Source organism: Leuresthes tenuis, unplaced genomic scaffold (assembly GCF_036924035.1).
Source record: "Leuresthes tenuis unplaced genomic scaffold, fLeuTen1.0.hap1 SCAF_7, whole genome shotgun sequence".
Taxonomy (NCBI): Eukaryota; Metazoa; Chordata; class Actinopteri; order Atheriniformes; family Atherinopsidae; genus Leuresthes; species Leuresthes tenuis.
Window position 1 is genome coordinate 20231587 of NW_027325361.1, and position 144179 is coordinate 20375765.

General features: G+C 41.3%; 6 protein-coding genes across 7 annotated transcripts in view; 2 read left to right on the plus strand and 4 right to left on the minus strand.

Moving 5' to 3' along the window:
• LOC140312108 (Rieske domain-containing protein) overlaps window positions 1-299 on the plus strand; it is a 2706-nt gene extending 2407 nt beyond the window's left edge. The window contains exon 3 of the mRNA XM_072389780.1: window positions 1-299. This exon is cut by the window's left edge and continues 340 nt beyond it. The gene's annotated coding sequence lies outside the window, so the exon portion shown is untranslated.
• Window positions 300-7352: 7053 nt separating this feature from the next.
• Window positions 7353-24771, minus strand: cilp2 (cartilage intermediate layer protein 2). 2 transcript variants are annotated; one of them, XM_072389771.1, is made up of 10 exons: window positions 24429-24771; window positions 17320-17397; window positions 15382-15651; window positions 15057-15239; window positions 14091-14246; window positions 13684-14001; window positions 13204-13312; window positions 12636-12793; window positions 8522-10950; window positions 7353-8435 (listed from the first exon to the last, which is right to left on the minus strand). In XM_072389771.1, the coding sequence occupies exons 1-9, from the start codon at window positions 24490-24492 to the stop codon at window positions 8534-8536; spliced, it is 3753 nt and encodes a 1250-aa protein (XP_072245872.1). In that variant the 5' UTR covers window positions 24493-24771; the 3' UTR covers window positions 7353-8435; window positions 8522-8533. The 2 variants fall into 2 exon arrangements, with proteins under 2 accessions (XP_072245872.1, XP_072245873.1); XM_072389772.1 differs by lacking the exon at window positions 17320-17397.
• Window positions 24772-29864: 5093 nt separating this feature from the next.
• Window positions 29865-72538, minus strand: yjefn3 (YjeF N-terminal domain containing 3). The gene is made up of 6 exons (XM_072389773.1): window positions 71973-72538; window positions 41589-41697; window positions 35926-36036; window positions 32480-32593; window positions 30864-31014; window positions 29865-30620 (listed from the first exon to the last, which is right to left on the minus strand). The coding sequence occupies exons 1-6, from the start codon at window positions 72038-72040 to the stop codon at window positions 30424-30426; spliced, it is 750 nt and encodes a 249-aa protein (XP_072245874.1). The 5' UTR covers window positions 72041-72538; the 3' UTR covers window positions 29865-30423.
• A 3151-nt stretch (window positions 72539-75689) lies between these two features.
• gatad2ab (GATA zinc finger domain containing 2Ab) lies at window positions 75690-98186 on the minus strand. The gene is made up of 11 exons (XM_072389777.1): window positions 98043-98186; window positions 83427-83735; window positions 80153-80276; window positions 79876-80007; window positions 79482-79553; window positions 79181-79297; window positions 78811-79002; window positions 78435-78684; window positions 77919-78316; window positions 77586-77808; window positions 75690-77281 (listed from the first exon to the last, which is right to left on the minus strand). The coding sequence occupies exons 2-11, from the start codon at window positions 83720-83722 to the stop codon at window positions 77148-77150; spliced, it is 1938 nt and encodes a 645-aa protein (XP_072245878.1). The 5' UTR covers window positions 83723-83735; window positions 98043-98186; the 3' UTR covers window positions 75690-77147.
• Window positions 98187-99985: 1799 nt separating this feature from the next.
• On the minus strand, window positions 99986-111639 carry mau2 (MAU2 sister chromatid cohesion factor). The gene is made up of 18 exons (XM_072389774.1): window positions 111362-111639; window positions 110931-111014; window positions 110659-110754; window positions 110482-110576; window positions 107979-108006; window positions 107649-107804; window positions 107380-107526; window positions 106996-107086; window positions 106779-106882; window positions 106519-106596; window positions 105619-105684; window positions 105439-105522; window positions 105009-105058; window positions 104810-104887; window positions 104616-104727; window positions 101837-101927; window positions 101552-101679; window positions 99986-101376 (listed from the first exon to the last, which is right to left on the minus strand). Exons 1-18 carry the CDS (start codon window positions 111593-111595, stop codon window positions 101302-101304), a joined length of 1797 nt encoding a protein of 598 aa, XP_072245875.1. The 5' UTR covers window positions 111596-111639; the 3' UTR covers window positions 99986-101301.
• Window positions 111640-113022: 1383 nt separating this feature from the next.
• Window positions 113023-119905, plus strand: LOC140312102 (mitochondrial coenzyme A transporter SLC25A42-like). Its single transcript, XM_072389775.1, has 8 exons — window positions 113023-113365; window positions 113732-113882; window positions 115540-115651; window positions 115885-115910; window positions 116338-116504; window positions 116855-116971; window positions 118328-118479; window positions 118621-119905. The coding sequence occupies exons 2-8, from the start codon at window positions 113799-113801 to the stop codon at window positions 118944-118946; spliced, it is 984 nt and encodes a 327-aa protein (XP_072245876.1). The 5' UTR covers window positions 113023-113365; window positions 113732-113798; the 3' UTR covers window positions 118947-119905.
• Window positions 119906-144179: the final 24274 nt, after the last annotated feature.

Here is a 144179-nt window from a genome sequence, read left to right on the forward strand (position 1 = left end):
CCTACCGCCGATCCTAATAAAACACTAAACAGCAGCATATCGGCAACATGGAGAGGGAAATGTGGCAGTGTAAATAGGATTTCCCCAATGATAATTTTCTGTTTTTAAGATTTCCTGAAGATTATGTTATTATTAGAATTTATTTGAGCATTTAACACTACATTATTTTATAAAAAACAGCTAACTGTGGAAGACCTGAAACTCTCTCTGTCCATCTTGTTTCATTTATATATGTGTTGAGCAAAGCAAATGATTTAGTTTTGGGATTTCTGAAAATGTTCTGAACTGGAAAATCAAGTATTAATTTCCAGTATTCGGTTCTGAGTTGTTATTTAACACAGCCAATGATAAAGCTATTGGTTTTTAGGCTTGTGGCAGATTTACAATATATGAAAAGTGGAGCTTTAGAGATTTTATATGCAGTTAAATGGACAAAACAAACAGTAAGTTTGAGTGAAAACCATAGATTTTCTGTAAAAGATGGATTTAGCGTCCCAGTCTGAAAAGTTAAGCCACTGCAGGATGTGCTTTTTCTTACTTAGCTCCAGCAGTGGGGGGGCGACTCCAATGTTTGCCACAAAAATGTCTACAAGTCCACATGTATATATCTTTTACCTCTGTTAACATTTTCCCATATAAATGTATGTCCGCAGTCGCTGCTTTCAAGTCTTCTTCGAACCTGGTGTTTATTGTGTCAAATTTTTGCTTTATTTATAATTAGAGGCATCATAAGGCAAATCATTTTTCAGGCTAAAGCCACGTAACAAGTGGTTTCTAAAAATCAAAATGGCAGCAACCAGAATGATGCTGTCATGCCCTGAGGACACAAACCAATGAGTGGGATCACAGGGTTTTTTGGTGATGTATATGTTAACCGAACGCCATTCTGTCAATGTCTGTGATGAAATACCAACACCAGAAAGCACTGATTTTGTGTGTAGCCATGTAATAATGATGATAATAAAAAAAGAAAATTTTTTACATAATCAAAGTCTGACAGTGTCTTATTAAAAATGAATCTGTCCATGTTTTCTGTGAGAAACAAAGATTACATTTAGTCTTGAACTGTCAGAGAGTTGTGGAGTTGTGTGGCCTTGGATCAATTAAACATAAACACAATATCTCTCTCTGCATAAGAGTTCAGGCAGAAAGAGCACTAAAAGGGGCCCCGCGGTTACGATCGGTGGCAGCTTTAGTGCTAAAACGTCTCCATCAGCATTAATCTCCATTCCTGGCTTTTGCACAGACAGGTTTGTCTGCTACTGACGCAGTGGGATTTAAGAGGAACAGCTGGTAAGGCGCCGGTGGAAGGTTCACGCCCTGAAAAGCATCATTGACTGAAGGAAAATAAGTTTTTCTAGCTGTGTGCATGTGCACAATGATGCCAGTGTGTTTTCTTTCATCCCTCAGCTGTGAGAGCAGTCACTTAAGTTAAGGGAGATTCGGCTTTTAGGGGAAATTTCAGGATGAACCTAAAATGCATTGTAACCTAAACAGGTGAACTTAATGTGACCTTCTGTGAACTTTGGAATGCACATGTCTGTTCAATGTTTCAGTACTTTCAGTTGCTGTTCTCCAACGAGCTTAACGACAAAATGCACAGCAGGTGTTTGATACATGAATCGACCAATAACTATCCTAGCTCTCCTCATCATGCTGTTCATATTTTAACATAATGAGACCAAGACGACACCTAACAATTGATCAACAGTACCTCGCCATTGCCAGGCTTCAAACAGGATGTTCTCAGACGGATGTGGCCACTGAGCTTAGAGTGTCACAGAGCGTCATCAGCAGGTTGCAACAGAGATACAGAGAGACTGGAAGAGTCCTAAAAAGGCATAGAAGTGGACTGTTTGGCCACATCCCACACTGATGGCCGCTTCATTGTGAACAGTGCCCTGCGGTACCGGATGATGAATGCCATTCAACTCCAGGCACATTTAAGGGAGGTGAGAGGCACCCAAGTGTCACATCAGACCATTCGAAACCGTTTACATCAGCGTGGCCTGCGTGCTAGACGACCTGCAAGGGTACCTGACCACACCATCAGGTACAGGTGCCATCGTCTTACATGGGCCAGGGTGCATTTATGCTGAACGCGGGACCAGTGGGACTCAGTGCTGTTCTCTGATGAAAATCAATTCATGTTGAGCAGAAATGATGGCCGACAACGATGTTGGAGACATCAAGGAGAGCGCTATGCAGCAGCCAGACGAGTCTTTGGTGGTGGTGGTGTTACAGTGTGGGCAGGTGTGTCTAGTCATAACAGAACTGCCCTAAACTTTGTGAATGGTACAGTAACAAGGCCATACTATCTTAATAACGTCATTAATCCAGTCATTGTGCCCCTGCATGAACAACACAGGCCTAATTTCATCTTCATGGACGACAATGCTCCAGCTCATCTAGGTCGCATCATTAGGGAACGGCTGCTTGAGACTGGGATACCTCAAATGGAGTGGCCTGCACTTTCTCCAGACCTGAATCCCATAGAAAACCTATGAGATCAGCTGAGGCTCGTAACTCTGTACCCCAGAACCTCAATGACCTGAGGGCCGCCCTTCAAGAGGAGTGGGATGCCATGCCTCACCAGACCCGTGGTATACCCACGACTGTTGTTGGCTTTTGTTTCAACAAATTGTTTGAGATGAGGAAAATGCTTCTACTTAAATTCCCTACTTTCATGATATAATATCACTGTGGCGTGAACGTTTTACATCTTCCATAAATTTCACCCGAAAGCCAAATATACCTAATTTTTAGTAGTGTATTTTTCCTCAACTCCATTTTCTGGCAAAGGCACAGAGCCCAGTCATGAAGGTGTCGATGACATTCTGGTTTTCTTCCCTACTGTGCACGCTGTTGTCCAGCTTTATTGCAATAATAGTTGTACTGGCTTAAAACATCTGTTATGTGCACCAGACCTCTCAGTTTGTAGTGCTATAACTCCTCACCTGGAGGCTATTGAGAACACACAACGGAGATGAAGTGATTTGGTGTCAGTATGAGAGTCAAAGTAAACATCACTCACAATTCTGCAGGAGTGGTTTTTACATTTTCACATCTTGACATTGCTTCCCACGAGCATTTTAAGGCAATGAGGTAACCATCATTCTTTTGAGGCTTTTGTTATGTATTTCCTTAAATACACTCTTTATGCTCTGCTGATTTTGAAGAATTTTATTTTTTTACTGTCTCTGAAAAATTCATCTGTACTGTAGTTTTGTTCTGAGCTCAAATTGTTTTGTTCGTTGTACTATGCTTATTGTTTGGAGTGACTCTGTAAAGTTCAAATTGTTTTGATATTTATCATTTCATTCCCATTTCGAATTCTGTTAGCCTCACTGTCTAATATGAATTTTTTCTTATTTTCACTATTGTGCATTAAACTTATACTGTATGATTTGCCTTAAATTCTGAATGCCTAACTCAAAGATATATCAATCAAAAAGTTTACACAAAAACATTTATTTACAGTTTCTTGTTCATACAATTGTAGATTTAATACATTACACAATTTACACATAAAAACATAATTCAGAAAAAGCGCTCAGTATTACCATGCAATAATCATGCGTTACAGAATATAATCAAGACTTCATTTGTGTAATTATTGTAATAAACTGGGTCACTGTAACAAATGTACATCCCTCCTTATATACGGACGAAAGTGGTGGAAATGTTCCAGGATGACCCTCTGAATAAAATAGGATCTCACTGAGATCACCTGGATAGTACAGAGGATAAATGGAATAATCTGGGATAAATCTGTTCATACAGAAATATTTTGACAATTTGATGGAGGTCTCTGGTGGATTTAGCAACTTTAGCTTTTATGCTTAAAAATTCTAACGGGACCATTGCAGTAACATATAGGCTAAATCCTAAATCAGCTATTGTCACAAGAAATCAACTTCACAAATACGTTTTTCAAATTCAAAGTCCTTAGAAACAGCTTGTTGGGTGCTATTTGGTCTTTCGTTTACAACATTTTCTGTTTAACTGTAAGTTAGGCAAACTGCTCTCCTCCTTCAAAAACCCACTCCATTACAAATTCACCTGCAGAGGCCTGATCAAGTACCGGCAACCACTCCACATCAGCTCTGCTGGGATTTAAAATCCAAGAAAGCATGTCATTGGATGCGAAGTGAGTGTAGACCCCTTGAGTGCAGGGCAAGCAATCAACTTTAATAAACGGTTTTCCAGGAAAAGGCAAATTCTGAAATGCCTTGAAAAATACCCACTAAATTACTTTTTTGTCATTGTTGAGACAGATACTGGTGTGCAGAGGATGTATCGCGCAAGTAAGAACACATTTAAACATCAAATCTGATATTGTAAGAATTTTAATTTGTCATTAAACATCACAAATCCAGCCAATAAATCCAATTGTTTCAGTACAGCAACAGTTTGACCATTAGTAAAGTGTGGTTACTAAAAGAATTGTTGATTATTTAGGTGAAAATACATATTTGCCTCTCTTAACTCTTGCCTCTCTTCATATGTGGTCTCTCTTAACACTGCATTTAGATGGTGGTGCCACGTGTTAAAATTAAGTGCTTGGACTAGCTTTCTCCTCCACTGTCTTTGTAACCGGGGTGACGAGTCCCACCACAGGCTTAATACAAACACCATCGCTTTGGGTGGAGATCTTACATTCACTTTCTTCACACCATAGCTCAAGTTGGCTGCTATTTTTGTTATTGTCATTTTACTGGTGGTCCCAAACTTTTCCTAAACGTATTCGTTTTTTTCCTTTAACCAGACAAATATCTTTTGGGCTAACCCTGATCAAGCAGTTTTCTCATCCAAAAATATCCCAGCAGTTCTGTTTCCTGTTTTAACCAAACAATGTTTTCACCTAAATTTAACCTGTGGTTAGTGGTTTTCTTTCCAAAATGTAACCAAGTAGTTTTGTTGCCTAAATGTAACTCATTAACCTGTAATCAGTAAGTGATAATTTACAACAGTTATAATGGCCTGGAAAAGGTAATAAGACATTTATGACTACAAACAGTGAAAAGGTTATGGTAATTTAATCTGTCAGATGAATTTGCAAAGTTGAGAGACAACTATGTTTGACGCTCTTACATCTGTTGGGTAGATGTAAAACTACAGTAGCTAGTCAATTAGCATGGGACAGCATAAAATACTGTACGTAGCTTGGTTATTTTTCTTAAAGTTAAAGATATTTACACACCAGCCTTTTCAAGGGAAAATTATGTACCATATTGTTAATCTATTTTCGGTGCAAACACAAAAATTTGAAACACAAGTTTGTAGCCTTTATATTTCACCAGCAGAAATTAAAGTTTTCTTGATCTTTAGTATTGCTTTCCCAAATGATTTATAAATAGTGTAAAACAAAAATGCATTCAGCTCTTTCAAGTCATGTTTACTTTATTAACAATTAAGTACACACTAAAAAGAAAGGCTACTAGTGCTGCTCTCATAGAAAATGAACAGGATAAACATTCTCGTTTCATTAGAAATTAATTGTTCCAATGTGCTTTATCTGTTGGATTCAGACTAAAACTTCCGTTATTTGGTTCAAAAGACTTTGGAAACTTTCACAACTCATTAAACCAAGCACCGCAGAGGTTCTTTAACCTCCTTTGATGTTCCCCAAAGACAAAGAAACTACTTGGAGAGCACAGATTAATTTCTCAAGCAAAGCCATGCATAATGGTTTACTCAAGCTTTTGTTGTTGCCTTGTCAGTCAAGGTCCCCTGATAGCTTCTCCTCATGAATACAGCAATTCTCCTGTCAAGACCTCTCAGAGGAAATGCTGCATTCTTCCATGTGCAACCACTTTTTAAGCTCAAGATTCTCTGAGGGACACACTGTGAGGTCAAATACCACTTAAAATTTTCCTAAATTTTCTCCTTCTATCAGACAGAACTCCTGAATGATTCAATCCATCAGTAGATAATCTTCAAAGTTATTTTCCTCCAGAAGTCTTTGGTTTCCTTTACTTGTGCTACATCTGTTGAGTCGCCTCATTTGACCTCAGACATCATTGAATATTTAGAAGACTTATCTCTTCCGACACCTGGATTCAATCATCATTGTTCTTATAGGGTGGATGCTGCATCTGCGGCTGGGAAATGATGGTTTTCATCTGGAGGTCACAACTACCTCACTGTACACAGACCTGTGAGAAGTCAGTGATAATGGCAAAGGTGGCACGGATTGTTACTCTGTCTGATTTTAAATGCTTTTCTGGAATGGAAGCATATCTGCGATGGGGTGCCAGGGATAATTGCTGGCTTAAATTATGCTTTTCATTTAAACAGCTTCACTTTGGCTCTTTGTAAAGTGTGCTAGGTGGCACTTTGATGGTACACATATTTGACTAAAGTATTTTTGGGCCCAGTAATATACTTGATTACCAAGTTGAATGTTAACTAGAAATTAACATGATTAGCTGTTTTGAAAGTCTGAGTCAAACCCCTTTAAGTCCCCAAGAGAACGTGAATTTTATTTTCTAATTAGCACTAGGCTTATATTTACTTGTTAAGCTCTGCAGGCATCTCCAAGGACCACAATGTCTCCTTTGGATTTGAATTAGTTTAACTACAACTTCTCCTGTGGGTCTGCAAAAGCCCATGATAAACAAGTTCTGAAGCTTTTATTGCAAGATAAACGTTATCTATACATATTCCATATCTAGTTACCTATTACTGACTTGGGTTAAAATAGTGTAGCCAATGTTAATATCTACAAAGAAGTTTGGGTAATTAATGGATATCTTCACTGTCACACAGGCAGAATTTACAGAAACATGGCCGATAAGTCAGGTGTAACTCTTTAAAAAAAAAAAAATTCTTGATCATTTACCATCTCTCATTGATAAATAGAAGCATCTGGTGGGAATTTAGGTCCTTCTCACAAGACCAAAGGAAATAACTGAGGTACACAAATCATAAAATGTGCTGAATTATGCATCAAAGTATAAAATACATTAATGACTCAAACAGTCAAAGAAGATTACATAGTAGAATTATTGGTTGAAAATCACATAAAATGAGTCATGTGCAAGATCTCCCTGTAGCTACAGGCTAGAAGCAGTCGCCACACTACTTGCTTAACACATTTGGTGTTTGAAAGTTTGTAAACCCCTCAAAAAATTCTATAACATAATCAGATTTTCACAGATATTCCATGCTGACATACGGGACTGATCAAATGTTACTAAAACATTAAGTTTCAATTACTGGTCTCAATGGGGTCACACACAATTCACAACTTTTCACATACTTTTGAGATGTATTATTGGATCATTTCTATAACGTATACATTTAGTGTAATCTTACTTTTAGAACTTATGTGAAAGAACATCTAATTCATATTAAGGCAAAAATACAGAAAGCTCTAAAAGGTTTATAGACTTTCGAGCACCACTGTATACTGACAGATTTTTTTCATTCACCAGTAGCATTTTACATGTACTGTAATAGTTAAAAACATGCTGAATTTGACTAATTCTCAAGTTTGATTATAGTTATTGCACTTCAAGATACAAAGAAAGCACACAAACATATCAGCCAACACCAAAAACATAGTTCATTTAAACCCTGAATGAGCCTCTTGCTGTGAAAATGAAACACTGAGGGATACACAGTTTGGATATCGTCTTGCTTGGTAGTGGATTTTATATTTCTTTTCTTTTTCTTTTCTTGGAATGTTCAGAGAAAAAGGGAAATTTTGTCCTACCTCGCAATCAATTATTTTCATGTTAAACTGCCAGCTACTGTGAGATCCATGCTTGCCTTGGCGGCAATCTTGGTCTCGTGCATCTAGGTAGGTGTGAAATGATGTTTGGCTGAATTACAGCTGGCAACTTGGTAAGCTAAAGACAAACATTAAGAAGTTTGACTGAAAATATCCTCTGTTCCCTGGGTGGCATGCCTCACCCCACTGTGTGTTTTGAATGTCTCCACTTGGTGGAGAGAATTTTCTATTTGTAGAAAAAGGGCTCAGTGTCTACTGCAGATGACAAGAACTCCATGTTATATGAGTTCACTGGAAAGCACTGAAGTGTTTGGAACCTAATGTGGTACTTACAATATTTAAAGGTTTGGAGTCAACTCTAGCAAAGACAGACGTTACAGAAGGTGGGATGCCATAAATAAACCCAATAAAATTCCACCGTCAACTGCCAATATCGTATATTCATTCGTAAGATAAGAACAAAGCCAATTAAATAAATTATTGTCAGTTACAAATAAACGAATGATGCTTGCTTTTTTGGGGCAGTTTGTAAAGATAGTAATACCAAATCATTCAAGTTACCAGCAGAATAATATGTGTCTTGCTGTCTGTCTCAGTTTTGTGATTTTCATAGTCAAGAGGGAATTCATACTCCTTATCTGACAAACAACTTTTACTGTCTGGACTTGATGCCATCCTGTCAGTCTCTGCTAAGGACCTAAAAATGAAAAAGAAAGAACATATAAACCATTCTCATATTGTGGCCAATGTAAACATGAATCAAATCATCCTTTTTACACCTACCTCTTTGAGCTCCTATTGGCGCTGCTGTGCTCGGACGGACGCTCTCCTCCTGCTTGTAGAGCTAACTCTGCGACTCTGGGTCCTGCCCTGCTGTTCTGAAGGATAAGCCACCACCTGGGTGGATGATCTCTGCACTTGCAGACCCTCTGACTCCCTCATATCCCTCGCCATCTGAGACAGTGTCTGACCTGGGTTGGTCTGCAGTCGCTGGAAGAGGCTTTCCCTGTTAATTTTTCGCTGTGGACAACTGTAGGTCAGTGCCACTCCAGAATCTGACTTCATCTCCCTGGAGAAACCATCTGAAGTACCATCAAAGCAGCGCCCAATAGCGATCTCCTTTGCCACTCTGGGGTTTTGGTCTGTAACAGTGTAGATGCCATAGTTGTGTCCTAAAGGATCAACAGGCGCCAACATGGTGAATGCATGCGACTCATTGTTTTGAGCGACTGGTGGATGTTTAATGAGATACTCCTGCAGGAGGCTGTTGGTACCGATCCTGCGACAATTGCCCTGTGGAAGCACTGATATGACGGATCTGTCCACCTTGGCTTGATCAAACAACATGCCACTACATTTGAATTCAAGACAAGCAGCTGAGGTGTTCGCCTCTCGCATGTCGCGGGTACTGCGAATGTCTCTAATGCCATAAAGTTTGCCCTTTGTCTCTGGGTGTGTTCCTCCCATATTCCTTGACCTGACCATCACTTCCCTCTGTCCATGAATTTTAACTTTGATAAAGCATGCTCTGAACTCCTGGGGGTTTGGCCACCAGGAGAGGTAGTCTCCTGTCCAGGTCGTCAAGTCATTCTCCTCGAAGGGAACAACATTGTATTCATACTTGTCCTTTTCCACTCTAAAAAATCTAAAATGATTTGCATCCACGGGGGCATTTTCACAAGCAATCAAATTCTGATATGGATAAATTGGTCCATTGGTCTCATCAAGATTGTTTTGGTTAGGCTTTGCAAGGTTGATTCTGAATGCTGTTTTCTTCAGAGCTGGATCCTCATGATCTGAACGCTGGTAGTCTATCTTATCAAGATAGGGCTGAGACACTCCAATGATATTTGGATTCATCTTTGGGGAGGAAGGAGCCGCCTCCAGCTCTTCTCCACCTAGCATTGCTGTGACATAAGCTGTGTAAGCATCAGGCCTCATGGCATCACAAAAAGCTGGTAAACAGGCTCCATTGGACCCAGTTATGACACTGTCAAAACGGCCCCATGCTCGGGGATTAGACGAATAGCCAGGTTTGGGCTCTAAGTTTATCAGACTGATTACAACACCCTCCAGCTGTTCAGTAGGCAGAAATTTGTCACTCATGTATGCACGGACTTTGACATAGCAGCGCCTGTTTTCAGGCACATCTAAATTGAAGAGCCTACGTTCTCTGATTTCCATGTTGCCAATGAGAAACGTGCGCTCCTCACGTTTGCTCCGTCCGTGACCACCAGCAGTAGTCGTGCTGTAAGAGAAGTCACTCTCCTCCTCCCAAACCCCAGTGTCTGGGTTTAATGACCACAGCTTCATTTTGGGAATGTGCTCCTCCATTTTAACATGCTGTGTGTCCAGCAGGACTTGGACTGCTCCAGCTCCAAGCACCTCCTTGTTAGTCTCATCTCTGAAGTCCACAGAAAACATGCCATAGGTCCTCAAAGGGAGCATGTCACCCTCATTATCCACAAAGTTCAGGTCACCAGGGGTTGCAGCTGCTGTTGTGATGTTTCTTGGGTCAATGAATGTGACACTGGCTTTAACAGTCCCCTCATAGATTTCTCCATTGTCCTTATGGAAAGAGTTGGGAGGAATGACCAACTGCCCGATAGGATCTTCACCTTCAATTTCTCCCAGGTCAATAAAATTGGTCTCTCCTGCATTGATATCAATTGGTGTCTGCTTTCTCATCACTTTTACATCATGATAGATTGATCCACCTTTCTTGTCAAAGATAAACACCTTTGGAGTATCCAGAAACCTCTGAGTTGGGTCAACAAAATTAACCACTAATCTTTGTGTGTCAGGAGTAATTTGCAGAGTGAAGCCTCCTTGGTATCCAGTGGTGCCCACTCTTTCTTTACCAATGTAGATATGCCCAAAACGAAGAGGCTCATTATTGTCAGCTGTGACTACCCTACCACGAACCAGCACAGTCGGCTGTACGCACTTCTTACAACTGCACTGTGTCACAGCCCGGATTGGGAGGCTATAGCTACCACAGTCAATGACTCGACTCTCCATCTGCTGGACCCCACAGCAGTACCCCTCTCCATCTCGGCAACGCATATCAAAGTCTAAGGAACCAACACATTTGTTGTGAGGGCAGCGGCCAGCATTGTAGTACATGGAGTCAGTTTCGGGTTGAATACAATCCACTGGTAGTCTGATGAGGTGCGTTTCAGGAGAAGAATTGCATGCTGGTGTTTCTTTTGCTGTGAATTAGACAATAAACTGTTATTATAAATAAATATAAATTAAGTTATAGTTATTATTGTAAGCTATTGTTTCAAAGAATGCCATCTACTGAATAGAGACTGCTCTTTATCAGTGAAATGCCATTTTGATACTTCTTTGGTTTTAAAAATGTACTCATCATGCTCAAACTATTGGATTTTAGGTTATTACACATAGATTTATAACATTTTATCGAAAAAAGTAAACATGTAAATAATTTATTTTCATTTAAATTAGTATTTGAAAAAATATTTATGCCCTTCACATGGATGCACAAACAGACAACTTATTTATACCCCACCCCCCAAACCTCCACACACAGTTACAAACAGGATGCCTGCATAGCACTAAAGTAACCAAAACTCTGCAAGTTGAATGGTGAAACATGCCTTAAATGGTAGTTAGACAGGATGTTAAAGAGAGCATTTATTTACCAGCCATCCAACTGAAAGCTTGGAAGAACTAATGACTGTTCACCTAGAGATCTGCAGGATAATTAATGTGGGTGATATCTTGGTTGAGCTTGTAGTCATGCTTTATTGTTAAGCTCCACAACTTCCAAGTAAGTCGAAAATTGCAGACATGTGGATCAGTGCAATTTTACCAAAAATGTCATTACTGTGGGTGTTTTTACTAAAAGGATATAGGTTTCCATTAATCAAGAACAATATGAGCTCTAGTCACCACTAGGATCTGTGGTAAAACATTTGTATCAGTTCAATCAGCTCATTTTAGGTTTATTCAAAATTTAGAATGGAAAAAGGAAACGCTCAAGCTCAAACAGAACGACATCGCGTGGTGCAGGTGTTGCTCTCACATGCGGTGTCTCAGACTATAATGACTTTTGGAGTGCAGGGATTTGTCTGGGGAAAATCACTTCAGAGTCGCTCCATTTAAATCCTGTTTGTTAATCTGTCTTTTTACTAACAAGCGCCTGGAGAATATAACCACCATGTAGCTCTCCACCAAGGACATGGAAACACATTTGTCTGACAGAGACAGAAAATAAAATAAAAGGACTTGACTATCTTTGATTTCATCTTAACTCTGGGTTTTCTTGAGGTTTCACATGGTCCAGAGCCATCTCATACAGTAAAGAAATGTTTGCTGGAAAGTTGTTTTAACCAGTGTAAACATAATAAAAGCTTATTTCTCCAGGCACAGCCAGATTGTCCTTATATTTTTTTATTTTCTTTTGGTTCTTTTTCAATCAGTCTGTGAACTGACTTTAGCTGTAGGACACAGTGGTTTCGTTTGATTCTTTTTTGATGCATGGACATGTCTCATGGATGACTTGGTTGGAGCTGAGCACTGACATTCTTCTTAAGCATGTATTCAATCTGAGCAGCAGCTGCTTTTTATACAGTCAAGTGATTTGTGGTTGTTTGCTTTTTGTCAGTGGTTTTACTTGAACCTGTGGAAGACTGCATATGTCATTGTCAAACACACTGGAATGGAAGCCTTCCTGAGCGATAATCCCTTTGAGCCGTTTTCTGTCATCATAGTAAATTATTTTCTCTCAAGGCTGATGAAGACAAATTATAGCTTTATAGAACTTGAGTTTTTGGCTCTGAAAACAAGCTTTCAACTAAAAGAAAATAGGGTTTTTGTGTGTTCTATAAATAGTTTGAGGCTTTTCTTAATGAGACCTTTCTGTACATACCGATCACGGTAAGGCGGGCTGGGGATGACTTGATGCTGCCTGCAGGGCTGCTGGTTTTGCAGTAATACTCTCCTGACTGCTCTAGTTTTAAATCCCGAAGCGCAAGGTCCTCCTCATACTTGTACACCTTCCTGTCCAGCAGAGTTCCATTGTGGTACCTTGATAAATGTTTACAGAAATGAAGAAACATAGAGAGCAAGTTTTAATCATTCAACTTTTTCTTTTAAATACATAAATCAGAACTTTAGATTCATAATTAATCAAATTAATACTTGTTATATGAGCAAAATGACGAACACACTCAACATCACCTGACTCAACAGTTTCTCTATACTCTTCAGAACATTTCAGTAGGATGGTTTTGGTTTAATTATAAATAAAGCTAGTGGTTTGGTCCAATGTTTTCCGTCCACATACAGTAAGGAAGTTCTTTTTAGAGCAAAGCCTTCTGTACAGAAAGCAAAATGAACTTGAGCAGTTCCAGAAACATAATAATAAATAACAATTACTTATTTCTGGGTATTATAGATCTACTATGTTTAATACTGTGTCAACATCATTATCTCACCAGTAGTATTTGTCGGGTGCTGGTGATCCTGTTGCTGTGCAGCACAACAGCACCCGTCCTCCCTCGTAACGCACTTTGTCCTCTGGGTGCTTCACAATGTATGGCTTTTCTGTGGAAGCAAAAAGACACAAATCCAGAATGCCTTACTCTGATATGTAGGAATGGTGAGGCGGGGTGCAGAAAGCTCATAAGACTCAGTCAGGTGTTGCACCTCATTCTCATCCAGATCTCTGAGCTTCTGGAGAAAGATTTTTGAGAGAATCACCCTTTCAAAAGCAGCACAGGTATATTTATATTTGGTTTTCATTTAACCAAGATAGTGGTCGACTATTCGATGTCTTGCAAAAGCTTTGACTGTTATGAAGTTGCCACTTTTCTTTTTGAGTCGGTGAGTGTGATTGATGGAGTGAAAGCAATGAGAAATCAGACTGCTCTCTCAAATAATAATCGATTGGAATTGTTACTGTAAACAAATCTCACCAGCTGATCTGAGGACAGCCTGTAACCAGGACAATCCCGTCGCGTTACTGTAGGTAGAGATGGTGATAGGAGCAAACTTCTCCTTCTTGATGTTGATCAATGATGAGCTGGAGGAGCAGACTCCCGTGAGCCTGAACTCTCCTTTTGCGTCCGTATGAGCATGGACATCTTTAGGATGGCTTGCCAGAACCACACTTGCTCCTGCCACAGGGACTCCAGTCACACTGCGGACAGCCCCATGCAGCACGTGGCCCTCACACACACATCGGCTGCAGTCCTCACTGGGACGACCTTCCGTGCACACACGTTGGCATTGGACTGTTGTGAGAGAGCAAAAGAGACATACATGAAGGCTAATGAAGACACCTAAATGAAATGATACATATTTACAGTAAACCTTTGCATACCAGGACATGGTCTCTTCCCACACTTCTGTACATCAACAGGTCGTCCTTTACAGTGCACTGTTACTGAGGTCCTGACACAGGTCCGTCTCCTTGTTCTGCGACCACCACCACAGGACGCTGAACACATCCCCCAGCGACCCCATGGACTCCACTTTGCTAATCACACAAGATTACACAAGAAAGGTACATTTGAAAGGGTAGCAGTATTTTCTTCACGATCAACCTTTTCATTGATTTAATCACCCAAAGTTAATGGTCTAATTGTTGGTTGCAAACTCTTGTGCATGGGAGCAATGCGTGGACAAAAAATGTATCTAACCATTCAATGTCTGCACTGCAAAAAAATCAATAGAAAAGCATTTCTTTGAACTCCTTAGAGCAATAATAATATTACAATATTACATTCGGCCTACATACGTCAACAGGAAGAAGTAGAGATGGCTTGGTCAGGTTTATTTCCACACATTTTGATAAGATTAAGAGAATGAAATGTGCTTCACCAAACACTTTAGCAGAACATTGAAGGGTTAAGTGGTGCAATTATATCGTATTGTGCACATTTGAAAGTAATTGCGGCATAATTTAAACCGCTGCTGATTACAAGTGTCTCAGTCTGGAACACTGAGACTCATTGTTCCAAATGTTTGTACAGCAGACAATGTAACCTCCTGAATAAGTCTGCCACACAGTAGAAAAATATCTCCCAGGCATTTTCAGTGTCAGAACTCGTAAAATGAAACAATTTAATCTGTAATAATGATCTATATTCTAAATGCCTTATTAATTTGTTTATCTATTTTTTTGTCATTCACAAAGACATCTCATTCACAAAAATAGATTTGCTGTGGGCTGATTTTGGAAATGATCACATCCATGAGGAATCCAGCAATAAAAATCACTCAGTTTAGCTGAAATATTTGTAGTCAGTCAGAAAGTTACATTACTTAGCTGCTAATGGATGATCACCTGTGCATGGAGGGGTGGAGCACTCCCTCCTCTCAGAGTGGTGCCCCTGACATGCTGGAACGAATAGAAGAGGCATGGACTGAGCGCTCACACATTTCCTTTGACGAACCTGGATTCCCACATCATTACAAATGGTGGTTGAACAGGGACCCCACTCGCTCCAGTCAGTCCAATAGCTCTGCACTAAACACACATTAAAGATAGGAGAATGATGTCTAAACGATGACACCTGGAATTATGTGCCACAATTTGAATGGAACAAAGAAGCAAAGGCAACATTTGTGAGACAGCTCCCACAGCCCTGAGCTGCTGCCATCAGGACTACCTGGGGGGCACTGAAAGCGAACGTGGTAATTGGAACAGATGCGGCCATGTGGCTGTTCTTTGTTGATGCACCAGAACCCCTTGTCCAAACTGGAGTGGACCACTTCTCCAGTGTCTGTAGCTGCCACCCAATCTGTAGTGCGAGCCTCCATGGCTGTAGGCCGCGAACAAACTCTCTCTCTGTAGTAGAAGCGGATCGCCTCCAGGCGCTCGTAGTCTCCATTTCCACCAGGATGGTCAATGTTGAACCAAGATGTCCATTCGGTCACGCCTGGGGGCACATGGAGAGAGCACATGGAGGAAAACCAAATGTTAGAATAGATGAAGAGGAAGACGAAGAGGAAGTAAAATACCCAAATACCAGAAATTATGAGGAGGTAGGGAGGTTATTGTGGTTAAGAATCACGACAAAGCAAAAAAGAGGAAAACAGCAGTGATAGGCCCCAGATTTAAAGAGGAGGTCTGTGTTTGCAATTTGAAACTGACTTTTTGTACACCAGGGAGCTTTGCTTTCTCCAAGTTCTTTCCAAGCCCCCCTGGTTTGACAGATTAAGTACAGAGTCTATTTATTTCAGTCTCTGGCATGTTCTGAAAACTGAACAACGACGTCATGAGAAAAAATTAAGAATTGAAATGAAAAGAGACCCATTAGCAGCAAGATATGGAGTATTTTTCTTCCAAAAAGATACGCGTGGCATCTAAAGAATATAACACTTTAGGAGCAAGGAGTTGGTGGAAGGAACATGCCTCAGAAAGTAAACTATATTCAGAGTAATACAGCTGCTTTTTAGATGATTAGAGATTTAGTTCAATATCCTGCTTTTTGAATTCAAGGTGAAAAGGCTTCCAGTATTCTTACTTTGTTAATCCCTAAAACACATGTAAATGTTTGTGATGAGGTCTAAAATATCAAACTTTGTATGAATGGTGGGAAAATATCTCTTGTGGAAGGTCTTTGTTGTGTTCTAGTCCTTGATTTGTCCATCACTGTCTGTGAATGGACCGTTGTGTTCAGGCAGGCGTGAAGTCGGTGATGGTCACAAGCTGCTTTCTGTCAGTCCGTCTCAGTCAGTCTCAGTCAGTCCCGCCTAGTCTGGATGCTTCCTAAAGTAAGTGGTGTTTTCTTGTTCTGTCCTTCCCATGGTCATCACATTGCCTAATTCAGTTCTAAAACTCCACCTATATAAAATAGTAGATTTTTTTCTTTCTAAGCAATAAGAAATATGAAATGAAAGATGATATGAAATATTACTTCTACATTCAGGGTTAAGGAAAAGAAGAGAATGATTTCAGTCACTACAAGGGGTTTGTTATCTCAGTTGCCATCTGTGTCACCGCTGCTCTAATTGTTTTAGAGCAATTTAAGCAGGAGATCACCACTAAATACTGATCTGAAATAACTGTGAAATCTATGATCACTGATTTTATAACTTATTTTGTTAGTCTTACACAAGTTTAGAAATTGTACAGTGTGTGGATTTCATGATATGCAGATAGAAATTGTGTTGCAGTGCTGAGAATTAGTTACCTCTGAACTCCAATAGAGCCCAGTTTTAGAGCCTGAGCTTACTTTAAATAGGGCAAGTTGTTGATTTGTTATTAATTCCTGTTTGCAGTGCAACCAGAGATGTCCAGTTAACTATCCATAGATAACTTTGGACCATGGATTAGTGAACGAAACTTAAAAACACAACATTCTCAGGCAAGCCCTAGAGTCATAAGGAGTGTGTAAAGTTTGGGTGGATTTGTAATAAACTTCATAGAAAGACAAGACACTGAAATAGGTTAACTCGCTGCCACAGATGCTGCTGCAGCTGTCATTGATGACGATAAGCCCACTAAATAAGCTTATCAAATTGCAATAACTGCCACTGACACAAAACTGCCTCCAACTTGCACCTGCTGAATAATGAAAACCATACAGTCTCTGGCAGAGTACCTGTTGTCTGTGTGTCAGAGTAGGTGTTTAAGGCCACTCTTCTGCTCCTGTCTGAAAGGTTCCTGATCCTCACAGAACCTGCACACAGTAAGAAAAACACCTTGATACAAAGTACAAGTACATTTAATACATGGATGCGCTCACATTGGTGCAGTTTGATCATATTTAGATCTATTGTCAAAGCAAAAAGAATTTTCTCTTTCATTTCTATTTTGTTCTATTTAGTCATTTTTTTTTATGATAGTTATACAATGTCCAGGCCTCTGGACTGCTGATCACCACTGAATGGTATAAAACTTAATCTTTCTTTCTTCTCTGTCTCTACCTATCACTCTTCTCTCTTCCTGTATTTCCACTCTTCTTCATCACCCACGACTCCTCTCTCGTCTTCTGCCTCAGCAGTCCCATCCAAACCCTATTCTCTTGAACATCCTCTTCATCTATGTTCCTTGCCCCACCTCTCGTCCTGCTCTGATCTCCTTTGTCCCCTCAGTCCATTAGTCAGCAACCTCTGCTGAGGATGCAAATCAAGCTCCAGCTGAGACAAATCAGTGCACTCAGAGTTGTCTGGGAAGCAGGGGTCAAGCCAGAAAAGCTCACTTCAACACTCACAGACCCTCACGAACACATAACTATATGCCAATTTTAAGCATCTTTCAATCTTAGCTATATATGACTATCCAGTAACTTATACAACTCTTACAGCACATGCAGAAGCTGCATACCCTGCTGTTGCACAGAGAAAACAGGATGGAAACAAATGTTGCCTTATAAGAAAGAGAAAAATATTAGATGTGACATTCATTGTATTCTTGGCTCTTAGATGTATTAAACATACTCCGTGACATTTTTCCTCCTGCTTTGAAGTGTAATGATTCATTTTCCTCTACTACTAATTTTTGATGTTTTGAAATACGTCAGTTGTTTGCTTGACATTTCATCTCACTTTGGCAGAAAAAATAAATGTCATGGTCTGAGACAGAAACAAAGTAGCTCATGCCGCCTCAGTGTGTGTATGTATATGTGTGCGTGTGTCTGTGGAGCTGCACAAGCACTGCTGAGTTTGTGAGAAGAGAATCCCAGCTCCCAGGATCCCAGTTCCTGCTGGTTTTACAGCAGACTTCAAGTCTTTATTGTAATGCCAGCCCTTTTCTTTCAACCTTTAAAGTTTTATTTATATTTCTTGATAGATTTAGCAAAAGAAAGGTTGTAACTCAACAGAAGAAAGACTAACCATCTAAAAGTGTGTGACATTTATTTTAGGCGAACATAGACAGCCAGGTGACCGTCATTGCTGTTGATCTTTAAACCCCTAGCTTAAAAAAAAACATTGCAAGATTTTCATATTGGCTTTGGGTCTCCAGTACGCTGGGATGACTTGAAAACCACAATCAAATGCCTTCACACTGATCTGTTGAACAGATGTGGCCCTGCCTGCGCATTTAGTTTAGTGAGTTAAATCAAATAGTTTTCCCATCAGTCTCCTTTTTTGTAATTAAAGAGAAAAAAAAGCTTGGATGGTGTGGAAAAAAAATCTTACATTGACTTTAATTTTCATTTCATTGCAGACAGTTTGAAGCCAACATATTGCATGTTTTGTTGCATCAATTTCAAATATGTGGTTGATTTGCATCCATTTTTTTTACTTCAGGTCTGTAACACATTCCAAAATGGTTGATTATGGGATCATTTAAGGCTAGTAATGAGGTTAAAAAAAATTAGAATGATAAAGGAATGATGGTTATTTCAAACAGGTACAGTCAACCAGGATCGTAATCATTATTAGGTTCAAAAGTAGGATCCAGAAAAGTTTTTGAGGAGCAAGCAGAAGAACTCCAGACAGTCGACATATGTGTGAGAAAGTCTTGAACTGTTTAAAAACGATGTTCCTAAAAGATAGACTGTAAAGAGTTTGCAAATGTCTTGTTTTAACATGATTAAGAAATGCAAGGAATCTGGCAGAAGTTTCAGTGTGTAAAGATCAAGAATGCAAGCACAACATGGACAGCGATATAACGGCATGGGAAATAGAACACTTTGGCAAACCTTTGTCAAGCACTACATTACAAAGTTACATTAACAAATGCCCTGGGAAACTTTACTGTGCAAAAGACAAAAAGTGTTAACCTTATCTTCTCTTAAGGCTCTCAGGCATCTCGGATGGGCCATCACACATTGTGGTCAGACCAATCAGGGTTCAAGCTCTTTTTGAAAGAATTGGGATGCTGTGTGTTCCAGACCGAAGATGGAAAGGACAATCCAAAAGGTTCCAGCAACAAGTCCAAAAGCTCATTTTCACATCTATGATGGCAGCATTCATGCATAAAAGTACGTTGAGTATTTAGAGAAACGTATGACATCTTTTATAGGGACGTCTGCAAAAGCACATTCTGCAGCATTACAACGGCATGGCTACAAAAGAAAATTGTACAGGTACTAAGCTGACCTGTCAAAAGTAGATCAACAATGTTGAAAGGAAAATGCAACAACAATGAAAGTAATGTGATGTGTTTGCAAGAGGAAGAGAACAAAATCCCACCTGAGATACTTCATTAGCTCGTATCCTCTTTGTGAGAATATCTAACATGAAGTGTTGTGAAAAAGAAGGGCAACTCTACAAAATGGTAAAAGCTTTACTGTTTCTTTCTTTTTAAAGATTTTTCATATCATCCCAACTTTTTCCTCTTTAGGCTTGTGCTTTTTAAAAGCAGTTAGGGCGTGTTATGCCTGCTCGTCAACATCTTTTGATATCACTCTCAACAAACAAATAATCATTTTGATTTTGATATCTATTAGCATTTAAATCCCTTTCTTGCAACTAACCAGTGACCCCTACCCCTCTGAGGTGCATCAATTTGTCAATTTGCAATATTTCTCCTGTTACACTTCACCTCTCTCTCACACCAAAACAAAGCAAATTCACAGCAGAGCCTTTGGCTCCTGATTATCATTTCAAGATGTTTCACAATGAAAAACCAAATAGCAAACAAGTCGTCCAGTTTTATGAGGTGTCTAATGGTTTTATAAAGTTAAAACAGGAAACTCAGATTAGCTACAGCAAAAGGCAAATGTTGGAGCACTGACCTCAGTTATGGCAGGCATGAACAGGCCCTGCTCACAGAGCTCATTGTGTTTTTCAGTGGCATATTAACACTTTATGAATTTTTAAAGGCTAAGGGATTTTATTGGGGCACTGCTTCATGTGGCTGGTATGTGAATGAATTCACCTCATCAAGAAGCAGTAACACATGTTCCTCAAGCCAAAGGGAGCAAGGTTAGAACTCAGGATTTCCTCTATTTTCTGTTTGGAAAAATCTGTCCTTGATGGCACCATATGGTAGTCTGTCCCTGTTAGTGTATGCTTTGTGAGTTTGTGAGAAAAATCTCTTTCACAGCTAATGTTTGTTGTTTTTCCACAGTCCAGTTGATTCATTGAGGTTTTTTCTGACCAGAAGGCTCTATTAGAAGAACAACATTAGTCTTTCCATTGCAAATCAATTCTATGACAGTGACTTTGCCACAGTATGTTTTAGCATTTATTTTGGTTTACTTTGTTATGTTTAGAGAGCAATTTTGGTTTTGGTTGAAAAGAGAGGCTGTCCAAAAAACAACAGCATCAGTCATTTCGGAAAGACATTTGTTTATGTTCACGTCACAGAGTTCTCTGGTGACCTATATAGCCTTACCCAACTTCACCATGGTTCACATAAACCATGACCCTTGGAACTAATACATTACAGTTGCACCAATGGGGTAAAACTGCCTCTTGTCCCTTAGTCACACATGGCAGGATCCTGAAGGTGAGCTTCAAATATACCTCTGAATCATAGCTACTGGATTGTTTTTCATTGAGCATTGCCTTTGTGGCCATTTTTACACACCACGCATCTGTTGTGACAACTGACTGTGTCTTATTTAGCTTTGGAATTGACAATCTACGTCATAGTGGTTAATTCTGAAGCACAATAGGTATTTTACAGCCCGGCTGCACAAAGGAAATTCTGCTATTAATAAGCACCAAAGCCTTTGCAAATGACAGCTTTGCCCTCATTCAGTTTCTGAGGGGCAGTTTTCTGTTTTTGACAGATCATAATTAGATTAATTCTCAAAAAAACACTGCTGAGGACAGGAATGAGGGGAAAATGAAGGACTTTATAAAATTGCACCCAGAATGGTTTTGCTCATATTCAGGAGGTATGGCTGTGCCAGATGTATGTTGGCAGATGGACAAGGCTTAAATATAAGGGTCTGGATTCTGTTTATGATATTACAGATTCCTACATGAAGGAGAAGTGTGGGAAAAAAAAGTCATGTCACATAGCATATCAGAGAAAGCAACGCTAACTTAAAGAACCAAGATGTACAGTATTTGTTGACATAGCTTGTTGAAGAAGTGTGCACTTGAATGTAGCTGAAACAGAAGTGAGGGATGTGTCTCTGTGGGCCTGTGTGTGTGATGATCTACTTGCCATGTCATATGGAAGCTGTTTATGTGTTTGGCTAGCTTCTCAGTTGAGGTGTGTGTGGTTTCAGAGGACTGTGCTCTTTATCTTACGGCCTATGTCTCTTTTCACCCCAACATTCCTCATTCTCGAAAAATCTGCCTGAGCACTAAAACATCTGTTGCTACTTATAATCTGCAATTTTGTCCATGACATTAGCTAATAATGTAGATAAACCACATCATTTAAGGATTTACAAATGTATAACTTGGGTTTTGTCCTCATTAAATAGGATATTTGAGGAGCACCGCATTGTCTCCCTGATGCCACTAAAAATAGTTAAGCAGTGTTGAATTTCCACATTTTAAAAACTGGAAGTCCTCACTTGAACCTCTGCACCTGTGCACAGGTACAGAGCCAAGAGCTGGAAATAGCTGAATAGAACGCAGCTGATTAGTCCTGCAATGAATAATTTCTTGGCATATGTGTGTACCCATTAATACAAAGAAAGTAGAAAAGGAAGAGAAAATAAAGATATGATATGGCTTGGAGGTTGTCACTAATGGAAATATGTGCCTTTCCCTTTGATCCATTGTGGTCCCCGTCTCAGTCATTAAAGTCAGCTGGCCAGACATCTCTGTGTTTGGAGCAGACAGCAGTCAGCATCTGGAGAACCAACCCTTGTGTCTGATTGATATTATACAAACAGAGAAAAAGGGAAGAGTGGAAGACTCATGTGAAGGGATGGTAAAACCACAGTGCTCCTGCCTGACCTACTGTGGGCATTCAGCAACAGCTGCCACCTTAAAATAGGAAAATAGCTCATAAATCTGTGAGGTTTAAGGTGTTTGGAGAGAGGGACAGAGAACAAAGCCAGGACAGAGGTTGATGAAGTGGGGGAGAGACAGAAGGGAAAAAGGTGGGGAAAGTATTTGTAAGAAATACCTGAGGGAGACAGATTAGAAACAAAAGGCGAACAGATGAAGACGAACGGACAGATGGAGACATACTGTCTATACTGTAGTGGTTGACTGAGGGCTGTGAGGGGGGAGCTGAGATAGTCATCAAAAAGGAAAAAGGAAAGAGTGACATGCTGGGCATTTTGACAGAGGGAAAATGGGACGGTAAAGTCATTTTACCTGTGTTCTTTACCCTTCTTTTTATTCCATTTTCTCATTTAGGCAAGCACAAAGCCGGCAGGTGGAAAAGTGGGTCACTCAGTTTGTGATTATTGCACCTTGTTACCAAGGTGACTGGATTTATATCTTAAGGGACTGCTGGCACATCGTTTGAGAGTGAAATAAGGCCAAAAAGTGCACCATCTTCCTGCATGATGTTGATGTACTGCTGAAGGAGCGTGGCATGAAACGTTAAATTTTACAATCCATTTTAGGTTCAGAGTGTTCTGCTCAGTCAGATTCAATATGAATCACCATTTATAAATCTACTTTCCCTGTCCTCTAATCTTGTGATTTACTCATCAGTAAATGGCATAAAGCCTCTGTCAGACATTTATGACTGTGAGGCCTCAGCACCCAGCAAGATATGGAGACTATTAAGGTGTATTCACACGTGACTGCCTTTATGAACTGCCAGCTCCTTAACTTGGAAAAAAAAAAATAATGTGAAGCAGATGTAAGGTGGACATAAAGTGACAGTCTTGGAAAAACTGCTGGTGTCACTCAGGAAGAGTGGTTAGCTTCCAAAGGATTATGTGTGCAAAACTTGGAGAGAAGAACTCGTAATGTGGAAGAAGCACGTATTCCTGACTCTTAACCAGCTCTAAAAGCTGAGATAAATTTAGCAATAAGTGTTTGAAATGTACAGGCAAACTGGCTCTTTGTCAAATCATAGAAGTCAGAGGAGGCTGAGGCACTTCTCACGAAGAAGGCCTTCTCTGTGAGAGGCATGGTGTAAATGAGAAATGGAGAATATACATATCTATGTCTTCTAGAAAAGCAATATGGCAACATATTTCTCCTCACGACTGGGTTGGTGTGGCAGCTACTGTCCAGCAGCTTGTGATTACGGAAACGAAGCATGCGCCGCCAGAACCTTTGGTCACTAACAGCTCAGTCATCAGCAGAGCTGTTTTGTGTGGGTAAACTACACCACAGGGAGAGCTTTTATTACCCCCTCGTCTATCCCCATATGTTGTTAATCATCATGGTGGTGAAACGTGCTGGTGTCTTAACATGAGCGATTAAGAGCTAATGAGATGGAGTATCAAAACAACCACACACTCAGGTACTATTGCTGTGAAAGACTTAAAATAACTTACTAAATAACCACAACTCACGAGACATACCACTAAACAAAGTCTCCGAGTACAGATTTATGTCCCCACAACATGAGTAATATGTAGTTCACATACACATTTGCTCTTATTGCATGAGCTCACCTCCTGTCATTAGTTTCAAACAGTCCTGCTGACATTCTCAGACGGATGCTATTACAGTTGGTGTCATTTGCATTGTACATGTGAGATTAGTCAAACTTACTTTAATTTCTTAGATAAAAGTCACATGGGGAATGAAAATTAATAATCATAATAATCATACTTAAATGAATACAGTACTAATACTAAAACGTCCTGTGGTTGTGCTGTCCTGGCATCCGTTTTTAAAATGTATTATGATAGCAGTTCAGTCAATGGTCTTCACCTACCTTGACCCAGAGCCACAGAGGCCAGGAAAGACAGCAGAAGTGCCAGATTTTTTAATTCCAACATTGTGCTGACGCTCTCAGTGACAGACGATCTTCGTTCCTCTCTGATCTCCTACAGCATTGATGCAAACTTAGGTAGAAACAAATGGTCGGTTCCTCAGCTCTCAGGCACAGCTGACTGTAGTCGCTGCAGTTCCTCAGGTGTGAGTGATGCTGCTGGTCAAGCAGAGTCTTCCCACTGCTCCTCCTCATGTGAGTATAGTGGCTGAGTTGGATACAGGAGCTTTTTAAAAGAAGGGGCATCAGGAGTGCACACCAATCCAGCCCCTCTCTCCTCACCATTGGCCAGTGAGATGTAACATCTGGGTCCCCCATATCATTGTCCAAAAAAGGTGAGGGTCTGGTGGGGGTGGAGGGGGAAAGACTAACACACTCATGGGGAAAGGGAGAGGGAGTGTGTGTATGTGACTGTAGTTACTGAAAATAAGAAGGTGTTTCCCCATTCTTCCATGTTATATCTCATCATTTCTGACTTATTTACAGCACCATTGTTTTTTTTCTCTCATGGGTTATTGTGACCCTCCTTTGCAACAGTGTTGTTATATTTATTCACCGAGCAGGTGGATGCGTGCATGAGTGTAGTTCCTTCTTTAAATCTCTATTCTGGTCTCTTGTGTGCATCTTGTCATATATGGACTAGCTTTCTGTACTTCTGGAGGCTTGAAGAAGTCAATTCATTTTGCTCTGGATTGCGCCATGAACATATAGAACTAGTTTCATTTATTGCTCATTGATTATAACAACCCAAGACTGCTTCTTGTTTACAGCTTATTCTGTGTGAGAAGAAGTTTTTTTTTTTTTAAGATTTTCCTTACAATGTCAAATGCATTACAATCCCCCATCTGGCTTGCTGCCTCTCTCTTTTTCTTTATCTCCCCTGCTTAAACAGTACAGTGCCAGATGCTGCTCTCCCTCTGGTTCAACTTCTGGTTCAGTTTTGTAACTTTTTAACAGTTGTTGATTGTAGGGGGATGCATTGCCAAAGAGTGGAAGTGGCGTCATATGGCATGCCATGCAGGAAGCAGTCGTCAGAGCACAGACATGGGACGCGCTTATGAGCTGCAATGTACTTGAATTCATTCACTTAAAGCATATGTATTGCTTGTAAAAAGCCATAGAAATGAAAAACAATTGAATTCAGCTTTTTATTTATTTTATTTTTTGTTTTGTTTTTTTAGAAATCCCATTTGGCTTATGATCAAAAAACAAAAGGTCAAACAACAGACTCTGAGTGAACGGCGTTCAAGATGATCGGTGCTTTTGAAAGGCACCCAGGAATCCCTGGATTCAGATTGATAGATCTTCACAAAATGTTCGTGGGTTGGTGGAAAGTAGAAATACACACTGATATGTGCCGACAAAGGCTTTCAAGTCCTCTTGCAATAAAACCATCATTTTCACCTTGTTTATATGTTATATGAGTAACAAGATATATTATAAGCAAAATTAGTCATCTACGCTATGGCTGAGGAGTTCTGCTTTGAATCTGCAGAGCATCACCCTTAATATCAGAGAGGTGAGGTCAAACAGCCTAAATGTTCTATGTAGACATCTGGGACCAGCACCAACCAATCCTAACTACTAGCTAGGTGGGTCTATAGCAATTATTGACAGTGATATCATGAAATCAGATTTCCTGAGTCTTCATGTCTTATCCAATGATATTAAACTATTACACTGGATTCAGTTTATTTGGAGAGATTGCAGCGTTCCATCAAAAATACCAGAGAGTACGCAGGCGTGCAGTCTTTATTTTTTAAAAAAGCAGTTTCACAAATTTGACCCATTATTGGCTTGGTTCTTCTACTAAAGTAGTGACATTGTTCCAGACAATTATATGAAGGATATTTTGAGTACACAGTTGATGCAAAGTCTGATGAATTAATTCAATTTTATATTTCATGCCACCAGCTGAGGTCCCCTGCAGCAGCTGCCTGTTCTGGCTGACTGGGCAAAGTGAAGTAGAGCCATGTCTCCCCCTGGGAGAGGTGAAACCTCTCTTTCCTGCTCTTGACTCCTTGACTCCAGCCATTGATCTGGCACACATCGCAAATATGACAGAACATGTTGGAAAATGTATTTTTTCTAATGTGTTTTCTTTCTGTCCTACTTTCATTTGCAATTAATGGCAACAAAGATAAAACCACAAGCAAGGCCATGTAAATTGTCTGTATTTCCAGGCTATGTCTGCTGTTTTCCTGGAAAAATACACAGTGTCTGTGGCACACCATTCGAAGCAGGCTTTTTGCTGGAGAGGTGGAAGCACACTGAGTCTGTGACTTCTCACACAGCTGCCTCTTAAGAGATGAGTCCTGGGCAGACTGCCTCTCTTCTCCAGGCAGACAGACCCACTGGTGTGGCGCTGAAATTAAAACAAGTGCGAGTGGTTGCAGCGTCTTATGTGAAAAGTCTATGATTTGCTGCTGAGTGAGCAAGAGATCATTATTTTATTGCTGATTGTTCTTTCCAGTATGAGGGTAGCAGAATGAGTTTGAGGAAGTGCTGAGAGAAGGATAAGTGAGCAGAAGCCATTAGCACATTTAATGAATCCCCCACACACTGAATGAGGAGGAAGTTCATGAAGCAGGCACCAGGCAATATTAAGGTCAAAGGTTTGTTCTGACTAGTGACACGTCCTGCATGTAACCCTCCTCTCGTCCAATGGCACCTGGGATACGCTCCAGCCAATTTTCAGGAAAACAAATTAGTTGTTAAGGGATCTGGGTCTGCTGGAATGGGATATTGAAAATAAATGAAATGACAGACAGGCTAAATCTGGAGTGATACAAGCAGAAATGGTGTATTTTATTTCTACATATGATAGTGGGACTTTGTGTTAAGAATAGATATCATAATGTTAATTCTAGTACAGCAGAGAGAAAGCTATCATGCTGCCTTTATCTGATCAGATCTAATAATTACTTAAAAACTTTTTAAATTAGTACTGTGATCAGGTGAATTTACAAGATAAAACACAATATATAACACGAATAAAGTGTTTACAACCTGTTGACTGGTTGAACGTTTGTTAAATTTCCATATATTTCCATATATGTGTATTAGAACTTTCTCTTTCTATTATCTCCCATAGACCATCACATTCTTTCTGAAATGTTTCATATATCACTTTGGAGGGACCTAAGTCCTTGGTTTTGGAACCAGCAGTCTAAACTAATTAACCACAATAATTCTGATGAGAATGCAATCTTTTACATGTATAGCCTTATATCAAGCCATGTGGATTTTACTTTGACATGTTCCATCCACCCAAACATTGTTACAGACCAAAGAGCAGATTTCCAAATGACTGGGCTCGGGTTAGAAAAGTCAATATCTGCTAAATTAGCCCCTGGCACACAGTGATTTCTGTGCCTGGTCCTGTTACAAGCATTTATGGGAGTTTCCCTTTTAGAGAGCAAAAACTTGAGGATGGAGTATTCAAATGAATCATGAAGAGTGCTTACTAAGCTTTGTGCTCAACAGTTTACAGCAGTCTGCAATTCTGTATTTAACATAGTTGTTATAGTCAGCAAAAGGACGAGGCACAGGTGTTCCACAACATTTGCGAGAAGGGTGTGTGTGTCACGGGTGGTGGAGGACGAATGGACCCAAAAAGCAGACTTGAAGCAGGAGGTTGAAGAAAATTAAGCTTGATTCATTAAAACACTAACAAAAAGCACAGACAAGCCGAAACTAAGCAAAAACAAACTGTGGAAGCAATACAACAATAATATTAGGCAGGTGACTCAGCATATATAAAGTACCAGTTACAAACTACAGCTGATCACTTTATAATACATACTTCACTCAGGACATGTTAAAGTAGAAATGAAATCATTGTGCTGATAAGAATTATTTACTTTTACCTACATACTTTTACTTTTACTCAAAAATATAAGTCCCTTTTTATCGTTTGATCATATCTAAAACTATATTTTATGTTTCATTTGGTTTCATAAATGTATGTATATCTAGGCTGCAATGTGCTCACTGGCATATTTTCTGTAAATTCAATGCTTTTTTTTTACTGTAACTGCTTTGTATCGTTTCTATGCGTTATGCCAAAAATACAAACAACAGTAAATGCAAGAAATAACTAAACACCAGCAACAGTCAGGAAATACTTGGAACATGGAACATTCAATGATTTGGTTGCCTTAAAAAACTGATATTTTATCACAATGAAAAAGCACTGCAATCTTTTCTTATACTACTTTATATTGTGATGTTTTTCAGGTATTCATCATCCGGTCATTGCTCAGAGTTGCTCAGAGTTGCTCTGAGTTGCTTAAACTCCGCTTAACTTTATGACAGAATTTCTTTTCCATGTCGCACAATCCCTCACTGAACACCACTACAAGTGCTGATGCCAGTTACAACTGTTTAACTCTCTCGGCCAGTGACGACTCCACAAGTCATTAATCTCTGCTCTCTTAAAAAGCACAAAAGGACAGAGGCGACAACTCGTTGTTTCCTGATGAGGTTTGGACAGGCATGACAGACAGGACCACTGAGAGCTCAGACATATTTTTAAAACCCTTTTCAGTTCGCTTCCGACAGAGTTAATACCACCGAGTGAAAAACACATCAACATTCCTTTTCACTGACTTGCTGCACCCACTCACACTCACACACACACCAAGCATTAGCGCATTAGTATGCTGAAGAAGCTCCCGTGCCTGTATAAATAAACATGACCTCATCCATAAACACCACAGAAACCTCAGTCTAAGTCGTTCTCAATGAAAGCCACAGCAATGTGCTCACTAATAAGAGACCTTCCTCTTCTGCTGATTATAGTCTGATCACACCTGCTTCTGGCTTTAATTACTAAATTGGATCCAGTTGGGAGCCTGTAAACAGATGTATCAGTGTGTGCTCATCTTAGAAGCCCAACTGTATTGCTTGTGACATGCTTATTTTAAAGCTGGGTGATTTGGTGCTTAGTGAGCATGATTTAACAGAGGTGCCTCTGTACAAAGCCTGTTGAGGTAGCATTATCAGGAAAATCAGTGGCCTTACTTTTGCTCCAGCTTTGGATATCAAAGAAATAGTAAATATAATAGAACAAACATTGGCATATAAGGGCAGCATAAACTATAACAAAAAGAATAACATGTATCTATTTATACTGTATTAAAGCTACTGTTATTGAGTTTAGCTTCTAAACACCAAATATTCAAGTCAACATTAGCTCTTATTTTAGCTCTTTTTGTTTCTATTGATTGCTGAGAAAAGCTTTTCATCAAGCTGATTAAAACAGCAATGATGATGCTGCTACAAGTGAGCTGATACGGAAAATATTCACGAGTGCACCTTTAGGTCATCCTTAATCACTGTTGTTACGGTCACTTTAAATAAATAAAAGACAGACAATTTGCAATTTCCGAATCTAAACCTTTTTAATTGGACAACAAGAACTGTTTGGGTCTTTTGTAAAAGCAAATGATGTAACTGAGACAAAAGTAATGGTGGTGCAGGGCTGCCTAAACAAAAGGAGAAAAAAAAAACAGAATTGAATTTCAAATCGCCAACCTCCACCACATCATTTTAGCAGCACACTAAGGTAGTAACATGGATGCAAGGCGAGCATGAGAACATAAAAGCTTTGAAACGTTAGAAGTATTTTTGGGGAAAAAACATTCCTCTAATTGGCATCTTATAAATTAAGTCTTTCTTTGCGGACTCTGGAAATCAGAAACAGTGTAATGCTACAGCTTTAACAAGTCGACTCACACGAAACTCCTCATGCCCTAAACAGACACGACTCAAGCCACGGCTTCTAAATATCATCATTCTACGGTAGCTCAACAGCAAATCTGGGTAATGTGTATCCAGATCTAAACAACTGAGATGGTAACATTAAATCACAGTAACAATCTATAAAATGCAAACAAGGGAAGAGTGGCCACACCAGCTCTTACGTCTCCAAGGGTTACAATTCTATGAGACAGTCTGTGCCCGGGTAGTCTGGGAGATTAAGCTCATATTTTTTCTGAATGTCATAGGGCAGGAAGCGTCCAGCCAGGAAATGCTTGCCAGAGAAATTCATAGCACACTTCTTTGGCGCTGTAAGTGAGATGAGAACTTCTGGGTTTATCCCATCCTGGCTTGGTTCTTCAGCATCCCAACCTGCAGAAGAGAAAAATGAGACTTTTAATCCCTTTTGTGCTGTTTTCAACAGGTGGTGTATTTGAAGTTCAGTGAACTCTCACTTAGCTGACAAGTAGCACAAGATTTATTCTCCATGTGTGCATCCACACTTGGAAAACTCCTCTTTGGGAGCCAGGACTCCTGGGGGCTGCCTTGTGGCTCATTTATCTTGACTTGTTAGTTATCTTCAAGTCTGATAGCTACAATGTGTTGGAAACTTACCTGAGGGCACATCCACACTGGCAATGGGAATCTTGACTTGCTTTAAGGTGACCAGAATACCAGAATATGGCTCCTTAATGTTGGAACAATCTGCCTCAGGGCCCAGCATGGCATCAATGACTAGGTTGTAGGCATCATTTATGAGCTGCACCTGAACAAAGACAATTTCAGCATTAGTAATAAGAAAATTCTGCCAGCACAATTTACCCAATCACTCTAGTCAGCTTCTCAGCCACAACTTAGACCGTCACAGCCCCCCCAACCACCATAGGCAGGCTTATACGCTGGTATTTAAGGGACACACTCTGCAGGATGAGCTTCATAATCAGAAATGCTGCTGAAATTTGCTTAGAAAACAGAGGCTAATTAAAGACATACACGAGTGTACGGTATTCACTTTCCTCTGTTCCCAAAAAGTGTTCACACAGCACTGTTTGCAAAAATCTCCTTCCACATTAAAATCACTGACACAGTTGACTGTGCAGCCACAACTTTCAGGACAGAACTGACAGGTAATCTCTTAACGGTTTCCTACCCCGGACAGGCAAAGTAGCTCAGTGAAATGCAACAGAGATGTCCTGGACATGTGAAAATCCTCTTGCCATTCTTAAGCAAAATCAATTGCAGTTAAAGTTGTCCAAACACTTTGAGTACCGACCAGGTCTGGTCCAAAACCGGAGAAGTTGGCATCTGGTTCTGTAACTTTTTTTTTTTTTTTTTTAACATAGCAGGACTTCAAAATGCATTCTGACACTTCTGTAACTCGATATTGTCAGCGAGCATCTGTCCATCTATGGGCTGACATATAAAAGGTCTTGTTAGCCAGGTTAACACTGGCGCAGTTTTGGTCTGGTCTGCCATTGCCTTAGATTAGTGCTTAGACATTAAACCAAGGAGAAGTCAGCACATCTGACATTGCAAGCCAAAAACCCAAATTTTCCACTCCACGCATAAACATTACAGTCAAAGTAAGTGAACGTCTTCACCCTAGAAGGTGTTTTCCAATAAGATTTTCCTAAGCCTAAAACTCATGTTTGTGCATACAAGGCCGCAGAGTATTTTTTACTCCAACTGAAAGGCAGTAAAATGTTTCATCAGTAAACTTTCAGTCAATTAAAAAGAGACATAAACCAAAACGTATCACTACCGGACAAAGTAACTGAAAGGAACACAACATTTTGACATTTTTACCAAAACAGACAATTATTTTTTCTTAGCAGGAAGGCTAAAGACAATGAGAAATGTTTAGCTGTCAAAAAGTAGCAAAAACAGAGCAGCCTTAAAGCTCACTAATTAAAATGTTGTATTTCCAGTGGTAGTTGTTAGACAATCAGCAATTAAACTGCAAGCCAAAGAAAACTCCAGCACACGAACCCTCTTTAAAAAAAGCTTGCTGGTTTTTACACATTTAAAGATAAAACAAATAAGACTTAATTAGTGGGCTACAGCTGTTGTGGCAGACAGATGTGTTACCTCAAAGCTTACTAGCACTAACATCCATACAGATATGACTGTGGTATAAGTGAAACAAAAGTGATTGCCATCAAAGTTTACAGCCTGCAACAATATGACTGAAGCTCTTGTAAGATGCGTCACTCCGTAAAAATGCCTCTGACCTCTGTCGGGAGATAGGAGAGGAAGGGGATGTCCATCTTCTCACACTGAACCGTGAAATCCTGGTGGAGACTGTGAGGGGAGCGTTTTGGATGGTAGATGGTCGGCTCATAGTCCTGCACCAGATGAGGCAACACAGGAAAATGACAGAGGGCGCAAAAGGGGAGAGAAAAACACAAAGACAGAGAAAGGGTTACCTCAAGAGAAAAGACTCTTGCCAGTGGTTTCAACGAACACTGGTAGAATCCAGCCAGGATAATGCTTCGTTGTACATTTGACCTGCTGTTCAAGACCAGTGAAAATACTGTTGACTGGTGATCAGAAGTTGTGGTTTCTACAGACTGCTTCCTGAATGAATACTTCCTTTATGCACTGGAAGCTGAGAAGAGTAGAAATCCAGAACCCTGCAGCTTGAGAGGTCTGTGAAGCTCAGCAGGAAGCATCTGTGAGCCATGACCTTTACACAGTTACAAAGATAAATCTTAAAACTTGCAGTCCACGGCGAGTGTGTGTTCACATGTTAAATCGTGCAAGTTGAAGTTTATCTCTTTTATGTTCCCTTACATGAAGAGAAAAAAATAACTAATACTTTATAATTACTAATTAATTAGAGCAATGTTTTGCTTTCATTTCCCAGGCCTAGAGATTTCAATTCATCCCAATTCAAATGAAGTGTGGACAAACGTTGGTACAGTAGTGCACAGACACATAAAAGAGACACTGTTGAAAGGTGTCATGGGGTATTTAAAAAAAAAACAGGAATAACTGACAGCAAGCACAATTACTGGTTCATAATTTTGGAAAAGACACAGTTCTGTCAAATTTAGGTGCAAGGTATGTTATTACTCAATTGTTGCATCAGCATTCAGCAGCATCTCACTTATAGCTACCATTATTGTGCAGAATACTTTGAAATAGTACTACGCTTGTTGCAATATACCCGTATTGGTGACTATCATGATATTAAAAGTATGAAATATGTATACTGTCTTCATTATATACATATAATAATAATGTAATTTAATCCCAGATAATAAAACCAAAATATTATTGATTGAAAATAGGGGATTTTGTAAAATATTTAGTTTCTTACCCCCCCCTATTTTAAGATTAATCTAATTACGAAAACAATAGGAGACAGAAAATTCTGAAATCTAAAGTGAATCAGATGATAGCATTTCTTTTTCTCTCTTTCTAGAAGGGGACGTTTTAGTACTAATATCATTACTATGAATGCTTTTGGTTATGATGATCATGTCATGAAAGTCTGATATCCTGTTTGATACTTCGGAAACATTTTTCTGTTAAAACTTCTTTATGTTTATTTATGTAAAGTAATCTTTTAAATGTACTTTAAGTTGCAACTGATTTACTCCCCCTTTTACCTCAGTAAAGAATATACACCTTTTTTCACCACTGCGTTGAACTCGCTTTAAAAAAAAAAACAGAGACATAGCTCTCTCTGTCCTCTGTACCTTTCCTATGTCATCTAATTATTATTTTTTCCAGCAAAGGATGACATTAGTCCTCTGTCTGCTCTCCTGGGCTTAAGAAATGGCCCCAGCATGCACTTGACCCTATCAGCAGCTATGCTATCAAAATATGTGAGACTGAAGAAGAGCTCTGAATGGTTTTCAGTAAGATCACTGAGCCATGAGACCGAACCAAGCAAATGGTGCAGAAACGCTGTTTTCCCAGTAAACGTTCACATCTAACAGGGTCACACTTCTACTCCCTGAGGAATGATGGTGTCTTGTACTAGTCTGTTTTTAAACCCGGTCCATTTAGATGAGATGAGCTCTGGAGGGCACAGTTACGACATTTAAATCTTCTTTAAATCTTGTACAGTGACACTTTGTGAATTTGCTCTTTGTTTCATTTCCAATAGAAACAAATGTATTGCACCTGATCTATAAAACAGCGGCTCTTACAAGTTAGAATGTGACGAACATTGTAAAGTTTCCGTGAAGCGCTTGTTTTTACACACATAGCCATTCCTAACCTCATGCCCACTTATTTTAATGAGAATAACACACCAGAAGCAATAACCATATGACTTGCTTTTCAGCCTCCTCAAATATTTGCTTTGATGAAGAAATATTTCTGTCATCCGGCATGTTGCATTGTGCTCTCTCCCATACCTGGAAGAAATAAAGATCAAAGATGCACGGGAGATTCTTTGTGAACATGGACATCTCACAGTGATGAGAGAAGCAAGCTGGACCGCTTGCCTGCAGCTGATCATTAATTTCCATGCTCTGCCTAATCACATTTACAGCTCTGTGTTGGGGCTTCAGGCTGCGTGTGAGTGTGTGTTAAAGTGTGTGTATCATGTGAGTGCTTGCGTGTCATCCTGCTGACAGGGATCACATCACACCATGAAAAACATACACTCTTACACAGGGAAAGTGATTCTCTGTCCAAAGTCAGTTTTCCACATTCTCAAGTAAGAGAAAACTCAGATAAGTGTGGTCCAAAGCAGCCTGATGCGGCGAGCAGTCACCTTCAAAACTCAGAATAATAGAAAGTTGTTTTTTTTTATGTATCCACATGCTAAATAAGTTAAATTATTGGAAAAGGAAAAAAAAGCATGAAAGTAGCAGATGCAACACACAATACTTTAGAAAGAGAGAACCTGCGCCCAACCGTTTTTCCAAGTGAAGTTACAGAGAAGCTTCTTATTCATTTCTGGGATTCCGGGGTAAAAATATCTCCCTCAAAGCTGAACTCTGACCTTGTTCTTGGCCTTGCGAGGGAATCAAGTGGGAGGAGAGGGAAGGTATGGAGACTCCACAGAGAGACATCAGGCCGCTTGAATAAAGTCTGCCTAACATGGTTTTAATTTGAACTATCAATGCACTGTAAATCTAGCATGTCAGACACATATGGTAAAGTGTGTAGATGAATTCCATTCTAAGCCAAAGATCCCAAAAACACATTTCTGATATTTCCCTTCCAATAAAGTCATAGAATAAGAACAACAGCGCCGTGTTGTCAAATGGAAAGATGCTAAAATCATGAGTTTGAGCTGCTTGGAGAGGATGGATCACTCATCTTAAAACAAAGAGTCTTGACGTGTCAGTCAGTACGCAACCTGCCTGCAGACATCACTGTCATGACATCACAATGCGGCTGAAGAGGCAAGACGGCTTTAAGGCAGCTTTAACGAGAGTAACAATAGCATGATATCATGACTGTCTGAGTGCCCTTGCAGAGAGGGTAATGGGATAACTGCTCCAAACCATTTACAGGAGCTGAAATGAAATTCTGTAAAGCACCAAGGGCCTGTATACAAGATCCCTTGTTAGTTATGACACAAGTTAAGCAGACTTTTCTGTCTTGTATTATCTTAAGGACTCGGTAAGCACCAGAGAGTGTTTTATAACAGATTCTTTGTCATGTTGTTGGACAGTTGAGATTCAGTTAGACTTTTGTACTGTATACTTACAAATATGCGCAGGTGTCGGGCACACACCAGGCCAATGGAACCATTTTGATCCGGACCACAGATCACTAGCACTGTTGGCTGCTTCTTTGCCAGTGAGCTGAGAGGATAGGCCTGATGGGGAGACAAAAAATTGGGAGGCAGAGAGTTGAAAAACACACTTTCAGGCCATACTTTAGACTTTAGAAGAAGGGATAGAAGAGTCATACGTGTCGGAAAATAGAAGTAGTTATTGATAGAAAACAATAGTGGAGCAAAATGAAGATAGATTGCCAGCAGTATTGGGTATTATCCCTCCACTTTAGCCTTCTTATTCAGAGCAAGTCATCCGATCTGTACCTTAGCCTCTCCATTGTACTCTAAATACCTGACTGCAGCATGCCAGGAATGCCAGAAGAGGTTGGAAATGGCACCAGCTTCACTGTCTATTTAGTCCATGAGAGAAGGCTCAATCTCATTAAAATAACCCTGACAGCAGTGGAAAAAATACCAATGTCCTCTTCATGGGATGCCTCGGTATATATAACACACTTTCTGTTTAAGTCCTAACTGCAGCGAGCATCCAGCATCTGCCTCGTTTACTTGCCCCCTACTCCCCTGTAAATCACATTACACCTCCTTAAACCGGACAGGTATTCGCCTATGAAGCTGTCATCCTGAGTGGATAATCTTCCATCTCCCTCACCTAAGCAGAGGTGCGCCTTGGGTGAGTGTGTGTTTGTGGGTATGTACACACTTAGTTACAATATCACCGAAATCCCCAAAAGCTCTCCCTTCGTTTTCCACTGTTCCTTAATTGCACCAATTCCATTGCCATGATATGGATTGTTAGCTGAGGCTCCCTGGAGTTTCTGCATAATTACATTACACAAGGATGATTACTCATCTTAGTTTAAGTCACAGCATAATTACACGAACTAGAAGAAGAAAATTAAACTGAGAGAGGGCTGAGTTCATGCAGAAATCTTGTCCAATTAGAGCCCAATAAAAGTGTTTCAGAGCACAAGTTGTAGGACCAATAAGCCCAGTTTTCTCTCTTTCATTTACATTCTGACTGGCTGGCTCATATTACTGCTTTAGTTCACAACCCACAAATTACAGTCAAAGCATTTTGTAATTAGGATGCACATATAAGAGAGAATGCAACTTATTGATAGAATAAAAAGCCTCAATAACAAAGAGTTTAAATTTCCAAATACCGAACATACAGAGACTTTTGGGCCCCGTGACATTATTCATATTGTCTTAACTAGGATTCAGCAAAAAGCAAAAGAAGATTTGTGTATTCAGTGTTTTCAGATTCTTTAAAGGTAAATAGTTTAAATATCTCCCACAGACCCTTCACTTAGAACTTGCCACAGGCAGTTTTATCTGATCATGATGAAAATCTTAAATTCATTAACTTTTCCTAAGTACTAACACCATGAAGTTTCAAATTGTTACTCCTTTATTACAAGAGCTTTGCTCCCCTGTACTTATTCTTATCAAAATTACAAACTAATTTCATTTCTAGGCTTGTGGTTGATATAAGGTGCTGATACTGACACTAAAGGGCAAATTAAATTGTCCACTGATGCTGTTGGGCTGAGCTTGAAATATGCTGCAATTCCTCCACTATGAATAAAATCCATTTAGTTCCACTTTCAACATTGTTTTCACAATAGTACAAAGTTTTTGCAGAGAAATAGGCCATCTCCCATGGTGGATAATTGGATGGATGACAATTAAGCAGCGATTAATCCAGGGTAAAATACAGCTGTTGTTATCTCCATTGTTACAGTGTAACTGAGGAATCCCCACACAAACCCAATGAGATGGAAGAGAGACTGTTATCGCTGCTGTGGACCACAGGGCTGATGGTAATATAAAGAAGGAGGGAAGGCGGTGATTTAGAGGAAAAGACTTTCATTACAAGACAATAAAACAAGACACCATTTTTAATTCCTAGAGAGGAGGTAAAAGAATGTGATAATTATGGAATAACTGCCGGTATATTTGTTAGCTAGATTAAGCACAAGCTACTACGCATAACCTAACTCAACTAGGTGGAACAAGGGCGCATGAAAAAACTGCTAAACTTTGGTGCTTCAAATCACTTTCTTAAAAACTGCTAAATAGGGCATCGGTTGGGGCATCGGCTCTCCAAATGTCTCATTTATAGATATAATGAGGCCAAAGCTCTTGCTGAGTTTTACACTTTCATAGTGACCGCTCTATATTTTCATGTTTAATGTAAATTGGGTTAGAATGGATGTTAGAATGGATGTATTCTGATTATTAGGCATGTTTAATTTAATTTTGAACCATTGTTTTCAGGCCCACAACTCTACAGCTTCCCAGTGGCAACAGACAGCTATTTTCAGCACAGTTCCTCTGATAAATGCGCTGTTTACTACTTCCTCTCTGCCAAGTGTCAGACAGATGAGGTGAACAACTGGCACGTAAACACAGTGAGGCATTTATGAAGCAAAAGCTGTTTTTGTTAGAAGGTTATTAGAAGCGAAACAGGGTAACATGATCTTGTGGCACTGCATATAAGTCACACAAACCTATTTGTCATCATGTGAAAATAACATGCAAAACATCAGGGTTGAGGCAAGACTTCAGGGCAGGGTTTTTCCGTGGTGTAAAATGATATGCACAAACTAAATGATAGAAAATAAAAAGTGTTTTTTGTAAATATTGAGGATCAATCAGGAGGCTCGGTGCAGGAGCCCTTTCTGCTGCTGCAGGAACCATTAGAGCCATGCATTGCTGAACGCATGAGTCAGTTCCACTCAAAGCTGTGATACACTATGAACCATCTGTGTAATTTCATCAAGAAGGGAGACTTCACCAGTTATACAAACAAGTCATAGATTCTGGGTTACCAAATCACTAAATATATGAGAACAATTAGCTGAAGAGGCGATGAATAGTCTTTTTTAATGGTGAGCATCAGCTATGCTGATTGTGTTTTTTTTCCCCATCACTTTTAATGAAAAAAGTGAGGAACTGTGAGGACAATCTTCACGCAAATATTGAGTATCATAGCTTTTATTCATCATATGAAATGCAACTTGCAAGTATGGCCTAATTTCTCAGTGTTTTTAATGTATTTTGCATGGATTTATGTTCACCAGAGAAGAAAGCCCAGCTTCTTATTTCAAGTAAAATATCTTAGTGCACTTTTATTCCAAAATCAACTCACAGGGCTGCAAAATATTTTGTTTCCAGAAAAAACAAATTTCTTGACTCAGATTTGAGGTCATGAATTTCCTGAGATAATTTTCCAGAGATATTTATGATATTTTTGGTGTGTATGGAGTTTCTACAAGTGCAGACAGATGGTTTCTTGTCCCTTTCAACAGGTTTTTGATCTGGTTGCTTCTTTTTAAGTCCTTGAGGTTGACTCTATGACTGCTGATAGAGTAATATTTCTTTATTCTACAATTTTCACGAGCAACACCCGATCAAATTTGAGAGAACAGGGTCGAGAGCAGAGAATCTCTCAGACACATACTTTGTGGAAAATATGTCTGCCTTGATTATAATAATGTCTCTAAGGGAAGACTTCTTTGAACTAAACCCTAAACACGCATGAACCTTCGGCCCCAATCACCCTGAAACACACATTGAGCTTGAGAAAACACTGCCAGGGGCCTAAAAACACAAAAATACTCACAGAAAAATAGAGCCTTTAATATTTGTTCTAGAAGACCAAACTGAAGTCCAGGGGCTCCTGTAAACTACAGACTAATTTATTACTGTGTGGCAACAAAAATGTCTCCTGTCTCCATTCAGGTGTTGAAAAGCCTCAGACTGATACAGAAACACACACAGTCTGGAGCTGATGGTTGTGGCCGCCGCTGTTGGAACACTGAAGGGATTACTTACAGAAAACCTATAATCTATCTGGCAGCCAGAGGTGTAGGTGTGTGTGTGTGACTGCACACATGCTTGTTCTTGTGGTAGCCAGCAGCAGCAGGCCAGCAATGAAATCAGTGAAATCATCCTGTCTGCATCTCCCTCTACTGTAATTTTCCTTAAATAGCAGTGATGTCATGTGAGCGGTAGCGTGCTACTGGCGGCTGTGGGCAGCCATGATCCCCAACATCCAGGGCATGTTTGTCTAGTAAGACTATGCCATTGGGTCTGGTGGTGGAGGGACAGGCATGAGGCCAACAAAGGGCTGATGATAATAGAGGGGAAGTGGATGTGGTGGGTTTAATCACACACTTTTGTTTCTGACTGATGCTGCCACACATCCCGTTTTTGCTCCCATCTCTTCTTTGCTTATTATATTATTCATCCAAAACTGGGAAATTACTTTACAGAGCAGCATTTACACCTGAGTGAAATAGACATGAAAGCACAAAGCACCTACTATTAAGTAGTAGTATACACAAACTGTACTGTTGTTCTGCCTCCTTAAACTGATGCTACCACCTTCTATCATTTGCTCGACTTGTAAACTACTAATTTTGTTTCTGAATGTCTTTCTTGGTCTCATTCCCCCTTTTTCACCTCATCCCTCCTCCTAACAGAGAAAGTTAGGTTTCATGTGTCTTTTAGCTCAGACTTTTATTCATCACAGCCTGCTGACGAGCCCAGTGAGGAAACCAGTTCGGCATCAAACCAAGCCAGTGGTCTGGTCACAGGCAACCACATGTGTTCCTAACAGCCCTCCACTGACACACATCTCAGGCTGACACAATCCAGATCACAGCGCAATGAAACTGCGGCTACAACAGAGAAGAAGAGCTGTGGCTCTGGGCCGGTTCGGTCTAGTAATGGAGCAATGCCACTGAGTGAGCTCAGGTGTTCTGCCTCAAGGTGAGCTGCTCAAATGTTTGGAAGTAAATGTCACAGAAAGTTAGAGCAAGTCCCCTCTCCCCCATAAGAGTCAAACACTTTGTGTGGAAGTTTTATGCAAATTAGAAAAGTGAAAGTAGCAGCAGCTGTGACTTTTTGCCTTATTGTACAATCTAATGATCACAGCAGGGACTCGCTGAATTTTGTGGCAATTACGGAGGTTCAAAGTGACAGAAAATGAAGGAAATAGGGAGAAATCAGTGACCTTTACAAAAGATTTGCTGAGAGATGCACAGTAATGACTGTTAAATGGATTTGCTTAAGACTGAGTTAGTTTAGGTTACAGTCTGATGTTGGGCCGAGCTTTAAATGTGGGTCTGGATTGTCTTTTTTAAATTTTTCAAATAACTGTACTTTTGTAATTCCAACAAGACTTCCTTGCCAATAAAAAGAGATAAGAAAAACTAAAAGAAAAGAGAAAGACAAAAATCAAACACAACACATATCAGTTTAAATTGTAACCACTGGTGAATGTTTGGTGCCTCTGGTTTAACGCTCCAAAGAAAGGAGCTTCGAAAACATGACAGAGAATTCAAGCATAGATCCATTTCACAGAAAACAACCACTCCGCAAAGATTACATCTTGGAATGATGCTATTCGTCTCAGCTGTTCTTTGTAAGAATGAAACCACATGGCCCACTCTCATGAGCACACAGATTTAGATGGCTAGATGAATGGAGGTGGATGTACTGGTGTAATTGTGGGTTGGCCTCATGCTTGGATTTGCTTCATAATTGCTGTAAAGTGGGGGTAACAAGCAAGGAAAAAGTATCTGAAAACACACAGCAGGAGAGGAGCAGTATGTACAGACCTTAGTGACGGCGAGGGCGCATGCCTGTCCCCAAATCTCTATCAGCTGCTGCTGTCCAAACCTGTAGTCCTTCAGTAGTTCTGTCTCGATAGCTGCTGCATCTCCTTTGCTGAGAGATTCAGGACAAGAAAGAGACACATTAATATTCGTTCTAATCACCGCCAATAAAAAAAAAACTAAACTAACTAACACAGTAGCTGAATCTGCTCAGGGAGAGAACAGGCTATTTACTTTAAGCATTACTATAAAAGAGAAAAAAATAGCTAACTCTAACCCCAACTGGAGCTATTTCCTGTTCTTGCAGAAGTTTGTTTTTGCAGCTTTTGTTTTATTTTTGTTGGTTTTCATTTGAGATGACACAGTGGTGTGCTGAGGTTAGCACTGCAGCCTCTCAGCAACTCAGATCCTGCTGGTCACATGTTCTCCCCATGCTTGGTTAGATTTGTTTACAGGTGCTCCGGTTTCCTCCAATAATTCCAAGTTTGTGGCGGCTAATTTATGATTTTAAAGTATGCTGGGTGGTCCGTAGCTCTGTTTTGATCCTGCCACGGACTGGAGATCTGTGCATGGTGTATCCAACCTCTGACACAATTCTCAGTTTCAAAGGATAAAACATATAGATGTATATATATGTATGCTTCATGGATTATCATTGTTATCATTATTATTATTGATTGTAGTAGTACTATATTTGTATCATGCAAATGTAAAGTCATTAATTGACATTTATTGATTGAAATGTGCCTTTATGAGGGTGATTAGTTTTAGGAGTTTTTTTCTCTTCTTTTTAACCATAAAAACTCCTCAAAAAGGACTAATTAATAAACAGTTTCACTGAACAAGTTTTGTTCTTCCTCATTTCTTGGCTTGATTAAACTCATCTACATTCTGTGTCTTGCAGTTAAAGCCCCACGGAACAAAGGAAGTTATACGTTGTTAAATGGTGATGAAAAAAATCCCAAAAACAAACAGCATCATGTGCTAAAAAAGCCATTTTCAACACTTTTACATGCCTACACACATCAGTGGTGGCCATATATTGCCAAGTAAGAGCCTCAGGAGGGTTTTTAAGAGATACTCAAACAGGTCAAGTTCTAACTATAAGAAACCCTAATGGCTACTGAGAAATGTGACCATGAAATTCAAAACGGAGCATGTGATCCATAAACCAAGCAGTGTCCTTTACTATAACTAATACATTATTATAGTATGACTGTGCTGTAGGTGTGACTACAGCCTGACCCTGGTTAATTGTGTATGTATTTGTAATGTAAGTTTCATCATGTTCTCTCTCACTAGGTTTCTACTTTCCCTCCTCTGGCTGCTCATTGCACGGTGACAATGTGGCTGATGCTGCTGTAGAAGAGCCTTCTGGTGCTGTGTTTAGCATGAGGGTGTGTGCAGGTGACAAACAGTAAAGACAGCACTGTGGTGACCAGATGACATGATAGTCAGCGTATGTAGAACAAGAACAAAAAGTGACTGCTCTCCACATTTGAGCCTCTGTAAGCTTGATGCATTCCCATTACTCTACAGACACCTGGTGGTCCTACTCAGTACTGCGGCTCATAAGCGAAACCATCCATGCATCCATCCATCCATCCATCTATTTTCTATACCCGCTTAATCTGTCGGTCGGGTCACAGGGGGGCTGGAGCCTATCCCAGCGGTCATTGGGCGAGATGCGGGATACACCCTGAACAGGTCGCCAGTCCATCACAGGGCCACACAGAGACAAACGAGACAAACAACCACACACACGCTCACACTCACTCCTAAGGAAACATTTTTGGAGAGACAGATTAACCTAACATGCAAAAAAACTTAGGAAAAAAAGCAAAACCCTGCTCACTGATTAAAAATGTTATGGTTGGGTGTCTTAATATTTTTCTTTTACAGTGCTGGTCATTTCAAATCCTACTCCGAGAGATATGAGACAAGCCTACAGAAGAAGCTGCAAAAGGAGAATTAAAGTGTGATTCAGTGTTATTATAGTCATCCATCAAGTTATGGCCACTGCAAACCAATAAGAGCAGATGAGCTGAGAATCAATGCACAAAATCAATAATGTGCATCTAATCAGCGCTTACTGAACACGGTCACCCCACTCTGCTGCACATTTTTACCTCTCAAAGGAAATCAAGGGCTTTTGTGTGTGTGTGTGAATTTCTTTGGATTACATCATTTGTGCTATTTTTTTTTTCTTGATACATCATGTTTTCGACATAAAAGAAACACAGAGAACCTGCAAGAAGCAATTATAATCCATCAGACACTCAGACAATAGTTTAAAATGATACACACATTGATACTTTCCTGTTGTTAGACATTTAAACATGCATTCGGACAGAGCATCCTCATAAAGGATATGAATGAACCATTTGATACATTTATTTAAAATGGAGTTGCAAAGTTTGAAATAGATTTGCACGTTTAAATCATATCGTGATGTGATCATTGATGTCATGGAACAATTTCCGTCTTCAGTGCCGTAATAAAGTTGCATTACGGGGCTGTCTCACAGCTGGTATTTAGCTCGAGCCATTTTCCAGGAAGAAAATCGAGTACAAGAGGATAAAGATGATTAAAGTTTTATTTATGCTGAACAATTACAGTGAGGGACAGTATGTGCATCTCTGTCCTTGCAGCTGAGAGTGTGTTTTTGTCATGTGTGTGTGTCTATAAAGGCAACAAGGCGCACACATGCCTCCAATCTGTGCCATTCGTCTCCGTTCTCCATGGTGACAGTGTTGCAAATACTAAGCCTGCTTGTGCCCCTTCTGGGTTTGTATAGGACACAGTGGTGTTTGTGTGTGTGCTTGTGTGTGTGTTTATGTGTAAGCAAGCCAGTGTATCCAAGTGGGGCTCCTGGCATTTACCTGTGACAGTGGAGCGGCAGCAGCTGTCACCCACGGCTCACCTCAGGGATGTTTCCTGAGTCACTGTGACAAGCTGATCTTTGGAAAGTTCACCTCAGTCCACGGGGTTCGCGGCGTTTTGCTGTGCCTAATAGCCCTGGCACTTCTTGCGGTTTTTATTAAGCCAAATTAGTTCTGCGTGAGGATGGGTCATTTTGGGATATCTCAGCTCAGGACGCATCACAGTAAACGTACTGCTGCTGAACAGGCAAACACTATTGATCTTACACATTATTGACAGAACAAAGTGTTGTGGGTGTGACGCTCTGCGGCTGCCAGTTTTAGCAGGCTCTACCACAGGGGAGAAGCACATAGTGTTCAGATCAGACTAAAGACAGATGGCTGCTTCATGCCACATACTACATGTCTTTTCAATTACCAGCGCTGAATATGGTCATTATAGCGCTAAAGCATTTATTCGGCTGAAGCTACTTTAGAAAACTGATCAGAATCTTGAAAGCCCTGCAGACAGTGCTCTCAATTTGGTTCTTAATGAAAATAAGTATACAAAGCAAGAGCAAACTAAAGCTGTTGACAAAATTTGGTCTTATGAGTATTGGCTTCTGTTGCACCTGTAGCTTGAGTCATGCCACAGCCGGCAGCCTCTCTCTGGAGGTGAGTTGATTTCCCCATGCTGCGCGTGATGTGCTCCCGTGGTGTGTCATCTTCAGTGTAGCTCCGTTCAACTATGATCACAACTGACTCAATGAGCGTGTTTGTCTTAACACGTGAGAAAACTTTCATGGCTATTCTGGGGAATTATGGGACAATGAAATAGCAAATGATAGGACTGTCAGCAGCAAAGATAAAAAAAAATAAGTGACATAATAATGGTGAGGTTCAGGATCAGAAGAACATTGGATATTTAACGGAGGCATACAACTGTAATTTGTTGATGAAAGTGTGGTAATCACAAATTATGTTAAATGAAAGCAACATAATCCACATGTATACAGCATTGTTGCATACAGTCAATGACGAGACAAGTGACCTAATTCAACAGCCCTGCAGCAGATACAATGAAAGTACAAAAAGCAGTGCACAAGCATGCTAAATCTATCCTGTAATAGCAGTCAATGAACCGTGAAAAAATAATATGGTACGTTCCTGTATACAGACCCCAGCTGTGAAGCATCCTTGTATCATGAGAGATGAACACATTCCTCAATATTAGAGAGGCTTCTGTTTCTAGGCCTCGTGACTGGAAGACCGAAATAGCCTCATTTCACCACCCCCATCCACTGTTAGACTGTTTTTCGCCTTCACAGAGAGCCTTAAATGATCAACACTCTTTCCTTTTTTTTTTTGTAATAGCACTAATTGGTAAAGCAATACGTCACTACTAATATTAGCAGAAATACCAAAAGTGACATACTATACATGGAGATCTTGGATATTGTGTTTTTTTTAATGTGCGAATAAAATCCATATTGCTAACTCCTTTATCAGTTCAATGTCTCCTGCTGCTTGTGACTGAAAATAACTTCCAGCTTTATTCATTTATTTATGTCACTTTGATCTCGACTCAATGAGCTGAACCACTAGCATGACGTGTGAGTGAGTGAGTCATAAGGTGAGGACCCAAATGCAGGCTCAAGCATAAGAATAAAGAACAAACAAAATTTGATTACTTACTCAAAAATGAACAACTAACTAACGGTGCTGCTGTGGAATGTAGTCCAAAAATCTAAGCAAATGGTGAACAGCGAGAGGAGGACATGGTGTGGCGGTAATAACATGTGAAAAATAGAAGTGGTACTTAGCTAATAAAACCTGGGCTGTGTTCAACATATATAGTGCACTCAAAGTATCCCACAATGCACCTAGAAAGGTATTGTAGAATCGATGTTCATTAACCCAGTAAATATGTTATAATGCATTGTACTGAAGGAAAAAAGGTTTAAGATTATCATTTAAATTCTTTCTGAGGCAAAGATGGGGAGGATTATACCAATCTGTGAGAGACTGTGCAAATGCTTAGAGAAAACAATTAACTGTAAAGTTTCTCAATATGTAATTGAAATTTAGGGATGTCATATATAGCGCATAATATCATTAAATATTCGGAATAAGTGGAAAAGTCTGGATTACGTAAGTAAACAGTTTAGCCATGCTGACGAGAAGTCATCTTCAAATCCAAAGTGGTTTTTTTGTCTTTAAAAAGATCAGATGTAGCTTACTGTACATGTTCTGTGGTACGTCAGACTCCTACGCAATGTTTCAATCCTCAGCATAGTTAATTTAAGAGACTGTATGGTCACTTTAATTAACCAAGTTTACTGTTATGTAATTACCTAAACTGCAGGCTCCAGTAAGACAGCCATGAGTATAAAAAGAACTGCTCAGGTCTGTGAAAGAGCAGATAATAACTAGTGAGACATTCAGGCTTTTAGAGAGGCCAGTGAAAATAAAAAGACAGTTCAGCAGCCTTCTTCTCTGTTCCACTCTACCTGTCCTCTCAGCTATTATCTGTCCACCTCCTGCTCGATCACTGAGCAACTCTTGACGATGCTTTGAGCCTTATAAACATAAAGAAAGAAAGCATGACATGAAATGTTGATAAGATGGAAGCGTCTCTTTTCCGTCTGTTTCTGTTCTTACAGGACTAGTTTGTTACAACTCCATATGGTTTCATGTTCGTTGTGTTTTCTCTCGCAGTGAATATAATTTAGTGATGATGATGATTCAGCCTAAAAGGAGTGCAGTGAAAGCTTTTTTTTCTTTTTCTTGTACCAGTTGTTGGGTTCAATGGGTTTCTCTTGATAAAGAGAAGTACTTTCAACATCGAAGTAAGGTAGTGAGTGACTAACAACTAACTTTTTACTGGAAAACCATCACTGAATGTGACATCTTTAATCTAATATGTCAATATAAATACATACAAAATGCCTCTTTTGATAAAATAATGTCATATACAGAACTGTGGTTTTCCACATTTAATGTTGGCTCATCATTATTAGTCTACAGTTACTCTCTGTCATGCAAACCAAAAAAATAACAGGACTGGCTTATCTATCTCACTGTGTATAGCCCTCATCCTATACCTTCAGTAAGGACTAATGCTCACTGATTGCTAAAGATTAATAATAGTAAAGCTGAAGCTGACAGGTATGTCATACATATTGTACAATTTGAATGTGATGAAAATCTATAAGCATTCAAATTCATTCTCTGGCAAGCACAAATATTGGCACCAGATTTGGTAGCAGAAAAAACTCTGGAGATTATCTTCTTTGGAAATTGAAAATTTCACAATAATCATAACCGTACATCTGTTTTTATATGCAAGTGGGAAGTTTCTATGAATTGCAAAGTATAAGAGGGGAGGGCTGGGATATGTGTGAGTGGGTGATATTTTCATCCTGCACTTATTTGTCAGTTGGATTAATACTGTGTGAATAGTGTAAAAGCAACAACAACAACAAAAGAAAACCCTATTTCACATGACCACATACACAACATTATGTGCCACAATGGTGCAGCCCGCTGGATAATTCTCAAAGCTCTTTTTCTCGTCACACACCCTCCCTTCACTGCTCTGTCCTTTGATCTTCAACTCTGTCAATCTCGCCTTATCAGTTATCCCAGTTTACCCTTTTCCCATTTTCTTTCTCTGCATTATCTTCTTCGGCTGTCCTCCGTCTCTTTCTCTCCCTGCCACTCTGATGAAAGTTCCCACTCTCCCGACTGACGGCAGATGAAAGCAGGGAAAAAAGATCACACTGGAGACGAATAAAACAGTGGATTTTATTCAATTGTGTCTGTATTTGTTAAACGACTTTTGACTGAAGGAATGCCTTTAGAGGAAGATAAACACAACTAGTGTATATAAACCCCTACGAGCAGAGAGACAAGGCCTCACTTTAATCATTACCCAGAAGATAACCTCATTATAAACACTCAGCTTCGTTCAGGCTAAAAGGTTTCTGTCATTATGCTGCTAGACACTCAGGTTTTTCTATTCTACAAGCATTAGAGTAACTTGTATATAGATACTAAATAAAGGATGGCTTCCCTGCAATGATATGTGGGTTTTCCCAGGAGTATATCTCTACGTTTGCATCTAATATAACATGTGTCACATCAGGACACCTTTCATCATCAGTCCCACCTCCTGTAGGGTGACTCCAGGAAGTCCTGCAGCATCCACGAAGGAGACTATGTAAACGGCAGGGAGAAATCACAAAAGGGAGGGCAGCAGAAAGGCAACAAGTTTCAGATTCAAAGTGCTAAAAGTTTGAGGAATACAGATGTATTTCTACAGGTCATGCTTTAAATGGATTTGGACATGCAGACAATCCAGAATTAGTGTATTTTCTTAAAAAAAAACAGTTATGTCACTGCCCCTCGTGTTGTCTTGAAAAGAAAAGCAATGCAGCAACGTAAACAGAGCAAAACTGGAATCAGGTCACTGCTGAAACCATCTTAAATGAAAAAAACAAAAGCCATACAGTGAGTAATGCAATAACGTGAGATATCTGAATCTATGAGTGCAGATAAGTGCTTATGTGAGTATTCAGGCTCAGTTTATGTACCTCGGATGATATTTAATATTTTTTTCATTTTGAGGCAGCTGGCTAGATAATCTAATATCAACATTTTATATGTGAATAACCACAATTCACAAGTATTGATCAATTACATATCTAGCCAAGTAATGTAACTGACCATGACTCATTTCATGGGGAGTAAGACTATATGTAAGCTCACCTTGCTGGAAGCATACAAACTAAGAATTTTTCCCTCCGCGTAATTTGATGGACAGAAGGATCAGGTGCTAGAGCAGAGGGAATGTCTCATGAGCAGCCTCAGCTGGCACATAGGAGCTGACTCGGTGCCTCCATATGGTTCCATTCTAACTGCCTAGCATGAGCCCTGTCATGCTGCTCAATTCTTATTGAATCAGGTTGGCATGATTCACTTTGGTCCAAGTCTCCTAGGGCAATGATTTAGGACTCTGTGTCTGTGTGTCTGTGTCTGTGTGTGTGAAAGAGAGAGAGGCACACACTCGCATCCATACAACTGTCTCTGGTGGCATCATTCTTTTAAATCAGGCTTAATCAGTTTAGCTGTCTGCTCATGTTCCTAATATCCGGTACAAAGACAAAGACATTCTTCAGATAAGCCTTATCAGTGGCTCTTGCATTTTGCTCTCATAACTCATTTCATCCTCCAACAACTGTGCTCATGCAGAGACACATGGACATGGATCCCATTTACCTAAAGCCACAGGTGCTGATTTCCTGTGTGTGAGTAAGTGTTCTCTCTGTTCGAGCTAAAAATGTCCATCTGTGACTCAGCTACTTATCGCTCATTTTTAGATGTCATGATTAAATGAGAATAAGGACTATTATCGAGATGGATGAACAACCTTATACGCGCATATACACACAGATGATGGCACAGATGCAAAAAGGCGCAACTTGACATTAAGTGCACAAGACATACATAAAGTGCAGAGCACCCACTTGCCCACAGGTTACATCATTCCATATTCCCTCAGTGGTCTCTAATCCTCTTATTTTTCGAGAATATCCATTTACAACCTGTGCCAATGATTTAAACCCGTCTACCTCAGTTTAAGGCTGGCGGCCTTTAGCATCGTGTGGTGTCACATCCCATTTGTTTCGAATGATGAAAGGTTGTTTTGTTTTTTGTCCTCCAGGTGGTAGACACAGAGCAGAATGGCTAACATAATATATTGGGCCCCTGGCTGGAACGAGACATATTGGTGACTTATCTGTGTTTCTAAGTGACCTGAAGTTTAATAACAACAATGTATCTGTGGCTCAGATCTGTGTGAGGACGAGCTTATCTTTGGATTCAGTCTATATATGTATGTGTTTGACGCTGTATCTACAGATATGCAAATTAGACTTTTAAACATAAAGCATCAGTGTATATCTATTGGTATATGACCATGCCAATGACATTTACATTTATACAAGAAAAAGGTGAGCTTGTTTTGTTTTTTCCTTGAGTGCCTCTCATGCATAGCCCTGGTGCCATAGCAACAGAGCTGCCAGAATCATGTGACTGCATATAACAAGAATGCTATTAAGAATAAATGGCTATTGTATGCCCTTTTGAATATAGCTGCATACAGTGTGCTGGTTAATTAGTCTCAAAAGCCATGTAGGTGAAAACCAGACACAACCAGCTGATACGAGCACGCAGAGCAGGGCGTGCAGGTAGAAAACAATCCTCCTGAGGGATGATTTCTGCCACATGAGCACACAGAACAGTATTTGTCAGAAGAGAACACATCAGTAAGGGCGCAGCACTGTGAGAAGGACACCCCTTCTGTCCACACTGAAGACCAGCTGAAGTGGGAACATGTCAATATGTACATTTGTATTTGTACATCAAACAAAATAAGCAAACAGATTTTTTTTTTTTTTAAATCCAACAACATGACGAGTCACAAAAAGAGGAAACATCAGTAAGAACGGTGTTCCTACTTGCAGATTCTTAAAAGTCAAACTGATGAGTGAGCAGCTGTTGTGCAGTTTCGAGCATATATTTAGAAAACCTAGAAGCCTCACGGGCTTCTGATTCTTTTACATATCCGCCATCTTGGGAAGAGCTATATTTGTTGGTAATATAATGTCAAGAAAAATATTTACAACTGTAACTTGATTATACTACTTAAATTTGAGTAGTTTCAAGTTTCCTGAAGTTTGTTCGTTAAAGCAGTGAGAATTTGGTTAATGCTGGTTAATTTGGAACCAGATTAAGTCACTGAGGGTGAACCTAATCTGCCTCCTGTTAAGACACAACTTTCTGTGGATCTAATGCTAAAACTCACAGTTCCTCTCAGATCTGTCTTTTAGTGTATTCCAGTTTAGGTTTTTCATTTTCTGGCACAGATTAACTATTGAATTAGTTCACTCTCCACACCCTCATAAGCCACTTTTGGACAAAAGGACATTTTTCACAATTCTTGTAACTTCTAAAAGAGGTAACCACTTTTTTTCTTTTTTTTAATTGTGTCTGCATTCTTAAAACCAAGAACAGTTTTGGTTCTTTAACGTCTGTAATTAGTATTTTGTAGCACATACTTTAGACTAATCTCCTTGACAAAAAAAAAAAAAACTTGACAAATGTACTGAGGTGAAAGGGTCAATATATAAACCATATAAGCATAAAGAGCATGTATAGACTGATAAAATAAACAACAGCTTCCAACATTAGTTTTAAAATGTGGCGCAAAGTGCAGAGTGACAGGCAGATAGTTAAGTTAGGGCTTATTCTATTTTCTTTGAGTCTTTACCTAATGGAGGAAATAAAAACTTGCATATCATTTGCTGATGTCTGGTAGGATTGTCTGAAACACGGCCCATAGGAGCTGCCTGGAAGGCATCCTGACCAGAGATACGGACCCTCTCATCTGGCTCATTTTGATGCAGAGGAGCAGCAGATGAGCCTTTCCCAGATGACTTAGCTCATCACCCTATTCCTAAAGCGTGAGCTTGTCTTTCCGTTTTCACTCTTAAAATCCTAGCTCCCAGAAAATGGTGTTTATATATTTGTCCTTACATAACTCCTATGGTGTGAACACTTTCGGAGCTTAAGATCGGCAAAAAATATCAGGCCTGAAACCTCGTGTAACAGCCATTTAAACCTCTAACTGTGCCAGCGATGACACCTGTTGCCTGGGCTTCCCTTACCCCTTGATTCAGTTACTTGCACAGTCAAGTTGAGATGCAGTTACAACTCGACTGGGCCATTTAATTGAACCAACGGCAGTGTCTAACAAAGTGACACTGTGGATTGTGGTAATCCTTGTAATTCTTCTTCTAACTTTCTTGGTAGGAGAACATCATACATTTAAGTACAGCCAGATTCACTGCGCACTTTGTAGTTAGACTACTTGAATGGTGTTTTTGTCAGATAAAGCTGTAGTTATGAAATAACCGTGAGCTGACATGTAGTCTTTTCAGTAGTAGTTTCCAGTGTCACATAAACATGTTGACTGTGTCTACATTTGAAGAAGAAACTCAAGCTACACCCTGAACACCACACTCAAGATAAGCAACAAGACACAAACCCACCAACTGGCTTCCCACGAACAAAAACTGTGTGCGGTGTGTAAAAAGCTGAACAGCAATCAGCTCCGTTAGTTACCCTACAAAACTAACATTATGCGCGTGAAACAGGTCAAAGCCCTTGGGCCTGTGGCAAGCTTGAGTTTTCGCTCTGTAAAGAACTGGAAAATAAAAAAATGGGCAACAGGTTACCTGCCTTCTGCTCTCCCTTTGCCAGTCAGAGGAGGAGAGCTAGCTGCTGATGTGCGTCCCACCAGGGAGCTGAGGACCCCTCGTGGGTTGACTTGCTACTGACCTCGAGTCAGGTTTTTTTTTCTTTCACACAAAACTCTTCAATACTTTACATAAAACAAACTAAATTAATACATTACATATTGAAATGAAATATTACATATGTGTAAAGCATAGTTCAATAAATGTTAACAAAAATTCAAATGAAAACAAGCTGGACGTGTTTGAATGTATAAGGACTGACATGATTACCTATATCAAACTGGAATCAAAGAGAACTCCAAACTATGTTGATGAAACTAAATAAGAAGGGACAGAAATGGGGGAGGTTGAGTGGCAGCAGAGAGGAAGCTTAGAGGAGGAGAAAGAGGCAACAAAATTAGAACAGCCGCCACCAGCAGCAGTGGGACAGTGACAAAACAAGTCAGCCTAATAAAGGCCTGCCATGAAGAAGACAATGTTCCTGCAGCCCACTCTGCTATATGTGGCTAAATTAACCCTGTGTATTTAGCACATGGCTATTTAACGGAACCCTTTTTCTTGATGCGATGTTGAGCAACGTTAGATCAGGGAAGTCACCTTAAAAGCAAGGCATTTTATGTTTATACAGTGGTGGATAATTGATATAATAATATATATATAATTTCATATTTGATATCTTCAAATGTGTTGTGAGATGCAGGTAAACATTTTATGGGACTAAATGTCTGACATCTAGCCATGTGAATCGTGTACAATGTACCATATAGACCAATAACATTTGAGTAAACTCGTGCAAATGCAAGCCTCATAGGAGGTTGACTGTCACTGTCTTTTACCTCTATGTAGCCAAAACTTCAATCACAGAGAAGTGCACAGTATTCTAGACTCAACTTTGATGAGTCAAGTGTGGCCATAATGAGTCGACATCCACGTAGTACACTGCATAAGCAACTGTGCTGGGTGAGTAAATAGCCTGTATGCACCCTCCTTTCTGCATTCTAACTTTTTTAAAAGGGCCACTGTGGGCTATCGACTTTACTACCAAGATATCAGGCTGGTGTTTTTACAGTTTGTGTCCGCTGCTACAGAGTGGATGACACAATTTTGGCTGATTTAGGATAAGACACAGATGCATCAAGGTCAATTACCAGCTACTGTGAAAAGAAAGTTTCGCCAACCCGTGCAAGTTCCAAAACTTTTTTATGAGGCTAAACCTTCAAGGAGGCTGTTTAAAAGTAATGAAAATCAGGGTTACTTTTACTCTTTCATTTTTTTACTTAGAAAGTCTGTTAGAAAGAACCAAAGTAAACCCTCTTGAGAGCAGTCTTATCCTCAGCTTAAGCAAAGCCCAGAACTCAGAATAAGCAGGAAGGAGGAAATTATTGATGTGATCCTAAGTAGACCAGTGAGTGGGCACACTGTGACTGTGAAGCACCAACTCATTAATTGCTGGTTTCTTTTGACAGAAATAGTCCTTTGGTATTGAGGACAACAGGCTCCATATAAGGTGTTTGCATCCATCTTTGCAGTTGAGAGGAGCTACAATTACAACTCAACTTGGCAAACTAATTGGGACGCACTGTCCTTGTCCCCCCTGCACGGATGGGAGGGAAATTGAGTTATTACACAAAGTGTATTACACAAAAATGTTCAAGACATCCTGTCTAGTCTTGCTGAGTGTATACATGCAGAAGTGATTGGATTTGATTACCTGAGTGTGTTGGTCCAGCGTTCAGAGCTTTGATTTTATACAATTGGACTAATGTGTTACTGTGCATTTTAAGTAAAGTAAAGCTTTGGTCAAAGTAACCAGATAAATGGTTTGGTTTTCCAGTACAATGCAAACAGGATAACTTTCCTTGCATCCCCTGCCAGTTTCTTCCTTAATTGGGCAACAGGCAGGTTCAGGTAACAAAACAATTGTGCACAGAGACTCACAAAGAGGTCTTTATATAATTCTTTCAGTGATTACAAACTAGTGTTAGTCTAATTTACCCTACAGTTCCAACCCTGAAAGCTCAAAAACAAACATCTATAAAATACAAGGCACTGAAATGAGTGATTTATTTCTGTCCAAGTCCTGTTTATGAGTGTGAGTTCTCCAGAGGAGCACAGAAACATCTTAAAAAGGGGAAAAGACTTTAGGGGAAAGTAAAGATTTGGTGCTTAGCGTTGCAGTGTTGGTGATACAAGAGATACAAACTTGGAAGCTAATTTTCATTTGTTTTTTTTCAGTAAGTGTCCTCATTGCAGGCTTTAAATGCCCTGTGTGAATGCTGTGGACTTCATCTCAGCTCAGCTGGTTTGGATACAAAAGACTAATCTCCCTCCTGCTTGTGTTTTTTATGGTTCATTTTGTAGTTCTGCCAATAAAAGGCTAGAGATAGAATCCCCAGGCAAAGTATAGGGAGGACAGAAAATAATGCAATCTGTCACTGCTGGCAACTCTCCAAGGATTCCTTTGAATACCTTCTCACGTACACGCTTCCCTTTCTTTCCTAATCATCGCTATACATATATAAATGTAGGATCCAATTCTTTTAGTCCTGAGTCATTCTCTTTCACAGGGCAAACTATGGAGATTGCTGAAAAAAAGGGCAGGTGAGTCAACTGAAGGCAGTTGGATACAGACCACCTGAAAGCTTATTTATGCAAAACCCTCTCTGCCATTGGCTGTCAGTGTCTCCCACTCATTTCACCTGATTCCTTCATACAGCTTTGCTTCTGACAGAACTGCTTCTCCACTCACCTGCACTTACATGCATCCACACACACACAATTTAAATGTGCAGGCTGTTTATAATTGATGAGCACGGCAGCAGGGGGAATGATGAGAGAGACCAGAGAGCCATCGTATTGAAAATGGCATTCGGCCGACCTTTCACAGCTTCGCCGGCATGTGTGTGTCCGACTGTACGTGCGTGTGGGTGTGTGTGTGTGTGTGTGCGTGCGTGTGTGTGTGGGCGCATATGTGGGTGTGTTTACAATGCTTGGGTGGCAGGTGGTAGGGAGTAATGTGTGAGGAGACAAATGCTCATGGAAGACATGATCAGGAGAGTATTCTTCAGAGATGCTCTAATTAAAAAAACAACGATGATAATGAAAGAGTTGAAAACAGTGAGATGGTACTCCTGTGAGTTGCCTATTATGAGACAAGGTGTAACCATTGCCTTGGATCAACAGCGCAAATTTAGTTTTGTTTCAGGAGATGAGACAAACATTTAAAACTCTTTAGCACATGCCCATGTGGAATGTGTTTTCTTTTGTAACATTGTCACAAGATTAGAGATGGACATTGAATTCCAGGTGCTGCTCCAAACTCTGCTTGACTGACAGATAAGTGTGTGTTAAAAGTCTGTGTGTGCAGCTTTAACCTCAGGCTTCCACCAGCTTTTGCACCAACCGCCCTGGTGTGTAATTTATGCATATGTGGTATTTCTATTACATTGGGAACAGAATGTCACACAAGCTGCGCAGCCTGAGGAGCCTAGCAGGGTGTTTGTCGATTTCTATATGCCCACTGTGCTCGAGTGACTGTGTACATGTGCCATTGCAGTCAGTGTTCCTCATCGCCAGGAGGTGAAAAAGCTGGAGGAGCAGGGGTTACAGTTGTGCGAGCAGCACACTGTAAAGACGTGAAGATGTGGAGGAGGCGCCGTCAAGCTGATTGTGCTCCTGCCGCCGCTGCCTACACGCACAGTTTTATTCTGCTGATTTGTAACAGTGTTGCCGGCTGACAGCTTTGACGGTGAAAATGTCACAGCCATCAATTCTAATTTACAAGCTACCGCTCATGTCCCTATATTTTGAACAGTTACATTTTTACTGTATATTGTCAATCAGTCAAAGCCAGTGAAGCAATACTGTAGGAGACATAGAGCTAATGTGAGAAACAGCAGTCATTTCAAGCCTTAATTAAAAGGTAACACAGAAACCCTGATCTCCCTTGAAGAGGTCAGTATTGGTAGGGGCAACTGTAGTCTCAAGTTACTAACCCCAAAAGCAATACATTTATATGCATAACCAATTAGATAAATGTTATTAAATCTCCTCAAGGCTGACTAATCTCATTGCATTGACCTAGATTTGGAGGGAAATTAACTTGACATAACTGAAGTCATGGCCACATAACTGTTAGTGCTTTGAAACTAACTTCTAGTCCCACTCATCACCACATTTCCTAAATTGTTCCTGACTTTTCTTGATGTACTTTTGGAGGCTGGTTATGTTAAATAAATATATTTAAAAAAAATCCTGCCTCCTATATGTTGTTGCTGATAATTCACTTCTACAGTAGATGCATATACAATCTACTAGAGCAGAAAGAAGTATGAACACAGAGCACCGAGCCTGAAAAGTAGATTTATTTAGACATTTGAAATGGTTGAAAATAACTAATGCGGAATTTCCCAATAGACCACAGGCTCATCGAAATGCAAGTTACTGATTCAGAAACACAGCTTGAACTCATTATGATAAAGAGAATGTCTGCAGATTTGAAAATGAGAGAAGGAGTGGGTGGAAATCCATGCATTAATGGGCTAGTGTGTGTTCATTATTGTGTAATGTGAGTGAGGAGTGAGTGCTAAGAGTTTAAGAGACTGAATTACAGCTTAAGGGGTGTGAGTTTATGGTAGCGTGTGTAAGCAAGGAGCATATTTTGGAGAGTAAAAATCCATCACTGCAATGTGATTATTTCAAACCCTGGCATTTTTCTTGCATCTGCACTTGGTGTGAATGTTGGAAGGTTACACATTCCTCACAATTAAGGGATGGTTGTGAAAGAGTGCATTTCATCCTAAGCTAACCTTTCCATGTAGTTTTGGAATAAAGCAGTAACTGATAACAGTGTAAGTGAGAAATGGAGGCCCCAGGATCAAACAGTTTGTTGAAATGTGAAGCCCTGGGACTTCCTACCTGCACTGAGAGTGATAGCGTGTTGTGTAGTTACAGCTCATAGAACTCTGGATGTTTTTTCTTGCTTTATTTAAGTTTCTTTTTCCCATTTATACTTTTCTGTAAGGTCAAACAATAATGGTATGCTGGCAGTGTTACAAAGAAGAAAAAAAAAGCAACTTAAAGAAATTACCACATGTCTGGAGCCACCCACTCTGTCTCATAATTATGGCAGACTCAAGAGTTTTACATGTACTGATTACTGTGAGCTAACAGAATTTTATTTTTGTTTTTTAAATAACAGAAGCTTGTGTTCCTCCCTGTAAGTCTGCCTCTTTATCATTGCAGCAATTATCATCATAAAAATCATGTAGTGAGATTGAAGAAACCAATTTTTTGGCAGTGAGAGCAAGAAAAATTTGATAGCAATACATGTGAGCTCATAAAACCAAACAGATGGAGGAAATGATAACGTTAGAAGGGAAATCATTTCTCATCGCCTCTGTTTCTCTTATTTTCTCTCTTTCCAATTTCATCCCTCCAGGGTTTTGATCTCCTGTTTCTGTGGAAACATTTCGTTGACTGCGTGTCGATTCCTTTGCCTAGCCATCCACTTTACTTTCACTGCGTGCCTCTCAGCATCACATGTTAACCTGCTGGCTCACAGGTCATCTGTTGCCCCTAGCAACTGTCCATCAAAGTATGCAGGAGAGAATTCCTCCACTGATTGCTTTACTATAATAGATCTCAGCTTGGGCAGAAAAGTGTTGCCAGGCAAATAGGAGATCCTGCATATATCTACACTGTGTTCAGAGATGCTGACTAATAATGAGCAAGAGTTCAATTATATTATCCGTTATTATCTGTGAGGACGGCACGAATGTGTCTATTATTATTATGTACTACATTCTGTGGATGTTTATGCACCCTAATAAACACACCAACAAAATTAGAAAAGAAGCCAATTAAACTGTATCATCTTGCTCAATAGTGCATTATGTTGACTTTCAAAAGCCAACTTTCTTTTTTCGTTAGTCTACCGAATGAATGAGGATCATCTGGAAAACAAAAACAGAGACCAATTTAAAAGGCAAGACATTTGCATTATTGGAATTCAGTGACAGCGTTCCTCCAATGGTAAATAAAAGAGAGACGCAATCAGGACTTAGCAGAGTGAGACAGTGAACACAGTTACTAAAGACTGGGAAAGCCTTCCTGGCCGATAGCCTATTGTACGCACTCTTGATTGCTCACAAATATATTAAGACACAATAAAAACCACAGTACCTGAGCACAAACATAGTGTCTTTTTCTTAAACTCACAGGGACATATGACATGAATGGGGAAAAAAATAATTAATTAGCTATTGTGAATTAATGAAAAAACATGACTCTGTGATTTTAGGCTTAAAGTTTCTTTCTTCTCCCCCTTTCTTTGTAATTCTCACATCCTATTGAAACTGCTCACTAGAAAGAACTGAAGTCATAATCCTATCACAAACACACCAACAATCAATCCACACATGTACTTGCAAGCTGCGTCCCTGGAAAGGCCTATACCTAACAAACGACCTGTACATGTGACAATAAGCCAGGCAACATCCCTCCCTAGGGTGTAGCTAGGAATAGTTTCTATGGTAACTGGCACAAAACCAGTTTTGAGTGACAAGTGGTAATAGCTGACAGAAAAGTGAGTGCTAAGACACAGCCCACTCCAGATCTTATTATCAGCTCACTGGTCCTCTCACACACGTTATTCCCTCTACATCTAACCACCACCCACCCCCCCCCCCCCCCCCCCACCCCCCATTCCCCCATATACCTCAAACTCTCTTTTCTATACTTTATTCTCGCCTCTCTGGATCTGCTTCTCTGTTTCTCTACAGTCCTTTTCCAGCAGAGAGAACATATAGCAGGTAACTAGTAGGCATCGCTCCCATTCTGTCACCATGAGAGCATTTCTTTTTCTAGTCTCATTGTGCTGAACAGCTCTGGCCCTTGTCAGCGACACTTCTACAGCATTCAGAGGCAAACATAGGCACACTCATAGGTGCGTTTGCCTGTTTTAACTTGTGAAAAAGGCTGGAGGGTCTGAGGATGGAGGTACAGACCTCACTGTAGGCCAGGAGACCCAAGCTGATCACTGTCACTGTTTAAACGTTATTTTTGTTTGACACTATCCTTTTGCTTTTGTTTTCATTGTTTTATTAGGTGTAGGCATTAGGTTAAAGTTAGGTTTATGCTAGGTTAAAGTAAGGAAAACATTCAAATAGAGAAGCTCATAACACCCACTGCATGAGTTGTTAAAGGTACTCTTTGTTGAAATATTTTTTTGAAATACCCCAAATTCAACTACAGCCATCAACAGAATAGGAAAAAGTAGTACTTTTGATGTTGAATAAAAAAGATGTCTGTACTGAAGCTGAGATATACAAATGGGTAACTTTATGGGCCGACCGGACTTTCCTGTAATACTACTTTGTAAATCTAGATGGGGCATGAATCACCACAGCATCAAGTCTACCCCAGAGCCAACAGGAGAAAAAGAAGAAGCAGTGGCAGAAGCAGCCAGTAGCATATTAACAAACTGCCAGCTAACAGAGCACAGAGACCAGTAACATATAGTAACAGTAATTATATGCCACCACCCCCTCCTATGAAAAAACTGCATTCAGCAGCAAAGATACAAAATGACAGCAAGAGAGGCAAAGGCTTGTAAATCATTGGCTTAATCTTAAACAGGAATGGAAACATAAGCCCCATCTAGTAAAACTCTGCCCTCTTTTGGTGATAGTTTGAATGGGAAAGTTACAAAAATCCACCTTTTAAGTCTGTATAGCCCCACTTAGCTAACCTTCTGTAGATATTAAGCATAGGCATTGAGATTTTCCAGACAAATACTGGCCTTGCTTTGATTACATTTTGGGAGAGATTTTCTTCTAAGGCTAAAAGTTTTGAGCTGCTTAGATTTATCGCTTAAAAGTTAGCATGAAGCAGCAACAATTATTTTGTACCAATGTCACTTGGAAGACGTTTACCTCCAGGTTTGGTTTTAATGAGAAGTCAACACTAAAGCACAAAACAGACGTGTGCAACAAAATAAAACATGTTAGGAGGACATGACATACCAAAAAAACGATAAATATGATGCAGCATTCGACATTTAACCAACAGCTGCAACCTAAACGATAAGGATCTCATGACGAATGGAGGTTTCAGAGTTAGCATCTGTGGTCCAAAACTACAGTGATGCAGTCCCCCGATGTCCCTCTTTGTTTGTTTAACTAACATTATGTCAGTGTCTTGAGTGTGTTTGATTTTTACATTGTGTTTTTGCATGCAAAGTCCTAACTGTGACCCACCAGATTTCTGAGTTTTTGAGGTAATGCAAGAGTATAGTCACGAAGTGAAGCACTGGCATGGTAACTATAAAAAGTAACCATCAGTGGAGCTATGAGTATACAATTCACCATGGCAACTGGTGCAGCAAAAAAGGTTGTTCTAAGTTATTATGTTTAAATAAGATTAACATGACTACATCTTCAGAAAAAACAACAGAAATACATTGCAAAAGGAGAGAGAAGTGCTGACCGAGTCCATGTGGAAGTTTGAATGCTACTGTTCTTCTTACTTAACATTTCAGCACCCCCAAAAAAATGGAGGGATTCTACTGAATAACACTTCTTTTTTCAGTCGTGTAAAATCCCATGTTCACCTTGGTTCAGTTACTATATTGGAAAACTACTGAAGCCACAAATGATTTTGAGCCAGAAAAGAAAGATTTCTTATTTGCAATTTAATATCCCATCTCTAACTGACCCCCGTTCGACTCGATTCTTCATTCTGACACCACTGAAGTCATGCCCAGGAAATTTGTTAGGCAGCCACAACCACGTACCTTATCTTTGTGTAATTAAACTGCAAAAGAGGTGAGCATTGCTCAATAAATAGATCTTTTCATACAGTAAGAAGTGATTATTGCTGTTTATTATCAAACCCTCCAACTGGTTGTATACAAAACCAAGGCTGATAATCTTTCACTTTCATATGACATGGATATATGGAGTATTTTAAAGGACACGTTTATTGCCACTAGTTCACAAATTGACTGATCTCTGAGGGCTTAATGAACATGCTTTGGTCAAAATGCCACAGAAAAACTGTACAACAGCTGCCTTTTCAACAATGAAGGAGTGAGCCATTCAACTCCACTCCATCCCTCTCTTCTACAATGATGTCTGATATTTGAGGTCTGTCCTACAGCTTTGAGTTACCGTGCAAATGTAAATTTGGGCACAAATTACACTCAATGACCCTTGAAGCACATTATTACCTTATAAGAGAGCATACAATACCTTGGCTGAAAGCTCCTACAACCGCCCACCAAACTGATAGAAAAATACTTGACTTGACAATTTTATTCTCAAATACTTACATTTCCCTTTTGTGCAGTTCAGCCACAGTTGGAAGTGATCCCTTTTTTAGACAGAGTGTGGTCATCAGTCATGCGGTTGGTCCATTCCTCTGTTTTTTATGTTTTCATTGACTAATGTTAAGAGGCATTTCTTATATGGGCTTCTTTTCTACAAATTTTAACATGTTTATTTCTGAAATAGCAAATCAGCTAATGTCACAGATGGTGCATTGAGTGCACAAAAGGAAAACCAATAAGAAGCCAGATTCCCTTGTCAGGATATAAATACATTCATTAAACAAGAACCTGTCAGAGTATTATGAGCACATTTCTTTCATGTGCAAATGACATAACTAATTATGAATGTTAAAGGGCTGTATGATTTAAAGGTTGCATGTGGTGGAGGATAAAGGTGACTGGACCAGTGACTCTAACTGGGGTGCACATGCAAACACGTAGGACCCAAGGAGGCCATTTAATCATTTATTTGTCCTTAGTTGGAGATGGTTGGTCAAATGGTAGAAAGGATGATTTCTGTACAACAAACAAACATAAATCAATACACTGCCACACATGCTGTATATTAGAATGATAAACATAGTATTAGCAAGCTTACTTATTAATGCATCCGCTCAAAGTTAAGACTTCTCAAGCCTTCAACACCAAACAATACGTTATTATCTATTCAAAAGAAATACACAAAGGATTACGGTGCATGGAATTTAGGTATAATTCAAAGGACAAACAACAATCTGAAACTAGAATCAAACTAACAATCAACACTTACTGGTGTGGCAGTATGGCAGACAGGGATAAAGGAACAGAGGTCTTGAACGGTCCTTATATCACCTCCCCTGTGGTGCTAAACTCCTCCCATCATTTCAAACCTACATAATCTCCACCCACAAAGTAACACAGAAGCTTTGGGTTTTTAACAATGAAAATTTGCCCTTCATAGCGAAGAAAAAAGCAAAAAATTCTGTTTCCTTGGTACAGAAAACGCAGCATGATTTGAAGTTGAAGGTGGACGAAGACCATATGTAGAGACAAGAAGCATAACTCTTGTCTGAGCTGTGTCTGTCACGTACCAATCCAATCTACTTGGCTGGATGGCTGTCAGTCAGAAGGTTGTTAGTTGGGACCCCAACTTCCCCAGTTCACATATCGAAATGTCCCAGGGCAAAATACCAAACTCCACATTGTCCCCAATAACTTGCAAGTTGCTTTGGATAAAAGCATCTGTTAAGTTAATGCAATCCCCTGTCAATCTGAACAGAGTTTATAGTTTATAGGTGTTATAACTTAAGAGATATAAAGCCAGATATTGCTCCTATAAATAGCAGGCACTTTTATGAGACAACCATCATATACAATAAACAGTCAATCACGGAAGGAACACACATCAAATTTGTGTCCCAAAATCCACTCCCAATGTGACATGTAGATTGATTTGGCCTCAACATCAATCAGGTAAATGAGGAAAGGACATCCCATGTCTGACAGCTGCCTCAGGCTCAGCAGGAGGGATTGGATGAGGAGATTTTTTTTTTTCTTAGAAAACCTGTCAGCGAGCACAATACTGTAAGTTACCATGGTAACTGACCCAGAGTTTGAGTTACCATCAAAGTAAATGTAAGCATGTAGCTAGGCTCCACATACAGATACCTTGAGTTAGAATACCTCATGACTATAGATAGAATTGCGCAAGTTCTGTGATAAATGTCAGTACACACATTTTTTTCAACAAAGCAAAAAAATGTGTGTGAGATAATAGAGACCGAAAGGCCTCATTAATATCTTACTAATCTATAGTAATGCTTCACTCAAGGGAGGAAAGTGTGAGTGATGACATTGATTTCTTCTGCTACATTCCAGTCATGAATGCTGCAGCAGAAATCGCAGAGTTAATTCTGCCATCACGCGACAGACCTGGAGATTTGATGCATTATGACGACATGCTTCAGCCAGTCAAATGCCAATGCTCTGATACAAACAGTAGAAAGTAGTTCAACACAATTGTGATATCCATTCCCTCATGTTACCCAACATCTAAATACAAAACAAAAAACAGAGCCAGAGCTCAAACTGGATGTAGGGCACTAATGAGAGGAACGTGACAACAAAGACTATTATTCATGCAATAAATTAGTCAGTTGTGCAATATAGAGTGTGCTTTTCTTTGCAGCTAAACTTTACTAAAACCTCCTTTTCAAGAGCTCATAAATCTGACTGTTAACTTGTTAAAGGACTGTACTAGAGATCGTGACATCATGTGAATGCTTGGAGAGTTCTAGGAAACAGCCGGGTTGAGAGTCATTTTTAGATTGTTAGATTTTCCAACTCTTACTTTAACAGAAGAGCACACAAAACCCTGTAAAAATCTCCTCTGCCAAAACCTTCTACCTTCTTTCTCGCACAAACCAACAGGGATACACACTCACAATCCTAACCTCTTTTTTGCTCCCTCTTACGCCCGTCAGCATTCTAAATGTGGCTTGGTAAACAAAATAAACAGCTAATGCTCACAAACAATGAGTCTGTACACATTAAAGAGCACATTTTCTATCTGAAGTTGTTCTTGCAGGAAAAATCCTATACTTTTAACCTGGATTCTTATCATGTGGCCATGATCTCCATTGATCCCCCTAACATTTCCCTCACAAAATGTATTCTCGAGATATTGAGAAAAAAACTACATATGGGCAAACAACAAAAAAAAACCAAGCAGCTCGATAATCGATGAACATTTACAACGAGCATGGCATCAAAACGTGGGAAATCACAAGTTTAGCAGAGGAGGCTGATCAAAAAACAGAAGTGAAGTTGTGAAAAGAAAAGAGCAGAAGGAGCCGAGGAAGACTGAAAGTATGTCACCTGCAATATTGTTAACAGCACTAAAATATTGTATGAAAAGATAAGCACTGCGATAGTTTAATTAACAGTGTGTAATTGAGAAACAGTGTGGAACTGCCAAAGGAAATAATGCTCTGCCTCTAATAATAGCCTCTGCTCCACTGAGTCAAATGAAAGTCCCTGTGATTGGAAGAAATTCTTTATAGAAGGAAAAAGCATCTGAAAATGGAGACCAAATCCTTTCATATCCACAGGAAGGTGTTTTTCTTTTCCCTTTTCATGTTGCATGGATGGAGATGCTGCATTTTTCAGACTCACTGCACATCATGTACACAACATCACTAAAAAGGAACACAACTCAGTTCAGGGCACAGACACCACTTTTTAAACCTAGAGGCAATGGCAACACTGTCATTCTGATTATGTCTTTTTTTTTTTTTTTGGTGCAATTGTTTTTTTGATTGATTGTCAGAATGTAACTGAAAAAAGAAAAAGCAGATGGTACCCAGGAGCTTCATTTGGTGCTTGCTAAACACACCAAGCAGATGACATGGTGCGCAGGCACTGAAGCCACTGCCAGCACTACATTTTCAACATATTGAATCGAATTTATGAAACTCTAAACCACCGCAAAGATTTTATAGATCATGAAAATGTGTTTCCTGCTGTCCAGGGCACTATTGGTTGCTTTTTCTATCAGGACTCTTTGTGTAGGTGTGAATATTTGATGAGAATGTAGCAGGGAGGTGCTTGAAGGCATCTAGTTGAGAGTTTTTCAACAGATTCTTCACTCTAGTACATTTTTGTGGCACAAGAGAGATACTAGATGCTATTAAATCCAGCTTATAGACATAAACACACACAAGGACTCACAGGAAACATTTACAAATGCATTCACAATTTGTCATTGTTTATGTGGCTTCAGCTCAAGTGCACTAGCCTTTATTTTTCAGTTAAGGCTCACAGGTTAAGGTTGATCATGGAAGTAAAGGTAATGAGAATTAAACTCCTCCAGAGCCTGGTGTTTCACAAACGAGAGATGAGGAGAGTAGAGGCACATGCTTCAAGGACAGGATGTACTGATCTGCCTCTTATTTAGTAAAGAGTGTGAGAGAAAAAGCTTTAAAATTTCCTCCAGTGCCCACTCATACACAGGCTCATTCTACCATAATTATCTGGGTCTGTGCACATATGCATACATATATATAATATCTATCTATCTATCTATCTATCTATCTATCTATCTATCTATCTATCTATCTATCTATCTATCTATCTATCTATCTATCTATCTATCTATCTATCTATCTATATATATATATATAGAGAGAGAGAGATATTATACATATGTAGAGACAGAGTTAGAGAGAGGGTACAGCATGAATCTTGTGTAGGTGGCAAAAGCATTGAAATAGTAAACACATCTCGATCATTCCAAGTCAAGCTCAATGGACTTGATATTCCTCCTGCAAAGTAGTAAATATAGTTAGTTTCCACACTCCATGCTCAGCCGGTGCATTTCAAAGGCAATTCATTATATTTGGGTTGTCAGAGCAAACCTGCAGTGAATATTAACTCAAGCTCAACCCACGATTTCAGTCGATAGGTGTTTGACCTTTTCAGTCTACTTTCATCTCTCCTCAAACCAACAGCTGCTGCGTTTGCAGTTTGCAGTTTGGGGTGAAAGTAGAAGATTTTTTTTGTAAATCTGTAATTGAGTTTTTTATTTTTACTTTTTTTTCATTTTTAATAAATTGCGATACCTTGGGAAGAATACTGCCTCTTCTCCAGTATTCCCCATTATCCACTGAAATCCCTTAAAATATTCACAGCGTGGGCATAATGAGGTAGACAGAGTCTTGCTCATCCTTCCTCAAATGGCTCGCTTGTGTATTTTATTAATGCTGCCTGGAAACTAATCTAAACCTGAATTTGCATTGTTTTGAGCTTTGGGACGCTCGGGCAAAATGAACAGAAGAGCCATAAAACCTCAGTTTTTATAAGAGATAAGGGATGAACAGTAAAAATCCATCAACATGAGAAAGTGTTATTATCAACCCTTTCCATTTGCTTCTGTGTTCTTTTTCCCCTGACCTCTACCAGTTCTACATCCTTCCAAACATTTGGCTTCTGTGTCAGACAACGGTTCAGTGCAGCTTTCATGAAAATCTTGCCGTTCATGAAGTGCAGTGTTAGCTTGGCGATAGCTGCTGTTAAAAAAAAAAACATCTGAAAAGTAATTCACATTTTTCTCCCAAGTCCTCAGATTGATTTTTGCATTAATCAGCGATTCTGTGATGACAACCATCGCAAGAACAAAAATGTATCCAGTAATTATCAGTGATCATGCTCTGGGATCTCTTGAATATTGAAAACCCTCGCAAGATGGATCTTTTTTTCATATCACTTTTAAAAGACCCCCAATTGAACATTTGTTGTTTTGTTTTTTGACATCCTTCTCAGAAATGCATTACCCTCCGGCTGGCACATCATCACTCATGGGACACATCAATTTAAGTAGCCCAACAGAGGAAACTGAGACAGAATTATGAAACCCTGAATATTAATTAAATTAAATGATAAAACAGAAAACATTTTCTGCATAAAAGACTGGAATATAAAAGCGGTTTGGACATTATTGACTCTGGTAAACACCTGGCAAGTGAGCTCAAACGGAGTAGGACATTTTTTTTTTTAAAAATCACCATTATCAGAGACTCACAGGGAGGCCAACATTTGAAGTTCATTTTAGTTTTCCTAAAACCCAGTAAAGATCCCATCATCACATCTAGTTATCGCCCCGTCACTCATTAAAACAGTCATGAAGATAATATATAATGATAATATAGGTATTACCAGTAGCTATCAAGAACTGAGAAAGTCGCCCCATCAGTAATGCACTCTGACCAAACTGGCAACTCCAACAATAGACACAGGTTATTCAGTTTGATTAATTGGATTTGGTGTCATTTTTTAACTGGGTCAAGATTTTCTACCCGACTCCAAGAAGAAGTTACTATAAATAGTTTCACTCTACATTGGGATGCTAGGCAAGGATGTCTACTACTCTCCTCTTCACTATTTTCAGTCTTTATTGAGCCCCTAGCAGCAGCTATTAATCAAAATGTTCATATGAAAAGACAACTGTTACTAACTGCCAGATCAGCATTTATGCAGATGATGTTCTTTCATTTTTATAAAACCCAAACTGACCTTCATGTGGTCACGTGGCTTCACAAGGTCATCGAGCAATTTTGTAAAATTTCTGACAATTCGATCAACTGAACTAAATCAGCTATTCTGCCACTACATACACAGAGATGGGATGGGGTATCTCTAACACAACCTACACCTCTGTGTACAGATCACAAAACCTATTTGGGGATTTATATTTCCCCCAGGCTGTCAGAGCTGTTCAATCTTGACTATTTGCCTGTTCCTCCTTCACTGCCAGTGGCTCAGTGGAGGGCCTGCTTGAACTGTTCTCTACCATGTAGCCTTTGCTGGGTCTTTTAGAGGTGGGTGAGGGGTAAGGCATTCTTCTCTTTTTATTTATATATATCACAGTTTGACATTTGATTATGTTTGAGACCGTAGACATTGTGAATAATTGACTCCACAGAACTGTTTTATCTTTGTAGTTTGACACAAATTGTCATTTTCTTGATACCGAGCACATTCATGGATGTGCTGAAACGGTCTCGGAGTGAGAGACAAGCGCAGGTCTCCCGAATAAAATGTCATTCCATTTCCATCCTGCAGCCTCCTTATTTTAACTTTGGTACATATAGACAAATGTAAGTATTCAAGTATTTAGATATCGTGCGTCAATCAATAGATAAAAAGGGGTAGGGTGTTACACTGTTAAGATTGGAGACTTATATGCTTATATGCATGACTGCAGTCAAGGTTAGTTTAGCTCTTCAATGCCCTGTCAATATCAACCCGAGTTTTCATCTGACATTGGTCTCTTTTCTGTTTGGTCAGATAAAACTTGTTTTTCGTTCTCGAGTGACGTTTGTATATGAAGCCGGCCTGGCCATTTTCATGGTCACACTTAATTCCTCAGCTTTATTGCACTGGATAGTGTTGGAGACTGCTGGCAGTGTGGAGGAGTAGAAAAGGGGACTCAAGGCAAGATTCTCAAGAGTGAGCTTCTCATACACTCCAGATACATTGTTCTGTGAAGTCAAATATTCCACTCTTAAAATACCTTTTATCAAGTGACTCCCAATAGTATTTACAAGTTTAATGCTAACATGACAGTATATAGGAATCCAGTACTTAAAGACTATATAAGACACAACAGCAGCATTAGTCTTATTTTAGCCCAATTAACAGCTGAAATCACAAAAAAAAACACAAAAAAGAACACAACAGACTTACTACAGATTCTATGCCTCACATGGAGGACGGCATCTGTGCTGACCCTGCACCCCCCTGTCAGCCCTAAATTTCCCCATTCCCAGCCCATGTGTTTGTCTTTTAAATATGATGAATAGAGAACTCTCACAGCTAATCTGACTTTAATGGAAGAGGAAAATCATGGCCAAACACTGCACCGGTAGCAAATCATATCTGCCCTTTGCTCTCGCTCCCTGCATCTCCACTTCTCTGCCCCAATCGTAACATTTGGTCTGCAAATAAATGCCAGAGCTGTCACACAGGTGAATGCAGCCGCCATCCTGGGAATTTGTAGCAGGGAGCTGAGAGGAAGTAGATAGGCCAAAGGAATAACAATAAGGCCAATATTCATCTTTGCAAATAAGGAGGGAGACGAAGCCAACGCAGATACACTCAGACAGCTTGTTTAATTGGCTGTGACTACAACGCACGGACAGGATTTTCTTGATGCAACTGACTGTGTAACTGAAAAAATTAATCCATTTTTCTTTAAAAACAACAGCGAGAAAGATGAGTCACGCTCAGAGTGAATTTGGATCTTTCTTAACCGTATTATCATGCTAAATACATGATAATACCACGTATTGAACAAATTTGGCTTCTGATTGCTTCTGGCAAATAAATCACTAACAACGTTTCCATAATTGCACCATGTTATTGAACAGCTTCATCACTAGGTTGTCTCATGGAGCTTAGGGCTCTTGGAACCCTAAGTGCCAGACAGCGATTATGTCCATTCAGCTATTATTTACTCAAATCCACAAATCCTCACCAACCTTGCATATATGTGTACATACACATATTGTCCATTTTTTCTTATGGTGATGTTTATTCAGTCACCCTTGCAAAAATGTATCTTGAAAATAATTGACTGCATTAATTGACTTCCGACGGAGATCTGCAAGGATGACGACTGGGACAAAGCCTCCCGGGTAATAGTTAGTCTTCCAGCCTCAGCTGCTCAGATGTCAACACACTTGGAGAAGAATGCAAATGCAGGCAGAGCGCGAAGACTACAATTACGCGTTAGTGAGGGCTGTTAATTAAGCTCCTCCAGCATGCTCTGATAAGATGGCAGCAACATGAAGACAATAAAATGTATGGGTGTCAGGAATCTCCGGCAGGCAAATTACTGATTGCAAGTGTTTTGTTAGTGTCACAGCAGACGTACAAATTGGATGCTGTGTTCAGACACCATATGTGCACACATAGTATAAAACCAGTGGCAGGTTTGCAGAGTAATTAATATTTTCAAATGGGCAACAGAAAGGAAGAAGCCCTCTGCCTTTGCTACATTAAAAAAAAACAACATGCTCTTTGAAGTGCACTAAGTGAAGAAAGAGCGTGGTGATTTTTTTTTTCTCCTGATGAACAAGTCAACCGATTTGAAGTAGATTAAACAACAGATTATGGCGAGAGAGCACTGTGCTGCTGTGGATTCCCCTCAGAAAGACTGTGGCTCATCTATAAAAGTTTGAAAAAAACATTAATTTATGCTTTTTGTATTTTTCTTTTGATAAAAGCCTCACAGGCTGAAATCAGCCCCCCCCCAGACAGCTTCAGCTCATCCTGAAGCTCCTCGGAAATTTAGTTTTTTTTTCCCCCCTAGAATCTGCATCATCAGCCTGCATGGAATTCTCTCTTTAAGTATTTTTGCCTAAACACCACATCTCGGAGGCATCTTCACTGTATATCTTTATAGATTTCAATATCTTCGTCAGTCATTTTGTAGCCTTTGGAATTACTCTGTCGTCTTTTGTTACTGAAACCTTTTTTTTTTTATTTATTTAAATGGTTATGGGAATTATATGAAAAATATTCAGAGCACGTAAAGTTGCTTCTCTTGCATTCGTGCCTAAATATGTTTTAGATGACACACGAACAATGCAGCGGCACTGATAATTCTTACCTCTTTTCCTGTCACTCAGACAGTAAAAGTGGTTTTACAGGCAACAGGAACAACCGTCCTGCACTAACCGTGAATTGCATGGCGTCATATCTACATAGACGCTGTATGACAAATTGCTTGGCTTTGTTTGCCAAATCTAACATGAGCCTCCTAATTTAATAAGAACTCAAAATTGTAATTCAGTTACAGGCTTCAGTTGAGTGGCAGAGCACAGTGGAAAAAGTTCAAGGCCGACAAAGCAGAGTAGAAGTAACCTGGAATACACTGAGGTGTTTCTGCACAGATCATAATCATTACCCTCACTTTCATCACCAGTTGTGGTGACTTAAATAACTGGATCCCCTCTTAATCCCTCCACTCTCTCTCTTTTTTTTCTATTTACAAAGCTTATTTTTACCAAACTGAAATAAAAATGTATATATTCACATGAGAACAGCTTTTATATCCTGCAAAAAGATGAAGACGAGGATCTCCCTCTTCGTCTCTCTTAATTCTGACACTTTCTCAAATCTTGGAGTGATTTAGAGCAGTCATATGAACTGGCAAATGTGCAACAGTGTGGAAAGAAATGAAACAGCTTAAAACAGGGGAGAAGGAACAGAATAGAACAGAACAGAACAGAACAGAACAGAACAGAACAGAATAGAATAGAATAGAATAGAATAGAATAGAATAGAATAGAACAGAACAGAATAGAATAGAATAGAATATAAGTGAGCAGGTGCCTACCTGAGGTAACGCAGGGGTTCTATGGTCTCAGCCTCTGCCTCAGCTGAGCTGTGGTTCATCTTCTCCATCTGTTTTCACCCAGCACGAAACGGCAAAACAAGAAAAAAGGCTGAGCTGTGCTTCTCCAAAGAAAGCACTTCCGTTCCTTCTCTCTGACTCAATAAACACACTGGCAACCTCTTTGCCTCGGGATAGACTGGGAATCTGAGCGGGATCGCACTCTCTCTGAATCTTTCACCACAGCTCTTGATTGGTTTGGATGCTGGTCGGTAATCACTTGCTGCTGGAGTACACACACGCGCGCGCACACACCCTCGCTGAATCTGGCCTCTGTGTCACTGCCTCCCCTGTCTGTTTCTTTCCCACCGTGTCCGCGGCTCACTCTCTGATCAAACCAGCTGGCTCTGTGTATCAGCTGCTCTTGCCGGGAAATCCAGCCAATTAAGAACCAGGAGGCATGGTGCTCGCCGGCTGATTGGCTCACACCGTCAAAGATCGTAGACGTTCAGTCCAAACCAAGTTGCAACACCTTCCATCACCTCCTCGACGGTCAAGCAAATGCACGCTCACACGTATGCATACTTCGTGGTAGCAAAATGATCCCTTGATGTGGACTCTGGAGCACGCATCAGGGGGATGAAGCACTTCCATCTGATGGTGGGAGATAAAGGAAGCGAACACAAATGGAATGGAAACAGAGCTGGAGTGGGCGTTAATGCATGCACGCTCATTGCACAGGGAATGTGATGGGGAAATGTTCATATCTAGTTTTATAGTTAATATTAAAAACACCCTCTCAGTTTCACACACACTCGAATGTAAAGGAGAAGTGAAGCTGTATCACGAGGAGAACCTGCAACCGCCAAGTGATGGCGCTCCGAAGTGGGTCGCGCTGATAAACAACATTCTGCTTTCTTGTTCAAACTTTGCTCTTTAGTCCACCATCTTACGCCTCGGCTCATAGTGTGAGCGTGAGTGTGTCCTGTGGACTTCTCTCGCAGATTTCGGGCACTGTTTTGCACTCAAGTGGCTGAATTTTCGTCAGGTCGCACAAATAATCACGTTAGAGTAAATTCCAGTAAGAAGAACTGCAGGAAGTCATACAGAACGTGCAAGGAAGGTTGGTGTGCTCTGCCATCTAGGGGCTAGTGCTTGAAATTGAATAAACCCCTTTATTTCTGCATGAATATAATTCAAAAGTCTATAAGATTGTCACACAAACCCTAAAATAACCCATTTAAGAAATGAGACAAAAACATATTATATTAAATGTAGAAATAGGAAGATATATATCTTATATTAAAGGAGTGACATTTTGCTTTCAGTATCTGGGTGCACTCTTGGGTCCTGCACATCCGCTCAAAGTACTTTTGGTCAATTTATCTGTACAAAACATATATGTTTGATTCCAGTCTGAATATTCTTTGGTAGTAACTTGTGTGCTCAGAGTCGCTGTCTTGCAGCATGAAGGAAAGTAATATTTCCTTTGGAATTTACAGCCATAACTAGGCTACCTGTCCCAATGCATCACAGCAAGCCCAAACCATGACACTACCACCACTATGTTTCATAGATAAAGTTCTTATGGTAGAATTACAGGGTTTTCCTGTCTCCACATGTAACGCTTTTCAAGTCAACAAAAAATGTTCTGTTTCGTTTGAATCCGTTTTCTCTAAACAGTTTCACTTGCACCAACATGTCATGAAGCGCAAACATAGATTTCTGTCATTCAAACAACGCAGGCCGCCCACTCGCATCCCGATGATCATCTCATTGATTGAAAACACTTGTACCGAATTCCACATTCAGATTCACCGCTAAATTTAACGGTGCAGATCTTTTCATTTATCATGCAGATATGACATATTAGATCTTTAACAAAAAAGAAAAAAAAACTCACGTAGAAAAACTCGCCTGCCTGTACATTTGCAGGGTTCACTCTGCAACACTTCCTGTGTTATCCACATTAAGGCTGGTCTTTTATGCTGGAAAGTCTATCAGCTGGATCAAAGCGCTCTGCTGCCATCTAGTGACTATGGCAAATTACTGCAACCCACCCTTACTGCTGCTTAAAATAGTGTGACTAATAAAATCCGTTGCGTCTGTATCTAGAAATAAATGGAATTCTACAGGCTCCACCATGTCAATTCCTACTGTAGCATGATGGTAATTTAATTTGTTGCATTAACACATGCGTTCCATTAAATACATTGAGACACTATTTAAATGTCAATTTATAAGATGCAAGGACTGGGCACTGCAATTTCCCACCATACTCAATAATTATACTTGTTTAGCACGATGTTACATGGAACAGGTCTTTCTGCAGTTTGCATCATAGTGAAATGTACCATTTTGTCAATGAGGTCAACCTAAATCTACCAATAAGAATGAGGGCAACCTAAATATCCCAATACACGTTTTCCCCTCCAAGGTGCAGCATCAGGGCAAAAAAAAAAGAAAAAAAAAAGTCATGCTGCAGCTCCACTGTGCTTCAACAACCCGAATAAATGAGACAAACCAACCACAAAGGAGGGGTTAAAATTAGTTTTATTATTATTTGATAGAGCAGAAAAAAAAGAAAAAAAAAATCCCAAAAAACAAACATTTCTCATACATTGTTTTCCATTCGTGCTGCACTGCATTTAGCGGCACATCGACCCCAAACAAACGGAATGGTGATATTGTTGCCAAGCAGCGGCAGCAGGCAGTAGTCAGGACAGCACAGAGTTACATTAAGCAGGACACAGAAAGATGGACTCATTCGTTTGCCTGCTCATTTTTGCCTCAATACGATGCAGACTACTTTTTTTTCTTTTTTTTGCCAGTCGGGGATGTACAGACGACCTGGAATATTTCTGATGCTACACTGACACAGATATGAAATTCTCAATTGAAATTTTAACTTTGCATGTCCATCAGCAATAGTCATACTGCAGCATCGCTACACGAAAGACAGGCTTGCAGAGAAAGCACCCCCCCAAAACAGAGGGACACATTTCAACTGATGCCTATTAGAATAATGCAGAGTGTACCATCTTTTAGTGTGGCACCCGTTAAAAATCTGTGAGTATAAGAATATAATGTGGATACAGGGCACAAATCCCCACAACACTGCGTTAGGTCACATCAAGGAGAGAGGCAAAAGGGCAGCAAGACACTGGGTTGACAACCAGAAATGACACAATGTTTGAATGTGAAAATTAATAACATAATGGAGAGATACAACAGGACTGGGGGGGGGGTTCGGGTCAGCCCCAATGATCAATGTGTGGATTATAATCATTATCAATTTTAACCTAGGATTTTAAAAACAGCACAAGCTTTATTAACTCAACCAATCGATGTTTCAATATCTTATGAAAAGCCTCTGCTGAGCAGCACACTTGATGCAACAAATGGACTACACCCCCCCCCCACCCACCCCCACATGACTGGAAATGAGAGAAAATAACACATGATTGTTAAATAACTCATATCCATGGGCAATGAATTTAGCGGTTTACTGTGGGACACTTTGTACTTCTGTAGCTTATCCTGTGCTGCTGCAACCTGATAAAAATGCGCTGTAGCTCATGTGAAGGCAGTTAGCTCAAATTCAATGACCCGGCAGAAATCACACACACACCTCCTTAAGGGTAAAGACTATGAAGTTCATGTCATTTTGTTTGTGAAAGGGGCTATTGATCCTTTCCTTCCTTTTTTATTTTGTTGTTTTTTTCTTGGTTCATTTTTTTTATTTTTTTTTATTTTTGAAGTTTTGTTTGCAAAACTACATTCTGAAAGCTGTCCAGCTTCTCTCAGACCAACTGCAGGCTGTGTGGGAGCCACCTGACGGAAAACACATTTTAAGTGGACATCCATTCAAACGTAGGGCATAAGCATATGTTTTTACTATCCCTATAAATAAATTCAGAATGTTTGCCTATAGAAGAAAAATAATGCACCACAACCTATGACTAAAAGCAAAAAAAAAAAAAAGACAAAAAATGTCAAAAAATCTGACATTCCTTACACCCACTCCGCTTAGCATGAATTCATGTTCATATCCAGAGAGGGTTCAAATAAACTAGAAACCTTCTAGCAGAAGGGATTCCATTTGGGCTCCACTGGTTCTTTGGAAGGTTTATTTTACAATATTCGTTAAGAATAGTCCTCCAAACATAAGCTCCGTGTTTTCTTTTTGTTTTTTTTTACATGAGTCAGTGAAATCTTAATCTTTATTCTTCCTCTTCATCTTAGCAATAACAAAGTATTTAAAAGCAGGCCACAACATGGAACCCAGCAGATGTAAAACCACCTCAACAGTAACATTAGCCTGTGAATTATGACCTCGACAAGAGGCCACTTCCAAAGTGTCAGGGAGCACAATATTCCAAACACAGTCTATGACTTAGAGAAGAAAAGACAAAATCCTAACATTCAGCCATACAAAATTAATCCAACACACATCAGCTTCTCCACTATGCACGCTGTAGCTTGGAGAAAAGAGGCAGTCTGTGTGCAGATAAAGATCCTTTTTTTTTTTTTTTTCTCTTAAAAGTCTTTTTTTTTTTCTTTTATTAATCTTTGCAAAGCTGAAGCAGTCCTTATTTAATGGATGGTCCTCAAAGCTCAACAATCCCTGTGATGAGGTCCTCAGTCAGTTCGGTTAGGGCCCACCACATGGGCCCGAGTCTGATTGGCTCACACTGGAGAGGGCAGGACGTAAGGCGGAAATCTTATTGTATACAATAGTGACTATTACTTCTTTCTGCCTAATCCAGAGGCAGGGGAGCAAAAGGAATCTTGTGGCAACTTCCTCTGGGTGCAACTGGGACGTTTGGGCAATAAACGGAGAAGGAGGGGCAACCTTGCTGAAGAGGTGAAACTGTACATGCCCATGTCAACTCCAACCCTCACAAAAGGTACCCAGAATCTAGTTGACATATTTTCTTGTATCCCTGGAGCTGTTACAGCACAACTCCAACTCGGAAAGGTTTCAAATAAGGAAGAAGGTAGCATAAGAAGATGTGGAAGAACACCTCTATCCAACAAGAAAAAAATGCTTATTCTCCCCAGCAGCCGTTTTGGCCAGAGGCAGAGTCCATAGAAAAGATTAGAATGATAATGAGAATGGCTGTTATTGTATTAAGAGGGCTAATAATTATGGTGTCAGTTGGGAGTAAGATTGCATTATTTCCATGTGTTTGCAGCTTGGGAGATAGAACGGGAAGGAATCATGTCCAGCAGATATTCCCGCTGACGCTCAACAGCAGAGGTGGTCTTATGAGCAGCCAAGCCGGGGTTCACGTAGGCCATAGTCACACCTGTCAGGAGACAAATATATTAAAGGTCAATGCAGTTGATATCAAGTAGATTTGGTGAAGAGCCAAACAGACGGATCGATAATCTGTCTCTGGTCAAGTTAAAGATCAAAAGGAGTCAGGGATTAAAAATAAATGAATAAATCAATCAATCCCCATCATGGGTGCTCCCTTATGGATCTTATGTCTAAGCACAAAAACAAGAAAAAGAATCTCAAATGTAAAGGTCAAGAGGAATCGACCTCAAAAGAAGCAGAAAGTGAGAAAACGGGAAGAGCATTCTCTGCCACATCTGGTCTTTATCTACCTGTGTTTCCACCGCTCTGCTTCCTCCAGGCCACCATGTTGCCCTGGTTACTGCTGCTACCCGCACTGACCTTTGCCCCGTGCTGCAGTGAGCGAGCTGCAGCATGTTTATCTGCCCTGCTGCCCAGTGCAGATGCTGCCACCGCATTCTGCAGCTGAGAGGAGGTAAAAGAGTGGGCCACACCACGGGAACCCACAGACTGGATGCTGTGTGACAGCTGGCTCTGTACAGAGAAATAAGATGATGATGATGATGATGGAACTTACCAATCAGAAAAAGCTGAAGCCCGTATATGAAAATGTGTTTTGATATGTAATACATTTCCGTGCTAACCTGCTTAATGTGGTGTGCAGACATTGGTCGGTGCTGCATGGCAGCTCGGACCTGCTTGTACTGCTGGGACACCAGCATCTCACTCTTGGACATTGAGGGAGAGGACGACGTGCTTTTAGAGCCAGGCAAAGATGAGGAGGAAGAGGATGCTGCCTGCTGGAGAATACGCTGCTCTATCTCCTGCTCCTGTTGCAGTGCCTTCACGAAGGCTGCCTTCAGACGATTGGTGTGCTCAGCCTTCAGGGCTTTCTTCTGATTGGACGACATGCATTGGTCACAGAGGATGGTCCCAGCCTTTTCCTTTCTCCAGCGGGATGTAAAGTCCGTCTTACACTGGGCACAGGTGTATGGCTCTTTGGGAATGGAGCTGGCAATTGCAGCACCTGGGCCCAGATTACCTATGTGGTGGGTAACAGACGTGTTAAAGTGTATTCATACTTTTACAATCAGTAATTAGCTCCACCGCTATACTGCAACATCTCTGAACAAGCCGCAGAAGTGAAAACATTTACCCACCCCTGCCATGCATCTCCAAAAGTTTTTGCACCACCTCCTCCAAACCCAACAAGTAGATGAACTCATTATTAGCTGCAGAAGGCAAGAAGTTGAACTCAGGAGCAGGAGGTTTGGGTGGAGGAATCTCCAGCAGTGTCTTCTCCAGCTGTTTACGCAGTGCTAGTTTAGCAGCTGCCTGTCTGCAGGCTGGAGAATCATTGATACTGGAGTTGGGTGATGCTGAAGAGCCCTTTAGGCTAGTTGGTGAAGCCTGAATGCACACAAACAGAATGTAAGTCCTGGTAGAAGCAACACATGAGGACTTAATCTTCACAAAAAACTCAACACGGAAGGTTCCCTACACATGTGGGGAATAGCTTGTCCACTATGTCCTCACCTGAGGGATGTTGACCATGACATTGTTGTTAGCTACATTAGCCACCCGAATGAGGCCCTGCTGAATGATCCTCTGGCCCTGGACCTGGACATTGGGCACAGAAGCCCTGGGAGCCAGCAAGAGTGGAGGCGGGCCTGAGCCACTGTGCTGATGACGCAGACTGGCTATCTGCTGAGGAGTCACTGCGATAGGCTGATCGGTGCAAATGCGTGCACACACACACAGATGCAGCCATTACAGAGGAAAGGGGGCATGGAAAGATGGAGAAGAAACAGAGAAAATGATAATTCAATAAAAAGCACTGTACACGGTAGGCATGGAAACATTACAGCAGTCATAAGTCAGTTCCATTTCCCTCCCGGGCACCAACCTGCGCTCCTCTGACCAAGGGTGGCATGACAATCTGAGAGTTGTGTTTGGACGGGAGGTGTTGCCCACCCCGCACCAAAGGAGGGGGGATAACGGTGCCTGAGCTACGACCTGTCACCTGTACACATAAAATGGCCGGCTTATTTAAACGACACTTAACATTTTGTTCAACATTTAAGCAAAAAAACGCAGTGAGCTTACAGAATCCACCCTAATTATGCAGGCATTTCACAATATGACAGTACGTTTTATATGAATGTATGTATGTTACTTATGATGAGGCAAGGAAAGATGGTAACTACCTGAAGGGGTCCTTTGCTGGATGTCATGCTACCTCTCACAAGAGGGGGAGGAGTAGCCACAGAACCAGTCGCCTGGCATTAGGGGAAGCAGTTTGCACATTAATTAGGACTGAGACCCACAAAAAAGAACAGAATATATACGATCTAAAACTCTGGTATTCACACCAAGGCTGCAGCTCAAGTAGAAAGTCACCGTATCGACTTGCAATGGCATCATGCACGTAAACACAATATTTTAGCATTTGTCCAATATTTTTCCTCCTTTAAAAAGGTCACTGCAAGTGATTAACTGTGTATGCTTTAACAAAGTGTAACCATGAAATTCCGTGAGATGGTCACTGGTGGTTATTGGTTACTCTTAACATGAGGAATCAACACGTTCTCTGGTCTTCACCTTCTGTACAGTGCTCTCCTTCTGGATCTGGCTCTGTCGTAGTTTTTTGAGGAGCACCAGTTTGGCCTCTTGGAGTCTCAGCTCCTCCTTCAGCTGTTTGATGATACGCTCCCTTTCCTCAGGTGAACTTTTCTGCATACAAAAAAAGTTAAAACAACTTTACAGTAAATTGCAGTAGCAGCACAAGTTGCGTGTTTTTTGTTTGGGCTTTTTAGATGGCGTCAAGAAGGACAGCAAGGCTATTTGTTTAAAACGTTACAAAATGTAGTTTTCCTACCATCAGCTTATCTGTGTCAGTCTTCGTGAAGCAGTGGCCGTTCATGAGAGGACTGGATGGCTCGTTGTCTGATAACACAATGACATCATCTGGTGATGGTGGCTGTCGTTCTTTCTTGATGTCACTGAGGGAACATTACATAAAAATCCTTATTCAACACATCGATTCTATAAATCATTTAGTACGGCGGTCTACGATAGCGCAGTCACAATTAACTTGTAGTTTTGTTGTTCGCCCAGTAGATGGCGGTATGCAACCAAAATCACCCCAGCTTTGGCGAGAACGTGTGCTGGGACACACAAGAAGGTGAGAATCAAGAGATCAATAACAGAGTAATGGCGGCAAGGGAAGAGAACAACAAGCCATTATATCTAGTGAAAGGTAGCGTCGCCTGCTCTCCCCCTTCAAACAACAAAATCACCTGCCAAATAGGTGAAAACATCAGCCAAATTAACTGCAATGTTGTTCTTTTTAATTCCAGAAAAGGCTGAAGGATTTGATAAACCATTTCAAAGCTTTTCCTGTCGACTAACATGAACAGAGCTGACGAGTGGCAAGCTACAAACATCAGTCTGGAGAGGAGTTGGACAAAGAAGTAGAGGAAGAGTAGATCTGCTGGGGCGACAGTAGGGACCCTGTAAGGTCTTAGAAGTCTGGGTGGTGAGAAAATATTGGATCGGACGAGGGACGCGAGGGGCTGCGATATGACAGTAGGAGAGAGGTAGATGTTTGTGCCCCGGTGGGGAGTCACGCATGCACTTCTGCAGTCGAGTTATATAATTGTTGAGTTTATGTCGACAGAGAGGTTCCAGGACTTCAAACTCGGACCAAGTTGACCACCCAGACAGGGCCTCATCCCTCCCCTACCTCCGTGGTGAGGCCTAGGGCCTAGCCGGATCGGCACAGCCTGGGCCTCGGCTCTACCCTCCCTCCCAGCTGCTGACATCAGAGTCACAAGCAGAGCGGAGCAGAGGTCCGCTGGAGACACTGGAGAGGGTGACAGTGAGGGGGAGGGGAATAGATGGCCAGGAGCCAACCTATTGTGTACACTCACTCTCACTCAGTCACCACTTCACACACCCCTCCCCCATCCTTACTTGTTCATCTTTTATACTCCAACTCACTGACTCAGTTTTTCTTTTTTTTCTTCCCTCTGCGCACCCCTGTCTCCGGAGTCGTTTATCTGCCATCCTCTCTCTCTTTTTTCCCCCCCTCCACAGCTGTCTCACCAGCTTTCCTCTACAGGCAGCAAGCTCAGTTCAGTGAGGTCAATCATATCACAGCATCTTTGATGCACGCATGTAAGAATGTCATAGTTCATCGAGGCAATCTCAAAACAGACCTTAATGAGCATTTAGTGTCATAATACAACTTTTCTCATCCGTTTGCCATAAACAAAGTCAAACCCTGTTAAATGCATCAAACTGCTTCTTCCTGTAAGAACTGCCCCGAACCCAGTGCTGTCCTAATACTGTTGTTCTGAGAAAGATTATTCTCGTTAAGCAAAGCTGGGGGGTGGCAGTTTTCTCCGCCTTCTGTTTACATTCTGCACATACATTGTAATAATACAAGATCGACAGAGAGAGAGAGAGAGAGAGAGAGAGAGAAACACTGCAAGTTGGATTATTGAGATTTTAAGACCTTCTTAGTACTCTTTCACAAACGTCTAATGGCAACCCAGCATCTTTACTGACAGTGTTGCTGCCAACATAACACACATAAGCTTGTGGTGGTTGCTACAAGCTAGTGAGAACAGCTTACACAAGCACCACAACACACACTAGCTGGGTTATGTAAGGTCCAGTGTTTGTGCCTGGCTCGGCTTCCCCCCATCATGGCTTCACACTGACCCCACTATAGGATTGCTGAATCAGTCATCCTGAGGTGCAGTGGGCTCCAGTGCAATGCAATACTGTCAAGTGCCAATTTCAGCAACGCCGGGCTCTTTAAGGTAATGAAATAGCTTGGCTATAAACAGACAGCGGAACTGACCGAAAGGAGATTTGTTCAAATTGACATATTGCTGATATGTATACAAAGCATCGAATAGCCTGCAACCTACCAAAACAGAGAAAGGAGCATCTGTGTCATCTCAAAAGACACATTTTGTATTTGTAACCATTACTGGCATCTACTAAATCAATTCAGTTAGTGTATTGATGTCTGGCATGGGTAAAACTTGGCTTGCGTTCGGTTTCATTCATGCTTTTATAGAGTTGGCGTTCACAGAGTTTCTCCTTTATATAAACAATAAAATAATCACCTTGCAGTGAGAAAGCACAAAAACTCAAGCTGAGGGCTCAGCCGGGGCCAAAGGTGACACTTATGTGTAATTATGATGCACCGCAGACAAAGCCAACACACTTGCAGCTGAATCACCTCTCTGTTCCACTTTAACTGCTATCACATAAGCGTGTGTATTTATTGCTCTACCAAACACACGTCACATGACATCAGGCATTTCTGTGTGGTCATGTGACACACCCACCACCCCTCCTGGCCCCTCCTTCCTCCAACTGCTCCTTCCAACGTGGAAACCATGGCAACGGCCAGTTGGAACCAGTTTGTGACACATAGCCTTCATTTTGTGTGAAGTGTGAGGCAGAGTTCAGGTGCTGCTGTGGGAGAAAATGGAGCCCGGGCCTCAGGAGCCTCAAAGTTTTTAGAATGGGGGCAGGCTGCCGACAACCACACAGCGACTTCCTGTATGACTCCTGTCAGACCACTTGCTAGTGCATATTTAGAAAGAAACCTGAAACTCAAATAGACGCTGCTCAACGCAAAGCAACCCGCTGTGTATGCATGAAATCCAAGGCGTGCAGTACCATAAATAACACTGTTGCTTACGAATGATCTTTAAGATGATCTTTAATGTACCTCAGTTGTCTTTTCAATCCATGATTGATGATTCAACCTCAGCCAAGCACATTAACACAGGAAGACTTGAGTTCTTTTAGTTTGTGAGCAGATTATAATTGTGCATTTTGTAAAGCTGGGAACACTTAAAGGGTTAATTGTAGACAAAGTTGGCTGGCTTAAAAAGCAAGGCCCAGGAGCAGACTGGGACTGCCCCATGGTAAAGGGTTTGTTGCATTCCTTTCAGTGTTGATCATAGATTAAAATTGGTAACACTATCATGCAGACTAAATATTATGGTATATTCTTCATGGACAACAAGCTTTAAGCCCCGACAAAAACACTGACAATGCTTCTCCAGCACTTCAATACACGCCTGAGGCTAAACCAAACTATGTGGTTGTTTTCCTCTCCTCACCTTTTGGATGTGCTCATGTCAACAGGTTCATCTCCAGTTTGCACCTCCACCTTGATGGTAGCCTTCACTTCCCCGGCCTTTAGGATGCTGGCTGCTACCTTGACAGCCTGCTCGCTCTTCAACTTGACGCCCTCGGCTTCAGATCCCACCAGGGCTAACGGGGTCCCGGCTGCGTCACCCCTCTCCAGCTTCACCCGTTTACTGTCCATGTCCCCTAAAGACCCAGTCGGAGATACATGGTCCCTCTCCAGAGCCCGCTTCTGGCTTCGTGTTTGACGCACTGCCTCCTCAGACATGGCTGCTCTCTCCCTGGAGATAGAAGCAAAGAAAGTAGTTATTACATAATGCAATAATGCATTTAGAAAACGCAGAAAAACAAGTGAAAACTTTCAGAGCAGGCAGCGTAGTACAGGTTACGGTGGGCACCGTTACTGCACCAGTAACAAACCTGTCTGATTTGTCTTATCAGAGTTAGACAAAGCAATCAAAGTAAATACCTATATGCATTATGAGGTAACCTTTGGGTCAAGGTACCATGACTGAGGTACAATGAGGACCTGAAACCATGTCAGTAAAACTGTATGACAGCAGTGCCAGGTCTGAGCTTAAAAGTGACAGCTGACCACAGAAGTCCCAGAGTGTCAAAAGAAGCTAAACCCAACCAGCTAATCTGATTCTTAATATCACCACAAGCTTCTGGTGGGATTGCTTGGGAGCCTTTTGATTTAAATTCTCATAATCCCATTTCATTTCAACGATTTTCATCAGATTAGATAAAAACAAATTACACAACGGAATCCTGAGTTGAACTGATGTAAAACGTAGTTTTAGACGTATTTATAGAAGTGCCTCCAGCAAAAAGAAAAACAAAAGCTTGCTTTTCTTCAGAGACATGGCTGACCTCTGATTGTTACGCAACACCAAATTCTTGACTGAATCATGAGGTACTTTATATATTTGTTTTTGGGTTGCACCCGCATAAGAAAAATACCCATTTCAATGTCACAGGGCCTTACATGCACTATTCAATTGTCTTATTCCACTCACACCCACTCCAAACCCAGAGACGTTCCTTTCAAACAAGATATTAATCGTTCTTTTGATCGACTCGACAGTCAAACTGCTGCGGTTCGTCGACATGACAGAGGCTTCTGGACATTTCCTGTCCTGCAACCTGTCCCCCAAAAGCTGGCCCAACTCTGACTTAGTAAAGTAACAGCAGAGGATGAGAGACCCATTTAGATCTTTGGGAAAAACCTATTACACAGCAGAAAAAATACATTCCCACCAAACCACCCATATAGGTCATGTAGTCACAAAGGAACAGACGCTCACATACTCACTGGAATTAATATCTTATATGAGATATATTGCATTTGCAAACATTCAAGATAAGTGCTTCATCACAGCTCCTGAACATATCTTCGAGAATTTATGACAGGTAAATTACTTCCCTGAAAAACCAGTTCTAACTGGTCTAAGATGGAGCGAAGACGAACACCTCACCCTTGGAGAAACAAAGTAGCATTAAAGGGTAAGAAGGGCAGTTGCAGACATGATCCACACATGGAATAAGGCAGCAAGAAAAAAATCATGTCATCTTCAGACATTCCAAAACAAAGCTATAAGACACTCTGACATGACTTAGTTCAGGCTGTGGAGAGTCAACACATAACACGATAGCCTGTCATTCATGATTACCTTTAAATACACTTTCAGTGTAGTTTGTCTCAGTAAACATCTTTGAACGTTCCGTCTACTATTCAATAAGACTACAAAGATCTCATTTAAACTTTTTCAAACACATTTCTGCTGTTTGTTCTACAGATTCAGGTTTGTTAATTCTGCTCAAGATTTTCTTTCAAATGAAGACAGACATAACTTACATGGGGTGAAATAAATTCTAAAGACCAACCTGTAACAGTTATTTGGTCGAGAAAAAAAGCATATACCAAATGATCCGGGTCTAATGATCAGTATTACTTACCATTAGTGACTGTCTGCTATGATTTGCCCTGGTAGCACAGCACACTACTCTGCTGAACACCATAGCATTCAAAGATCGTTGAGGTTAGGAGGGAACTGGAAATACACGCCGCACAGTGACACTGCCTGGCCTTCATGAACAACGCCTTTGGATATTTGGCAGGTGAAAAATGTACATGATTGTATTAATACTTAAGCCAAACAACATCCAAGATCAAGCAACTTTAATGCAGCAAACGTTCATGACAGCTTGTAGAGGCTACATTGTACCCTGCTCTCCTGCACAGCAAGGGCAGATGTGCCCTGTTATACCATCCCTGGACACAAAGACCATCTATCTACCAGAGATGACAGCTTGGGTGTGGGTGTGCATTCTGCACACAGTGCTTCAGAAGCCGTACTTAACCAAGCAGGATTGTAATAATGGCTGCACAGTGCTCACGCTGCAATGGTGTGGTGGTGAACCATGTCAGTTACAAAATGAGTAATAACTGTACAGTCAGATCTCAATGTTACCAGCGTTGCAGGCTGATCGTTTCAGGCTTGAAGACACGTGGCTATCTTTGTCCCTCAGGAGATAGATACCATTATGAGTCCAGTAAATACTGCAGTAAGCAAGGGGTTATATTTAAACATGTACCCAATATCATCGTTGCATCACACTTCATCCAACTAAACCCACAGTGAAGGACTATCACTGGTTGATTCAGTAAGACGTCAAACAGTCCAAAGATTAGGCAACGTTGCACAGTGTTGACACTGCTTAAGAGGAGGAGACGGGGAGGTCTAAGCAGGGTATTACAGGTCCATGAGCCTCGGTGACAACACACTTTCTGTCCAGGTTGAATTAGTCAAATTCAAAACTAGTATCAGATCACCAGATATATGTTGCAATCAAATGCAAAAAGATCCATCTAGTAGTACATGTTCCGGTAGTTTCAACGCTCTCTCATCCAGCTACAATATAGAACCGACTCCAATGGACATAAAAACAAACCATGAGGGTGCATTAATCCATCAGCAAGTTGTGATAAGATCCCAGCAGAGGAGGGGCGCTCAAAAAGCTCACTTCCTGGGACTCCGCAACCAAGAATAGCAGTTCTGTTCAAGGATGAATTTGACAGGGCTGCCCCCAACAAAAACTTTCCTTGTTCATGCAGCATTCTCGATTCAACGCAAATAGTCTATCATTTGTTGCACTTTTCCTGCCCCCCCCACCACACACAAATGTCAGCCGCATGCAGCGCTTTGATTCAGCCCCACCCCTCACACACACACACACACACAGGTTAGTCCCTCCCCTCTTACAAATCTAATCAATCCACGATCATGTACAGAAAAATGCTCGCAAGATCACACCGCAGCCAAATAGATTTTCCGATCCCATAAGGATTGTTTTTCCCCTTTTCAAAAAAAGTACATACCAAAAAGAATGGAGCAACACTTGATTATCTAAATAATCATTTCATTTCTGTGTCGGGCAGACACTCTTAAGCCCGGAGAGGAAGACTCATCACACAAATGATCGTATGGGCACGCTGCAGCTCATTTAATAGACAAGGAACCAGACAACAGCTGACAACAGCTGGAATGTGAGCGAGAGAGAGGAAATCGAAGGTATTCTGTTGCTTCTAACCCAATAAGAATAACTGAAAATATAAGTTTGTGCAATAAGCTCATGGAAAAGTACCAATACCTCACTTCCCCAGAGTTAACAGACCAACAAAAATTTGTCTGATTAAGATTCTCATTGTTGGCCAAAACCTTTGTCGACTGTTGACTTTTTGCCGACCAGAACTCCTTTCCACCGTATTCCAGCCTCGATATTATAAACATATATGGACAGCCTTGAACTATAAACTCAAATCTAAAACACTGACTCGCTATGCTATACATTCCATAAAGGCATACAGACTGCAACCATTTAGTTGCATTAAGTAACCACTGCTTAAGACTATGACTAAACATTTTATCAAGGGGCACGAGTGTGCGCTGCTATATGTCCTCGTGTTTTGGTCTGGAACACCAAAAAGTAGAGTGTGTAGAGCGTGTACGTGCCATGTATTAGCGAGTGAGTTATAGAGACAATAAAGGTAATGCTGGGTCCTCCTCATCATTTTAGTGAGTGAAATCGTTACCTTTTTCAGTAAGTCTGCTCTTGCTTATAGTTTTTTAAAGAAAATCTAATTCAGTGCCTCCTGTGACAGTCTTGAGGCCTAAATTTATGACAGACACAAGATGAGAAATCGACGGGCGATCTTGTACGAAACAAGCAAAGACCCGATCTTTGAGAGTCACGGCTCACGAAACTTGTAGCCGGGATACTGCTGTGAAAGGTAAGATACGTATGCTACATGTTGCTCATAGCGTGGCACAATATCTGTGGGCTGAAACCAATTTGCCAACTTGACTGCAAACTTTAAAACATGAAACATTTAAGAGCAAAAACTACGGTGGGATAGATGCATTCATGACACCACAGGACGTTTGCCAGCAGCATGTCGAAGGAAGTAAATCTGTTAAACGGCCCTCAGAGGATGCTGAAATCTGATCTACACAGAAAGAGGGGCAGATATTTACTGAATGCTTTGTTGAATTATTAAAAAACAACGAACAAAGACACCTTCCATAAAAATCTGAAATTGTGATACAACAGAACAAACTCATTCTCTTCTCCCCGTCTGCTTGAGTCATAACGGACGTCTTAGTTTCATTTTAAAGGCCCGTAGCATGTTCTTCTGTTCTCCGGCTTATCTGCAGTGCATCATCACCTTAATCACCCAAAGAGTTTCATGCAGAAAGAACTCGACTTCTCCAGAGTTCTCCAAGAGACTTCTTTCAACAGCCGTGGCCAAAAATCACGTCATAGCTCCTCATTTTTCTTTGTATGGTCAAACTGTCCGGGGCAGAGTGTTCCCATGAGAGCGAGAGCAAGCACACCATCCTCCGCTGGCATTTTAAAGCAGACGTTGTCGCGCTGCACGGAACGAGTAACCCGCCACTGCTTCTCCGGGCGTGGACCCTTTCCAGCTTTCCTAAAGACCAAGCGATCTTGGGTCAGTGGATGCAGAAATGTTTCGATCCATTTGCTACACTTTACGGTGGATTTTTTTTTTTTTTTTTTAATGACCAAGGCGCAGTACGGCACTGAAATTTGAGGTGAGACTGACGCTGAAAGGTCCTGAGCCTGAACCTCATGCGATAAATGAAACACTTCCTCATGTGTGCGTTGTGTTGGAATTAGGCATATGAAGATATTTTAGTGCAAACATCACATTTACATTGATTCATAAGCCATTTAGGGGGATAACAGTACTTAAATGAACACAGTTGTTGAAACTACCTGCAGACAACCCAACGCTCTGCTCCCAACATACGAGTCTCTCAGGATGGCAGCTACTGGTAGATCTCATGCACTAAATAAATTATAAATGTATTAAATTTTAATTCTCTCTCCCTCCTTATGAACAATAATTAACCGTCAGACATGAGCACGTTGAGCGCTGGTGGGCATAATTATGAATCTGAATCCCTTTAAATTGAGGTAGAGGTACTGATAAGAGTACAGAGAAGGATCAATTCCAATAACGAACTCTGGTATTGATACTTCTATCAATAACCTCCTAATGCCACGTCTCTAACTGCAGGCAAGTCTTTCTAATGAAGATTAATTTCTTACAACAAACAACCCCACTACCGAACACAGGAAGGAAAATGAAAAGAGGATGAAAACGAGGGTAGTGGAGGACCAGCCTCTGATTAGCTATCTGTGCCTGTTTCTCTCAGGAGACTGGAGATGAAGTAGATGCATGGCTCTTTGGTTTCCCCCAGAAAAATAAGGCTTCAGGGCAAAGCAGATCGTAGTGACAAATAAAGAACACAGAGGCTGTGAATGATAAAAAAAAAAATCTGCCCAGTAAAACTGACCTAAAAAACACAAATATGAAAAGGCTTGTAGCTGGCTGCTCGCCTCTTAAAAACAGCCTTGCTCAACTCAAAGCATCTGCATTTCTCTGATAGGGTTGTGTAGTCTACATAAAATATCTACTACCCAAGCGTGCAGGGGCAGCAGGATAAGATGAACTCACTTTAAAGGAAATGGAAAGTAATGTGTGACCTGGACTGACACTACAGGTTTTTACTCTCGGTCGCGCTCCCATTGTGTCCAGCGGCTCACAGAGACCGACCGGATCAATGGCAAAGGCTCATCCCCCTCAGGTAGCATGCTCGCCTCTCATCTCAAGCACTGTAATCATCTCCCCTCTGGGACTGGACACAGCCAGCCAACACATTAACAGCCATTTAAAAAAAGAAAAAAGAAAAACAGGGCTCTCCACTGAGTCCTTAGGGCTCAATACAGGGGGAAAAGAACAAATTTACTGTCCAATAAAAGGCAATACAAGTATGGATTATTATTGCTCACTAACAGACAATAGAACAACTCATCTTTGGGTAACTGAGAGACAATGGCCGATGGTATATAGATTCAATTCCTCAAACTGCCAATTGTCTTCCTTGCAATATTTGGCCATGCAATTACCTTAAATTTGACACAATTGCATCCAACTCCCCACCAGAAAGGATTACGTGTGCTGCTGCTTTTGTATCGATTCAAACATTTACGATCATTTTCAGGCAATCAAAGAGTACATTTGTTGCTTTCAGAGATCATCGATATAAAAGATAAAAAAAAAGATCGTATGTTGATCTGTGCACCAGGCTTGGGAGTGGGGGCAGGGACCCAGCTAAGGAGGTGCCATGGTTGGGGGAGGGAGAAGTGTGCAGAGCGCATGTGGTTAGCTGAGCCATAATCTAACTGTACCCAAGTGAAAAATACTCTTCCTTGTCTTCTCTCTCTCACTTGCTCACTCTCCGTCTTACCCCTCCCTGCCTCACACACAGACACACTCCCTCCTCGGTTGTTCTGCTGTAGGCTCGGCCAGCCCAGAAGTCTGTGTGTGCGTGTGTGTCTGTGTGTGCCCCTACTGGTTGTGTCCCGAACGCCAAGGGTTAAGCCCCTGCCATTTTAACGCCACTGACAGATCAGACCATTAGGGTGTTACCTAACAAAATGGAAGCCTTTAACCCTGAATCTGCCAGACTGCCTGTGTGTGTGTGTGTGTGCTTGGGTGTGTGTGTGCGCAAATGAGAGCCAGAGCTACACAGAGTGTATCTATGTGTGCGCATGTCTCCACCTGGATTCTCCCTCAGCAACACGACGACGACAATACACAAAGTCCAGGAAGTGGAAAACAGACTTCTGTACATGATCACATAAAAATGTAGCCACGTTCAGCCATGTGAGTTTTGTTGGTTGTATTACAGACACACTGTCACTTGTTAATGGAGCCTCATCACATAAAGAAGTAACAAGAGGGGCATTTACTCTAAAAGTCACATCCAATCTGGATTCTGGTACCGTTACACATATTTTTATTTGAATATATAAAAATCGTCTGAAGTGTTGCGCGTCTGTTTCAAGCCACTACCAGAACAGAACATCTACGGACTTTCAAATACCATAAAAGACCAATTAGAAAACTCTGAAACATCTTAACATCCAAAGTAAAGTTCCGGAGCCTGTAACCACAAAAATAAAAGTCACTGAATACATTCTCAACCACAACTGTTTACAAGCTATCATAAAAAAAGAATAGCTGAATGTTTTCAAAAGTCCAAGGCAGGGATAATCTCCAATTTCAGCCAAATTGCTTCCAAATGGTTGTTCCGTAATCCTGTAAAACCAGAAGCACATACCCTCATACAGACTGGAGGGCCAGGACACACGCAGACTGCTATCAGATTACATTTCTCTGAAATGGATGGTAGCAGGAAGTGACCAGAGAAGAGGGAGGGGGGACCTTAGAGAGCGAAAAAAAGAAAGCAGTTTAAACAGACATTTAAAAAGCGTGCACAACATCGGCACCCGGAGCCCAACAACACTTGCTTGGGTCAGTTACCCCCTTACAGGCAACAAATCATCATTTTGCAAGATCTTTATCAGCTCGGGTTAACCTAGTCGTTAGACCACAACAAATCAAACGCTGTTCAGCAGAGACATGAAAACGAGATTTAAGTAATCACATTCAGACTGAAAGAAAACTGAAAGACAAACTTAATAAAGCACAAGCTACTTATTAATTACACAGCCACAAGACGCACATCAGGCTGATATTTTATTCAAATCGCAGAAACTCTACGATCAGTTTGTGCATCGAATATAAATACACAATAAATACGCAAATACAGAGCGGAGATACCGTATTCAGTGGATGTGACCGGTGGATTCTGGTTGAACCTGCATGAAATGAGAGTGTCGGCTTAAAACTATTGGAAGATGCCCACCGTCTTTTAGAAACAATAAGGCGAGGATTATAAAGACTTCTTTCCACGACCTTAGTCTTGTCTGTGAACCTCACGCAGCAGTGATGTCAAGGCCCAAGTATTTGCTCAAATTCTTGTTTACTTCTACTTTTAACATGCTTCTGTGCAGGTGGGAGGAATGCAAAGGTGGAACGAAGACAGCAGAGCATGTCGAGGTCGGCTCTGTGTGTGCGACATAAGATTTAAAGGAGTGCCTAAATGTGTAAATAACCTGGGCTACTACATGCCAAACTCAGCATCGTCGCGCTTCCACCTGCACATGACTTTCATGGCAGTCCCTTACTAAAGGTGTCATCTTTTAGGCATCTCCACTGTAACAGGGCTTCAGACTAGAGGCCACATTAGAGCCACCGCTGCTCTCGTTAGTGTCTTTTTTGTGATGGAGTAAAAGAAATATGCAGATATCCTCGATAAAATTTCCCCCCCCATCTGGTGATGAAGGTAGAAATTCGACTTCTACAAAGCAATCAATCAGATTTTAAACATCTTTTTCATTATAAGCGCATTAGTAATTTAATTCACTCCTTTTCTTCTTAGGTCTGCCACTCTAATTGCTGAAGTGCGCCAAATCGTTATTCTTATTATAGACAGATGATCGAAAACAGACCAGAAACAAACCTCTGGGCTAGAGTAAAACAAGACCAATTCAGCAGTAGCTTGGTTTGCTTCTGGAGAATTGGGGTGTTTCTTTATTTTTATTAAAACACATTTCCTCTCTCTACAACGTGATGTGCTGTACGGATCTGGCCGACAGCTCTGCTTTTTCCTCTCGTCGGGGTTGTGCTCTCTCGACGCCACAAGATTGTGGGAGGAGGAACCACGTTCATCTTTAAAGGGTGTTCTTTGTTTCCGTTGCAAACATTGTGTAACGAGCATCACATTCTGAGCAACTCAACGTCATCTTGCTCATCTTTTAAGCATTTAACAGACAAGTTGCAAAGCTTTCAGTGTGGCTTGCAGATCTCTTTCTTCTTTTGCTGTTGTGCTTTCTGTTTCACTTGTCTTTTTCTGTCTCACTTGCCTTCTCTTCTTCATCACGTGGCTTTTTCCAGGTTAAAGGAACATTATCGGAAGTGCTTGGCAAAAGTGAGCATGTTTTATTGATGGCTGTGCTACCAAATGTTACTTCGTACACTTCCAATAACAGGCCACCATGCATCGGGGAGATTGTTTGCAATTGTCAACAGACACTTCCTGCCAATGTGCGCCTGAGTGTTGCACTGTGGATAAGACATGAAAGCTGTTGACTGAAGTGTGTTAACAATTAAAAGCTAACATGCTAGCCCCATTTTGAATTGTAAGCATTTTAATGTCAGCTGATGGAGCAAATTTAAGCACAGACCACATTAGCGTCACATGCCAGCCAAACACACGTCTGACACTAGGAGCCTTACTCCCGTTGATGATAGACAACAATCTGCCCCACTTGGCGAAAAGCAGAACGTTTCACCCTCTGTCAAATCAGCACCAAACCTCGGTGCGACACCAGAATGAAACCAGCCGGATGCGTAGTCGAACTGCTAACTAGCTTTTGTTGCTTGGACCAAAGGAGGCAAGAAAGAGGAAGAGTGAGAGAGAGTTGCAACTTTGCACCAACCAAGTCTGCATTTCCACCTTTATGACACAGAACCGTGTGAGCAACATGTAGACCCTTAATGGCTGATTGTGCGTTATCCCGTCACCACTGTTGCATACCTTTGGCGTGTCCCTCTGCAGATTTTATTTTGAGGGGGGTATATTTGCATTTTTCTTTTCAATCAGTCAACAGAATTTAAAAACAAGATCACTTACTAATAAACAGTGAGCGAAATAAGAGTAACTTCCAAAGGCAGGAGGTCAGCTGGGTATCCAGATGCTCCTCCTCCACGGAAAGTTCCAGGCAGTGACGAACTCTCACGCCTCTCTGAAGACCCCCCCACCCCATACACACACACAAAAGCCATGCTGAGAGTGACCGAGAGTGAACAATTCCTAAATTATTCATGAAAACTAGCACGTATGACAAAGCACTAATGAAATAGATGCTCACACAAATTAACCGTGTGGCATGGAATCACCCAGGACAGCGGGTCCCATCTTGGACAAACTCTGAGGCCACGTGTACCCAAATGCAATGAATCCCACACTCAGTGTTCCATGTGTAAATGAAAAGGTGCAGTTAGTCTCGCTAACACTTGCCATTTTAGGCAATACCAGTCACGCCAGTTGTTGCTTATGAACCAGTCCAAGCTGGACCAAACAGAAGCTCAATATCCATTCATATTGGAGAGTCCCATTTATACCTCGTCAGAAGATGCTTGGGTGCAAGAACTAATATAGCCCGTGCCCTATCCCCAAAATTAAACTGATGTAGTCACATATGTGACCTCTCAGACAGAGGCAGCTGTTTAGAGAGCACATAGAGCTGTGAAAGCTCAGGCAGGAGGCACATTACTGTGGCTGTTGAATCGATAACACTTTTTGTGAAAATGCGAGTTAAAAAGAGAGACAGAACTTGATGCTCTCATTTAATATGAGATAGCTTCCTTGGATTTGACTGTTTGACTGTTCTTCTTTGAAATATCACGGAGGAATGGGAATAGACTTTTAATATACCTGCAAAACTACCTGTGGCAGCTGAAGGAGTGTTATTTGCTTTCGTCTGATGTGTTTTTCACATTAATAAATCACGGGTGTAAGTTTGCCTCACTCTTGATGTCTATCGTTTTCTGCCTTTCTTTGTCACACTCTGACAAGCTACACATACGAAAAAGTCAAATGAGACAATTACAATAACAAGAATCAGCGTTAACCAATTACAGTTATTTTTACTGTGGCAACTAATGTTAATGGAAACCATTTAACTAATTTGTGACTGTTCATTTATTGAAGGACCATCAAACGCATGTCCAGTTTGAACGAGGGGGCAGAAGTAGAGCATGTTTGTTTGCCACTGAAGTAAAATTTGAAGAAAAGGTTTGCTACATTAACCATTTAGACTCATCTATTCAAATACTGAAACTTTTACAGCTACTTCCATCAATCTGAGTGGAACTGAACACACTGGCTTCATGTCTGACTCGACACCCTGGTGTCTTAGTAGGTCATACCTGGTGTTATTTGCTCACTAAAGGATGACAGTGTACAAGTAGCGATGGGCCTCGTGTCATCTGCTTTTCAAAGGAATCCTCTGTTACACCTCTGAATAAAACAGAGCCGTCCTAGCAGCCCTATTCCTATGGATTTTGTAAAAGGAAAGAAAGAAAAAAGGTATTTTTTTTCTGTCATCTTTTGGTATCATTTATGCTCCCCGAAGGTAAAAAAGGAAGGCGGTGGTGATGGTGAAACAAAATAATGTTGTCACTTAAGGATTTATATATATATCTGAATGAAGATGTGATCAACAATCAACAATATCGGAAATGAGACCTAAAAACGTATTTGTTTTAATAGCTTATTTTACCGTCACTGTTGCATATCCAGTGCCTGAAAAGGTCAAGTTGATCACATTGCTAACACACATGACTGATCAAGTCCTACAGGGTAAACAAGAAAAAGTTGCATCAGTTAAACATTGGAGTATGTCACTCCTCTGAATCCCAAACCCAAGAATTACCCAAAGCCTTCGGGTGGTTACTCATGGCCGATATGTCTGCTCCTGTCCCCTGGCATCTGGAGCAACAGCTGGTGTAACGTGCCAGAGAGGCAGTTTCCCAAAAAACATTAACGTCACCAAAATGCTTTGGAAATCTGCGAGGATGAAACCCCATAACAAGGTCTTGCAACCAAATGATTCAGTACATAAAAACCTTGGAAAAACTTAGCGTTGCCACAACGGGCGAAACAGGATCCTGAAAAATTAATAAATTCAGACCACAGAGTAATGCCTCTCACAGAACATAAGATCCATTATCTCTTGCTGCAACATCATTCACTTTTGCATCACCTCAGATCAAAAAAACAAAAAACACTTAATATAACAAACAAAGCTGCAATCTTTTGATGCCACATCATGAAATAGTCCTTAAAACCTGTACAACGAGGGCTCCTTTATCTGTCATTCATATTTAACATTGCCCAGCAGGGACATTTGTGAGATTTAGTAGGTTTCCTCTTCATTCGTTTAAGTATAAAATGAAACTAACACTAATGAAAGGAGTGACTTATGTTTCCATAGGAAAGGATGATAGGAGAACGATGTTTATTCAATGTCTCATTGTGTTTAGTTGAGGTAGTTACAACAGATGTGATTTCCACTTTAATATCCCCATGTATGTCATAAATTCATTGTAAATATTACCAAACAAAACGGGAGACGTACATCCAAATCTACAATTATATATTCAAACGGAACACAACTTTTAACTAAATGTAAAAACTTGCAATCTAAGACTAAACCTTCATGCCAACTGCTCAGCATTAAAATAAAGCAGCACAAGTCATAACTCAGCACCACTGGAAAAAACACAGTAAGATTAAGGTCCAGATTAAATCCCAAATGTAAACACCCACAAATTCCAAAACTAGCATAACCACAATAGACTTAACAACGCCAATGATGAGCAGGTAAACAGGTAACAGCAAAAGAAAAAGAAAAAGAATTAAACAACGATCGGTTAAAAGACGCACAAGGATCTTAATGTTTCAGTTTTAATGCTGCAAAATAAGAGAGGATCTCGAGCCATGCCTGTCTAGTTACATCACTCTCTGGGGAGTTTTTCATAAGAGGCGCACATCCTCAGGCAACTCTAGGGCACATCATAAAATGCAAAGCGACACATGTCCCCCATCACCAGCCAAGGGTGCCAACTGTCTGCTTGATCTAAATAGAGGGCACTTGCTTATAAGAGAAAGGAATAAACACTCTGCTGTTTAGATCACAAGACACACCTGACCTGTCCACTCAAACATGATCTATGGTTGAACACCTGATGCAAGTAGGACGACTGCTTAAAATGATCCTAAGACGCTAACAACCTCTAACAAAAAAAAAAAAGGAATCATTAATCATCAGGAAGCCACTGTTAACTGTTAGGAACTGATAAAAAAAAAAGGAATGCCACCAAAAGTCTGACCTCAATGGGCAATGAACGATGCAGTGGTTGTAGGTCATGCCCTTAAGACTAGACAGTAAGACATATCGTTACAAAAAGTATGACATGAATTTGATCTCAATTGTAGAAACGTTGCTATTCTGTAGCATGCAAAAAGTAGGCGTTTAGGTGACTCTGGCGTGGGCGATCGCACCGAAGCTGTCGTGGACGGACAGACAGACACACACCCGGACTGAGGCACAATCGTCCACCATTACGCCTCCATAAAAAGGCTTTTCACGGTTGAGCTAATCTGACAAAGTTCTGAGATCAATTGCTCATAAAGCCACAACCTTACCCCTCCACGGTGAAAAGGAACGCGGGGCTTAGACATTTCCGGTGACAACGGTACTTAATGTGTACATATTAACTTAAGTGACGCAACTTAGCCCAAAAAATAGCCACCTCTTTTCAACTAACCCATCAACAACAACAAGCTATCGCATGCTAACGTTAACTTGGCTTGCCAACAACAACCTGTCCATCTGTCCGGCTTCAAATCCAGTGGCTAAGTAAAGCGAGCTACCAGCCCACAAAGATTATGAGCGGTTACAGAGATTTCTGACTGAAACCTGCAACGCGTGTCCCTTGAAGTGTGATAAAGTAAATAATGATATTTAGCTTGGGTGTTTAAACGCATACAAATAGCGATACACGGCAGACAATGAAACAGACTCCGTCTCAGGCAGTAGCGAGTATTGCAAGGCTAGCTGAGGGGTAAGCTAAGTTAGCCTGCTAACGCTAACTCTCTGGTCACTCGTATGCAGACAGACGCTATGTATTCTCCAATAATCGAGCGTTAATTACACACATGAAATGACAGTCTTCTTCCAGACTTCTTTAGTTTTGTAATGACTAAATAAACAGAATAACATCCGCTATATACTACTAATAATGCACCCCAAAGTAAGTTTTGTTAGAAAACTTTAGTCAATATTACTCTACTTTGAAGCTTGTTCTTGGCAGTCCGTACAGGGTAAGTGTATGTGTGTAGCTGAGCGACACACAAATCGTTACCTTGCACGTTAGCTGAGATCAAGCTATGCTAGCTAGCTTAACTTGCGTTAGCTGTGCTAACACCGACTGAGAAACTTCCGTCGTCGTCATATTTTAATTGAAAATTAAGATATCGGATTAGATTCCAAGATAGTCAAATACTGATCCACGAACTTACGGAGTCTTGGAGGAGCTTGATCGAGTTCCCCCGCGATTTTCAGCAGTTTAATATCAGTATTTAGCTGGCTTTGGCGTAAAAATCCCGGGGATCCCCTCTCCTCTGTCCGCTGCCACTCCGGTTGCCAGATAATGTAATGAGCCACCACAGGCGGCGTCATGCTGCGTTCATACACACCTCGGAAAAATTAAATGCAGACAACATGTACGTCCTCGCACACACACACACACGCACATATACATAAACATATATATGTATGCGTGTGTGTGTGCGCGCGCGTGTTTACTATATATTGTACCGTTTTTATTTTACTGTACTGTCCTTACTACTACCAGTTTCTTTAAAGAATGTACATTAACACCAGACAACACCTTTATTCATTTTTCTAGGTATCAAATACAATTTATATCCCAATCAGAGTAGGACATTGTCCATTTCTATTTTTGCCACCAGCAAAGGAAGGATGATGTCAAGTTCTAATCTCAGTCTGAACAGATATACACATCATGATGGATCCAGGCCTGCCTTCTCAAGATCTCATCAAGAACACAGAGTATACAAGTGTATACAGTATATTGATGCTCTATGATCGATGAAGACAGGAATTCCAAACTTTCTGCTTTGATCCAGTTTTTATCAATTTCAGACTGCAGCTGCTACCCTCCATGGGGAGCCTCTGCTTATTTCTAAGGTGCATATTGTCCTCAGGGTGTGGCCATTCAGCCAACTTTTGGAGTTAAAAATAAGAGTCAGAAAAAAACTACCAAAGCAACTTCTTTATCCTCAATAACAGAGAGCCTCTCTTTGTTGTAGCAGTGCTAGTCATACTAACTTGATAGTTATCACCCCTGAATGACAGTTTACAACCAACAGGAACTCAAGCGAGGCAGATCATGGTGCAGGCCACATTTTGCTTTCAAAGGAGCGCTCGGAAGCTTTTTCCAAGGAGCACGAAGCCTGCTTGTGATTTTTGAACAAAGTAATTAAACAAGTGCAGAAATGGGAGTAAAGATCTTTAGTAAATTAGATAGACATAAACTAGATTCTCATTAATAGCTTGAAAATTGTCCATTGCCATGCTTATTTTAAGGCTTATTTTACTGATTGACAGTGGAATCAAGTTGATCTCAAATGGATTTTCTAAATGGTGCAAATAGAAAATTTACCAGTGGGAATGGAGCAACACGACTTATTTGACACGAAGGAGTGGAGTTTGGGGTTCTGGTTCAGATGTCGACGAGTTACTCAAGATAACGGTTGCCACATCAGACAATATCAGATCCTGTTGTTAGAGATATGACAGAATTGTCTAGTCCCAAAGTTTTTCCCTTCCATTAACTCACATCTAATGCACCTCTTTATCCCAGAGGGGCATAATCTGTTCATGTTACGTGACAATCAGAAGGAAATATCGGGAGCACCTAATGAAATAACAACTGTTACATTTTGTCACGTGATCAATCTTAACAGAAAACTACAGAAAGGCCAACGACCCAAGAGTGCGTGGACTTTGAACTCCCCAGCAAACTTACTCCAGAAAAGTTGCCATGACAGTTAGTTTTTTATTTCCAGTACAAAAAAATAGTAAAACCTGTCACAGTAGAGATATATGATTAAAGCATACATTTATACTGTTTATTTACCAGCGCTGAAAACTCTTAAAGCACCTGAATGTTACTGAGAAAACAGCCCAGCTCTGACTCTTAATGTTACTACTATACCATTAACCAGCTACTTCACCCCATGTCCAGTGGGCTTTTGTTAAATTAAACGCACAGTTTAGTTTCCCAGTATTCGTGAGCTCCTTTGCAGACGGCGTCCAGTCACGACGAATAACTGAGCATATCTCCAACTCGCACAGGCCCCAGACCAGTTTGATAATTAAATCAAACCCAATCCGGCAGTTATCATGCCTAGAGAGTGAGACATTAATCAGTAACTGATAAATTTCAATCATACTTTTATTGGAAAATTATTGAAAACAATGCAAGAATTAAAAACATAGGCATTGGATAAAATATGGCTAGTACTCAAGCTTAAACTGTGTCCTTACAGTGCTTCAAATACCAAGCATTAGGATACCTACATAGGATAGCTAAAATAATACATATCACACTTTACTAAATTGAATTTATAAAATGTCACTGTACAATAAAGGTTCAACAAGTGGCAAATCTATACAAACATACTGTGAAGAGACCATTTAGTGGAACTATCAAGACAAATTAAAATATAATAAAATTATTTTTTTTTAATCTCCGAAGAAAGCTCCAAAAGTCTAAACATGATTTGAAAAAACTAATACGCCAACAGAAACGAGTCTTTTATGGAAAAGAGAACGATGCATCAGTGAAATGTGGGTTTTTTGGAGGGAGGGGGGGGGGGCGCTTTTTTTCTTCTTCTTTTTTTTAAAAACAGGGTATATGTCAGAAGACATGAATTCCATATGTACTTCAATGCATCTTCTGGACAATGCAGACGGCGCACTGTTACAAAACAAACGTATATTGTTCATTTGTGAAACGACACGTGTCAAAATTGCTCTTCTGTGAATAAGTTAAATGACGGGTCTGCTTTTCCTACCGTGGATTTTGTGCAAAAAAAAAAAAAAAAACATATATATATGTATATATATATATATATATATATATAAAATCAATAAAAGATTTTATTGTTAGCAACCCAAGTCAAAAACTATTGTACAGGGAGTCCGCATCAGTAACTTCCATACATGGGAAAGAAAAACATCATTCATACAAAAAAAAAAAAGGCAAGAAGTAAAATATATACCAACAGTTACAAAAATAGCAACATGAATAAATTAATTTCTTCTACATTTCTTTACTGCCCCGCCCATCTAACCCGTTGTTTTCCAACAAATGTGAGAAAAAAAAACCCCGGCAAACGTAGAGAAGGGTTCCCTATAACTGAGCGATGAAGCCCTTTTATACATTGCCATGTGTCCTTCACTCCTCTAATCAACAGTCCGACCTTGTTCTTGTACCCCGCAAGTGTCGATGCCATCCGGGCGTGAAATACATGTACAACAGCAGTTGTAACTGTTTTACAACTTTAAAAAAAACATATATATCATAGTCGACCAACAGGAACAAATCTTGAGAAGCAAATAAAGTGAAGGTCCGTTCTGTCTCTTGTTAAAATCCTTTCGAGCTACAGTGGTCTGGATAGCAGGTTGTTAGGCATCAAAATGCTGCTTGTGACAATTTACCAGCTACAATCGCATGCGCCAGGAGGTTCTTCATAGCAGGCTTGCAAGGCTGGTGGTCGGACCATTCTGGGCTTGGATTTGAACAGGAGGCGGGCCGTCCGTCCACTGAAAAAAAAAAAAACCCAGTAACATTGTGTAACTACGGCATTGCAAAACGGGTATGGAAGGCAAACACCTGGATGAACAAATGCGTCCAAATATGTGATTGAAATGATGCCGGTGGATTGAAATGTGACACAGGCGAGTAATGACATGTGAACTTGGCGAATACTTCACATACACTGATGAGGTTATGCTCAGGGAGGCTGCAGGCAGCGATGTGGTCTTGCAGCAGCTGCTGGGAGAAGTTCTGGTGCATCTGTGCCGCTTCATGGGCGTCCATGTTGTTTCCGAGGGCCTTGTTCAAGTCTGAAAGCACAGCACGTGGTCAACAATATCCATCGCTGCAGCCAGTCTGCTCACAGTAGTGTGTTTGCAAAGCTCGGACCTCCATTTAGGTGCACACCAGAAATTGTAATACAGTATACGATGTTTTACCGAGATGAGGGAAAAGGTCTTTGTGTACCTTTCAACAATGCCGAAGACCAGAGCTGAACAGACATGTCAGGGATCTTGCTGGCCAGCTGCATGGCGGGTACAACCATGTTGTTACTTTCCTAAACAGAAAGAGAGACATTGTAAAAAGGTAAAGGGTGTTAGATGCCATTTTCAACACTGCCTTACAAAGTTACATCTCCATTCAGAATCATAGTAATAGGAATTAGAACAGTCCAATTTGTCACTGATAAGTAAATCAAAGTTTAAGGCTGTGTTGCTGCAATCATCTCCCAAAGAGGAGCTAGCTAGCAACTGTATATCAGTTTAGACATGCCTACAATTACTGGATGATTCAAAATATTTACAATTTCTGGACCAGAATCACAGGGCGTCCCAGTGGTCGGGATCGCAGCTATGAAGATGGTTAGATGCTTGACCAACAGCGGTTTTTGAGTAAAACGTTTTGGCAATTTGGCTGATTTGTCCCTTTGAAGCAGCCATACGGGAAACGACACAGCAGTGGGTTTCAGGGGAAAAGAAAGAGCACTTCTGAGTTGCCAGAAATCCCACAAACCAGTAACAACTCAAATCTGGTCCTTTATAATCATCAGCCCAGATGTGCACCGCTCAAATAAAACCTCTTACTTCCTTTTATCTGAAACACACGTTTTGTGACAGCAAGTTAACGGCAGCAACTTATGTAAATGTAAAATGTGTCTATTTCCACACTGATACAGTAACCATGGTCTCAGATATTAACTTTGAAATAAAGACACAAACAAAACCGACATGAAAGTGTGTTTGAGTTCAGTGAACAAAGTAGGATAAAAATGTCCCAACAGGAGTTCAGGACTCGACCTGAAGACAGCCGCAGTGCAACATTTAACACAAACCGTTACTCTGCGCATCACAGCTCATCTCTCTGAGGTGTACAATACAGGCTGTGCTTTAACATTATGTAGAGGCTAATCCTGTCTGTGTGTCAGGAACAATCTATGGTTTTTAAAGACTAATGTGGTCACTCCCTCTTGAAAAAGACTCCCACAAAGCCAGATTGCATTCTTTCTTGGCGAGACTCATTAACAACCTGTTACAAACAGGTCAGTATGCGCGCATCTCGCACAAAAAGAGAAAAGGAACACAAACTGTGCTGCTCTCTGACGTATCACTGCCCAGATTAGGTTGCTTTGGGCGGGCGACACTGAAGGTGAAAATGTGCCTTATGCCAGAAGCCAGAGAGTTGGTAACTCTACCTGAAATAAGTTCAGGATCTCAGGAAAAGGAAACCGGGGTTCACAGAATGAAGAAATACATAAAAACTCAATCAGAACATACGAGAAATACTTCTGTGGTTTAAAATGCTACATTTGACCCCAAAGAGCTGTGGGGCAGAAAACGAGACGAATTAAATGCAGATCACAACCCGTTTCTCAAAGAATAGAGACGCAGAATCCGATTTGATTCTAAATGTGAATCCCTCGCGTCCACAAGAAGCTAAAGATGGGCGTAAAATAAATGATCGGCTCTTTAATTCGTCAAAAAATGTTCAACCTCATTTTCAAAGCGATGAAGAACATCCCATAAGCCTTTCAAACACTTGCTCATCCTCTGGCCTTCGAACAATTTATGCTGAACAATAAGCTCACTGCTGTCAAACAATTCACCCCAAAGGTCAAGAAGATGATCTCTAAAAACAAGAGTTGCACCGCTTTAGTGGGATGGCACCTCCCTGAGCAGAAGGGGAGGGAGAGCTTTTACAATACGATAAGTTTAGCTAAAGTTAAAACAACGCACACTACGGAGTGCCTTCTGGTTGTACATATACATGTACAGCAAGGGCGACTTAACAAAACCACAACACTAAAGCCCCAAATCTGCCTTAAGGTCGGAACACACCGGTGCCCAACAAAGCACGTCCAAACAGATGCTTCCCCATGAGCTGCAGCTGCAGCACTCTATAACGCATCACCCCAACTCATCTCATCTGTAAGCAACGACACTCCTAAAGAGAAATAGAATTAAAAATTTTAAAAAAGGACTACCCACTCCATGGAAGTACATCCTGGCTCTAGTCCCCCAGCAGCTCTTCTTTTTATAATTACCCGCATTAACCTGTTACCAGTGAGGTAAAAAGTGGAGGAGTACATTAGTGACTTTAGGCTCTGTGTTTAGAAAACAGCTAACATGTGGTAGGCTACCCGCTATGCAGGTTGTGCTGCTGCTTTCAGTAAAAGAAAACCGATACAATGCGAGGACTTTTCAGCTTTCTAATTAAAAACTGACAACTGACGACCGTCTGACGTAACCCGGGAGCTAATGCTCGTGTTGGCCTTTCATTTCTAAATGTTCTCACTCCGCAGGGTCCTTTGCTGTGAACTTACAGAGCTGATCACGTTTTCATTCGGTGGTTTTTGCTCTTGTCGTGTCCGCGTTACCAAAGAAACTATAAAGATTTAGTTTCCTCTGTTTCACATTGAGTAAAGCCCCTTTTCTTCAACATGTAACATCTATACAACATATTTGTCACACTATGTTCTGCTATGCAAATGACTCATTAGTGGAGTTTCTGCATCAATGGCTAAAAACGGGAGTGGAAATCAGATATGCGAATCTGCATATAGTTTTATGATGACCTTGATTCCTAAAAGAATCGCACATGTGCTCATTTTTTCCCCACATCTGGCAAAAAGAAACATCTGCGTGTTATTATTGTTGTAGTTTTGTGCATCTGGCCCCAGTCGTTTCAAGTGAAAATCAAGTCAGCTTTCGTGTTAGCGTGGGCCCCCGTTTGACAAGAGTAGTCTTACTCTGTGGTTGCCCAGCACGTAGAAAATGTGGCCCAGCAGAACCAGAGAGCAGGCAGTCAGTCTGTTCAGATCCTCAGCATTAGACATCTTCAGCGTTTCCCTTAGGAAACGTCTGGAACACAGAGAGAAGTCACATCAGTGCAAGGCGGATCAATAGGTGGCATTTGTATCAAACAGCTTCAGCGCTGCCGTACTTTGCCTCGTTGTAGCGTCCCTGGAAGAAGGACAGGAGTCCCCTGATGTAGAAGGCTGCGGCACGGAGGCAGTGGGAGCTGAATCAAAAGCAAAGGACAAGGTTGGATAACAATCAAAGCGAACAAAACCCTGCTGTAATATAATCCTATACTGCAAAAAAAAGAAAGAAAAACTGTAATTAAGAAAAGTCACTCTTACCTCACGGGGAAGTTGTGATCTGGGTTTATTCTTTCCAGGAGGCTGTACAGCTGAAGGAGAAAGAAAACCGAGAAGTACACCAAATATTGAGTTATTCTTGAAATATGTCAGTTTCTTGCATAAAAACTAAGCTTGTGTTTTCAGAACTGACATGCGGATCACGTCTGTTCAGTCATAAGAGTGTTGCACACTCTTAGCCCCTCAAATTTTAAACAAGAGCTCACCGGCACTCTCTGGTGGAGACACAATGTAATGGCAGCATTGAAATTGTGTTTATGTACCATAAACCATCAATCAAACACTTCTCTATTGTATCAACCACCGATTTAAAGACGACCACAAGCATAAAACAATCGAGTAACTCCTTTAAAAAGGTCGTTATTTTCATTTCACCGTCAGAATTTAAAAACAAGGACATTATCTAACTGACCTCCTGGTGCCGGTTTCCTTCCCTTATGTACACACTTGCCAAGTTGGTTACAATGTATGTCCACAGCTCCTGGTGTGTGGTCAGCTGGAACACAAAGGGTCATTTGGACATGATTGAGGCGAGAGAAAAATATATCATAGTTGGCGTTTGAGGAGACGACGCTGAACTGCAAGCACTCACCCTCAAGGCCGCGGTAAACTGGGCTTCTGCATTATCCATACAGTTAACTGAGATGCAGTACAGACCCTGAGCACAGAGGAGGACAAGAGACAAAAACAGTTACATTTCACCATAAATCACACACATTTTACATATTTGGAAAAACCTTTTTTTGAAGGGTTTATTTTCATTTTATTTGTATGGAACTATGTCAAGAAGCTTCATCCAGATATACCCACGACAGTGAGGGAGAGATCCACTGCCCACGGGAGACATTTAGGATTCATGGAAGAATTCCTTTAAGAGTTAAGAGCTCCTCACAAAACAACAAAAAAAAAACTGTCGTATTTGAACAGCTCATTTGAAGCATGTTGCGATTGTTTAAAACAAACTAGCAGTGGATGGGTTCAGTTGAAAGTATTTATATTGTTTAAGTTTACTCAACAATCAGCACTGCAGATACTGTGGATTCATACTCGGGAGGTTTTACTGCTTGAGAATAGCTGTTACTTGATGTATGAAAGGAGAGTCTGCAGCAAGACAAAAGAAAACGCTGCAGGCTTGTGTACATTCAGTAGTTTTTCAGTTTTTTTTTCCATTTGATTTGGCTCAAGCACCAAATGAACCTCCAGTTTTCTGTGCTTGTGTGTTAAAGCGATTGTGAAGTGACTTTTTGTGTTCAAGGTGACATGTCGATGCTACCAGGTCTGACTTAGTCCGATTGCCACTGCGAAACGTTATTGAAAAGCACCAGCGTCCTCGTTCAGACATCACACCAAGCCATGCAGTTGCCATCAGGTCTATGGAAACAGCGCATGTCTGAAAGGGCGCCGCTGATGGCGCCCATCCTTTCAGACACCAATCGCTTTTAGCCAAGTTAACACAGCTATGTCAAAGACAGCTTTGGTTTAAAATACTCACTAATAGTGTGTGTAGCTGAGCAGCGTGGTTGGTGAATAACCTGGGGGACTGTTGGCACAGTTGACAAACCTGCGAGATCTGAACAGACAGAACACAGAGTTAATCTGTTCACTTTCAGAACAGCATGCAAATCCAGTTTTGTGACATGAAGCAAAACTGAGCCTTCAAGGCTGCTGGAAGTGGCTTAACTGCAACTTTTCTCTCATGATGGCACATACCAAAAGGAAAACTCAAAAGAGGACTCAAGAGGAACAATGTACCTCTTGTAAAGCAGTCGCCTTGTGGCCTGTGACGAGTCGGCACATGATGATGTGCTCCAGTAGAATAACTTGAAAGGTCGAGAGGATGGGGCTGCAGTCCAACACTAAAGCATGAAGTAAAGTTTCAAACATATCCAGAAAATATGCGGTGCAGCTTTGTTTTGAAAAAGCAAAAGCCAAGTATCAAATTCAGCAACGAGGCAACGTCAAAACTCACTTTTTAGTTTCTCTAGTTGCATGAGAGCCTTGTCGGTGTACTTCTGGGCTTTCTCCAGATACCCCGCTTGCATCGAGTGCATGACCGTCACCTGAGAAAGAAAGAACACTTTTAACAATCTTTTAAACAGAAAAGCACATTCAGAAAACATTTTAGAAACTCAGAGGCTTGATACACAGATGACTAAATGAGTTACGGTCACATGGTAACTTAGCAAGAACACCCTGATGGGCGCTACCGATCGAAAAGCATTCTGGGACTTTTGCACCTCTGAGTAAAACGCTCATCCGTGATTCGCGCTGCTAATTTGAAATGTTCTAACTAAGAAGTGCTGTGAAGTGACACACGGAGGAAAAAAGAAAGTAACCGAAACATCAGCCTTACCAAGTAAACGAGGACACACATGTGCTCCTTGGGCAGCCAGTGAAAGAGGTCAGCTGGGTTGCTGGGCAGGATCTCGTCATCATGGAGTGTGGAGATGGTCTGGATACACTGCTGCAGCTGCTTCAGACACGGCTTCACGCTCTTCACCTGCACAGACGCAAATGTTGTAACCAATCAAACGCTGTGTCTTGAATCCCTGAAATCAACGCCTGAGTGGATGCTGATAAGCAGCTTTGCTAATATCAACCCATCCAGGCTGGATTTCCTACCTGTCCGGCATCCAGGTAGTGTGTGACCTGCAGCACCAGGAAGAAGACCCTCAGAGATTCCTTCTGGATTGGGTTTCCCTGCCAGTTTTCCACTATAGTGCCGCACAGCGTGAGTAGAGGATGCACTTCACCGAGCTTCCTCTCCATTAACAGCAACTAGAAAGTTAAAAACAAAACAAAAACATTCCCAATATTCAACAGAAGTGTTGGAAAACTGCCTCGTGCCATTGTTGTACATAAAGATGAAACAAATAGAATTACTGAAAAACTAGGTGTACGCTGATGTGAAAAGAAAAGAAATGCTTTGAAGCCATATAACTGGGGACTCACCATTCCTTTACTAAGAAGAAACAAAGCCCTAAGGAGAGAGAAAAAGGCATCAATCAAGTGATCCTGATCAATTAACAACACGAAGCACTTCAAGAGAGACACGGTGTTACAGCTTTATATACATGTATGTACATTTGTCAATCCATCATTTTTTACCCCCTGAGCAGTTATGAGTTTAAGTCGGCTGATCCAAACTGTACTTGGACACACAGCAAGGAGGACCTCCAGCTGCTCAGTGCAGTGAACACCTGCCCAAGACGACACATCTGTGTGATGCTGAATGAAACAGGAGTCTATTCGTTATTTAAAAAGTGAACAAAGCAGCTGTTTTGTATCAAACGGAGTTCCAGCTCAGTTAAACATGTAGTCAGTCACAGATCCGATACCAGCCTTTTAAAGCAAGGACTGATGCGACTTTTTATCGTGTCCTGTGTGAAAGTACAGAGGTGGAACAAGGGGCGGGGTTCAAAGTCGATCTGATGCCAAACCACCTCAGAGCCGGCAAGGGAGGCAGCAACAGAGGCACGACCGTTCAGCCCTGAGTGTGCATCGACATCACACCAGTCTAACCAACAATGCTGTCGCCACCCAGCTTGATGTGTGTGTGAGGACGCAGAGGTGAGGGGCTGAGCCGCCGCTTCGGCATGTGTGAATAACGAGGAGGAAGAGCGGCAGGTTAACAACGACGTCTTGTAAAAGAGGCTACAGACTCAACGTGTTGAACCGGCCCAAAAGGGTGCAGATTGCGCCCAACAGGACCGACGGTGTGCCACACACCAAAAAGACCAAGGCAAACGAACATGTTTCCAACAGCCAAATGTCAGCTCGGTGTATAAGATACTGTGGTTTCATAGATGTTGAAAATAAGCATGGTAAAAAAAAATAAATTAAAAAAAGTGACCGCTAAGCATAAGCAGTGTTGTTTTCGTCAACGATGACTAAATCATTTTGTTGATTTTTTTATGACGATAACGAGACGGTGACGAGATAAACATGGCTCTTTGATGACTAAAACATGACGAGACTTGTGTGAGTTTTCGTTGACGAGACGAGAATGGACGTAAATGTTAGTGGGTGGTCTGTCAGACGTTTAAAATTCATGACATTTCTGCTTATTGTGCATGTAATCTGTCAATTAAAACCTAAACAGTATCTGCTGCTGCCTCCTTTCCTTGTTTGGTCACGCCCACCACCTGGCATGCAACACACTGCTGTCACTCATCACAGACACTGGACCAAACACTTGGTGGTCGCAAACGTAGAGATGGCATATGGGTGTATTTTAAATATAACCCAGCAGATAATAAAACAGAGTGTATTGTGACGGGACACGGTGGCCAATGTGGCCACAAAGTAGGCAAAAAAATACGACCAAACTTAAGCGGCACCTGAAGGCTCGCCACAAGGACTTTTTTTGAAGGTAAGTTAAAAGTGCTGTCAACATATCGTATGCATACAATGTTACTCGACAATCAGCTTGTGATAAATTTCATAGTAAGCTTATAAATTAATAAGTTTTCCACATATTCCTGGTGCAAATGGGCTGCTAACTTCAGGTTAAAATTAGCTTTGTTATGCTAACGTCAATTCATTCTGGTTTTACAAAAAATATGCATCTGGCAGACAAGGACAAGTTGAGCGTATGTGTTCCTCATCCGTCACTCATATTTGGGGCATGTGTATGTTCATTGTACTTTAGCAAATTCTGAGTAATATAGCCCCATTTGCCGAAGTAGAATGTTTTTGGATTTTTTGGAGTAATGAACATTGATTCCACTGTTACCACTTTATCTGTGTGTAATACACAATCCTTAGATCAGAAAGTATTTGCCATTGGGTGGAAAACTTATATGTCTAAAACCATTCCTTTATTATTGCAATTCATGGTGAAAATAGCCGATCTGCAAGTTCACAATGTGTAAAGCCAGAGACATTGTTTTCACACATGAATGAGCCACCACAGAGTCCAAACCGTAACCACAAAGTCTTTGGGATGGTGCTGGAGGAGAGTACACAATGAAGTCAACTCTCCCATCAGCGATACAAGAGCGTGACCAAAAATTAATGCAATCCTGGATGAAAATTAACGTTTTGACGTGGCACAAAGACAATGCCACGGGAGATGCGTCTGCAATCGAAGCTAAAGGTGGTCCATTAAAATACTGTTTTTGCCAGGCAGTGTACAGAGTTGCCAAACAGATAAAAGTACATCTTTTTGCAAATATTGAATCCTGTTTGCAGTACTGCTCAACATCTGAAAAAGAGAACTCAGCTGAAAAGTCAGTTGGATTAAGCTCCAAAGTTCCCATCATCTATTTGGAATATCCCACAAGATGGCAATCGACCCGCATACGACCACACGAACTCAGGCGGAGTGGATCACAAAGTGCAACTACCAGATCGAGACCCATAAAATACTCACGGTTCTAAAGTTCTAGCTTAATGGAACGTTATCATGCCACCCAGTAAAAGCATTACATGTGCAACCAACGGCTATATTTACCTGGTATACTCGGAGCCCACCACTCTGGCATACTCTGCTCCCACACCGAGAAGGTCACATGCTGACACCAAGTCTTTCTCCAGTGTGTGAAGTTGCTGAAGGAGATAAGAAAACTCTGATCACCACAGACTCTGGACCACAACGATATCAGCCAAATACTGCTACATGGACACTTACCGCCAACTGGAACAACAGTCTGCAGTGCCAGTATGGTGTTTGTTGTGAAATCTGGATGGCTTTGCGCAGTAGAGGTTTTGCAGAGTCCACCAAATTCTGAAAATGAATAAAAAAGGATCAACAATAATCAATAACCGTTGATAAACAAGATCACGTGTCCCCAATAAAATCCAAAGAGGTGAGATGAAATCATTCAGTGTCCCGTTTACTTTAGTTTCCAATTAAAAAAATAAAATAAAATAATTACGCTCTGGTTATTCAAGCTAGTTTACCTGTTGGCAGAAGAGTTCTGACAAAATGCTGGCTGCCTCAAATTTGACATCTTCAAATTGAGGAACTTGTTGTGATATGTACCACTGTAAAGAGAAAAGACACAAAATGTTGGCGGCGAGTCGTTTGGCATCATTTTCAGTTCAAAATAATGCCTGACAGTACTTTCTTTGGCTAACACCACAGAAAGGACGAAAGAAGCGGCCCCGGGACCAGTATCTACCAAACAGTTGACTATATGAAACTTTTTTTTTTTTTTTTTTTTTTTTTTTAAATCTCGCATTTGAACCTTTTCACAGTTGTAACATTCCTACAGTCATAGACAAACAGCAAATAAAAGGGTTCCGCCGTCCGGTGTTTTCGTTAACTGTGGCCTACGCTAGTCCCGTCCTCCACAGCATCCCCGCTCTTTCCTAGCGCCAGCGCCCCTCACCGCTTTCTCCAGGTGGTTACGGGCCAGCTCGCTGTTCTTGGTGTGGTGGTAGAGAACCGAGCCCAACTGAAGATGTGTCCGAGCCTCGATCCTCTGCGGGGGCTTAAACTGAAACACCGCCTGTAGACAGTGCACACACAGGCGTATTTTGGGTGGACTGGAGGTTCGGAAATGCTCCGCAAAGCCGAGAAGGGCGAGGTACCAGCGCTCCGGGGCCTCTACGTTTGACGCCATTTTCCCAGACAACAACAAGTTTTTCAGCGCTGTGGCCAGACCCACGGGTTGCCAGGTTCGGTCAAATACTACAGCACTAAAACCAAAATAGCTTTGTCTACCCCTGGTATTAGGTTGGAATCTTTTTCACAAACGTTTGTGTTTAAGTTATTGTAAAATAAAACATATACTAGTTAAAACTTTTTAATATAAATTTTACAGGAAAGAACACACACAATACTTTATAATTTTTTTTTTATCTCTAACTGTGAAGAAAAGCTTTGACTGACTTATTTCCGTGATGTAAATGACACAATAATCTAAGATAATGTAAACATTCCAACATTGACTCAACTTCCCTTTTCATTCATTTTTATCATTTAGCACGTCTTATAACTGGCACGCGAAAATACGAGCACATTTCCCCCATTTTAGCCTCACTGCCCATACATTTTAGCATTAATTTCAAAGTCCTTTTATTTGCTTTTAAAGCTTTCAATGGTCTTGCCCCACCCTACCTCTCTGATCTGCTTTGGCCTTTTACAACCGCTCTTTCTGTCTGGTCAGCTGATCCAAACTGCTCCTGAATTATCCAAAAACTAAGTATAAGCTCAGAGGGACCCAGGGAACTTTCGCTGTGGCTGCTCCAAAATAGTGAAACAAGCTGCCTTTCCATGTTAGATAGGCCTCTTCTGTGCTTGCTTTTAAGTCTCTTTTTAAAACCCTTCTCTTCTACCTGGCCTTTGACACACCATTGGAGTTGACTGTCTCATTTTTATTTGATCTTATTTTGTTGTATATTTTAGCACTTATTAGGTATTTTATTACTTATTATTATGTCTTCTTGTACTTATTAGGTCTTTCACTGATTACTAATCTTGTCTTTTATTTGCTATATTGTTTACCTAATCTTCTTTACAGCACTTTGGTCCACTGTGGTTATTTTAAAGTGTTTTATAAATGGACTGGATTTTATCATTCTAGTTTGGAAATGTATTAACCTTACTACTGACACACCTTACTACTGGTCCTCCCTTATTCTGTTTATATTAGTTGTTTGTTTGTATTTTTGTCTACATTGTTTTTTCTTGTATAAGTATACTTGTCGCTAATCCTGCTTCCCCGGATTTATATGATTCGTTTTTTTCCTTTCCCGACATATTACTTGTATCGCATTGCTTATTTTCTCAAAAGGTTGGGGTTTTTAAGTCAAAATTTGTAACATTTAGATACACAAAAAAATAATTCCGTGAATACCAATTTGAAAATACATTTTTTTTATGAAAAAGAAGAGAGCGAGAAAGTTCAAAATAAAGAAAAGATGAGCATGCGTTAAAAAACTCCACAATCACTATCCGCTATGTTATGCAAACCTGGCAACCCAATGTTGGACATAATCCCGCGACATTCTACCACTCGACGGGATTAGCTATTGGGTATTGTAGTCCAAAATAGTGGCAAACACTGTCCCAGTTTCTTTAAGACCTCCTCAAATCCAGAATAATCTTGTGGGCTGAGGCAAGGGGCGGCTCCGAGCTGAACTATATCTCGCGGGCGACGTCCACAAACACAAGAACACGCGTGTCACCTGTCTTTGGTAATCATTTACAGAAAAACGTCAGCAGCGTGAAGAGACGTGACACTTTCGCAGCGTGTGGCAAGTTAAAAGCGAGAGACCAGCCTCCTGAGAGCAAACAAGAAATGCGTACGAGAAGCTGCAAGACAGACTGCTGACCGATTTCACGCGCCGCAGATTTGTAAACACGGAGTCCTTCTGAAGAACAGCCGAAGGTAGGTCGTGCAGTCGTTGCGCGAATCATTTTAACGGCGAGTTTGTTTATTCGTAGCTTCGCACCGCTGTAAATGACAGTTCGTTTATTTGAGGTTTGGTCATTAAGTTGTTTGTCTGACTGCCTTAATTTTACTCAGTCGACAGCTCAATGTGACGATTAGTGTGAAATGAACGACGTGTTTGGTAAATGACATTGGGTTGATCCTCTTGTAATGCAACAGCAGCCTGTTTACAAGCCCGGCTGTGTTTTGAAGGAACACCTCGCTCACTGATACAAACACAGAGGCATTGCGACACGCTGGACTGTTGTTTTGTTGAACATTGAGTTGTTGTTTTTTTCCCCCCTGACATATGTCTCTCTGCAGCGACGGACTTTCGTCCTGAATGAGCGAGCGAGTGTCTTGCAGCCTTGGTAATCTTTAAACGGCACACATGGCCCATCGTGTGCACGACCAGAGCCGTCTGCCTGTGGCCCAGGCCGCGGTTCTGACCCTGCCACCGTCCAGCCAAGCAAAGGTGAGCCCTGTCGCATTTCTTAACACGTTGTGCGTGTGCACTGACCTGTTCGAACAAGTTCCAACTCCTGTTTGAACAGGTCAGTGCAGTTTGGGTGTGGATGGCATTGCAAGCTGTTAGGCATACTTTGGACAGAAGCGAGGCGAAAAACAAAGGCAAGATTCTGACGAAGCCTCTCTGCCTCTCTTTGTGAAGCGTGACACTGTGAGATTGTGTGGATTATAACAGTTTACTTCAAAAGAGGGCACAGCCTCATTGTAAAAACAACATTCATTAAAGGAATCCATTTTCGACTGTGTCAGTTATTCACAATTAACCCTAAAACGGGTCACATTCTTTGCCTTTAGGCAGTGCTCAGCTTTGAGGCGGTGCTGTTATTGTGAAGTCTGGTGCATCCAGTAATGCCTTGCTGCTGGTAAACATGAACATGCATTCAAAGGACATGCCTCTGCTGGGACATGGCTATAAATAGAAGGGAGATGCCAGCTAATCTAAAGCTGGCCTCCATTTTAAAATGAATTCATGAAGCAGTGCAGAATAAGTAGAATTATAAAGTATTTTTCAAAACTGCATAACTGCAGAAAAACAGAGTCTCCCCCCCCCCCCATGGTTCAGTAGCTTGAGGAACCACTTCTAGCAGCAGTGACTCGAAGTAATCGATTTCTGTAAGCCTCTCCGATCTCTGTGGAGGAACATTGCCACTCTGTGTTTGTTTGGCCAATCTTTAGCCGTGAGATGCATAGCTTCTTTGCCACAGGGAAAACTTTGAGAAAACGGAGGACTTTGTGGTCATGTCAGTCGCTCTAAGGTGCCCAGGTCCTGTGGCTGCAAAACAAGCCCAAACAATCCGCTCCCCACTACTGTGTTTGACAGTTAGTGTTTGTGCTGGTATTTTGTGTGATTTCCTCCAGACATGGTGATGTGCAGGATGGTCAAACATCTCCACTTTGGTTTTATCCCTCCATGGGACATTGTTCCAGAAGTCTTGTGGTTTGTTCAGGTGCAGCTTTGCAAACCTAAGCTGTGCTGCTACGTTTTGTTTTTTTAAAGAGAGAAAAGGGATTTCTGGCAATCTTCTCAAAAGAATAATACTTGTCGAGTCTTTTTTTCTAATTGTGCTGACATGAACATTAACCAGCACTAGTCTAACATTAAGACCTGTCCTCTGTAACAAAGAATACTCAGTTTATGAAGGAAGGTAAATTGGTTTCAGAGTATGATGGAGTAGTTATAGGCAAATGAATCCCGGATAAGAACTTATGTGCCTTTTATACAACTTCTGTAAGGGAGAGGTAAGTCATTCAAACTTGGGAAACATCTTTGTTTTTCATGCCAAACTTATCAGTGTGTGGGATTGTTTATTGGGTTCAACTCGTCCTCTGAAGGAAAGCCCCTCTGCACGCACAAACATCCCTCCTTCATTGAAGTGCAGGGTGGCGTTATCTCCTGAGATTCCGTGTGGCCCTCACCCACGTGCAGATTTGAGCTATTTTGTTGCACTTAATCTTGGTGACAGCAAAAATATGGAGACGTACGCTCTGATAAGCATGTGACGCCAAGCAGGAACCAAATGCCACATAAACAAAGATCAAATGTACCTTTGCACCTTTGGGTTATCTCACTGTCTCTCTGACGTGACCTGAATGTCTTCCAATAGGACCTGAGGCCCAGATTGACTGCCCTGGACTCCTTACTGTGCGGTGCATTTGCTGGAGCTGTGGCCAAAACGGTCATCGCTCCTCTGGATCGCACTAAGATCATTTTCCAAGGCAAGTGCAACACAAAGTTTCTTTCTGGAAATAGACAGTAAATGGACTGCATGTTAGCGACCTAAATACTGTTATGTGTATTGCACTATAGCATAAATGGAACAAGTGTTTTCACTCTTGGACAAACCAGACTAATTGCTAATCCTCTTAGTAGATGTTTAGCCTGCGTGGCAGAGTGTGTTGTTCAACCTGAGGTTTACTGTCTGTCTTTTATATTTGTTTGTTTTTTACAGTGTCCTCAAAAAGATTCTCAGCTAAGGTGAGTTGACTTGTATCTCTTATCAGCAAAGCAGGAACTGTTACATTGTCGTTTAACAACTCTTCATAAAGGGCTGCGGTGATAAGCAACACGATTAACTGGACAAATACCCGACAGCCGATAGTTCCGGCCTCTTTAAATATGGGTTTTATGCTTGATAAGCCTTCACCTGAAAACATCCTCAGTGTTTTCTGCAGAGCACATAAAACAGAGAAGACAGAATATGTAACAGTAATGAAATAAAATGGTCCCGCTTGTACTCGGAAGATTTCCACTGCCGCGTTATTGTTTATACCCTCATTTAGGCATTCAGGCTAAAGAGCTTTCTGCATTATTTAGCACTTGATTACGTAATGGGAATGTGTTGAATATGTAAGATGATTAAGAAGTTGAAAATCTTACAGTCCTCTGCGCTTATTGTCTGCAGGAGGCCTTCAGACTCCTCTACTGTACATACATGGAGGGTGGGCTGCTCAGTCTGTGGAGGGGGAACTCTGCCACCATGGTCCGGGTCATGCCCTACGCTGCCATCCAGTTCTGCTCACACGAGCAGTACAAAAAACTGCTGGGGGGCTACTACGGTTTTCAGGGCAAGTAAGTAAAGAGTGTGAATCACTGTTTTAAGCCTGAAGTTGCCAAAAAACTATAGAGTGGAGTCAAGTGTTTGGACACACCAACTCATCTATTTTCATTTAAATTTTGGTTCATGACCCCTGGCATTTGTTAGCAAACTAAGCTCTAAATAAGATGATGATTTGATAAATGTATTAAATCATATCTGATCATCTGCCCTTTTAGTTTTGGTCAGTGTGAGTATGCCAGCGTGCTGACATCAGCATTTAGCGCAAAGTAGCGAGATTTCTCTCAAAGCTGAGTGTTTCACGAACAATCTTAAGGAAATTGGTGTTTGATGTTGCTCACCACACGCTGTTTGTGTTTTTCAGAGCTCTGCCTCCTTTTCCACGTTTGTTGGCTGGCTCCCTCGCCGGCATGACTGCTGCCATGCTCACCTACCCTTTGGACATGGTGCGAGCCAGGATGGCAGTCACCGCCAGAGAAATGTAAGCACATAGAGTGTTTGGGTTATCTGACCAGGCAGGTGGATAAAGAAAATGATACTCGGATTCTAATAGGTGCAACAATGATGTTGATTTTTCATAAACCTACTTTGTCCTTTCTTTTTCTACACTTTAAGCTGCTAAAGCTGTTTACTGGGGAGTCGCGCTTTAAGCAGCGTTCTTTTTTTGGGGTCGGTGCTACTATGTTCTGTTGGGAGCGCCAGGGATTCTCACGGATAAAGTTAGACTACAGTTGTTCACTGACATTATGAACACTGACATAAGTTGTCATCTTTCCCTCTGTGGTATAAACAATGATGACAAGTATTTTCCTGGGTATTCTACAGTGTGAAATCATCACAACAACGCTCCAGCATAGAGTCCATGTTTCTGGTTAGCCGTTTGTGGGTGAAACTCAGAAGCTTGAATCAGTCTGTGAAATATACTCAAAGTTGCGGGCAGGTTTTAAATATGACAAAAGTCATAAACGGCGCCTCCTGTTGACCAAAGTCCTATTCTTGTAGCGCTTTAATAATCAGATTGGCCCAGTTTTGTGTAGTCACTGCTTTGGTAACATCAGTATTGTTATTGATGTCGTTACGCCAATTTAAAAAGTCATTTCTGTTTATATTCGTGTCATCCCTCTCATTATGGTCCAGGCCACTGTGCCATGAGACAACCAGATATAAGCAGAGGTGGACAGCTGTCATTATTTGAACAGAACTTTCACTCATTTCCTCTGTACCCTCTTCCAAATTCTCTCTAGAAAATGTTGTTATGAGACATGTGCAGTTTAGTAATTTAATTCTCTGTCATATTACACCTAAAAGGTCGTGTATGAAAATTTCTTAAGAGAGGCAGTCCGCTGTATTTCCAGTTATCGTATCGTTCTTTTCAAAGTTGCCAAACAAAAGGAAATGCACGGTCAAATATGACAGTATAACTATGCGTATATGTGATTTCCACCAGAAATATGAAAGTACATTTGTTTGTAATATGACATAAAAAGAACATTAGAAATCTAAATGTAATCTAAATTGTTTACGATTACTCAAAAAGTTAAGGAAGTATCTCCTTAAAAGTATTACCGGTAGATGGGGGTGTCTAAGCTTCCAAGTGATTTAGGTTTTTATTGAGAGTCGGGTGGATCACATGTTTTAAACTGGGCAACTCATTAAGGATGTCTGTGGAGGCAACTTTTTCCACTGGAGATTTTCTGACTTCAGAGGGGAAAATATTGTTGAGTTTGCAGCTTTGAAAAGTGACACCTGCCAGTGTGCCCTCCTTGCCTGCAAAACCTGTTTGGTACAGTTTAAAAAAAAAAAGATGTCTGACCTTCCATGTGTTTGCCTCTGACAGGTACAGTAACATCATGCACGTCTTTGTGCGCATCTCCCAAGAGGAAGGTGTGAAGACACTTTACAGAGGCTTCACCCCCACCATCCTGGGTGTCATACCGTACGCAGGGATCACATTCTTCACTTATGAGACCCTCAAAAAACTACATGCAGGTACGCCATTTTTTTTTTTTTCTTCTTTTCTTTTTATGTCGGATTTTGATCCAGTTAAGTAGAAATGTAGACTATTTAAGCGATTTAAAAACATGACTCGCACATTCACTTTCTTTTTTGCTGCCGTCTGTCTCTCTGTAGAAAAGACAAAGCGATCTCAACCGTACCCCTACGAGCGCCTGGCCTTTGGCGCCTGCGCGGGCCTGATCGGACAATCGGCTTCGTACCCTCTGGATGTGGTGCGCCGGCGCATGCAGACAGCTGGAGTTACCGGCTCGTCTTGCGTCACAATTCTGGGGACCATGCGTGAGATCGTAACTCAGGAAGGAATCAGACGTGGACTGTACAAAGGCCTGAGTATGAACTGGGTTAAAGGGCCCATTGCAGTGGGGATTAGCTTCACCACATTTGACCTCACGCATAACCTTCTGCTGAAGCTGCATCAGATGGGATCCTTTATCCACTGAGTCATGTTGAAGTTGGAGAGGGGGAAACGGAAGAATAGATGAGGCCGGCATGTGGAAGGGGGTCAAGTCCGTCGCATGGCTCTGTGCTGGACCCGCTGCACACTCCTGTTCCCGTCAGACAGGATGTCAGGGGCGTGGATGAGTGGACAGGAAGCCTGTCGCACACAAAAAAAACTCATTAGCACAGGATTTGCTAAATGCCACGCTGGCATTCACTGTCAGGGAGGGTGAAGAAGTGTCAGTTAATTGTCGTTCACACAATCAAACTTTGTTGTGAAATCATCGTTCCATCAGCACGGCAAAAATGATGGACATGATAGTCGGAGACTTGTTATTCATGGTTTGATTTGGGAGGGCTTTGTCTTGATGCTTGCACTTCACCAGACGTTGTTTCCGTTTAATTCTGCATCCACACAGATAACCCTGTTGTCGATGGGTTTAGATTCTTTTTATTTGCAGAGTTTTATTTCGATTTTAATGATGGCTCTCGCTTGTTGTATTGTCTTCATGTTATTTTAAAGCACCTGATGATGCAGGGTTTTTCTGTGTGACCTGAGGGCGGTTATGCAATTTTGAATGCCATGATGGTGCCAGTGTGTATTGAATTTACATTGAAGGCGTGAATGATTGTCGGAGGGTGATGACGTCAGCAGGACTGCACTGTTTCACTGTCCATTATATTAACATTACGGTACTTATGATATTTAATAAGAGAATTCTGATCAAACATGAGATAAATATATCTGTTTATTGGTTTATGAACTTTATTATTAAGATTTCATTTATTTTTACTGTGCTCACATACCGTGCACATCCTCTCATAGCTGTCACTTGACTGTACAGTCATACAGTCATTTCATGTGAAACTTGTTGTGCTAATGTACTTTTTCAAAACTAAAGTTTGTCCAAAGATGCCAGTTTACGTTCTGACTTTGCAATAAAAATATCTATTCACAACATTGAGCTTTGAGTCTGTTTGTCCGCATGGGGGAGCCACATGACAAGAGGAGCAAAGGGCAGCAGCGTCATTAGAAGCAGCACCGTTTAAAAAGCGGTTTTAGTGGCGGTATCATCTGCACAGAAATATAAAAATTTCTACGGTGCTTACTGTTTTTTTTTTTTTTTTTTGTTTGTCATGAAAACATAGTTTCTAATATTTCACCAACCGTCTCGTGAAGGTTTGCTGCCTTCTGCTTTAGTCTCTCGTTCCTTTAACTTTCAGCGGGCTGAAGACCTTTAAAAAATTTTTTTTTTTTTTTTTTTAAAAAGGTGCCCGATGCGGTGTCTCATCATGGAAAGTCGCAACGTGCTGTCAGTGTCATTTCTTAATCGTCTTTGTATTTGTGAGTCAACTTGTTCGTTTCCACCACTAGATGGCAGCATAGAGCAGCTCCATGTGCCCCTGCACCGCTCACCATTAAGGAGTTTATTTAGTCGCTGATCACCTCGTGGCCTAAGCTTGACCCTCGCATTGAGACTCTTTTTGTCCGTTTTCTGTGATGTTGAAATTTCTTTCAAAGTATTCCGTTTGCTATTTCTGTTACTGTCTTGATGATGCAAACGCTGCCTTTTTTTTTTTTTTTTTTTTTTTTACATAAGAGACAAACGTGTTTAAACAATTTTATTCAAATACATCACAAGGGCAAATGCAATCAGAGGTTATATAAATATTTTATGTGTTGTGTTTTTCTTTTCCTTTTTTGGCATTTTGCTATTCCAACGTTATGGTGAGCAGTTTATCAAGAAATAAAACCATTTCAATTTAAGAAGATGCAAGTAATGCTCTCTTTGAATATCTTTATTTTTGTATTATCTCTCTGGCCTCTCTTACATAGCTTTAAAAAAAGAAAAACAAGTTTCTTAATACAGAGCAAAAAAAAACCCACTATGTCCCACTGTACATTTATTGAAAATGCAGTCAGTCAACACATGTTAAGGACAAAGTGTTTATACATTTTCTTCAAACTGGGTAAGCAAGACTGAGGTATCTGCTAAATTCACATAATTAGAATGAATCATTGCATGTAAACACCACATCTAGATTTGTTTTATTAGTCATTTGGCAAAATTAATGCTTTTCATATATCAATGCCATCGCAATTTCTGTTTCAAATCTTAAAGCAAACAGGATGTTAGAGTAGTCGTTTGCATTCAAAGCCGCTGACCCCCCCTCTTCCCGCCTTATCATATTTTACTGCACGGCTTGGTGCACATGAGTGTGGAGCACATCTGAATTGAATGTGAGTGTGTGCCCGGTCTGTCGCATTGTTGATTACATTATTCAGCCCCCAAGAAAGCTTCTCTTTCTCCACCAGTGGCTGACTGTCATCTCCTGAACTTCCCAGCTCAGGGCGGAAGGGGCCCGCTCACCCACCATCACACCATCGTCCCCGCTTTTGTGACCTTGACTGTGAATTATGGGATACCCTGCCACCCTACAGTGTGCAGCCACCCAGCCTGGTGTTGCAGAAACAATGCGACTGGGTGGATAACATGTGCGGAGGGCGGGTGCCTGAGAGAAGCAGGAAGAGGAGCAGGAGGAGGAGGGGTCGAAAGATGCTTCTTGAAGGTGCCGTTGCCATAGGTAACCTGGATCTGTGCCAGGAGAGGGGAGCGGGCCATTTGCATGTATTCAAATCTGGCATGAATAATTCACTATGAAGCCCCTGCTGGAGCACGAGCAGATAATAATATCTCACACATACACACAAATGCACAGTACAGAGTGTAAATTGCACACAGTAAAAAGCATTTCTCCCACACGCACATTCAGTCTTGGGGCTTGTGAGAAGAAAGGTGAGGAGGTTATAGAGGGAGGCACACAGGAGTGAGGCTCGTCTGCTGCATTTTCCTTCTGCATGTATTTCAGAGTATTTCGAAACAGTTGGCTCAGATGAGGCCCTGCTCCCAAATCACAATCGGTGGCGAGTAACCAGATTTAGGTGCTTTTTGACCTGATCGTTGTGTATAGTAAACACATGTTCATCAAATGTTCCCACCCTTTGTGGCATCCTGCACAAGCCATTGCTGGCTGGTTGCCATCATTCTGAGGGCCCGCCCTGTGTTAGCTCTGCAAACACCGGTCTCAAAGGAAGCCTTCATAAATTCACCGGTATTAAAAAAAATCCTTTGAAGGATGTTTTATCTAACATAAAAGAGCCTGTAAAATTCTCCTAAAAAAGCCACAAAATGGATGAAAAAGTGGCTAATCATGTTGCCGTGACTATAAAACTCAGTCAGGAAAAGCTACAGTCCTTCTGTGCATACTTGCTGATATTTACAAGTGATATAAGATTGCCGTCCCCTCATGCGGCGACCCTCCAAGCTCCCTCTCCCCGTTGCTCAGTCTTGTTAATTTTATAAGATCCAGCATATTGCCACTTATCGGCTGGCAGCGTTGTAAAAGCTCTGAGGTCAGTGCATTACTGAGCTGCTGGGCTCCTCTCTTCCATTAGAGGGAGTGTTCAGGCTGCGCTGGCCTTCACTCAATCATACGCAGGCTCCAAACGGCTACTCCAAGTGCAGATGAGGGGCGCACACACTTTCTCACACTTTCACACACACACACACACGTACACAAACAGAGACTCCTTCAGTCCCTGCTTGTGGAACTATAGTGCACATAAATTTGTGCACATAAATCTTGACACCTACACATGCATGTGGTTGTTACCTCTTCTCAAGCCTGGAGGCGGTTAACACATACATTTGCATGTGGTGTTTGCATTTAGAGAGAGCAAATGCATTGGTGCGGCTGACATTTTCACCACTTGGCATTTAAACAGATTCAACACCAAATGACTTGTAGCTTCCTCCAATCTCTGGATCAGGTGAAACAGATGAGAGGTGCAGCCCACAGCAGCCAGCAGAAATAAGAATCAGGGTGAGCGGCTGATATAATAGAGATGCTGAAATAGAATTCTAAATAGAAGTTGTGTGTTTTGGAACACGCAGCCGCAGCATTATTCTTCGCAATCAGGCAGGAAATTAGGTCAATTTTATCCTAACCGGCATCAAGGTAATGTCAGGGTCACAGGAAGTTAAACTTGATTGTTAATTCCAAGTGTGGCACTTTTCTTTCACATAAAACAAAAAGCTTTGCTGATTTTAATATAGTAAATGTACCTTATTTATATTCCTTATTTTTCATGTCCTTGTTACAGTCTGAGATGCTGCTAACAAGCAGCGTTTCCTAATGTTCTATTACAGCTTTTGGATTTAAAATATAACATATTCTATTCTTTAGAATAAGACTTTTTGTGAATAAAAGCAGCAAGGTGAGAGTGTTTACTGTCGTAAAGAGTCTGTATGCATTGTTTCTCAGTGCAACGTCACAGTTCAGGCATGCATTAAGAAAGGGACGCCCTGCTCTGCCTTCAGTGAGTGCGTGCCCATCTATAAACATGTATGTATTTCAGCTGGAAGAGCCGTCCACCCACCCCCAGTGGGTGGACGGCCGAAAGAGAAGGCCCTGACAGACTTTGCATGAGAATGGCCGGGGTCCTGTGAACCTTCTGCTCTCTGTGTCCGCATTCAATACCATAGCTGCAGTTAGCATGACAAACTAGGCTCCAAGTTCTCGGACTTTTAATGCAGTCCACCCCCTCGCCCTCCACTCACACCCCCACTCTTGCATTTCCCTACTTCACTCAACAAACCCTCAGCTTGCTCCACCGTGAGTGTTTTGGGCTTGGGAGACAACCAAGTTTAGACACCCTGCACACACAGACACACACACACAGCGGTTCGGCACAAGGAAACAGTTTTAAGTTAAGGCATTGCAGGTTTTAATTTCTTGTCACTTTTAACTGCTCCTACCTCTGACGTTACAACACGTTTCGCAAGTCATCCTCTCGCCGCATGTGAATGTGAGAACTTAAATTAGAGCACTTACATAAGAATTTAATTTCATGTGTGCATGCTGGGACAGCCCATTGGAGGATCACATCTGAGCCGTTCGAATTCAAAAACTTAATTTAATTCTGCAGCATTGAAATGAGGTTAGCTGGAGTTTTCTTTTAACATAATTCTCATGCAAAAACACCTGCATTTCTCACAGGTTTGCTCATGATCATCATAATCCTTGCTCCGAGCGTTTTACTTATTTGAATATAAAGATTTGTGTGACTCTATATCACCATTATGTTAATGCAACAGTGGACTTTATTGTTTGAATTATAGCTGGTTTAATGCACCCTCTCAATAACAGTTACGCCTGGGTTGCTGTGTATGCATACATGTGCCTTCTGAGGGCCCTGATGACACCCCATGCTGACGTACTCCTGCAAAGATTCTATTTAATGAGGCCTGTATTTAAAAACAGAATCAGCTTGGGGTTTTTCTTTGTTTCTTTTGTGTGTTGTCATAGGAAGCAGTGATATTTAACAGCAATGGAATTAAAAGAGGATATTGTCTGAATTCTAGGATAAAGGAAAATTGATGAAAAACCTAACAAAATCCTTTAAAAAAAGTTTCCTTTTGCGAATAATCTCAGAGCAATTTAAACAGAACAGTTTTAATGCGTTGTATTATTACAGTAGAATGTGCTGATGCTCCAGCATACTGGTTACTTTGAGCTGCTTCCTGAGTTTCTTTAATTTGCATTTTGCATGGTAACCAATCTGAAAACAGGTTTTTTTTTCATGGATGCTCTGAAAAAGGGACTTTTCTTGCTTAGAAGTTGTGTAATATCTTTTAAAGGAAAAAAAAAGAGAAATAGAGGTTATTTTAACTGTTGAAATAAGACACACAATTAGATCATTTTAAACTACACAACTTGTTTGTCTCTTTTTGTTTATTCTAACAAATTGAGTCATTTTGGGAGCAAACCTCTGAATGAAAACTAAGAGTAAACCAGAAAGCTTCTTTTTTTATTTGTGCCATTAGAACTCTTTATTTATGGTTCTCATGCAATGAAAAAGAAAATGTGTACAATACACATCTACCTTGAAATGGTCCTATTTGTTCTTAAGGCCAGGGAGTTGTGTGTGGCTCTGCCCTGCTGTTAAAGGCCTTTGTGTTGTTAACAGACCAGGATGTTAGACCCTTCATGGACAAACAAATAGCTGAGTAATTACAAGACAATCAGTGGACCCCTGAGGGTTTAGTTAACTGAATAATGAGCTGCTTTTACAACACAAGGATCTACTTTAAATACCATATGCTTTCTTTGGCTCTGCTCATAATTATCACAGTATTATCAGTGAGCTGCAAAAAATACTTTAATCAAGTTATAAAATCTTTGTTTCATATATGTATCATCTATATTGAGTATGAATTACTTTTGGTGTGTTTATAATGGAAAAAAATAGATCAAATTAGTGGGCTGCAATTACTTTTACAGTGATCAAAGGAACATTAAAAATACAAATGGGGAATAAATAATGGGAGCAAGAAAGAAAAAAAGATACTTTAAATAAAAGCTGCTTTTTTTTAAACGCTTGTCTTCACATTTGCCATCAGGAGGGAGCAAGCCTCGCCGTCAGAAGTCTACACTGTATACAGACTTTATGTGACATGATCCGTAACTCTATCTATAGGTGTTATGGTATCATTCCCACCATTAAAGAGGTTTTCCACCTTCCCAATGACCTCCGCCTCGCCTCACAGGACACAGAAAACGACCTGATGGCAATGCCTTTTACTGTACTGAGGGTGGACTGAAATGTGTGGGTTGGTGCAGAGCGTGTGTGTCCCTGTGTGTGGAGGGCTGGTCACTCCGCACTCTGGGTAGTTAGAAAGCGTCCAGCGTGTGGGGCTCGGCCTGCTCCCCGGCAAGAGTGGGGGAATCTAACACGGCCAGTAAGCATGTATATCAGGCCATCTCACGGCTGGCTGGACGCTCCCTGGGTGGCCCACCGTGGTCAATACTGCAATGGTGACTGGACACACAGAATGGGATAATCTCCTGCTTTCTTTCAGGGCCATGGAGCACACACACTCTTTTTTTTTATACCAGCCTGGCCAAAGAGGCTTGCCTGTCCCTAATTTCAGGTCAGGACTAGTCAGGGGGGTGCCTGGACTGAGCGAAGGGACAGTGTTGTTGGAGGAGAGTGGGGGGGGGGGCTGGAGGGGAGCAGAGAGCCTATTTCAGCCAGAGCAGTGGAGCACACTGGGGGCGCTGGGGCATCGCCTCCGCTGGCTGTTGGGGGAAAACAAAAGGAGGTGTGATCTCCACAAAAAACAAAACCTGTGTGTGTGTGTGTATGCGGTTATGAATGTGTATCATTGTTCAGAGTTTCCTTCAGCTCCAGCAACTCGCTTCAACACCCCTGCTGCTCACATACAAAGGCATCTAATTGACACTGAAGATTTAGGCCACTACGGTGTAACTGTTCCTCTAAACCCTCAACCACTAATAATGTGAATAATCTATGTGAACGGCTTCTTGTACAATATTCTGCCGCACTTGTATATGAAGCATCAGTGCCGTCTTTGTCTTGTGTATAATGGTGTCATTAAATCCAATGAAGATGCTAAAAACAATTAATTAAACCATGTTTCTGTACTTTCTGACTCCCTAAAACTAACCTGTTGCTCTCTGTCAAGAACCGATTGGTTCCTACTGACAACATTTGTTTGTGGGAATATTCTCATCTGCAACTTCAAACACTTTTGTTATATGTATTTCAAGCACTAGGACTAGCACTAGGAGTTTATATTCATCAAAATTAAGAAACGTATCACAAATACGTAGTTAGTAAATGCTTTATGATCTGGAGAAATTAGATACATCAAGCTGAGATACAGACAAAAACTTGGATAAAAAATAAATAAATAGAGGATATCATCAAGCTTCTCCTGTGGCCGTAAGATTAGTCGATTTAAACACAAACATTGCTGACTGGCATGGAAACAATTATTAAACAGAGAAATGAAAACAACTGGGACAGTTTTTATTTTCATCAGCTTTATTCAGAATTTCAAAACACTTTCAGCATTTGGCAAACTAAATTAATTATTTAAAGACAAATTAGTTCAATACACAATGACAAACAATTGATTGAATTGCGTCTACATATAATCTGCCACAGTAAAGAAGAAAGCAGTTCAGCTGAAGCAAACTCTTCTTGAACAATTTTACAGTCGAACACTTGAATCTAAATTACATTGTGGAAAGAAGGACCCTTGGGGTCTCATTCAATTTCTAACCTAAAATTGGTCTCAAAAATGGTAATTCATGTCTAATGAAACATATTTTGGAAAATATTATCCATTATTGTTATCCATTTTACACTTTAAACAGCTCCCAAATCAATTCAACCTCTAAACTTACCTTTTTGTAGCGATTCAGACTTACCTGCTTGCATCGACAAGGCGACAGATAATTTGACTCTAATGATGTGTCTGACTGACTGTTCATGCAGGTGCGGATGTGGTGTTTTCCATATGCAGTCAAGGTTAAACAGGTTCAAAGAAACTGGCTACAGGCAGCGTGGGTGCTTTGTTATTCAAGGCCTAATGGTGAAATGACTGCTTTTCATCATCATGATGGCTTTTCACAGACTGCATCTGGAAAGACACAAGCAAATACAAAGGACATGGTGTGAGAAAGATCTGGCAAATTGTGAAAATAGTCCAGTAATATTCTGCTATTTCTGGCAATGTTGAGGTAAAAGCTAAGAAAACATTATGAGAGATTTCCTGTAGGAAAACATGTGCACACAAGCGGAGCTAATTCAGATGAGGATAAACAATTTCTGTTTCAATCACATGAGCTCTTTGCATGCGTCTGGCAAGAATGATGCAGCTTGTGCAACGTAACTGTTCATGTTTACGGGGGGGGGGGGGGGGGTATGCACATATATGTTTGTCTGTGCGTCTATCAGCTGTCTGCATCAATGTTGCGCATGACCCTAGAGCAAGCAGACAGTCGTGGGTCAAAGGTCAAGGTACAGCCTGTCTGGACTTCCTGGCTGACCCAGGATGCCTGCAGCACAAACACACACACAAACTGCGAGGGGAGTGGCGGGGTTGCGCCTCTACCAGACTAATATCACCTTTGGGATTAGGATCCAGACAGAAAACGTTGACCCCATACACACATACACACGCACACACACACACACAGTGCTTCAGATGCTGGATCTGCTTGGTCATAAAACAGGACTCAGTTGTGCAGCATGATGCAGAAAGGAGCAGCAGAGGTGCTGAGTCTGAGAGGACCACCTAATTATCTTTCAGCCCTGAGTTAAAGCGGAGACTGGAGGAGACTGGGGCAGTTCAAGCGTCATCATAGTGAGCAGAGGAAGAGGGTAGCTAGCAGCACTGGGTTAATCTTCCAAGAAGGTAGAAAAGACCACAAACATTTTTCAAAAATTGTGAAGGATGTTACATCAGATGAGCAAGCTGCTGATAAAAAAAAAAGAAAAAAAGTATGTCAAGTGCTTTAGCTCTTTAATTTAATCCAAATACTGATGTAGGAGTATAAACTGAGCGTCTGGAGCAGTAATCTGGATCACACAACATCAGCATGCTAGACACTAGTAAAAAGGAAGAAAAAAAATCACAAATCAAAGCGAAGTGGGACTGCAGGATCTCAGCTCAGGATGAAACAGAAAAAGGTCAAATTCAGAGGAGCTGATAGGCCTCACTTCCAGGCCATCAGTAAAACTCACTAAATAAGCCAGAGTGTTAAGCCTGCTAATCCCCTGTTTTATTGCAACATCTGTGAGGTCTATAGAGGCTCTGCCAGTGATTACCAAGACAGATGTAAACAATATCCATGCTGAAAAGGAGAGAAGAGGGCTGGTTAGGTGAGGAACTGCTGGTAGGATAAGAAAAGAAGATGGATAGAATGTCCAGAATACAAAGCAGGGAAGGTGGGAAGGAGTGTGTCAGAGGGAAAACAAGAAGAGACAAGAGGAAGGAGATGCAGAAAAAAGTAGCCACTGCGATTTTGGAAGAATACAAGACAAAAGATGAGATGGAAGAAAGTGGAAAATTGTAAGAATATGGCATGAGGGTGAAGGAGAAATTCAGAATGTGACAGCAGGTTGGGGGATGGCAGACCTGCGGGCCGGGTGCGCCCAGGATGGCTCACGAGACACCAGGGAGACATGCCTAATTTATGCAGAGCTAGGCCGAGGGGGTGAAGAATGGAGAGTGTCTGGGACCTCTTGAATAGGCCAGGGAGCTGAGAGGAGCGGCTATGGGTGCTCGCAGTGTGAGAGCAAATGGGGCACAGGGAGAAGAAGGGGGATGGGGCAGAATATTTTTGGAGGCGGATGCTGGGGGGGGGGGCAACAAGGGGCTTGGAGGCTGCTTTCTCTGCTCAATTCAGCCGGAGCTGTCCGTCTGACGTCCCATTAAGGATTGGGACGGGGCTTGGGAAACGAGGTGGAGGAGAAGTGCACAAGAGGCTCTTACCACCCACTCCAGTCTACTACTCCAGTTTGGCTACCTATTAGATCCACAGGGTCACCTGCCTGCTTCTCTGCATACTAATTCCCTTTTAGCACAGCTTTGAACGTGAGCTAGGAACAGATCTGGGCTTAATCAGAGATAGGCTTCCTGGCTGAAGTCTGTTTGAGAGGACATAAGAGTGCTTTAGCAGTCAAACAGACAGCCCCTGTAATGCTAGGCCAATGCTTTACTTTGGTAAAACACTAAAATGTCCTTTTCTCCCCCTGCATATTTCTGTTTCAATTGAACTTCAATGATATCTGAGTGTCAGTGGAAAAACTTATACTTGCTTGACAAAAGGGAGAAAAAAGAAAACTTTACTAGTGAAAAGTCTCTGTGAAATTCCCTTTTCAATTCTAATTCTGCTCATGGAGCCTACAAAATTGAAGAGTGTACACAGATTTTATATTAAATATCTGTGTGATGACAATTTTAGACCACAATGTCCAAGTCAACACAATGAAAACGAAATATTAGCAGCTTGCAGGTACATTGGTACAAAAAATATCATTAGCATGTAATGTCAGCCATCAAAATCTTGTATCAGTTTTGTGACAAGTGTAAGGAGACAGGGTGTATGTTTTGTGAATGCGAATCCTGGCTGATTGCCAAGTGAATCTGCGCGTGTGGGTCGTTCAAGGGCCCCGGGAGAAGCAGAGCGGACAGGCGGGCAGGGTGATGTTTGAGTCTGGTGATGCAGGCAGACAGTTTAATGACAGTCCTCACCCCTGAACATACAAACCAGTGAGCACCTGGCATTCTCGCAAATGTACACGCACAGAATGACATGAGCACGTACATATATGGCACGTGTGATATATGGTGTGATGTTTGCTGCAAAAGACACCCAGGCTAGTGAAAATGAAAGAGGATAAAAAAAATTTCTGCTCAAGACCCTGGAAAAAAAAATAACTTATGGGGCTACAAATGGCTTCCAAGCGCTACTTTTTTGAGCTTCACTGTATTCTGTTGAAAACATATCAAGTGTTAAGTTCACCCTTTAGCACTGAAGATGGCGAAGGCAGCACAAAAGTGTCATTAGCAATAACTCATTAAAACTAATTGTCAGTATTGCTGTGTCCGCAGAGGAGCCGTGTGAAAGCAGAGACCTATTCACTGGCTAAACAGAAGCTGGGCTCTTTGTGCTTTTTGTGTGCTACGTTGTGCCTGGCCATGGCCTTGCATCTTATTCAGCGAGACTTGCTCGGGTCTGGACTTGAATTTGGTGCCCAAACAAAGACATAGAGCCAACTCATTAAAAAAACATGTCATTGGATCAGGCCCGGGCTGAATTGTGTGATTTTCCCTCCTACCATAAGTGACCGTGACTGTGCGTTAGTGCTGAAAGAGAGGCCGGGTAGAGGCCTGCCAGTGGAGCACCATGCCACATCCCTATGGGAACCACCCTCTCACAGGGGGGCACATTTAAAGCTTTGTTGGTCTGTTAACACACGCTTTTTAAAACGCCTCTTTATGGACTCAGCTAAGCAAACTGCAGCCCCTGGTTTTCGTGTGAAAGAAGTAGAATGTGAACAAAAATGCACAGGAGAGTGAGGGGCAATAAAATAAGATGGGGGTGGGGGACAGAACTTCAGTATAATGATAGCAAACATCCCAGAAAGGTTAGAGTAACCAAATCATCTTAATTTGGTTTTCACGTGTTAGAAAATTAACAAAGATTAAAAGTGTTTCTAGCCAAACTAGAGAATTAAAATTAGATTTTTCAAATCCACCCTCTAAGCCATCCAAAGATAAAGATAGCACATAGAAGACTGCATACATCTGCTCACTTCATCTAATAACCTGAGAACTGAAATTTGCTGCAGCTGAATGCAACGCAACCAGGTCACTGACAAACTGCAACTTCTCTGTGTCCTTTGGTACAGTCAGCACACGTTTGCCCAGAGGACTACAGTCATCCTGCAGCTGAAACAATAGGTTAGTGAGAGAATGCGTGTGTCTGTGTGTGTGTGTGTGTGTGTAAAGATATAGATAAACACAGTTCTGCCTGGGAAACCTGGGATGAACACTTAGTCAGTCTCACAGGACACTGAGGATGACAGCAAAATGAATAACAATGAACTTGAGTCAAGTTCAGAACATCATAGATGAACCAGATCCGAGTAGCACAGATGTACACGACCGTGTGTGTGTGGCTGTGTGTGCAAAATTATGTCAATGCACTCGAAAAAATATCTCAATATGAGCAGAGCACTGGGCTCCAGAGAAGAGCACCCACTAAGATGAAAATGCACATGCACATCTCTCCTTTCCCCCTCTCCCTCATTCGCCTCCCCTCTCGCCATGCACATGCAGCAAGGACCCCGTCTACGCTGTTCTATTGCTGTCTGCTGTGCGCCTGATGAAAAAGCGAAACAGCAAAGGGGGGTGGGCACATGCCCAAAGGCAAGAAAACACACATTTGTAAATCACAGCCCCGTTATAAACATAGGCTTTAATGGGGCTTTTTTTCAGACGCGGTGGCAGGGGTCCGCCTCACTCTGTGCTTTACATTTTTCAGCCTGCCATCCTGCTACAGCAGAAAATGTGACTGTAAAGCCACCACCAGGTAGAGATGATGGTCTGCGGGGCTGAGAATGCATCTGAATACATTTACATAAAGACTGTGGCATGTTGACAGAAGCACTGCTGAGAATGCAATGAGCTCGTCATTGTCCCACAAAAATTAGAGTAATGATTGAAACACGCTACGAAGGGAGTTCTAAAGACAGGAAACTGTCATTTTCTTTTCAGAAGAATAGGAGGAGCATGTGTGTCTGCAGGGACCTCAGTGTTCACTGTCATCCTTTATGCTTACAATATAAGCAGTGTACATAAAGCAACAATGGGCAGAGCAGCGTGATGTAGCACCGTAAAGGCATAACAAACACAATTTAAGCAAATAATTTCCCACCCAAGGAGAATTTAGCTGGTGGGAGAACGGCTGAAGATTACCCTTGTGACAGTCTCGAATGAACAAGAAAATCACTTAGCCTTACATCTGACTCTGAAATAAGCAATCGCAACCATATGCGCACAAAAACAACAGAAGTTCTCCTCACCACGGGTAAATCTGATCTTTCTATGTTATGAATAATTTATCACAATGTTTTTCTGTTTAATCTTAAAGCAATAACATCACAGTGAAAGACTGCTGCATTTTATAATGAATGGCATTGCGTTAGTTGCAAAATAAGGCAACTATATGTATTACTCTTTGTCTAAAGAAAATGAATATGGAAAAATAAGAAAAACTTTCTTTAAAGAATGCAACTAATTTTTTTCTTGTCCTCCTGTGGACCGACTTCAAAACACAGCAGATATGAGAGCTTATTTCTTAACACACAGCCCAGATATATCAGCTGCTGATTGCATTCGAAGATAAACGGACTGAAGTTTAGATGATAGGATTCTGCTAACCTTTTAATCAAATAGCTGGGATGTAAAGGTGAGCACGGCCTAGGGTGCAGAGCAGCTTTTGAAGGAAGCACTTTCATTTAAAAAAAAATAAAGACAGACAGGTAGCAGAGGGAAGGCAGGGAAGCTCTGTGATAAACCTCTTGCAGATATAGTCAGCTAGCCAAACCATCCTGTCAGATCAGTGCCTGAGGAGAGGAGGAGGGGGAACGAGAGTCGGCAAGAAGGGGAAGAGAGCAAAACAGGGGTGAAAAGGGTCAGCAGGGAGGAAGGCTAAACCCCAGAAGCAAGCAAAAGATTGTGTGTGTAGTGCATTTATATTTCAGCATGTGTGTGTGTGTGTGTGTGTGTGAATGTGTGTCAACCCCAGCTGGGCAGACATTTACTTGACATGCTGATAGGGATTTAAGCAGTGGGTGGGTGGTGTGTCTGACCAAGGTGAGTGAATGAGCAGAGAAGGGGAGCTGGTGGGGCTCAAAAAACTAAGCTTGGGTTCAGTGTGAATTGAGATGATTAGAAGACAGAGGCAGAAACATGGAGGGAAACAGGGGTAAGGGAGGTGGTTTTTTGTAGGAGAACCCTCCAGGCTATGGAAGAGAAGGGGGACTAGTCTATTGAGGAGATGAGGGAAAGCAGGTCTTTTTTTCAGACAGTCTAATGAAGCATAAGTCCCAAATGAAGAATGGAATCAGGCTACCGCAGGGTGGGTTAGCTTGTGCCTGCACTCCTCTCCATTTCTGTCCTCTCTTCCTCCATCCATACCCTCTTTCTGCTCTCCTCCCCTCGCGTGCTACAGTCCCTCCTCTTAAAGGGCTTACACTATTTATTTCAAAATACAACAAGCGCCCCAACTCACAGACTTGCCTTCTGTATGATTTCATGAAATGGCAGTGATAGAGGGACCACCTATGTTTCATCAGTAAAGAGGTTTCCTACCGATGTCCAGCTTTATCAAGAAGTGACGCTCAAAATGAACAAATAGCTCGGACTAAGACAGAACATGCCATATCTATATAGTATTTGATCTGGATTATGAAATGCAATAATTTGAAATTGATAGGATCCAGCTAAAGTATTTTTAAAGTGGGGGATGTAATGAAAAAATACTAGTCTGATTGAGGTGTGCACAGTCGATGAACCCTAAGCCGACATGTTAAATTACAGGAGGCAGCAGACTGAGACAGACAAGGGGGGCTGTCAAAGTGTCTGACTGGGTTTGACTGGGTTTGGCTGGGGGTTGTTTGACCAGGGGGTTGACTGGGCTGCTGGACGGATTTCTGGCATGATTTGGCTCAGGGCCGGCTGTAGACTGCCGACTGAAGGGGGTTGGGTTCCCCTTATTCTCTGCTCAAGTTGTCCCTGGAGTGAGGCAATAAGAAGGAGCTTATAAAATAAGCAAACACAGAGGCAGTCTAACAGCCAACCAGGGATGGACAGCAGACGAATGGTGCACACACACACGTCGCTCTATGCTGCAGTGATGACCCCCTTCCCCCACCCTCCTCTAACCTTGACCCTTGAGGTCCTACTTAACCTATTTCTGAATGGAAGTCAGTGCAGCTGGGGTGTCTGGCCGTGAACTAACTGCAACCCCCACCTCTGCACAGACTCCCATGTCCCCTCAACCTAGCATGTTCCCACGCTTCATGACTGAGAGGCTGTCTCTGCATCTGAATGGTTCAATTTAATATTTACGTGGGCACTGCAGTATCATCTGCCTGTTTCTAAGGGCAACAGCATTTCCAGGGCTTGTAAGAATTACCTACTAAACATTATAATCCTAAGGATTTACTTTTCCAAGTTTGGGGTTTTTGTTTATTTCAACACAATAACATTCCTTTCTGGTTCATGACTGAAATTGCTTCTGGAGACTCTCTCAATGGCCCCGATAATCCATTTAGCCAGAGCATATACGTACACTATATAATATAAGTGTAACAATGTGAGTGTGTGTGCTCATACAAGTCATTCAGAGGGGTTCAAACCCTACCACCTTCACATTTTCATTACGGCCAAGTCTCAGGCCCGTGTTAGAGCAGCGTGGCCTTTTGCAGGCGAGCAGGCAGTTTAATCACACATACAGCACTACTCCATTTTCATTTCCTTTTCATACAGCCTCCATTCCACTCCAGCTTCATAATTCTCCCCTCAGAGCTGTCTAGCCCGTCTGAGTGTTTGCAGCCTGTTGAAAAGACATAATCAGTGACTTGGATAAATGCCTGACTGTTTTTCCCTGAGTCTATAATCAGACTTGGGGCTCAGTGTTGCCGCTGCGAGGAAACCAAAACAGTAACACTTGAGTCGGGAATTACTGCCTTAGAAGGATAGTTTCACCAAAGGAATGCACTCCAGCAATTCGTTTAGTTTGGTCTACTATGCATCTTGTTGCTAGAGGAATCAGAATAACATATTATCCTGTTAAAATTGTAATATCTTAATGATTTTTTTTATTCTGCAAGAAAAAACGCTTGTTACTGTAATGTTACACTAAAATGCCTGAATTTGCTGTTCTTTTTTAACATAACTGATACTTGTACTTTGACTAACTGTAACATGAGGAAAAAAACTTGTGCCCATCAGCATTTGTGATCATTTGAGCTCAAACATTTCTTGAAAGAACTGTAAAGCTGCATTTCAAAAATATATAATATACCTTTTGTGTCGTATCTAAAAGGTATGCACGTATATGTAGTTATTCATTTGAATGATGATCTACAACAAAACGGAAACAAGATCACTTTGGTCACACCAGAGGAAGAAAGACATGCGCAACAGGCCAGGATGAATTGAGCGATGGCTGAAAATGCTTTCAGCAACTATTACTTCAGAGGGTGGGCCACATTCAATCAATACCTAAGCAAATAAAAAGCAAGGGGCAGTCAGAAGGAGAAAAGCTGCAGTGGACTGGACGACAGTAACATGCACAGACGAACAGTCCTGATTCAAGCCACATTGTGAAGATTACAGGAAAATGCACTTGAAAATGCCTAGATATAGACAATGTAAGAAGTTTTCAGTGTTTGTGTCTCATAAAAAAATAAACAATATATATATATATATATTGTTTGAGAAAGTCTTACATTTTATTTTGACTCATAAAAAGTCAGAAATCACTCTTTGGTAGTCTTTCACAAAATATAGTGTAGTTTATTTTTATTTTTCCCCTTAGTAAAAAAAAAAAAGCTAATTTAAATGAGTCATGTAAAATCAAAATGATCTGATTTGAAATGATCAGTGTGTCATTTTGGCACTCCTGGAGAAAATCTCAAACATCAAACCTGTGAGAAAAAAAACCCCACTGAGTACTGCCACTCCAGTGTCTGTAACTCATCTGTGCACACAAGAACTATTGTAATTCAATTGAATCTAACAAGTCCACCTAAACCGAGGCCTTCTGTACCATTCTGCACGTGTTCTGTGGATTGAGTAATGAATAACAGCAGCACTGTAGCAACATGGATATGGCCACTGTCATTAGCGTAAAAGCTTTCTGCAGGAATGATGTTTGGGAGTGCTTTGTCCCTGTGAGTAAGTGTGAAGGGACACATGTAAGTGTGTGCTGGTGTACGTGAGTTTATACAGTGCATGTGCATGTATGTAACAGTACTGGTGGCTCACTTGCATACATGGTGGAACGTTTTGTTCAGTTAGTGCTTCATATAGAATATGTCACCCTCTTGTAGTTTTGAACATGAACCTGTAAAGTAAAACACCCACCACACTGATTGACAGATTCATGTACACATTCAAGATTATATCACAGTTTTAGACTTTTTTTTTTTTAAACTAATTTGCCTCAGCTTCTTTTATGTACTGTTTTCACATTGTCTTCGCTCTGTTGTCTGTTTTCTAGAAAAGCAGCTATATTTACACTGTAATGCGAACATTTGCACAAGAGCAGCGTTTAACATGTTCAATTTGGCTAACTATTAACACACAAATAAGTGCATAGATAAATGTGTTTCATTTAGGCTGTTATTGATTTACTGTCATTGACAGAAAGGACTGATTTTAAGCCAAACTGTCCTCTTGACGTCCATTTCCCTAATAAAATGATACATTGGACCTGCAGCCTCTCCGGGCTAACCACGGTTACCATGGGCTCCGGATACTAGTCTGCTCAGATCCACCTCAGATTAATCAGTGTCACTGTGGACTGATTAGGAAGAGAGGCTTGATTAAAACTGTCTCAGTCAGATCGAGAATAAAGTTGAACCAGTGTTGATTTGATGGGTACAAAAGCACTACACACGACTTAATAAAAGATAATCTGCAGCTCTAATTGTAACTCACTTTACAAGAAAACATTACCTGTGTTTTACTGTACAGTAAGCAATACATTTTTAGAAATATGGATATCCAAATTAAAGTTTGTATAGGCTGATGAGCCATTTCATTGCTAAACCTACCTCACACTCTCACAAATATGTACACTAACACCTGTATATCAAAATTCACGCAAACAAGAAAACATAAGATGGACAAGACTGCTTTAAGAAAAAAATATACAAAATCTAGGAATTATTTCAAAGGTCATTTTATATGCTTTGATCCTCTGTCATGTTGTTATTTTTCTAGGAGAGAAACAGAGGGGCCATGTGTGGCTGTGGTGTCCTCCACTCCCTTCCTGGGAAGTTCAAGCTACCCGACTAAAGGCTAACAACAGATACTATACAGCATGTCTTCAGAGTGGATGAGTAGCCTAGTTCCAGGACTCAGACAATTCACCAAATCACCCTCTGCAATAATTGGCACTGACAGGTGAAAACAGCCACCAATGCCATGGGAGCAGACAATGAAATGGACAGTTGCACAAACACACACAACTAAAGAGCACTGAGACACACACACTTGTGCAAAAATAAACACACACATGTCACATGGCACAACAGCAGCAACAGAGGATCCATGAGTTCAGCTAACACCACATTAAAACCATAAAGCACCAAGACATCTCCTGTTCCACGTACACAGCTCGTACCCTGCTGCTTCTGTACTGATATCCCTGATCCCCCTGCGCTTTGACAAGGCGTAATAAAGCCTGTATGAAGCGCCGCATTGTGTGGGGGGAACACAATGTTGCATGCTGAGTGCTGTGAGAAGGGCGTACACCGGTGGGTCCCACGGCGCAGCAGCACACCAGGGCCTATAGCAGGGAGTGCTGAGCATGCTAATGAGGTCATTATGTTATGCCTCTCCCTTGATTCTGCTCTCCTTTACAGTGTGGGCTCTGCCTGTCAGAGGAGGCAGGGTACCCTGGTAAAGCAGCCGACCACAGATGTCACATATGGCACAATGAGCAGACACATGAGCGTCTCCGAATGAGTCACAGAGAAAAAGACGAGGGGCTGCTGTATGCTCCAGCCAGCATCAAAAGCAAGAAAACAGCATCAGTGATTTGCATATAGAATAAGGTGAGCTTGAAGAGAAGTAAAAAGCTCAGTAACAACAGGCAACATTCATTTGCTAATTGTTCCTGCTGCATATTCAATCCGCAGCCGCACAGGGTTGTGTCTCCTTTTATCCCTTTTACGCTTGCACTATTATTTACAACCAAGGGGGAGGGGTTAAGTATCAGGCATATGCAAAGGAAATTACAAGATATTTGCATAGCCGTTAACAATTAGAGGGCAGATGGCAAACAGCGGGCATTAAAAACCAAACAAGCGCCATCTTGGCTGAGGGAGACAGCTGGCAGACAGGAATCGGCCATTTTGTGAGCACGGGTCGCTGCCAGGCTGAGATGTGGAGAGAGGCGCCAATCTCTTTCTGTGTGCCAGGAGATTGGCAGACAAGGGGGAATGATGCTTTAATACCCTTGCTGGTACAGGCAACAACAACGAGCTCCTCCGACAGTCTGTGACAGTTTGATCACAGCCCAGGGCTGACTGAGAAGATCAACTACTAAACAATGCGTCTGTATTCACTTTAAAAAGACATGGTTCTCTGAGCAGGAATGTTATTTCATCACATAAGTGTTAAGAAGGAGAGGAATACATTTCATATCCTGGTTCAGTTCAATATAGTTATTACATTTAATAATTAAACTGTACTCACCAGGAGGAGCGACAGAGTGACCTCTGTAAGTTTTCGTGTTTGGGAAAATGTCCATCTGTTCTTTGGTGTCATCCCAGATCTCAAACATCAACATGAGTAGGATGCTTCTGCCACTCTATAAACACAATCTTGTTTTTCCTCTGATTTCTTTTTTCTCATGTCTACACCAGTGTCAGAACCAGGTATTTTCACTCCTCATTATTTAGGCAATATTCTTTCATCTCCAGGAATTTAGCTTAAAATATCTGAGGGCTGAGTCTCCTGATGCGGAGAGGGCCTTTGGTGTATGTGGAGGAGAAAAAAGATGGGGGAAAAAATGGGGCAGTGCACAGGTAAAACTACTGTCCTTTTCGTTCCAGCTCTCATTCAATTAGCAGCCACTCACTTGTGCTGTCATGGGATTCCCGCTGCACACCAGTAAGTGGACTTCAGCTGCTATTTCCCCCACACATAGCAAGGGAGAGGGGTATGAAAGCCTGGGCCCGCCTTTCTCTCTTCCACCTCACGGATCAATACTGCACTGCCATATCCTCTGATGGGAGCTGCTGTTGTGAGGATAAGAAAATCTAAGGCCAAAAGACAGGTTGTGCTTGATACAGTAGATGAGAGAAAAAGTTCAAATTGTCTTTTCATCCTGGCTCATGAGATCCAAGGAATATTGTGTGCTACGTGCTGGGAAATGGGACTGAGCTGAAAAGTCCCGTGTATCATCTTAAATGGATTCTCATTCAAACAGTGAAGGTGGAATGAGTAATAAGAGGGTGGGAGCTCGAAGAAAAGAGACCTTCGACGTCCTGTCTCATTCTTTTACAGTTTCTTGCCCTCCATTGCTGTCTCTGTGTCTCTCTGACAAAGTTTTATCAACTGTTCCTGGGTGTCAGAAAAAAAAACACCTCCAGCTGAACCACACACAAAGACTGTTTGTCTCTCTTTCACAGAAACACACGTGCATGTACTGACACACACACTGCGTGTGGGGCGGTTGCAAGGTTAGTGCCCCGGCTCTGGCTGGTGCTGGGACTGCTGGAGAAAGATAGAAAGAGAGATGGAGAGAGGAGCTGGGAGTAGTGGTGGTGGTTGGTCCCTTGGCTCCGAGGCCTGCAGGCGGTGCTGGGCAACCTCAGCTAGCCTCTCTCCTCTGTATTGATTTCTGCTGCTCCGTACTGCTCCACTCTGCCGAGGAGGCTCCTAGCCGGCGGGAATGAGAGCTCAGCTCACCCGCCTCACCTGCCTCTCTCCTGGCTTGGCTGGCCTAGCCTGCCCACTCTGCTGCAGCTTTGGCTGGCCCCTGCTGGCTCTTCAGGACCCATGTATGCAACATCCGGGCCACAGGAGGAAGGCAGCCAGAGCCCATGGCAATCCACAGCTGTGTTCACCTGCTCTAGGTTCACCCGCTTCGAACCACCTCCTCGAACTGCTTCTATCCTTCTCTCCTTCCATTCTTCCACCCACTCTGCTTGTCTTTTTCCTCCTCCACTGCCTCCTCCTCTTCTTCCTGCTGTACACAAAACCCAACAGACAGAGATGGAGAAAATACAAGTTAATCTCAACTTTCAGCGTTTTACCCACTCTGAATATCAATCCTGGTTTTCATCAGGAGTAAGTCGAGGGTGAGGATTTTGGCATCCTCACTCAACTGGTAACATGAACCTGCTAACCTTTGAGAACACAAACTGCAGAGAGTTAAATGTGTCAGGCAGTGAGATACTGCTTGCCAACGGTACTCTCAGCTATTAGATTCTGATGTGCTGCAGATAGCAAAATATAGTGAGTGGGCCCATTATAAAAATCACCACTGCGTCAACAGAATACATGAAAAATATTTACAGGTAAAGTTTTTCTTCTGCAACCATACTCTTTGACTCTCTGATAGGAGCACAATCAAAATAATTATTTTTATTTGCCCTTCATTGTTATAAATCACAGAAGTAACTTTTCAAACTGACAGGATATTTCAAGCTATGCCTTCCTGAGCCTTCTCTGTTTGTGTCATAGTGAGTGTGAAGGAATGGAAATGTTTTGGCCGACCCAATAGTGCCCCATGGAAACTTGGTCAAAGAAAACATCTCAGCTTTTGTATCATCTAGAGTTATTCAAATGGGTTCAGCAGTCCTCTTCTTATGATAATAGCAGATGGGGGGACATTTCTTTGAGGATTCATGCTCCTATTGTATTGCACAACAGAGAAAGAGCCATGGCCAAATTCAACCCCCATCATGCCGCACCAAACACACAATCACCAAAGTAGCCTCGCCACAGTCACTACATAGCTGTGATAGGCCTTCAGTCCACATTTCTCCATCCTTCTGCTTGCTTGAAAATCTGACTTAAACCCATGGGCCGACTGCCAGGGGAACAGAGAAGTAAATTGCGGAGGTTTAGAGTCGGTGGGCCAGCAAGGCTTTGGAAGTTAGACTTTTCTGTTAAGAAGAGGGTGGAGTGTGTGTGTGTGTGTGTGTGGGGGGGGGGGGGGGGGGGGGGGGGGGGGGGTGCAAGAGAAGGGTGGGGGGTTACACTGTTGGGACAAGAGAGGCAAGTTTGGGAGGGGTTGGCGGGGGCAAGTTGGGTTAGGGGGACATGGATGGAGACCCGGGGTGCGGTGTATGTCTCAGACACAATAATACTATTCATTGGGCTCAGACATGGGTGTTAACTCCCCTGTGACTGAGCACAATGGGACTGGGGGCATTCAGGCAGTCTTGGTGATATTGTTAGTTCAGGGCTGCATTTTCCCTGCCGCAGGATAGAGCACCCGCATTGTACCCATCCAGGCAGGATGGACGGAGGGAGGTTTGAGAGGTGAGAGGCAAAGAAAGAGAGAACAGTACGTCTGTCTATCTGTCAGTCCTGAAGGAGAGAGGGCAGAGAGAGCAGTGGGAGGTGGGGAGGGTTGGTGGCGTTTATGTTCTTGCCCCAAGGCAATGGACTTGTTTTGTTTCAGGGTGAATCCATAAAAAAAAGAGACAATGAGATTGAAAGAAAATGTGTAAAAAACATTAACTCAAACAGCCATGTGCAGGGCTAAGAGGGCATTAAAAAAGATGGGGCAACAGATGGAGTCAAAAAGGCATGGTGGCATTTTGGGCCTCCACGGGCATGTATGCTGCTTTTGAGTTCTAATGCATTTTGTCTGCATGCATCAAAAGAGAGACAGCAATAAAGATGGAGAAAGAAAAAAAACTGATGTGCAGAAACTACTACAGAAACTACCACAGGACCTGCTCCCAAAAGAGAGAAGAGCAAGAGAGGACTCCCTTCAGGGAAAGATACAGCAAGAGTTATGACAGCAAAGAAGAAATGGGGCATCCCTGAGCTGTGGCTCAGGCTTAAGTGAGGTTTGTTCTGAGAAAGAAAATGTGAATCTACGCTTGTTTTTGTCTCCTGACTTTATTCATATATTATGAGCACATTGGGATAAACAGCTGTTTGGGCTTAATTCTGTCCTTCATTGACAAAATTTGGCAATTAAAGTCAAAATAGTCTTTCAAGTTGTCGTTTAACTGGTCTGATACTGCATTCCACATCGTAATACCTTATACAATAGGTTTTATTTGGGACTTTGGATTATGCAAGATATTGGAGGACCTCAACATGGACTCATCGACATCGTGACAGGAATTTCTGTATTAATAACTTAATAAATTAGTATCAACTGATATTCTGTTGTAAATGTTGTAATTCTTATGGTATAAACAATCAATAGATGTGATTTTTCTGAAGCATCTTCCCCATTAGATTGAACTTGAAAAACTATGTTGTTGTATGGGCTCATAATCAAGAGGACAAGCATATCTATGGTAGCAGTAAAGCATGGTGAAAAGAGACAAATATGAAAGGATGCAGAATGCACAGATTCATCCACTTATCTAATCGCTTACTACACATGACACACAACCCACATTTGCACACTCACACTGAGAGTATCACTTCTCCTTCTGCAGAGAACAACCTGCTCTCATGAACAGTACTTTGTTTGTTTCCCCTCTGGTAAACTCTGACCAGCCGTTCCCATGGCAACCGTAGCTATTCGTTCCCTGTGTGAATGTGTGTTTGTGTGATAAAAAAAAAGAAGCGAGGCAGAGAGAGTGAGGTACAGTATGTGGGGGTAGTGTTGAGGTTTAAAGTCAGACTCCATGATTTTAATGCATAGTTTGCACCCTTATGTGTGGGTTTCTACTTGTGTGGTGGAAAAATTGGGGGATTCAAATGTGCTCCTCAAGTCTTCTGCATTCACTCTAACCAGTCTGGAGTCAGACTGGCTTCCTCTGATAAGCAAATAGTGAGTGGTGTGATGCTGGGTTCCCAGGCAGGCAGGAGCAAGCCAGGGCATTGCTCTCATCAGGGGGCTAATGCCCTTCAGAGGTGACTGAGGTAGTGAAGGTACTGCCCTTTGTCCCTGGAGGGAGGATTACACTGGTCAACCAACACGCACAATGTACCCCCCTCCTGGGATGGGAGGATCAACCTGCTCTCTACCAATGATAGGGGCAGTCAACTGATCACTAACTTAATTAAGGACAGGCAAAAGTAAGAAGGGGAGGAAGAGAAATACAGAAGTCATAAAGTGAGCCTGTGAAAAAGTAAAAGCGGTGGTGATAAAGAGGGATAAAGAGGAGTAAAAGAGAGAAGAGGAAAGAGGCACAAGGTGCACAGGGACACGGTAAAATGAGAAGAGGCATGGAGTGAAAAAGAGAGTAATGGGAAGGAGAAGGAGGGGTGTAGAGAAGGCTTCTCTAGCACAGGATTAGGGGAGAGGAGATGAAAGGATCAGGTCTTACACAGAAAAGGAAAAAGGCCAGGAGAGATGGCCAGAGGAAACAGACCAGCAACTTAAACTCCAAGCAGAGAATTCAAGAAGAAGGGTGTGAAAGAAAAGCAGAGGAGAGCTGAGGTGTCCATGACCTCGAGCCACTGGAAGAAGAGTCACTGAAGGCTCTATTATAACAGGTGCACAATGTGACAACTATCTCTCTGCTTGCTATTTATGCCACAGCACACACACCTATTAAAATCCAATGACAAATGCAGCAGATAATTCTATTACTGAGGACTTTAATAGAGGATATCTAGGGGACAGTTAGTAGGCCCAGGTAGCATAGCTCAGGCCCGCTGCAGACAGATATGGCTCTGCAACACTTAACAACAGGGATTTGGCAGCACTGTTGATTGAACACGCCAAATCCCATTTGTAGGAGGGCTGTGCGCGTTTGTATCGACACTCTGTAACCTTGTGGCTCCGTAAAAGGAGACCTCAGTGTGTACGTGTGAGTGTGCATGAGTGTGTACTTTTCGGGTGGGTGACAGAAAGGTAGATGGCACGTTGTGTTGGATAGGTGTGTTGATCTTAGCTCCGAT

What these genes read in the sequence shown, in the direction of transcription:
- cilp2 (XM_072389771.1), bottom strand. Translation starts at nt 24,492, where the DNA reads ATGTTGGAATTAAAAAATCTGGCACTTCTGCTGTCTTTCCTGGCCTCT. An exon ending in CTCTGTGGCTCTGGGTCAAG is followed by an intron (nt 17,398 to 24,428) that starts GTAGGTGAAGAC and finishes TACTGTGTGCAG; the next exon opens with GTTCTGTGAGGATCAGGAAC. An exon ending in CTCCACCCCTCCATGCACAG is followed by an intron (nt 14,247 to 15,056) that starts GTGATCATCCAT and finishes TTGTGTGATTAG; the next exon opens with CAAAGTGGAGTCCATGGGGT.
- yjefn3 (XM_072389773.1), bottom strand. Translation starts at nt 72,040, where the DNA reads ATGGAGAAGATGAACCACAGCTCAGCTGAGGCAGAGGCTGAGACCATA. An exon ending in GCGCCCTCGCCGTCACTAAG is followed by an intron (nt 36,037 to 41,588) that starts GTCTGTACATAC and finishes TCTCCCCATCAG; the next exon opens with GCCTATCCTCTCAGCTCACT. An exon ending in TCTCCTATCTCCCGACAGAG is followed by an intron (nt 31,015 to 32,479) that starts GTCAGAGGCATT and finishes GTCTTTGTTCAG; the next exon opens with GTGCAGCTCATAAATGATGC.
- gatad2ab (XM_072389777.1), bottom strand. Translation starts at nt 83,722, where the DNA reads ATGTCTGAGGAGGCAGTGCGTCAAACACGAAGCCAGAAGCGGGCTCTG. An exon ending in GACATGAGCACATCCAAAAG is followed by an intron (nt 80,277 to 83,426) that starts GTGAGGAGAGGA and finishes ATGTTCCCTCAG; the next exon opens with TGACATCAAGAAAGAACGAC. An exon ending in CCAGCAAAGGACCCCTTCAG is followed by an intron (nt 79,298 to 79,481) that starts GTAGTTACCATC and finishes TTATGTGTACAG; the next exon opens with GTGACAGGTCGTAGCTCAGG.
- mau2 (XM_072389774.1), bottom strand. Translation starts at nt 111,595, where the DNA reads ATGGCGTCAAACGTAGAGGCCCCGGAGCGCTGGTACCTCGCCCTTCTC. An exon ending in AAGGAAACCGGCACCAGGAG is followed by an intron (nt 105,059 to 105,438) that starts GTCAGTTAGATA and finishes TTTCTCCTTCAG; the next exon opens with CTGTACAGCCTCCTGGAAAG. An exon ending in CTGAGCATAACCTCATCAGT is followed by an intron (nt 101,377 to 101,551) that starts GTATGTGAAGTA and finishes TTTTTTTTTCAG; the next exon opens with TGGACGGACGGCCCGCCTCC.
- LOC140312102 (XM_072389775.1), top strand. Translation starts at nt 113,799, where the DNA reads ATGGCCCATCGTGTGCACGACCAGAGCCGTCTGCCTGTGGCCCAGGCC. An exon ending in CACCGTCCAGCCAAGCAAAG is followed by an intron (nt 113,883 to 115,539) that starts GTGAGCCCTGTC and finishes GTCTTCCAATAG; the next exon opens with GACCTGAGGCCCAGATTGAC. An exon ending in CCTCAAAAAACTACATGCAG is followed by an intron (nt 118,480 to 118,620) that starts GTACGCCATTTT and finishes GTCTCTCTGTAG; the next exon opens with AAAAGACAAAGCGATCTCAA.